General features: G+C 43.1%; 8 protein-coding genes, 2 long non-coding RNA genes and 2 pseudogenes across 27 annotated transcripts; 7 read left to right on the top strand and 5 right to left on the bottom strand.

Annotated features, from left to right (window-relative positions):
* Positions 1 to 15772: 15772 nt before the first annotated feature.
* On the top strand, positions 15773 to 15892 carry LOC111745503 (annotated as a pseudogene).
* Positions 15893 to 25437: 9545 nt separating this feature from the next.
* Positions 25438 to 32141, bottom strand: LOC111745488. Its single transcript, XR_002782674.1, has 3 exons — positions 32053 to 32141; positions 27958 to 28140; positions 25438 to 25989 (listed from the first exon to the last, which is right to left on the bottom strand). It is a non-coding gene; the product is annotated as an uncharacterized LOC111745488 (long non-coding RNA).
* Positions 32119 to 39285, top strand: MAT2A (methionine adenosyltransferase 2A). Its single transcript, XM_011369834.2, has 9 exons — positions 32119 to 32493; positions 34623 to 34700; positions 34799 to 34921; positions 35528 to 35640; positions 35725 to 35868; positions 36055 to 36273; positions 36499 to 36681; positions 36863 to 36996; positions 37674 to 39285. Exons 1-9 carry the CDS (start codon positions 32403 to 32405, stop codon positions 37774 to 37776), a joined length of 1188 nt encoding a protein of 395 aa, XP_011368136.1. The 5' UTR covers positions 32119 to 32402; the 3' UTR covers positions 37777 to 39285.
* A 634-nt stretch (positions 39286 to 39919) lies between these two features.
* Positions 39920 to 50899, bottom strand: GGCX (gamma-glutamyl carboxylase). Of its 2 annotated transcripts, XM_011369833.2 has the most exons (15): positions 50743 to 50899; positions 50180 to 50350; positions 48903 to 49061; positions 48425 to 48590; positions 46515 to 46593; positions 45941 to 46047; positions 44895 to 45058; positions 44288 to 44553; positions 44010 to 44141; positions 43494 to 43645; positions 42906 to 43075; positions 42564 to 42694; positions 42136 to 42283; positions 41768 to 41963; positions 39920 to 41346 (listed from the first exon to the last, which is right to left on the bottom strand). In XM_011369833.2, the coding sequence occupies exons 1-15, from the start codon at positions 50783 to 50785 to the stop codon at positions 41154 to 41156; spliced, it is 2277 nt and encodes a 758-aa protein (XP_011368135.1). In that variant the 5' UTR covers positions 50786 to 50899; the 3' UTR covers positions 39920 to 41153. The 2 variants fall into 2 exon arrangements, with proteins under 2 accessions (XP_011368135.1, XP_023392176.1); XM_023536408.1 differs by lacking the exons at positions 39920 to 41346; positions 41768 to 41963; positions 42136 to 42283; ... (6 more) ...; positions 45941 to 46047; positions 46515 to 46593 and adding an exon at positions 47765 to 48173.
* LOC111745487 lies at positions 44999 to 47787 on the top strand. Its single transcript, XR_002782673.1, has 2 exons — positions 44999 to 45175; positions 46992 to 47787. It is a non-coding gene; the product is annotated as an uncharacterized LOC111745487 (long non-coding RNA).
* LOC111745509 lies at positions 47060 to 47178 on the bottom strand (annotated as a pseudogene).
* An 8161-nt stretch (positions 50900 to 59060) lies between the features above and the next one.
* VAMP8 (vesicle associated membrane protein 8) lies at positions 59061 to 62418 on the top strand. The gene is made up of 3 exons (XM_011369832.2): positions 59061 to 59217; positions 60549 to 60707; positions 61969 to 62418. The coding sequence occupies exons 1-3, from the start codon at positions 59215 to 59217 to the stop codon at positions 62107 to 62109; spliced, it is 303 nt and encodes a 100-aa protein (XP_011368134.1). The 5' UTR covers positions 59061 to 59214; the 3' UTR covers positions 62110 to 62418.
* A 1860-nt stretch (positions 62419 to 64278) lies between these two features.
* Positions 64279 to 70924, top strand: VAMP5 (vesicle associated membrane protein 5). 2 transcript variants are annotated; one of them, XM_011369828.2, is made up of 3 exons: positions 64279 to 64433; positions 69868 to 70005; positions 70475 to 70924. In XM_011369828.2, the coding sequence occupies exons 1-3, from the start codon at positions 64431 to 64433 to the stop codon at positions 70682 to 70684; spliced, it is 351 nt and encodes a 116-aa protein (XP_011368130.1). In that variant the 5' UTR covers positions 64279 to 64430; the 3' UTR covers positions 70685 to 70924. The 2 variants fall into 2 exon arrangements, with proteins under 2 accessions (XP_011368130.1, XP_023392184.1); XM_023536416.1 differs by lacking the exon at positions 64279 to 64433 and adding an exon at positions 65326 to 65400.
* Positions 70925 to 72205: 1281 nt separating this feature from the next.
* On the top strand, positions 72206 to 74646 carry RNF181 (ring finger protein 181). 4 transcript variants are annotated; one of them, XM_011369831.2, is made up of 5 exons: positions 72206 to 72996; positions 73589 to 73719; positions 73895 to 74004; positions 74177 to 74251; positions 74510 to 74646. In XM_011369831.2, the coding sequence occupies exons 1-5, from the start codon at positions 72737 to 72739 to the stop codon at positions 74567 to 74569; spliced, it is 636 nt and encodes a 211-aa protein (XP_011368133.1). In that variant the 5' UTR covers positions 72206 to 72736; the 3' UTR covers positions 74570 to 74646. The 4 variants fall into 4 exon arrangements, with proteins under 4 accessions (XP_011368133.1, XP_023392181.1, XP_023392182.1 ...); XM_023536413.1 differs by having other exon boundaries at positions 74478 to 74646; XM_023536414.1 differs by having other exon boundaries at positions 74144 to 74251.
* A 628-nt stretch (positions 74647 to 75274) lies between these two features.
* Positions 75275 to 79684, bottom strand: TMEM150A (transmembrane protein 150A). 6 transcript variants are annotated; one of them, XM_011369816.2, is made up of 8 exons: positions 79540 to 79684; positions 78790 to 78967; positions 78284 to 78331; positions 77859 to 77969; positions 77129 to 77196; positions 76686 to 76912; positions 76291 to 76468; positions 75275 to 76050 (listed from the first exon to the last, which is right to left on the bottom strand). In XM_011369816.2, exons 2-8 carry the CDS (start codon positions 78852 to 78854, stop codon positions 75809 to 75811), a joined length of 939 nt encoding a protein of 312 aa, XP_011368118.1. In that variant the 5' UTR covers positions 78855 to 78967; positions 79540 to 79684; the 3' UTR covers positions 75275 to 75808. The 6 variants fall into 6 exon arrangements, with proteins under 6 accessions (XP_011368118.1, XP_011368119.1, XP_011368120.1 ...); XM_011369817.2 differs by having other exon boundaries at positions 77859 to 77945; positions 79540 to 79682; XM_011369818.2 differs by having other exon boundaries at positions 76686 to 76813; positions 79540 to 79681.
* A 73-nt stretch (positions 79685 to 79757) lies between these two features.
* CUNH2orf68 (chromosome unknown C2orf68 homolog) lies at positions 79758 to 88134 on the bottom strand. 7 transcript variants are annotated; one of them, XM_023536415.1, is made up of 7 exons: positions 87993 to 88133; positions 87552 to 87807; positions 87151 to 87343; positions 86420 to 86538; positions 85373 to 85524; positions 80552 to 80632; positions 79758 to 80071 (listed from the first exon to the last, which is right to left on the bottom strand). In XM_023536415.1, the coding sequence occupies exons 2-7, from the start codon at positions 87595 to 87597 to the stop codon at positions 79952 to 79954; spliced, it is 711 nt and encodes a 236-aa protein (XP_023392183.1). In that variant the 5' UTR covers positions 87598 to 87807; positions 87993 to 88133; the 3' UTR covers positions 79758 to 79951. The 7 variants fall into 7 exon arrangements, with proteins under 7 accessions (XP_023392183.1, XP_011368124.1, XP_011368122.1 ...); XM_011369822.2 differs by having other exon boundaries at positions 79928 to 80302; positions 87993 to 88130; XM_011369820.2 differs by having other exon boundaries at positions 79928 to 80632; positions 87993 to 88134.
* A 60-nt stretch (positions 88135 to 88194) lies between these two features.
* Positions 88195 to 121935, top strand: USP39 (ubiquitin specific peptidase 39). 2 transcript variants are annotated; one of them, XM_011369826.1, is made up of 13 exons: positions 88195 to 88560; positions 91260 to 91329; positions 92445 to 92539; positions 93657 to 93793; positions 94935 to 95087; positions 97843 to 98068; positions 99112 to 99189; positions 100683 to 100750; positions 101826 to 102014; positions 114088 to 114230; positions 118645 to 118780; positions 120488 to 120574; positions 121415 to 121935. In XM_011369826.1, exons 1-13 carry the CDS (start codon positions 88293 to 88295, stop codon positions 121460 to 121462), a joined length of 1698 nt encoding a protein of 565 aa, XP_011368128.1. In that variant the 5' UTR covers positions 88195 to 88292; the 3' UTR covers positions 121463 to 121935. The 2 variants fall into 2 exon arrangements, with proteins under 2 accessions (XP_011368128.1, XP_023392177.1); XM_023536409.1 differs by having other exon boundaries at positions 88227 to 88553; positions 91205 to 91329.
* Positions 121936 to 130160: the final 8225 nt, after the last annotated feature.

Raw genomic sequence — 130160 nt, 5'->3', positions numbered from 1 at the left:
CTTTCCATTGGCTGATCAACTTGGAAGCCAGAGAGCACGGGAGCCTGGGAAATGTAGTCCTCTATGATATACCACAGACATAGGAAAGGCAGGGAACTAATCTAAGCAAAAACAGTCGGTTGGCCACAACTACTTACCAGTAACTTTGGGGAAATTACTTAACTTCAGTTTGCCTCAGTTTCTTCCTCCAAAAAGTAGTGATAAATAATAATCATACTTACCTTACAAAGCTGTTGTGAGGATTAAACACATTAATACATGTTAAATACTTTTAAGCATTTAACAAGTATTATTTTTTATTATTATTCTGTAAAATGATGATAACCATACCTATCTTACAGAGTTATAATCAACAATAAAGTGAGGTAATAACTGTAAAATGTTTGTATGGTATTGTGTACATGGGACTGGGTACTTCATAAATGTTAGTTCTCCTTGTGGGCCCAGTGCCTCATTCTTGGTACATGCACATTAATGTCTACAGCTAACAATAATGATGGCCTCAACCTGGGGAGAAGGTGGCCTCCTGAGAGTTAAGAGGGACATTCTTGCTCTGCTGGAGAGCAAAGAAAACTCTCGGGGCTGGGCTTCAGGGTTCTGTGCAGTGCATAGCCCTACGTCAACCAATACACCCACATGTGGAGATGAATTTGAATGATATCTTGCCTCCTTTTCAGGGTTTTCTTCTCCTGCTCCCGTTGGTGCCCTTTCTTGGATTTTAGTTTGTTCTTCTTGGTTCATGCTGATAACTGCATTTCTGTGTTCACATATATGGTGTGAACATTCATGAGGGTACAATCCCCTGAGCGTGTTGAGTACTTTATCATTTAAAGACATTGCTCCATCCAATCCTCCCAATAAGCCCTCTAAAGCACATTGGGAAAGCTTCACTATCCCTGCTGAATAGCAGTAGAGGCCAAGACTTCAAGAAGACAAGTAGCAGACCCAAAGGTCCACAGTGACTTGAGACAAGGCCATATCACTCTCCTTCAAGATTCCTCCTAGTAATAACTCACAATGCCTCCTACAAGCATGTGTGAATTAATGTTCACACACACACACACACACACACACGTGTGTGTGTGTGCACCTCCCCCCCATACACACACATACAATAGATTCAATATCTCTGAAGAAAAGTTCCAGGCCTTATCAATCTTAGTATTCCCCGCAACAGATAAAGAGCCTGGCAGCTAGAAAATAAGTTATTGTGGAATTGAGTTGACTTTGACTCCTGAAATGGACCCTCTCAGAGGAGGGAGAGGGGGCAGATAGATGACCATCACTGCCAGAACCAGAGTTCAAGTCTAACTTGACCGAACTTGACAGTGGTCTGGCCCTGGATTCTTGCTCTACCCAGACCCGTCTTGGGCCACCCACAGAGCAGAGAGGCCTGGTTACCAGGAGAGGTTTACATGCTCAGGAAATTGGATCTGCCCACCTGGTTCTGCCCAAGGCATGTAACAGCTTCTTCTTGGGGGTGGGAGCCCTGCCAGACAGAGCATGCTCTAAAACTATAGCATTAATCAACCAACTGCCTCCGCTGCCCACCCAGGGCCTGGCATTCACACTGGTCCTGGAAAATCAGGCAGAGCAGAGATCTCATTCATGTGGGCGTGAAGCACTGGCAGGAAGCATGAGACACTGAAAATTATAAGCCTAAGTTAACAAAATGGATCACCATTAGGGCATGTTTGCTGGGCACTTCTACATAAATATATCTGGTTTTACTCTTCACTCAGCCAAGGCAGAGATGCTGCTGAACTCTGACCCTGCCCTTTGCACTGGCTTCAGCTATGAACTTGCTCTCCTCTAATATTTTGCAGATTCTACATACTCAACTGATTTGGCTTGGCTTTACATCTATGCCCTTACTCCTTATTCTGAAATGGGAGGCCAGTATGTCCTGTCGGCCTGAAAGACTTCTGGAGCAGGCAGCCGCCCACATCCCTATGTGCTTTGGAGAGCCCTATTGGCTGCTGCATTCTCCCTTCTGCCCAATTAAGTCCCAGGGGCCTTGAGAGTCAACAGGAAAAGGCAGGGTTATGAATTAGACTATAGGCTTTGCAACAGACTCCGAGACCCCTCAACCAGCCCCATTATCCCTCAGGCCTCATTTCTTCTTACTCTCCTCTCACATCCCTCTTCTTTGTTTCTGGAACATGCCAGGCTCACTGCTGCCACTGGATTCTTGCACCACTCAGCATCCAGAAGCCCCATGCTCCCTCTCGCTTCCTGTTCAGCACTTTGATCTGTCATGTTCTCACTGAGGTCTTCCTTGACCACCCTCTCTACAACTGAAAGCCCTCATCCTCTCCCTACTCCCACTGCTTTTTCCTTGGCACCTCTCACAATCTACCTTACTTTGACTCTTAGTCTTCCCATCTCAGCACTTTTGTCTATTTGTTCACTGCTGCATCTCCAGCCCTGAAACAGCGCCTGACCCATAGGACACACTCAGTAATATTTGTTAAATTTTTGCATGAATGAGGCTGGACTCTGAGCTGATACCATTAAGCCATGTGGTTTTAATTAGCCCTGCTCTTTTCAGGCCTAAGTTCATCTGTCTAATGACAAGGGCGCATGTGCTGTTGTGTAAGCTACCTTCCAGCAGTAATAATTGATGGGTCCAGGCGATATCCTCTTACCATCCCAAAGAAGCCCAAACACAAGGCAACAAGGCAGTAGAGGCAGGAAGCAGCTGCCAGATGACCAACTGGGATCTCAAGTCATCTACTCCAAGTGCCAATTCTTAAAGGCCTCAGGCTTAAGATTATTAGCTCTTGAAACTCACGTGGCCTCCCAGCCTGACCTGGCCCTAAATGACCATGAAGTGCACTTGAAAAAATAACTCCATCATAGGGAGGTGACACTGAGGCCTGGAGAACAGAGATTTCCTGAACTTTGTACAGAAATTTTGCAAAATTAGATTTGACCCAACTCTTATTTAACAAGTAGTTATAAGGACTCTCTCTTCATCAGGCACTGCTGAAGGTAGGAACAGAGCAGTGAACCAGAGGAGCAAGGTCCAGACTTGACCTGTGTATTTAATGTGAGTCCTGGTGTGCCATCCCTTCCCAAGGCCCAGGCCTGCTTCCCTTTGACCTTCTTCTGCCCAGCATCTTAAATCTCCCCTGACCTACTGGCCACATACAGATGGATAGATTCCCCTCATCTCAAAAACAAAACAACAGCAACAACAACCTGTCCCCATCTGCCAGACCAATGAGATTCTGCATGGATTTTGTCATACGCCCCTCCTGCATCCCAGTCATATCAACTTTGTAGTTTTGTCCAGTTTTCAGGAGACTCCCAATCTTTCCCTTATTCTCACCACCTTCCTATCTTGGGTGCTATCATTTCCCAACAAATTCACCTTCTGTATTTGTGGAGTTAATTGCCTCAGGGGCCCTCGAAATAATTGTATGTTACCCATATTCAGCACCTTCATCCAATTTTCCCTATCTGAACAGTCTCTCCCTTCCCTTCGCTCTGTCTCTTTAAAGCTGCTCATTGTGGCTAAATGAGCTCTCTCATCTTCAAGAGGAGGCAGCCTTTCTCAGCTCCCACACCTATAAACTCTCCACTACCTAGAATGCCTGCTTACCATGGGTGCATTGTTATTTGTATGAACATCTTTCCATGTAATTATTGGTTGCCAAGGCTGTAAGTCTTATCTCTTTATGAGGCTGTAAACTCCTTCAGGGCAGGGACCACTTTCATCTTTCTGTATCTTATACAGCCCAGTATCCACTCGTTGGGCAATCAATCAGTGATAGATTTGACCTGGATTTACTGAATTGTGATATTTGAGATGAATACATTTAGGGAAATGTGTATTTGTTTATAGATATAAAGAGGAAAATGTAGAATGCAAGATTGTAATATGGTCTGATCACCACAATGTAAACTATGTATCCATATGGGTAAAACCGAAGGGCAAATGGTAAAAATAAAGAATTATGTTAGGGTTGTTAGATTATGAGTGATTTGCTTCACAAATCTATGAATATTGTTAGTGCATTTTGTCAACATAAAAACGTGCAAACCTGTAGAAAATTTTTTATGAGTTTCTTTGATGACATGCCATGAAGCAAAGTCTCAAATGCTCCAGAGAATAAGTTTTGCAGTTCCCTTTACACATTTGAAATTAAAAAGGGAACTGAGGAAGATTACATGAAAGTGGAAGAAAGCAAGGCAGGGAAATCTCTGCTTAAGTGACAAGATAGTTAACAAGATTATGTGCTCCCTTGAGGATGGTTACCCTCTCCAGGGGTCTGTAAAAGTATTACTCAGGCATTTCAAAGGTGTTCATCTGGATGCACCGGAACAATGGACAGGGCTTGCTTAAGGCAAAGATAAACCTTCTACAGGCCTGGGGCTTGACTATTCACCAGAAGCCCGTTAGGGATTTAGGATCAGATGGCCCTGTGAGGTTACTTTCAGTTAGATTTATTATAGAGCCCACGATTGTTTATGTGTTTGAAAATATTTTTTAAAAAATACATGGAGTGCTTTAAGCGTCATCAAAACATTCCACTCTTGTGTGTAAACTCATTCAGTCTTTCTTAGGAAGTAAGAGAGAAGGGAAGTGGGGTGGGCAGGATTGACAGTCCTTTGTAGACTTTACTCAAATCATATTTATATACAAATATCTGAGTAAAGAGGGAAAAAACACAAAGTCCAATTTTTGCTTGCAAATGTTATTTAACTGGGGATGAGACAGAAAAAGAAACAGTTTAAAATAACCAAATGAAATCACGTGAGCTGTAAGTATTTTTTTCTCTCAACAAGAATGGAAAGTGTATGCATTCTCCTTGAGTTTCTTGGTGTTTCATGCTCTGAATCTCCAGCTATGGGGAGTGGAGCTAGGAGAGGGAGAGGTTGGGTACACCTGTCTACTTAGGCAAGAACTACTCTGAGCACAGGCTTCTTTTGAGTCTTTAACCTTTATTACACGTTTATTTTGTCCATTTCAGATATGGGCTCTCAAAGATGAAGACTGTACTCTTTCCGCCAAAGAGATGGCCCTACAGGACACCTACAGGAACCTGAGAGGTCCTTGGTCCAATCCCCTCATCAGACACATGAGGACCAGGCTAAGAGAATAAGTATGTGCCAAGGCTGTGCAGCCAGGGATTCTTTGGGGGGCTGGTTTTAGAGACCTCTGCAGTGCTCAAGGCTAGCCCTTACACTGTCACTACTTTGCATGAATATTTAGAACATCCCTCTGGTTAAGTGTGTGTTGAGCATATATCCCCTGGGCCGGAAAGATTGCAAAATACCAACAATAGACAAACCCTGCTCCCTAACATTACGGACTTAGAATTCAGAGGGAGAGATGGGGCAAGTTCATAGATGGTCAGAACACAAAGTGGAAAGGAGGAAGGATTCCAAGAGGTGTGCACAAAGGAGAAAGAAGCCCTCTAACAAGGTGGGTCAAAAAAGGCTCTGTCAGCATTAAGCTAGGCCTTCAAAGGGTTCAGGAAAATGCAAATGAGGTCATAGGCACCAAACCAGTTGCATTGATTTAACAAATACTTACTGATCACCAACTACCATGTGCCAAGCAAGGTTCTAGGTACTTGGGAAGCAAGTCTCTACCCTCATAGAGCTTACATTCAAGTAAGAGTGGGAAGAGACACTACACAAAATATACAAATAAAGTAGATAGAGAGGCAGGTGAGAATATGAAATTGTGCAGCCCCTGTGGAAAAGAAAATGGCAGTTCCTCAAAATATTGAACATGGATTTATCATGGATTTACTTCATACAGAAATCTGGTGTAAGAGTGGTCGAAACAGAGGGATTAGCAAGTTCAAAAGCCCAGAGGCAGAAAGGCCACTGTGCCAGAGCCACTGCCATGAGAATCCATTGGTTTAGCTCTGTGCCTCTTGGGTCCATTCTAATAGTAGGGAAACTGCTTAAGAGGAAAGCTGGGAAAAACTTTCCTCAGACCAGGGGGGGAAAAGCACAGTGCATAGGGCTTTATTTGGGTGAAGGGTAGGAAGAGTGACTTGGCTTTATTAAACTTGTAGCAAAGTCACTGTACACATTAGCAGTTATGCTTCTTTTAGGAACATGACGACTCAGATAAGAGCGGCATGTGACCATAACTTCATTTCTCTGGAAACAATTCTGCTAGGACAAGAACTGAGAATTCTTTCTCCATGACCTCTGGGTGAGTTCCCTTCTATGAGAACATTGGGTTTGGCATTTCTCATTAATTGCTCTCATAGTTCCTGGGTGTAACTGTCAGCTGTTGTTAAACTCTTTTATGACTTTCGCCTCCGTGGAACCAAGAATAAAGGTAAGTAAAGAACTCAGCGTTGGTAGAATATTCCAACGCTGAAGATGACTCCTTTTCATAAACCTGGAGTTTCATGCCAGGGACAGTACATAAATACAAAGCCAGAGTAGTCAAGCGTAGATTATATCTTTATAGACAATGATGGGAGATAGAGTCTTTCTTTCAAGATACTTTGCCAAATGCTAAAGATAGTAGATTCTTTTCTTCTTGAAACTTTGACAGCCTTGTGGCTAATGCCCACTGTAGCTGCATTAAAGGCTCTAGAATATCTCCGCCAAGAGCCAGTGATGGCTTCAGTGCAAGGTTTCTCAACCTGCCAGCCCTGCCATCTTGTCTGGGCCTCCATGCCAGCTACCTGACTCAGTCTAATTTGCAGCTCTCATAGATTGTTGGTGTGTCCTTATGGAGAGGCTGATACAGTAAATTTTTTAGGAAACTAGCCTAATGTTTAATGCTGAAGGATGTGTGGGCTTAAAGGTGATCTCTCGAGGGATCCTCTCTAGACTTCTTTGCTAGAACTCTGCGTATCTAAGCCACAGTGTTCTGGGAAGAGCTTGGGAAAGAACAGAAGACAGAAAGTCTGAGGTTTAACCATGGGTCACGTCTGTACTGGATACCTTTAATTTGCTTAATCCACCTCAGAGCCACTCCTTACTCTTGTCAATCCTGCTCTGTGCTCAAAGAGGGTGGCCTGTATGGATCTCAACAAACTTCCTGGCCGATGAGGATGTCTCACAAGGACATACAGGTTGGGTATTAATTCTCTTGATTTCCTCAGGTTCCTCTTAGATGTTACTTGTGCTATGGGGCCATCTCTTTGGCAAGAAGAGTACATTCCTCATCTTTGAGAGCCCACATCTAATATGGACAAAATAAACTGGAAAGAAGTGGAATTGTCTGCCTTTAGAGTGAAGGCTGGAGGAGCCCTCTGTGCCACTGTGCCTTTGCTGAGCCCTCTCCCAATCCAGCCTGCAGGCGCAGGTGGGCACCAAATCTGAGTCTCTATCAAACTGGCCCAATCCTGGTGATTCCCTGAAAACCTGCCCTCAACCAATTCTTGCACAGTGCTGGAACCTCTTTCAGTGGCTATTACAAGTGGCCAGCTGCGGCCTGGCTGTGGACTTCATTAAAATCTCTACGAGATCCACAAACTCCATACTAGCAGCAGCTGGCCTCAGCATGTCCTGTATCTCTTGCTAAGCAGCCCCCAACCTGGCTTTAGTGGCAGCCGGCCTCTCTTCAAAGCATAGCCTCTCCTAGACACATTCAAGCCCACCAACTGCGGATCACTTTGTAGCTCCTATCAGGTAGCCCTGAGCCAAGCACAGGCAGTGGCTGACCTGGGCCTGCACTGGAGCCCCTTCCAAGGGGCCCCAAAACCCAAACACAGGGTGGCCAGCTTTAGTTCACAGCAGAGCACCACCCAATTCACTCCACAAACAATACACCCAAAAGATGGATCCAGTAAGCACCAGAGCCCTGCTATAACTGATATCACTCCATGGGGTCAGCCCCCACACAACAGCTCAACTGCTATCACCATGGACAGTTCTCACAACCAGTCAACCTGAGGGTCAATCCCACCCACTGATGCACCAAAAGCAATCAAGGCTCAGCTACAACAGGAGGGCATACACAACCCACCACAAGGAACACACCTGGAGCACTCAGCTCAGGTGACCCGGAAGATTGTGCCACTGGGCCCCACAGAACACCTGCTACAAAGGGCTACCTTGCCAAGATTGGGAGATACAGCAGATCTATCTAATACGTAGAAACAAACACAGAGAGGCAGCCAAAATGAGAAGACAATGAAATACATCCCAAATGAAAGACTAGGACAAAACTCCAGAAAAAGAACTAAATGAAATAGAAGCAAATAATCTACCAGATACAATGTTCAAAATACCAGTTACAAAAATGCTCATTTGGTCTAATGTATCATTTAAGACCACTGTTTCCTTGTTGATTTTCTATCTGGATGATCTATCTATCCATGTCAAAGGAGTGTTAAAATCCCCTACTATGATTTTATTACTTTCGATCTCTCCCTTTATGTCAGTCAATATTTGCTTTACATATTTAGGTGCTCCTATGTTGGTGTCCTCTTATTGGCTTAATCCCTTTACCATTATGTTATGTCCTTCTTTGTCTTTTGTTACAGCTTTCATTGACATCAATAGATAGATAATCCAGGTAGAAAATCAACAAGGAAACAGTGGTCTTAAATGACAGATTAGATCAAATGAATTTAATTGATATTTTTAGAACATTTCACCCCATAGTAGCAGCATATACATTCTTTTCAAGCACACATGGAACATTTTCCAGGAGTGACCAGATATTAGGCCACAAAATAAGTCTCAATAAATTTAAGAAGATTGAAATCACACTAAACATCTTTGATGACAACGGTATGAAACTAGAAATCAACAAGAAAAACACACAAACATGGAGGCTAAACAACATGCTACTAAACAATGAATGAGTTAACAACAAGGTCAAGAAAGAAATCAAAACACACCTTGAGACAAATGATAATGAAAACACAATGACCCTTGGGCTATGGTACATAGTCCGAGCAGTTCTAAGAGGGAAATTCATAGCAATACAAGCCAACATTAAAAAACAAGAAAAATCTCAAATCAACAATTTATACTAACATCTAAAGGAACTAGAAAAAAAAGAACAAACAAAACCCAAAGTTAGTATAAGAAAGGAAATAATAAAATCCGAGTGGAAAAAATGAAATATTGTCTAAAAAAAATACAAAAGATCAATAAAATCGAGATCTGGTTTTTTGAAAAGATATATAAAATTGATAAACCTTTAACTAGACTCATCAAGAAAAAAAGAGAGAAGACCCAAATAAATAAAATCAGAAATGAAAGAGGAGAAGTGGCAACTGACACCATGGAAATACAAAGAATTGTAAGAAAATACTACAAACAATTATATGCTAACAAATTGGACAACCTGGAAGAAATAGAAAATTCCTAGAAACATACAATCTTCCAAGACTGAATCAAGAAGAAACATAAAATCTGAACAGACTGATAACTACTAACAAAATCAAATCCTTAATAAAAAAAAATTCCCCACAAATAAAAGTTCTGGACCAGATTGCTTTACAGGTGAATTTTACCAAACATTCAAAGAAGAATTAACATCTATCCTTCTTGAGCTGTTCCAAAAACCTCAAGATGAAGGGAAGGTTCATAAGATCATTTTATGAGACTACCATTACCCTGATTCTAAAACCAGAGAAAGACATTACAAAAAAAAGAAAATTATAGGCCAATACCCCTAATGAACATAGATGTGAAAATCTTCAACAAAATATTAGCAACCCAAATTCAGCAATATATTAATAAAATCATACACAATGATCAAGTTGGATTTATTCCTGGGATGCAAGGTTGCTTCAATATCTGCAAATCAATTAACATGATATACCACATAAACCAAATGAAGGATAAAAATCATATGATCATATTGATAAATGCAGAAAAAGTGTTTGACAAAATCCAGCATCCATTTATGATAAAAACTCTTAGCAAAGTGGGAATAGAGGCTGTCCATTTTCATCATTTCTATTCAGCATAATATTGGAAGTCCTAGCCACAGCAATCAGGCAAGGAAAAGAAATAAAAGGCATGCAAATCAGAGAGGAAGAAGTAAAACTGTCATTATTTACAGATGACATGATACTATACAGAGAGAACCCTACAGAGTCTACCAAAAAAACCTGTTAGAACTAATAAATGAATTCAGCAAAGTAGCAGAATACAAAATTAATATTCAGAAATCAGTTGCATTTTTATATACCTATAATGAACTATCAGATAGAGAAATTAAGAAAATAATCCCATTTTAATTGCATTAAAAAAAGAAAATACCTAGGAAATAAAATACCTATAGGTCTTTAACCAAGGAGGTAAAAGACCTATACTATAAGACATTGGAGAAAAAAGTCGAAGAAGATACAAATAAATGGAAGCATATACCATGTTCACGGATAGGTAGAATTAACATCATTATAATATCCATACTACCCAAAGTAATCTATAGATTCAATGCAATCTCTATCAAAATACCAGTGGCATTTTTCAGAGAACTAGAACAAATAATCCTAGAATTTATATAGAACCACAAAAGATCTCAAATAGCCAAAAGCAACCTTGAGAAAGAAGAACAAAGATGAGAGTATCACACTATCTGATATTAAACTATACTACAAGTCTATAGTAATCAAAACAGCATGGTGCTGGCATAAAAACAAACACATAGATCAATGGAATAGAATAGAGAGCCCAGAAATACACCCATGCCTATATAGTCAATTAATCTATGACAAAGGAGTCAAGAATATACAATGGAGTAAAGACAGTCTCCTCCATAAATGGTGTTGGGAAAACTAGACAGATATAGGAAAAAAAAAAAATTAAATTAGACTACTTTCTTGCACCATATACAAAAATAAATTCAGAATGGATTAAAGACTTAAATGTAAGACCTGAAACCATAAAACTCCTAGAAGAAAACATAAGCAGTAAACTTGCTGATATTATTCTTAGTAATAATTTTTTTGGATATGACTCCTCAGGCAAGGGAAACAAAAGAAAAAATAAACAAATAGGACTACATAAAACTAAAAAGCTTTTGCATAGCAAAGGAAACCATCAACAAAATGAAAAGACAACCCACTGAATGGAAGAAGATATATGTCACCAACACACCTGATAAGGGGTTAATATCCAAAATATATAAGGAACTCATACAACTCAACATCAAAAATACAGTCTGATTAAAAAATGGGCAGAGGACCTGAATAGATATTTCTCCAAAGAGGACATACAGATGGCGAATAGACATGACAAGATGTTCAATGTCACTAAACATCAGAAAATTAAAACCACAATAATATCACCTCACACCTGTCAACCTAAATGCCCATCTACAGACAAGTGGATAAAGAAGTCATGGTTCATATATACAATGGAATATGACTCAGCCTTAAAAAAAAAAAACAAAACAAAACCGAAATCCTACCATTTGCAACAACATGGATGAACCTAGAGGTTATTATGCTGAGTGAAATAAGTCAGACAGAGAAAGATAAATATCATATGATTTCACTTATATGTGGAATTTAAGAAACAAAAGGAACAAACTAAATGAAAACAGACTCGCAGATACGGAGAACAATCTGGTGACTGCTAGAGAGGAGGGGAGTTAGGGGACTGGGAGAAAAAAGTGAAGAGATGAAGAAGTACAAATTAGTAGTTACAAAATAGTCACGGAGATGTAGACTACAGCAGGGGTCCCCAACCCAGTACTGGTTCATGGCCTGTTAAGTACCAGGCTGCATAGCAGGAGGTAAGCGGTGGGCAAGGGAGTAAAGCTTCATCTGTATTTGCAGCTGCTCCCCAGCACTAGCATCACTGCCTCAGCTCCACCTCAGATCATCAGGCATTAGATTCTCATAGGAGCACCAATTCCTGGTGCTAAAAAGGTTGAAGACCTCTGGACTACAGCATAGGGAATATAGTCAATAGTGTTGTAATGGTTATGTGTAGAGCCAGATGGGTGACAAAGTAATCAGGGGGATCACTTCATAAACTATAAATGTCTACCCAATGTACTATATATCTGAAACTAATAAAATAAAATAAATAAATAATCAATAAGTGTTGGAGAAAATGTGAAGAAAAGGGAACACTTGGGCACTGTTGGTGGGATTGTAAATTGGTGCAGCCACTATGTAAAATAGTATGGAGATTCCTCAAAAAATTAAAAATAGAACTATCATATGACCCAGCAATCCCATTTCTGGGTGTTTATCCAAAGAAATCCAGAACACTTATTTGAAAAGGTATATGCACCCCTATATCCACTGCAGCATTATTTACAATAGCTAAGATACAGAAGTAACCTAAGTGTTCAACGAAAGACAACTGGATAAATAAGTGGTACATATATACAATGGAATATTATTTGGCCATAAAAAAGAATGAAATCTTACCATTTGCGACAACATGGATGGACCTAGAGGGTATTACACTAGATGAAATAAGTCTGACAGAGAAAGACAAATATATGATTTCACTTATACGTGGAATCTAAAAAACACACAAAATAGAAATAAACTCATAGATACAGAGAATAAGCTGACGGTTGCCAGATGGGCAGGGGTTGCGGGCTGGGTAAAAAAAGGTGAAGGAATTAATAAGTACAAACTGACAGTTACAAAATAGTCATGGGGATGTAAAGTACAGCATAGGGAATATAGTCAATAATATAATAACTATGTATGGTGTCACAGAGTTACTACACTTATTAGGGGATCATTTCATAAGTTATACAAATGTCCAACCACTATACTGTACACCTAAAACTAATATAATATTAAATTGAGAAATAAATAAAAAATAAAATGCACATGGATTTTTATTGAATACCCCAAAAGCTAACTGGATTTTCCTGTGATAAACATAAACACATTAGGTGGGCATTAATATTTTAATCCTAAAATCTATCTCCAAATCAGGAAGATAGATAACACAAAAACATTTTCAGTGTTTTGTACCCATCAGGGTAGTAATGATTATCTTTTTACTAGAATAAATCTAAACATAAATATGAAAATACTTTTTCATTATTGATAAATAAAAATAGCTTTGTTATCACCATTGGATACCAAGAAGCAACCTGTGCAGAAAAAAGGAAGGATATTGTTGGACTTAAAAGATTGGTCCTGACATTAAGTGCCAGTCCTGACACAGCCTACATGTGTGATCTTAAACAAAGCACTCATTCCCTGTAGTGTTTTTATCAGATCTGTAGAATGTGGGTGATATTTGCCTCCCTTACTTACATATGAGATTAACAGTGTAAGTCCCTTATAATGAAATCAGGATATAGCTCCCCAAAGGCTTCTTTAAATCTGTCAATTCTGATTATTCTTACCTAATTAAGATACGTGATGGCACAAGGGCTGCCCTGATTTGAGAAGGGGATAGCTTAGGTCTTGGAGGAAGACAGTGAGGGGACAAGGCAGAAGGAAAGCCAAGTGTCCTGATTACCTTAGCATTGAAGAGGTTTTTGCAACTCTAGGCTGGCTGCAGTCCAAACATAGAAATGCTTTCAGCGGTGAATAAAACCAGTCCTTGCTCTGAAGGACTTTACTCTTTAGCTAGGAAGCTAAATGTAACCCACAGAAAATCTTTCAAGAGATTAGAATTGCCAAATTGTGTGGTTTCAATGAAGCTTCAAGCTGGCTGTGTATTGTCATATCTGCCGCAGGCTGCAAGAAAGAGCTGAGCCTCCATGGGAGTCTGAGGGCAAGTGACGGGCATGGGTACCTGTGCACTCAAGGCTGGGGGGTGGGGTGGAGGCTGACTGTGGTCAGGTCATGACTTCGGGAAGGTAGGAAGAGGCCAGACTGCTGAGGCCTCAGAGCCAGGCTTGATAACATTTATGTTTCATGCATTAGGAAACAGAAAATCACTACAGTGTTAAGCAAAAGAGTCCTAAAGGTGAAAAGCAGATTTTTAGGAAGATGGGTTTTGCAAAGATGGGCAGGATGAAGCCATGAAGAGACTACATAAAAAAGACATTATATTTTCGCTCTTTTAAAAAAACCTAAATATTTGCAATATAACTTATGGATTAGGACAGATGGTTCTACTTCCTATCAAAGAAAAGTCCTTCTTAGAATATTTGTTTTCCCTTTAAATGAAGTTTATCTACCCTTCAAAACAAGAAGATTACTGTGAGGTGACTGCCATGGCCTGGCAGGTCTCAAATCAGATGAGGTCTCTGCTCAAGAGACTGTTTGTCATACACTAGTTACCAAATGTGTGTCTGTGTTTGCTCACATGCATGCGTTTTTAAAAAATATTTGAGCATATACAATATTAACCCACTGGTTTTGTCAAAGATGACCACTGAGGTTTAATTTGACACTTTTTTCTTTTGCAATCAGCTTTCCTTTATTATCAACTCATCCTGCCAACTTGGTTCAGTAGCCGAAGCCTTTCTGGCTGTCCAGCTCAGGGTTTGGCTTGATTCAGACTCAGAAGCACCTGGATTGCCTCCCTTTTGTCTCAGGTCTAAATTGTTTATTTATCTTTCCTAGGCTACTTGAGTCATTAAAGACATATGTTAGTTTGCTTTTTCAACTTCTCTATTCTCTAGAATTTAGCTTCCTTATTTTATACAGGATAAGATAGAGTTATGCTGAGTATTTTATAACAGAATTTTGGGGGGTTGGTGGGGGAGGAGGGCCAAATCTGAATAGAGAAAGAGGGACATTCTTTTATTTGTTTGTTTTTTTTAATCCCCTGCAATGTCATATTCACTATGATGTCATGAAATGCAACATCTGTTGGCACGGAATAATACGAAAAGTACTGACCTACATAAATGCAATGATTTTGCCCTCTAGGGTCTTAAAATCCAGCTGGATTGTCTATACAGAACAAACTATATATTGTGGATCAGGACAAAAGTCTAGAGGAGGGGATGATGGTCGAAGGCTTAGGGAGTCAGGGGTAGGTTTGGAGGAGGTGGGGACCTGAAGGATGGGTGGGACCTGACAGACAGGAGCAGAGTGGTGGTTTCTGGGCTGGTAGAAGCCCCAAGCAAAGCTGTAGAGGCCAACACAGCCTGGCTGCATCTGAAGAACTTGGCGTGTGGACCACGCCGGAAAAGAGGTGTGTTTAGGGGTAGAGTAGATGATAATGCTGAGAAGGCAGGGCGGGGGCTCTAAAACTGTGCTGAAAATAGGGTGTGTTTGTGCAGGCTTCTGCAGAGATGGCCATAGAGGTCATAAGAGTTTGGGGAGAGCTTTGCATACTTTGGCACTGAATGCTCTGGATTTTATTCTGTGGAAGCCAATGGGTTTGGGGGCCAGAAGAGGGGCATCACAGGGAAAATAGTTATTATGTATGGGTTTTCATTCTTGTTGCTGTTCAATTTTTATTTTTTAAAGATTCGTCCAGCAATGGTTAGAATGAGGAGAAACTCAAGCAGGAAGATGATTTCAGTCCCTTGTGGTTCAGGCTGAGGTGAAAAAGGCCCAAACACATTGATGGAATAGGCAGGAGAAACATTATAAATGACAAATTGGCAAGAGTTTGTGGCTGCCATGTGATGAGAGAAAAAGAGTGTATTCACTCTGGAGTGAATTGCAGTGACTGAGACCTCACCCAGGCTAGTTGTGACTGGATTTATACACAATACTGGCTGATTTCTATAACTTACTGCTTTTAACAACAGATTTAGCTTACAATCTGCCCCAATTTTAGTTTCCAGAGGATCATTTTCTTGAAGGATTGATGTGCCTCCTCAAAAGGTTATGAGTGACCAATGAACTTTGAGCTTCTTACTAGACGGAGAAGCTGGGCCAAGACACTCTATTGAGCTGACAGTGACCAAACATGTAAAAGAGTTTGTGGCATCTATGTCCATGACACCCTGAATGTGCCTGATCTCATCTGATCTCGGAAGCTAAGCAGGGTCGAGCCTGGTTAGTACTTAGATGGGAGACCACCTTAGGAATACCAGGTGCCATAGGCATTAAAAAAAAAAAAAAGTTTCGTGGAGAAAGTCATAACAGGTCTTAGGGATTCATCAGGTTACATCTTTCTTCTAAATTATTATTATAAGGGCAGCATAAAACCATTGAAGAGAGAAAACAGGAGGAAGGATTTACATTTTTGGCTTTGGCAGACAGTTCCCTAATAATCCTACTGACTGAAGTGACAAATGCCCAAAAATAAAGTCGATATTTGTCGACAGCCTACCACAATCCAGACATGCTGGAATTTTAACGGTGAGTTCAAAGGCAAGCTACAACAAGGAAACTGACATTTTTAATACCCTTCACTTAATTGAAGAAATATTTAAATTTTTATTATCCTGAAAAGAAATGAGATAGTCAGAATGCCGTTTCCAGATCTCTGTTTTTTATTGGGATTTGGGTCAGCAGAGTTTGCTTCTGTCTGTGGGTCTCTGAGTGGTGCTTGTGAGCCAGAGGGAACCCACCCAAGCCACAAGGTGATATTTTCTAAGACACCCAGTCACCTTATTGCACCTAGAAGTCGAGGTCATGGCAAAGCAAGTTCAAAGCCCGTTTCTGACAGATCTGATAGAACCAGAAGATGAACATAGCACAGACAGAAGATTCAATTTAACATTATCTGGACAAGTTGAAAATAAATAAACCTTAGGATTCAGGAAAAAAAAAAACCTGAGAAAATCTTGAGTGTGGGCTCCAATAGTCACATGCAAGAATGTTCATAGCAGCACTGCCAGCAATACCAAAAAACTGCAAACAACCCACACATCCATTGAGAGACTGGAGAAGAAAATGGCAGAGTGTTCACATTGTAGAATATTATACAGTTACATGCCACAACATAGACAAATGCCACAAACACCAGGAATGGTGAGAAAAGCAAAGCAAAAATATATACAGTATGATTTATTTTGTATAAAGTTCGAAAGCATGCAAAACCAGCATATCATTGAGGGGTGGGTATTTTTAGGGTAAAATTATAAAGATAAGCAAAGGAATACTCAATGAAATTAGGAGGAGGCTGAGATGGGGACAGATGCACAAGGGGGATCCAATGGTGTAGGTTATAACCTATATCTTAAGCAGGGTTGTAGGTAGTTGAGTGTCCATTTTTAAAAGTATTTTGCTCATATAATCTATTCTTTTGTATGTATTTAATATTTAATTAGATTTTGAAAAACTAGTAGGGCTGGAAATCTCCTGCAAAAGACATGACTGCAAAGCCTTATTCTCATAATTCCGGAACTTGAAATTCATCAATTCTCTTTGTTTAACAGTCAGACACATCTGATCTCGGAAGCTAAGCAGGGTCGAGCCTGGTTAGTACTTGGATGGGAGACCACTTAGGAAGACCAGGTGCTGTAGGTGTAAAAAATAAAAAAATAAGGGATTGTAACCTGACAAAGTCCTTGCAATCTGTGAGGTGAACCAAGGGTTGCCTTGCCTAAAAAAAAATTTTAAAAAAAAAGCCAGACAAACAAAATGAAAAGGCCAAGTATATAGAGGAAATATAGATGAAGAAAAATGACCCGAGCCCCATGTTTTTTTTGTCTTCTGGATTGCATTTGTCTTTCAGCATTTCTTCTTTTTAATATTTCACTTATTGTAGTCAGAAACATTTCTTGAGTATCTCATAGGCCGAGTACAGTTTAGGCTATAAGGTTTAGATGGTATAGAGCAAGATAAGACATTGTTCCTGCTCTCATGAAGACAGATAATTAAGCAATAAAGAAAAGGAGGACAGGTGCTACACATAAGTACAAGAAGCTAGGGAAGCACAAGGCAGCAGCAGGCAACTGAGCCTTGGGAGATGTACTGTAGAGAGTATTAAGAGCAGACACTTATTGCATGCCAGGCCAAGTTCTAAGCACTTTACATATTCTATACACTGTATGTTCACTCACTGAATACTCACAATAACCCTAATGAGATAGGTGCTATCACTATCCCCATTTTACAGATGAGAAAACTAAGGCACAGAGGGGTTAAATGACTAGCCCGAGGTCACACAGCTAGGAAGAGCTGAGCCAAGATTCAAACTCTGGCACACTCGTGTTCTTAAGCACCACACTCTGGCCCCTCATGCTTCCCTGAGCAAGTGACTTTCTGACTGAGACCTGAGAGACTAAGAGCCACCAAGCAGGAATAGAGGAGGGGGATGAGAGTTCTGGGCATGTATGTATCATTTGAAGGTGGTACAGGAGCTAAAGTAAATATGGAGTCACACAAAGTGTGAAAAACTCTTCTACCTGGGAACAGTTCGTTTTTTTTTTTCAGGCCTTGGCCTAGAGGAGGCAGTGCAGGGATGAGGTGCGGTCTTGGGGAGGCGGTCTGAGCTCTGTCAGTTTCTCTGAGCAAGATGTAGACCTTGGTGCCGGGTTCAGAGGGTTTCTAAAGGCCCATAGCAACAACTGCCAGGGATCCTGGGAAAGTCTCCAGGCATCCAAGATCCTGCGGCCTTGGCAGTCCCTCTGTCCCCTCTTGGCCTCGTTTCCCAAATGGACCCAACATCAATCAAGGACAAGAACCTAAGGCATGACCTAGCAAACAGCTGGCAAACTAATTTTAAAATCCAATTTCAAATTGTATATGTATAAGCCTCAGTGTATTTCTCTAGGGGATTCTATCTTTCGAGTGGAAAATTTTAAGTCAAATAAGGTAATCTCTATTTTGATTCCCATCATCCTGAGTGCAGGGCCCTGCAGCCTCCAGTAAGTGTTAATCCTCTTTAAGCACAAGCAAGTCACGGCTTGGGAGTCAAGGCGACTCCAGGGCTCAGAGAGAAAGGTCAGGACTGCTAAAATTTATTGTGCTAACACTGTTAGTGTATGTTTGGCTTTGTCCAGCACAAGAGAAGAAACAGAAGACATGAATTATGGCTGCTGGAATGGGGCAGAGTGAGGCTTCTGCAATCTGCTCATTTGTTGACCAGTTTCCTACATCTTGGACTCCGTCTAGCCCTCTTCTAAAAAAATATAAACGAATGAATGAATGAATGAGTCACAAGAAACAAGAATGAGGAGAAAACAGGGTTCTGGGGGAGGGAATGGAGCAGAGAAAGTGAGAGGGAGGGCAAAAAGGGGACACAGGGCCAGCACTTTACAACACCTGCTTGTCTAACTCAGGCCACTGTCTTTTTGGTGATTCTGCAGCTGCCAGGCCTTGGCCTCAGGCGCCAGTGGGGAGATAAAGCATGTTGGCTCAGGGCCAGCAACACAGCCTATCCTGTGAAGATGAGAGTATTTTGCTTCTCCTAACAAACGCCTTTTGCATTCAGCAACCCAGATTTGTCTGGGCTTTTCTTTCTGAGGCCTAAATTGGTTAGATACATCTAGAGAAGGATTTCTCCAGGTCCTCTCCCCCTCCTGCCCCCGCCCCACCCAAGCACTTTCTAAATTTCATTGATCCTACCTCATACTTTTTGTCTCAAAGAAATGAAAAAACAAACTTTAGGATAACTCTTGGCTACACAAAGGGTCAGGCCTAATATGGCTACTGCCCCAGCCAGAGTCATCATCTATGCAGGTGAAAGTTTTGTGTCATTAGAAGGAGAGAGAAATGCTGGACAGACATCCTGGAGTGGAGAGGACAGGGTCCCGGCCAGGACAGGTGGGTCTGGAGTGGAAGGAAGCTCTTGACAGAAACACTTCATAATTTGCTTGCTGTGGTGGGACCCAGGGAGACACTTCAGGAGGTCACGCTCAGGAAAGAAGGCAGTTCTATGAGGAAGGGAAAAGGGAAGGAAGCCAAGTCAGAGGAGGGCTTTTCAGATAAACCACAGACCTAAAGTGTAATTTCTCAGGGCCCAGGACCACCAGTTTCTGCAGCTGTGGAGTGATCAAAGCTTCACCAGGTAGCTCATTTCATGTCTCATCATTAAAAAAGTCATTCTCCTATTGAACTGATAGATACAAAGCCCAAAGCACATACCAGGGCCTGGTGTATGGTAAGTGCTCTCTAAATATAAGCCAGTATCAAGATTATTGTTGAGCAGAAAGTTGCCTCCCCCCAAATATTTAGTCATTGGCCCAGTGCTGTCTTCAAAAGCAATGTGGTCTATGTCTGATCCCCTTTGTTTTTGTTTCCATAATAAATGTCTCAGTGCCTTCCAGCATACCTGATACTGCATGGCTTCCAGATACACCATCATGGCTGCCTTCTGTAGACAACTCAAGTTATCAAGGGCCCTTTTAAAACATTTTGAACATGGTATTCAGGATTGAATCTAATATTTCAGGTATTATCTGACCATCCAGGAATATGGTGGAAAAGTATTCCTTGAATTCTCTTACCTGTTTACATACATACAATTATGCTAGGCATGTGTGAAATGCTAGAGATAAAAAGATGAATGAAACATAGTGCCTGCTATTTGCAATAGTCTCAAATAGTGTTACTATCATCATACTTGAATGGATCGATAAACTGTGGTCTATTCACACAATGGAATATTATGTGGCAATGGAAAAAGACTGTTGAGACTGCACTAACAATATGGGACTGCATGTAACATTACAAATGTGATGATGATCAAAAAAGCCGGACACAAGACTACATACTATTTTTGACCTATTTTTAAAAATTTACAAAAACAGCTGAAACTAACCTATGCTGTTGAAAGACTGGATAGAGGTTTCCCTGGGGAGAGAGATAGTATAAGAGAGCACAAGGAGGGTTCTGGGTGCTATAATGCTTGGTTTCTTAATCTGGGTGCTGATTATATGCATATGTTCAGTTTGTGAAAATTCTGTGAGCTACACGTTTACAATATGCAATTGCTTGGATGTTGCATATCAATAAGAAGTTAAGGGGGGAAATATCATGCATGGGATCAAGATAATTGGAGGAAACAGTGAGATAACTTTAGTTCAGCATGGTAAACGCCATTATAGAGAAACATATAATGTGCGATACAGCAAGACAGAAGAAGGAGCAAGTAACCAAGGCTCAGGGGCAGAACAGGGTTAGCGAGGCCTCCTGGGGGCATTCTAGAGCTGAAAAGGAGCTGAACCTCATCCTCCAAGGCTGAATATTTGGGAAAGAAGTTTTAGATACATTAATAGAAAGAGGGCCTCATTTGTCCCGGTGAGAGTGGAAGTGAGATGTGAGAAGTGAACATGGTGATAATTTAGAATAATGGGAATGAAAGCCAGAGCCAACCAGAGATAAAGAAAAATAAATTGATGGGTGGTATGAAAAGAGCCCGGAGGAGGTATAAACCATGAACTTGAAGTGGGGCCATTCTCATTGGTTGGGTGGTCTTTTTCAGGAGCATAAATAGAAAATTCAGGGTTGGGATTTACTGGGCAGATGTGGCAAAAGCAGAGCAATTGGCATTGGTGAGGGAATAGCTTCAAAAATCAGCCACAGTGTCTAGCCAGGAGCAGAGAACAATGGTCTGTGAGCCTAGACTTCCCTCCTCTCCCCTCCTCTCACTTTTTCCTCTCATGCTTCTGATCACTCCTCAGTCTCACTCCAGGTTTGTCTTCCTCTACTCAACAGTTACAGGTTAGGTGATCTCTAGAGACCCACTTTGAAATGGGCCCTTTTTTTTTTTTTTTTTTGGTCTACACAATTTCCTTATGATCAATTTTGATTATCTAACCTAATCTGATGTGTTCCATCTCCAGTTCAGAATTCTCTGAGCTCCATACCTATATGTCTATTTAACATGATCACATTCAACATGCTCCTCAATGCAACATGTTCAAAAATTAAATTCATTATTTTCTTCCTCACCCTCTTCTGGTCTCTCTAACCTCTCCTTCCCAGTGTTTCCTTGGGCAGCATTGCTATATAATCAGCTTCCCTAGGCAGATGCCTGGGCCTCATCTTCCTCGTCTAATCAAGCACCAAGGCTGTCAGTTTCCCTTTTTTAATAACTCTCCTCTCAGGGGCAGTCTCTCCACTCCACCCTTACCACCTAAATTTGAGGCCCACTCTGTTGCAAAAACCTTATGACCAGCTGCCCTGTCTCTGGTCTCATATCTCCCTTCCATCCTCAGGCAGCTGCACTGGTGGTCTTTCTAAAACCCAAATGATCCAGTCACAGTGCTTTTATTAATACAGCTAAAACAAGATTATCCTGAGAGGACAAACCATAATCTCCCATCTAAGGGATCTTTCTTTTCTCTCTTTATACCTCCACATTCTTCGTCTGCTTTTAAAATATATATTTTTAAATCTTATATTTACATGGTAAAAAAAATCAAATATTAAGGAAAAGCATCAAATAAAAAGCAAAAGTTATCTTTTCCTAACTCCAGTGCTACTCTCCAAAACTTACCACCTCTTATGTATCATTCCTAAAAAAAAGTCTGCATATACCTATGTATTTAATTTAACACAAATGAGATTACACTGCTGTGCACATTGGTTTTAACAAAACACATTTAGAAGATCTTTCCAGGTCCACACATATAGTTCTGCCTCATGTTTTAATGATTTCATACTTTTCCATTACATAGATCTATTTAACTGGTCCCCTGCTGATGTATGGCTAAGTACTTTCCAGGTTTTTGTTATTACAATGCTGCAGTAATCATATTTGCACATGATTTTGGCATAATTTTGCCAATATATCCTTAGGGCAAATTCCTAGTGGTAGTATTGCTGAGTCAATGAGAACAAACATTCAAAATGTTGACAGACATTGCTAAATTGCTCTCCAGAGAGATGAATCTGTTTACACTCCCAGGATCAGTTTATGAGGGTGCCTATTTCCCCATAATCTTGTGATTACTGGGCATTACCAAACTTTTATTTGTTTGTCCATTTGATAGATGAAAAATGAAATTTCATTGTTTTGTGATGCATTTCTTTAACTATGAGTGATGCTGAAGATTTTTCACGTCTTTTAGCTCTTTGTTTCTTATAGACTGCTCATATCCTCTGTCCGTTTGGAGATTAGTTTATGAGTTTGGGTATTTGAACTATTGTCTAGTTTCCCAGGGAACTTAATATATTGATAGAACTCCATGAATTTCACCTTTGCCCAAGTATGAACCCCAACCAATCAAAGAAGATTGAGTGGTCTCTGGAAATTCAAGTAAGAGCCTACTCCTGGAGCTTTCTGCCCACTGGTACTTGGCCCAATGCGCTGACCACTCCTTACTTCATCATACCCAAAAGAAACCCCTTACCCATTAGCAATTACTCTCTACTCCCTTTTCCTCTTAGGCCCTGGCCACCGTTAATCTGTCTCTGTAGATTTGCCTATTTTGGACATTTCATAAAAATGGAATCATATAATATGTGATCTTTTGTGACTTCTTTCACATAGCATAAAGTTTTTGAGGTTTGTCCATGTCATAGTATAATTTAGTACTTCATTCTTTTCCGTGGCCAAATAATAGCCCACTGTATGAATATACTACATTTGTTTATCCATTCATCCATCAATAGATATTTGGTTTGTTTCCACCTTTGGGCTGTTGTGAAAACACTGCTATGAACATTTGAGTACAAGATTTTGTGTGAACATATATTTCAACTCTCTTGGGTATGTACCTAGGAGTGGAATTGCTGGGTCACATGGCAACTCTATGTTTAACTTTCCTAGAATCTACAAAACTGTTTTCCAGAGCAGCTGCACCATTTTACATTCCCACCAGCAATGTATAAGTGTTCCAATTTCTCCACATCCTTGTCAACGCCTGTTATTGTCCATCTTTTTTATTGTAGCCATGCTAGTGGGCGTGAAGTGGTATTTCACTGTGGTTTTGATTTGCATTTCTTTAATGACTAATGATGTTGAGTAGCTTTTCATGTGCTTATTAGACATTTGTATATTTTCTTTAGAGAGATGTCTATTCAAATTCTTCACCCATTTCAAAATTAGATTTCTTGTCTTTTTATTGTTGAGTTGTAGAGTTCTTTATATATATATTGGATACTAGACCCTTGTCACGTATATGATTTGTAAATATCTTCTCCCATCCTGTGAGTTGTCCTTTCACTTTGTTGAGTTTCCTTTAATGCAGAAGAATTTTTAATTTTGGTGAAGTCCAATTCACCTATTTTTACTTTGCCCAATTGTGCTTTTGGTGTCATATCTATAAACTATTGTCTAGTCCAAGATCATGAAGATTTACTCCTATGTTTTATTCCAGAAGTTGTGTAGTTTTATGTTTAGATTTTTGATCCATTTTGAGTTAATTTTTGTATATGGTGTGAGGTAAGGGCCTAATTTCATTCTTTTGCATGTGGCTATCCAGTTGTCCCAGCATGATTTGTTGAAAAGATGATTCTTGCCCCTATTGAATGGTCTTGGCACCTTTGCTAAAAATCAATTGACCGTAGATGTATGGGTTTATTTCTGAACTCAAATTCTTATTCCTCCAAACTTTCTTTAATGTGTTTTATTACTTTTATAAATGTATATGAAATAAGTTTTTTAAAAAAATAACTGTAAAAAAAAAGGGATATCTGTATTTATTTTTCAGTTCCCAAGAAAAAAAACTACAAGGATCCACTTACTATTAAAAGGTGTCTTTGGTGATTTTGGTTGCTTAGATAAGAAAAATGAAGTGTAATACAAGAGTCTTCAACACCCACTCCCCGCACTTATGTGTTTCCAAGTGTGTCTGAAGGAACTTCAGGATGAACATATGGCAGGAGGCCAATGGAAGAGGGTCAGAGTCTGGTAATATCACTAGTAGCAGCAGTAGGCCTGGCATAGCAGTGGTCCAAGGAGAGGGCAGAGTCTGCACTTATCAGGCCATGCCTACAAGGACTACCCACAAGATAGTTTGTAAGAGATGGTTCTCAAGGCCCAGAGTCCAGACACAATGAATGTCGTCTAATCTCTAAGTGAAATTCTCAATCCAAAGGAATGCCTATGGCAGTATCTCTGGGATAGGTACTCTGAAATAGGGTATCTCAGAGCACTGTAATTTAGGCTGGAATGTGGGCAATATCTAGGGGGTGTGTGTGTGTGTGTGTGTGTGTGTGTGTGTGTGTGTGTGTGTGTGTGTGTGTGACAGAGAGACAGAGAGACAGAGAGACAGAGAGACAGAGAGACAGAGACAGATCTATTTTTGACAGATAATTTTGTAAAGTTCATGTATTTAAAAGAGTTAAAATTCAGTGGTCTCCCTGGGGACAAGTGACTTCAGAAGAATCAACACAATGGCACATAAAGGCTGTCCTTCTCACAAAGGGCCCTGCAGTGGGTCTAGCACCTCAGAGTCAGGTCATTTGGATTTGGGAGCTTCCCATGGGAGATGTGCCATAGAAATGCCAAATCTTCCTGGGGGAGCTGACTAGACTGAAGCCTGTTCATCCACCGCAGTCTATACCTTAGAAATAACTCACTTCTGTTGTTGCTGGTAATCTTTTTTGGTTTTTTAACTTACAGAAATAATTCTTGCAAATTTTTACAATTTCAAGTAACACTGGAGTGAATACTGAAAAAGTGTAAGAGGTATCCACTGAAAGTTTGGTGTTTAGACTCTTAGAATTTATTCTATGAATCCAAATATATATATATTTACATATATATAATTTTTACAAAATAAGATGCTACTCTACATTGTTGCACGTTTTTTAAACAGCAGAATATCATAGACCTATTTTCAGTCAGTACAGATAGTTCTACCCCATTCTCTAATAGCTGCATAATAGTCCATTATGAATCAATTAAATTAATAATGCTTTAATTTCCCATTAGTATCAATTTAAGCTGTTTTTATATTTTTGCTATTATAAACAATGCTAATATAAATACACACAACACATTTACACATCAAATGCTACTATTTCTTTAGAATGAATTCTAGAGGTGGGACTGCAGAATACTAGGGAATGTGAATTTAAATTTATGAGAGATACTAGAAAGGATTCTTGTAGTATATGGTTGAAACTTTAGAAATTATACATAGAATTATGTGTGTATGAGTGTATGTGGTGCATGTTTCTAGGGAGAGATCCATAGCTTTCTTCAAACCCCCAAAAAGCTTATGAACCACTGAACCAAAGGGAGCTGGCATTTTCCTGTGGCTCTGGACCACAGGTAGTGAATTTGCAGGTCTTGAGCAATTTTATTGAGCTTGTACTTGTCTAGCAAGGGCCATTTTCCGTCCATGTCCAGGATGACCTACAAGGAGAGCAGGTAGTGACATTCACCAGTATGTTTTGTCCCTAAAATAAAGGTGAAACACCACACAGACACAAAATCATGGCCACAAACACTTCCTATGTTCCTGGATTTGATCAATTAGATCGACTATGTGTGATATAATGGTCAGCTAGTATTCTTGGTTCTCAAGTAGGGAGGCCATCTCCACACTACCTATAGCTTTGTCTCCAGGCAAAGTGAGGGCAGTGGCCAGCCTCAAATCTGCTTCACCATCAAGCCTCACCCATGTCGCTCCCACACCTGTGTCCGCAAACCCAACCAGGTGGGACTATCTATCAGAGTCAGAGATTCAAGCTGTAGTAGTCCACAGACAGGGGCCTTATACTCTGCAGGGCCGTGAGCTTCATCAAGTAAGACTTTTAGGAACTTACAAAGGGAACACACAATCTTCAAAGGGAATGAAAACGAAGCTGCCTTCCATACAGGACAGGGTACAGGCAATTTGGACCTCGACTTACGAACTCCAACATTAACAATAATAACCCTGCAACGTTTCTAACAGCTCAGTGGTTCTTAACCAAGGAGTATATTTTTTGTTGTCACAATTTGGGGTGTTGGGGGTAGGGTGCTACTGGCATCTAGTGGGTAGAGGCCAGGGATACTGCTACACATCCTACAATGCACAAAACGGCTCCACATAACAAAGAATTATCCAGCACAAAATGTCAATACTGCCGAGGGTGTAGAAACTCTGCAAAATATCTGATTAATAACATCTACACACTATTTTATACCAGAGAGTGATCACACTTTTGATAATATTTCCACATGCTATTTGGACCTGCTCAACATGAAGTTCCTGCCTGGACCATCCTAGGTTGTCTCTTTTACAATCACTTTCACACAAACTCAGAGAAATTCATTTCTAAACGATCGAGGTTGAATTCTTGGAGTATCTTCTCTTCTTAATTGGTCTAGGTAGGTTGTCTTCAAAGTTTTGCAGCTTTTAACTCCAAAAATATATATATTTTAATTACATGCTACCAGCATGTTTTTAAGTGGACATCTAAAGTTTTTCATCATAAGTATAGTTAAAAGGTTATAACTTTCAGCATATTGTAAATGTTGGCATGTAAAACATAATAAACCATCACTCCTAAACACATCAATGAAATCTAAATACATAGAGAATTAATACCCATCATCACTCATTTAAAAAATAGATGAATAAAAAATAAATAAAAATAAAAATACATGAACAAATTCTTCAACAGTGAGAAAATTTGTATTATTTCTTTTACTCTATGAACTCCAATCTATTTCCCCAATAGAATTTTATACTAATGTAATCTATTTTATATTTTATCTTGAAAGTCTTTTATTGATCACCTTATTATCTATTCTGTATCAAAATATGCATATAAATTAAAATATATTAGAAAATGTTTATTATAAGTCTCTAAGAGTGAGAAAAATTTCCTTTGGTTTGACTTATCAATATAATAATCAGTACAGAATTGATCAAAATAACAAATATATTATTTTTTACAATTATCAATCAAAAAAGAAAACTATATCAGCATACATGTGTGTGTTATGAAGTGAATGGTTTTTCCCCCCTAATTAGTTTAAAATCCATGGAGGAATATTACTTATTTTTAGAAAGAGTTCATTATTGATTCTAATCCTAGTTTTCATTTTTATAGATGTAAGCACCTTGTTCATATAAATAACTAGTTATGGAAAGAGTTTTGTTAGAGCACTTTTACTAAGTATTTTTAATTCCTTCTGAGTTAAATGACAACAAACAAACAAACAAACAAACAAAAAAACCACATAGTGATCTATCCAAAATTATGTTTAATGATCTATCAGCTAACGTCATGAAGTCATTCGATTGTGTAGAAAAAAAAGGATTAGACAAGATTTAACTTGCAAAAAAAAGATTTGTTAGTTATCAGAATCATTCATTTTCTCAATACTTACACCAATATTTCAGTGTGTTCCTTTGTTTAGCAACCCAGAGTGAGATTCAGCTGGGTGAGAGGGCTTTCTTTCCTTAATCACTTAAGAGAAGGGACACTGTGACAGGGTAATTGGGAGATAAGAACCTCTTCTTCTAACTCAAGCAGGTCAGTTTTAGAAAATAGTTCATATGAAAGATGGGATCTGGAAATAGATTTAATTAAAACTATCAATGACCTTGCAGAGCTTCGTGTAGTCGCAGTGCCCTATCCCAGCTTGCAGACTGCTAGTCAACATCCTTGCTACTCGAAGTGTAATCCATAGTCCAGCAGGATCAATACCATCTGAGATTGTTAGAAATGCAGAATATTGCTAAAAATTTTAATGAGATCCCCAGGTGATTCATATGCACATTAAACTCCGAGAAACCACTGCTTCCCACAAATATGTCCATAATCCAGAAAGATAACACTTTCATCATATACATAATGTGTTTATAGAAAAAGGCATGGAAGAATACAAACCAATTTTATCATTAATTGCCTCAGAAAGTATGAAGTATTGTTGCTTGACATGTAACAAGGAGCTGCACCTAGAGCTCGGACCCAGGACCAAGTTCCAGCTCCACTGCTAATCTGATTTGTGACTTAGTGAATTACATCCTAGTTTCTTCATTTGTAAAACAGGAAGGAAAATCCTGTCTCATTAGAATTGTTGAGGTATAAATATTAGAACAGTGCCTGTCACAATAAATTATATTGTTATCATTAACAGAAACAAAAACAAATTACAAAAAGCCTAAAATTGAGGAGATTCACATAGTACTTGTTTCAGATCCCACTAGAGCTAGCTAGCATCGAGGCCATCTGAGTTGCTTCTGAGACCCTAAAAGACTGGCTGATTTTAAAGACATCTGGCTAGATTTCTCTCCTCTTGGTCTGTTATCACATGGAAGGAAAGTACTCTTAAGACTCACAGCTTAGGAGCTTTCTTCTGAGCATCTCCAGACCTTCACTATCACTCTTTGATATACCTAGTGTCATCTTCGTCTTTTCTCCTGCCAAATCAACAGCTTCTTGCAGTGCAAATGCTCTTACTAGACCTCTATCCTTGATGGCTAATAAGACGTGGAGCTGTCATATTTGCTGTCGGAGTCACAAATACTAGTTTATCCAATAGTCTTTCATAGGACTATTGCTACATTAATGTTCTTTGGGTTGAGAAATCTGGAGCCTTTAGTGATTAAATTTTTCGTATGTGCTTTACAATATTTCACATTCACAAACAACATTTCAACATTTCACAAATCTCATTAATGTTAAACATGAAATAAACTAGTAACTTTTCCTGGTTTATTTTATCCTAAAGGAACTAATGTATAGAATCAGAAATTTCATTCTTTTGAGAACAGGATGCTGATGAGCTTCCCCATTAAAGAGCTCTTAATTTTATTAATTATGCTTATGACTAAAACAAAGCAGTAGCTCTTTTCATTTATTTTACATGATCTCCAGGGTTTCTCATTTCCTCATCTCCTTCTGCCATCCCTTATATTTATTATTCTTTCCTCTTGTCTCCTTCCTTATTTTCCCTCTTTGCCTTTCCTCAAACATTCTTAAGCACTTTCTGTGTGTCAGGCACTCAGCAACAAAGTTTAGCAAAAAAACCACCTTCTTATTGTCATGGAGCTTACAAATGTGATGGGAGTTGAGACATTCACTAATTGCCAAAACTGTAATTTCAAACAGCACTTAGTGCCATATAGGAAAACACAGGACCCTGTGAGAAATCTGTGTTGGTGAAGGCTTCATCCAGGAAGTGGCAGCTGAGCTAGGGTAGGAAGAATGAGGAGTTAGCCAGCCATTGTCCTCCATTTACACCTCCGGGTGGGCAGAGATCAGGACTGTCATATCACCAGTCTGTGGGTCTGTCTAACAGGAGGTGCTCATAAATATTTGAGAGGAAGGGAAAATGTAAAAAATATAAAATCAATGAAAATGTGTCCGATTTTGTTTTGATACTAATCAATTAATAAATTTAACTGTTACTAATTAAAAGAAATCCAAAGTAGAAGACAGAAAAGAAAGTGGCACAAGATAAGATTGAAGAAGCAGCAGGCAAATCACACTCCGGCCTTTCAGAGCATGTAGCAATTTTAGTTTTTATCTTAACAGCAATTGGAAGCCACTGAAGGTTTAATTATTACAGCTAACATGAAAAAAAAAAAACCAAAAAACAAACCTATTATGTGCTAGATACTATGTTAAAGACTTTACTTGCATGATTACATTTAATCCCAATTTTTTACAGACTCATGACATGGACATGTAGAAAGGTTGTTTGCTCAACACTCTTAATAAGTGGTAGACACTGGACTCCAAAACCCCGACCCTTAACCAGGATATTATACATGCTATGAGCAAGAAAGAGAAGTCCGTAAGCAAGTATGAACAGCTGATTCTAATCTCCTTGGCATGACCAGCCCACAGTGGAGCTGGTAACATAAGGGTATCAGGATGAGCTAATCATTGAATTCAACCAATCCCCTTGTTCTGACTCCATATTAATCAAATAACCTTGTAATTATATTCTGGCTTCCCATATAGATTTTTCTGCTAGGAGATAATGCACCAACCAGCCTACACATGCAATTCGTAGGCAATTTTATTACTTATTGTGAGTTAATAAATTGGCATTCTGCTTTAAAAAAAGAAAAGCGAAATAACACTTCAAAATTATTAGTCAAACAGTTTTCCATGAAGATAGTTTGAAAAATAAAGGCCAATAAATAAAATTAACATTGATGTTGTCTCTTTTTTATATCGCCTGCTTTGAGTGACCATGGCTATGGTCATGAGGTGTAGAGATAAGCCCTTTCTTTACCGTCCTTGTCAAAGCCCTTGGTACAGCTCAAATGCTTCCATTGTTTCCCAGCCCGCAAACTCCTACCTTTCCTCCCGCTGGTCGTTGAGAGGATTGTTCATAATTTACCTAATTCTCTGAGGATAAGCAGCAGGAGGCTCCTACTGAGGTCTCATTCACGTCCCCAGTGCATCTATCCTATCCTAGGAGCAGGCCTTCCTAATAACATCATTAAAGCCGATATTAATGCGCTCAGGGCCACCACCATAGCAGCCCCTGCCAGCCCTGCACCGAGGCTGCAGCCCTTAAACAGGCAGTGACATCCGCCCTCCTTTCCATTTGTAGGCTCCTTCCAAACCGGGGCTCCCTGAACTCGGTTTCTGATTCTCTACTCCTTGTTGGCTCAAGTTTTGTTCTTTTCGTCTCCCCTAGAATTCCTTTAATGGGCAAAACTGGCACAAATGCATGTGGACATTTTTAAAGTGAAAGCTTCATGAAACGGACAGTTTCACCTTGTCAGGAGATCTGCTTAATCTTATACAAAGGCTCTAGGGCTTTTCTTTAAGAAAATATTCGACTGTCTCTTGAACAGAATATTGAAATGACTCTCTAAACAACGATTCGTTTTTTCTCCTTACAGACATAGGAAAAGTCAGCAAGTGCAAGGTCAGCCTTGTGAAAAGCCTCCTTTCTTGAATGGAGAAATGGCTGGAGCTGAAGGGTCAACAAAGGAAAAGGTCTTTCAGAAACTTTAGTGCTGGGGGGGGGGGGGTGGAAGGAGGACGGCAATCGTTTAAATCGATGCCAGAACTCTCATTATTCTGCTTTTCGGCCATTTTCATCACAGAAGCTTTAACCAAGAAATTACTAGCAAATAGGCGGCCCGCCTCAGGATTTCCAGCCGCCAGAAGCGCGCAGGGTGGGGATGAATACTGCGGTGCGAAGAATCGTTCGCTGACCAACCAAGATGGCCACTTTCACGTGGCTGACAGCCACTGGCCCCCTGTCACTCGGGCATCCAAAGGCGGGGCGACCGGAAAGACCTACGCCTAAGAGCCAGAGAACAAAACCTTCACGATTCCCGCTGCCACCGCTGGGGGACGCGACCTCGCGGCCAGATAGCCAGGCCAACGGTCGGAAGGGCGGTGCCATGTCACAGCACAGGGGAACAGCGGCATTAAGCCCTTATCGCTTTTCCTCCCACACCGAACACGGAAGGGTACAACGACCCCGTACGCTCGCGTTTCCACTTACCACTTGTTATGAATGCTTACGATAGTTAAGTATTCGCTGGAAGGGCGCGTTACCTCCACTCCCTCCCCGTGCCTCGCTGAGTGGTTTAGCCCGAGCTCCCCTCAGCGAACCGCCCCTTCTCCCCCCGCGTGTGTGGCGCATAGGCGCGCGGGGCCGAGGGGCGGGGCCAGAACCGGGCGCGCGCAGCGCTGTGTATAAATACTGGGCCCGCTGCCCGCCGCCTCGTTCATTCCGCGCCGCCAGCCCGAGCTTAGTGGAACGCTGTCTTCTGCTTGCGCGTTTCGCAGTCGTCGCCTCACCGCTCTTTTCTCTTCAACGCCACTTTTACCGCTACTGTCACCAACACCAACATGAACGGGCAGCTCAACGGCTTCCATGAGGCGTTCATCGAGGAGGGCACGTTTCTCTTCACCTCAGAGTCTGTGGGGGAAGGCCACCCAGGTGAGGTGACGGATCCTGGCGCGAAGCGAGGGGCGGGGCGTAGGCAGAGTTGGGCCTGCCCGGGACCCGCTGGCGGCGGTGCCCACTCTGGTTACCCAGGCTTGCTGGGCAGTGGGAAGAGCGGCGGCTGCGCGCCTTCCTCGTGGCGCCGCCGGTGCCCAGCGCGTGGCCGCTGCTCCCCTCCCCCTTCCTTTCCTCCCCTCCCATCCGGCCGCGCGCCCCGGCTTACGGAAGATTCCAGAAAACGAGAAGGGCGGGAGCTGCGGCATCTCGTACTCTACCCGGGGAGGGCACTATTTCCCCCTCTCCGCCCTGGCGTCCGAAAAACCTCGAGTGGGCGACCCGCTTCGAGCGCTCGTGCCCGGCCTTCGGGAGCGCGCGCCCCGCATTGCAGCCGCAACCACGTGTCTGCAGCATGTGGCATCTGGGCCGCGGGAGCCGTCCGGCAGCGGGAGCGCTCGGGTTTACGAAGTGGGTAGCCGGTTCCTCGCGACGCCTTCTCTCCCATAAATTTCTTGGCTTGAGTCATTACTACTCACTACAGAATATGGACATTCCCTTAGGCGGTATATTGCCTGGCCTTGGAAGTGACAACCTCCAACTAAATATAGCGTGCGTTGGAGAAGACATGCCTTATTTGGGCCATGGGTGAAAAGGATGGGAAGCATGAATTAAGCGTAAGCTGCCGTTGCATTTTAGTCTTTGGTGCTTACCGTTAGAGGCAGGATTTTACTTAACGTCTCCTTCTCCGGGCTTTGTCCACTGGTCCGCCATTATGGGAATCAGTTTACACGTGAATGAGTGAAGCTGTTTCTAGAAACTTTGAATCGCATCCTGGAAACATCACCTGGCAAAGATCGTTATTTTGCTGAGCTGCTTCTGCCCTTATGTTGACCACCACAAAGATAATTAACTAGTCTGATGGCTTAAGGATCCATTTCTCTAGCCTACTGTGCCTTTGATGAAATTCCACAAGCAACTTAATGGTATAGGAGAGGACAACCCCCAAGACTTGATCAGTGAAGATCAGGTGTTCTGGTGTGATGTGGGGTTTTGGGTTTTTTCCCCATTGTTGACCTACCTTTTATCTTAATCACTTAAGTCACAGTCATCTATAAGGGTTTGTAGATTGTCTTGAGCTTTTGGCTTGACTGCAATAATATTTTGCTTTAATTGTTTTGCGTGGTTATACAAAATTCAGGAAAGTGATATAGGGGGTATTTCTGTTCCTCCCTCTCCCACTTTTAATTAGGTGACAATTTAGTGGAGAGAACATTGACAAGGATTCAGAATACGTTTGGGTATTTCCCAGTCTTGTTCTTAAGATTACTCATAACAAAATCAAATGATTCACCATTTATTCATTTTGTTCATAAAGTGTCCTTGCTTTCGTTGTTTAACTCTTGAATTGACGTGATTTCTCTTTGCCCTAATTGGTGTTCCTCAGGATCAGGGAGAATTGATAACAAGATAAACAAAAAACGGTTCACTTCTCTGGTTGGTTAGATTTATAATGCACACTTCAAACTTTGGGGATAAAATGTTAAGTACTATTATTTGAAAAGCAATACTCTAAAGCTAAGCATTTCCTAGCATTGCTTTTGGAATCGAAGGTAAACCATTTTGTTTCTGCTTTCACTTGATCTCAGTGATGTGGCTGTTCTATTTAATGATGGAAATAGTTTTGCCTGGGAACATTTTTCAAAATGTCTGGAATACTTTAGAGTTGGGATTGAAGTCTGTGTCAGGTATAAAGTGTATATGCCATAATGAGTTTAAATGTTTTTTAATTAAATACCAGGTGTTCTATTGGCCTATCTGAATTGGTGTGCTTGTGGTGCAGCTATAATAAGACCATGATGTCAGGTTTTCAAGTAACACGCAACACTACATCCAGCATTTATTCTTCAGGCAAATGGCTTCTGGCAAAGTAGTGCTTTAATTATGCAGTAGCTAGGTATGGCAGTAAGATCTCCATACTTGGAATATGACTGAATTATATACTTGAAAATGTTTAAATTGGTAAATTTTGCTCTACCAAAGATCTTTACAGCTGTGGTTAAAAGGAAGGGAGCATGACATACTTAATTAACAGTAAAGATATTGAGCCAGGAATTATTTTTTTCCAGATAAGATTTGTGACCAGATCAGTGATGCTGTCCTTGATGCTCACCTTCAGCAAGACCCTGATGCCAAAGTGGCCTGTGGTAGGTTCAGAACAGTGCTTATCAACTGATGAAATGGTAGCATCATGAAAATTACTTTATAAAAATGACATTTGATTGTGAACTTCTCTTTTTATTAGAAACTGTTGCTAAAACTGGAATGATCCTTCTTGCTGGGGAAATTACATCCAGAGCTGCTATTGACTACCAGAAAGTGGTTCGTGAAACCATTAAACACATTGGATATGATGATTCTTCCAAAGGTATGTTTTAATGAGTTGGCTTTTCTACGCTTCTCATTTTTCCAGATAGTTTCTTAAGCTTTCCCTATCTGTTTTCCAGGAGGTTCCTGCTAATCTTAATTCCAGTTGTATAGTTTTGTTATCCTTTTGTTTCAGCCCTATTCCATTCTCTAAAAATATTAAGCTTTAGGTATATTAGATGAAAATCCACATGTAATTTTTGACTCCCCAAAAACTCAGTCATCCCTTGGTACCAGGACCTCTCTAGCATACCAGAATCCGAGGAGTCTCAAATTTCTTACATAAAATAGAGTAGGATAATGTATACAGTTGACTGGCCCTCCACATCCGTGGATTGAAAATACTTTTCTAGTCTGCCGTTGGTTGAATTAGTGATGCAAAACCTTGGGAATACTAAGTGTGTAAGTGGGACCCGCACAGTTCAGCACAGTTCAAAGCCATTGTATCTGAAAAATTTCTTGTTGAGGATACAATCTATCGTCTATAGCCAAGTGTCAGATTTGTTGTGCAAGAGTGAACTGTATTTAGAATTCCAGTAATTGTTGTAAAAAGGTACTGCTATAGCTGCCTTTTTTTTTTTTTAAATAAGACATTGTTCTGTTACAGGGTTTGACTACAAGACTTGTAATGTACTGGTGGCCTTGGAGCAACAGTCACCAGATATTGCTCAAGGAGTTCATCTTGACCGGAATGAGGAAGACATTGGTGCAGGAGACCAGGTATTTTTGTAGACACTATCTGCATCTTCTAACATTTAGTTCTAAGGCTTGGATTGATCACACTGGTGATTTTTCCTTTTTTAGGGTTTGATGTTTGGTTATGCCACTGATGAAACTGAGGAATGTATGCCTTTAACCATTGTCTTAGCACACAAGCTCAATGCCAAACTGGCCGAACTGCGCCGCAATGGCACTTTGCCTTGGTTACGCCCAGATTCTAAAACTCAAGTAAGTGATGACCATAAAGCTAGATTACACATATTACATTGGTCCAGAGCATTAGTGAAGCTGTTTGATTAAAGCTAACTGAAAAAAGAATAGCATTTGTCCTTTGTATTATAAGTTAGGGTGGAAGACCTAGAGCAAAGTCATTGTTTAGTAGATGGTGTTCTCATTATCTGTGTTGCCTTCAAGGTGACTGTGCAGTATATGCAGGATCGAGGCGCTGTGCTTCCCATCAGAGTCCACACAATTGTTATATCTGTTCAGCATGATGAAGAAGTTTGTCTTGATGAGATGAGGGATGCCCTAAAGGAGAAAGTCATCAAAGCAGTTGTGCCTGCAAAATACCTCGATGAGGATACAATCTATCATCTACAGCCAAGTGGCAGATTTGTTATTGGTGGGCCTCAGGTAAGGCCTTATAATGTCAGTTCAGTTCTTTTTTGGATTTTTGTGATGGTTACATGCAAAAATTTGGCTACTACCACCTCTTTTTCTAGGTTTCTTGAAGCCTACATCTGAATCATCCGAGGATATTTGCTGAATGATACAGGATAGGCATTTAACAACAAACTTGATCTAGAACCACTTGCTGAAAATGATAAGACAGAAAGTGACTAAATCCTGTAATTTCAGGGTGATGCTGGTTTGACTGGCCGGAAAATCATTGTGGACACTTATGGCGGTTGGGGAGCTCATGGAGGAGGTGCCTTTTCAGGAAAAGACTATACCAAGGTGGACCGTTCAGCTGCTTATGCTGCCCGTTGGGTGGCAAAATCCCTTGTTAAAGGAGGTCTGTGCAGAAGGGTTCTTGTTCAGGTATATACTCTTTTATAAAATGACTTATTAAAAGGCACGTTAGTGGGAGGTAGAGGGCATTTAGTAGTTAACTACTTGTTTTTTTTTTTGTTTTGTTTTGTTTTTATTAATACCACTGTATTACACAAGTGTTATGTGGGTCTTTCCATGTCTGATTCTTACGATGTTTGAATCCTTTTAGGTCTCTTATGCTATTGGAGTTTCTCATCCATTGTCTATCTCCATTTTCCATTATGGTACCTCTCAGAAGAGTGAGAGAGAGCTATTAGAGATTGTGAAGAAGAATTTTGACCTCCGCCCTGGGGTCATTGTCAGGTAAAGATGGTAAAGCCTATTGCTAGTGACAAATATTGAGGGTGTGGGGTGTGTATATATTTGAGATATATTCAAATCAGAGTAAGTAAAGGGTGTGAAGGAAGACCCCTCAAGTGGGGAAACATTGTAATTCCTAGAACGTGTTGGTGTTATCTTTTAAATTGTCTTCAGTAAAAGCTTAAATTAGGAAAAATCCAAAAGCATAGTACGCTGTGGCTTAGACTTAACCACCCTAGAAAATCTTCCACATTTGATAATGGGCTTTTTGCTCATCTTATGAGAGAATGTTTATTTAAAAGGAATTAGTACAGATAAATGGGATGTTCGAGGCTGTTATAAAGAAAATAACCATGGTGTAGAGTGTGGGCAATGGGACCTTGGTAAGTATTCTGTAATCTCAAATGAGCTTTTGACGCTTGAAATTTCTCAGAATAATGACAAGTTTTCATATTTGTTGAGCCAGGGACGGAAAAACAAGAACTGTAGTTACTAATAAGGACTGTGCAAGGAGTTTGGACACCAGGGAAGTAACAAACACTTTCGCCACAAACTTTTTTCCTAGCATACCCCAGAGAACTGAACTCATTTGCCAGAAGTCTTGAAAATGAGTCTTGCTGATTGTTTTGCTTTATTTTAATTGAATGCTACATATTAAGTTACGGACTTGTATATTCCAGGGATCTGGATCTGAAGAAGCCAATTTATCAGAGGACTGCAGCCTATGGCCACTTTGGTAGGGACAGCTTCCCATGGGAAGTGCCCAAAAAGCTTAAATATTGAAAGTGTTAGCCTTTTTCCCCCAGACTTGTTGGCGTAGGCTACAGAGAAGCCTTCAAGCTCTGAGGGAAAGGGCCCTTCTTCCTAAATTTTTCCTGTCCTCTTTCAGCTCCTGATCAGTTGCAGTCACTCTAGTCAATGACATGAATTTTAGCTTGTGTGGGGGACTGTAAGTTCGGCTTGCTATTCTGTCCCTAGGTGTTTTGTTCACCATTATAATGAATTTAGTGAGCATAGGTGATCCATGTAACTGCCTAGAAACAAACCAACAACACTGTAGTAAATAATGCTTTGAAATTGAACCTTTGTGCCCTATCGCCCAACCCCCTAAAATTCTAATTGCATTGACTTTCCCACCAGATGCTGAAAATGTCCTTGTGATGTGCACGTAAAGTACCTGTAGTTCCATTATAGCCTGTCTGGCAATGCCACAGCCCTGTCAGCATGAATTTGTAATGTCTCAAGCTCTATTATGAATGTGAAGCTTTCCCTTATCTTCCCTATAACTTGATCTATTTCTAATTATGTAGCTCTTTGTCAGGGAGTGTTCCCTATTCAATCATTCTTGCATGTAACGCAAGTTCCAGTTGGAGCTCTAGCCTGACATTTTTTTAAAAAGGCAGTTACCATTAAACCATCTCCCTGGTGCTTATGCTCTTAATTGCCATCTCTTAAACAGCACCAAATCTTATCACTCCATTTATTCAGCTGTCTTTTGGAGGACGTACGTAATAAGGTTTTTATTCAGTCAACCAATCCTATGCATGGTTTCAGCACTAGCCAAACCACCAACTCCTAGCTCTAGAAAAAACAGGCACTTGGCACCCTTGTGATGTCATACAGAGAAGTCACAGGGCAGTACCTGAGGGTCTGTAGGTTGCACACTTTGGTACCAGATAACTTTTTTTTTCTTTATAAGAAAGACTAAGTATTCCACACTGCACAATAACTCCTCCCAGGGTTTTAACTTTGTTTTATTTTCAAAACCAGGTCCAATGAGCTTTCTGAACAGCTGGTGTAGCTACAGAGAAACCAGCTTCCTTCAGACAGCAGTGCTTTTGGCGGGGAGGAGGAAAATCCCTTCATACTTGAACATTTTCTAATTGCTTATTTATTGTATTCTGGGGTATGGCGTAAGTACAGAGAAGCCATCACCTCAGATGGCAGCTTTTAAAAGATTTTTTTTTTCTTCAACACCATGATTCCTTTAACATGTTTCCAGCGTTCCCAGGTAGGCCAAGGTGTCCTACAGAAAAACCTTGGGTTAGACCTACAGGGGGTCTGGCTGGTGTTAACAAGGGAGGGCAGAGCTGGTGCAGCTAGCCATGGAAAAAGCAGACCTGGCTGGTGTGGTACAGAGAAGCCAGCTTGTTTACATGCTTATTTCATGACTGCTTGCCCTAAGCAGAAAGTGCCTTTCAGGATCTATTTTTGGAGGTTTATTACGTATGTCTGGTTCTCAATTCCAACAGTTTAATGAAGATCTAAATAAAATGCTAGGTTCTACCTTAACTGTGTTCATTATTCTTTAAAAATAGTTTGATGGGAATATGATCGGAGAACATACTTCTTTTAACTGATAATTCTACCCATGGTTCAGAGAAATCACTTTAAACCTTCAACCTTGGTTTGTCAGTGTCTTGGCTTTGTTGACCAAAATTTCTCGTCTCATTGCAGCAGCCACTCTTGTACTGCCAGTCATGCTTTAAAGGCATAAAAACCACTAATAGAGTACAGGCTTCCTCTACCAAAACCTTTCGTAAGCCAAAATGGCATAAAGTGAAGTTACTGTAACAGCTTTTTTCATAGTCCATTGGGTCATCCATTAGGTTAGCAAAAACAGGCACTAACAACAAGTCTTGTAAAAAGATGAAGTGGATTAAAGTGAACTTCTGGAAAGCTATAAGGGGATACCTGTATAATAACATGGAGTGGTTATATTCAGTCTTGAATAATTTAAACCCATGCCCCTTCGTGGCTAGTGTGAAAAAGTTGAATGTACATACCTTAAGTACTAATCTGTTTAAATAAGTGTGAAAAGCTGCAGGTTATATATGTTCAGTACACAGTTTGAAGTTTTTTAAACGGGGGCCAGCTTCCAATCTATTAAGGTACATGAACCGCAGTGAAATTAAAACAAGACAAGTTTCCAAAGGCAGTTTGTACAAAGTCTTTATCCTTTTGTAACCATAGGAACTATATAGACAAACCAGCTGGGACATGTTTACACCAGCATATATGAAATCAAGTGGTGATTCAGCCTTTAAAACCTGCATATGTTTGCCTGGAAGCTTACAAATTTGGAAATACACTGGGGTAGGCAGGGTTAAATCTTACTTGGCAGTTTTAATGGAGCTCTAATAATTTGCTCAGATCCTTGAAATTCAACATTCCATGACACTGAAAAGCTCCAGAATGTTTCAAAACATTTAGATGTTAATGTGTTGCTGCTTAAAGACGAGTATAACCATGTTTGCCAAATAAGGTGATTAAGGATGGGAAGGTGGGTGCTTATAAGCTGATGGAGCACTTTTCTTTTACTCTGCATTCTCACTTCGTGCCCAGTGCCAGGCCATTGAATTTTCACGGAATTGAGGTTCCTTGGTCAACTTTATCAAAACAGTGTGACTGTAAACATTCCCTAATCCCTCACCAAGTTCAGTTAATTCTTACATCACCTCACTAAAGGCTAGAATAATGCTAAATACTAAGCTTATTTTTAAAATACTACCCATCATCTAAATTTCCTATTTAACTTTGTGCTGTTCTATAATTGCTAGTGAAAATTTTGCTGTATGAATAGAAACAAGGAACAAGAATTACAGTGAAGAGAAAATTTCTCTGTACATTTAGAACCTGGCCACCATCCCAGTCATGATTAAGACAAGTTTTAAGGTACGTTATTTCAGAATTACTGTCAGTGATTTGGCTTAAGTCAGGCTTTAGGTTCAAACCATCAATTCATTCCTTATGTTTCTGTCTGAGCAAATTACCTCTCAGCCTTAGTTTCTCTAACTGTAAATATATAAGATTAATGACCATTAAAGACTAAGTAATGTAGGCACAGTGCTTCACCCAGTGCCTTGCATATAGCAAGCACTCATGGTACATTAAATCTTTTCCCAAGGAGCCAGTCGCTTTAAATATGACTCTTCCTCCTTTATCCTAGGACATTTTTCACATTGCTTTTAAACCCTCTTAGCCCCTCAACCTTGGATTGATAAATCTTATTCTTACTTTACTTCCTTGGCTCCTTTAAGTTGTCACCTCTGAATTCAAAAGCTATGGACAAGGAAGAAAATTTTTTCAAATTTCCGCTGCATAGATGATGATCCTTTGACTTGGCTGCTCCCACATCTGTACCCAACAGTCTGGCCTCCTCAGAACTCTGAGTGGACAGGGTTGGAATTTGGTTCAGGAGGATTAGGCTCTGAAGAATCTGTGTTTGAAGGACTGGACTCTCTAACTGGCTCAAAGGGTCGCAAGTTTGCATAAGTCACCTCTTGGGCCAGCTGCTCCAGCGAAGGGCGGCCTAATGCCAGATTTCGAAGTGATATACAAGTCATCAGAAAGCTGAAAAAGGGAAAAAGGCCATCCAGTCCAAACTTTCAATGTAAGAATTCCTGCCAAAGCCCTTTGGGGGACCTGATCCTACCTCCTTTCACCCAGGCATAAATGAGAATCCCCACAGAGACCCACCCCGCCTCCAATTCCAGCTGGAAGGACAACCCACTCCTTATACAATCTGGTAGAGGATTCCAGGGTAGGGTAAGAATAACCCACAGAGGCTGGAGATAAGCTCAAGCAGAGCAAAGACAGACACAGGTCATTTACTCTTCCATTAAATCAGGGAGAGGAAAATGGAGAAGGAAAAAGATACTTAGCCCTAGATTGTCCTTTCCTGAGAAAAAGTCCATGCTGTTACCCTCACTAGAGAAAAGTTACCCCGCTTGCAAACATCTGATGGCATGACAAGTACTGTTGTAAAACTTACCTGCGACGAAAGATATAGAGCTTTCGCACCAAGAAGTGGAAGAATCGCTCATGGAAAGGGGTGTTTCGCCGGCGTTCAATCTCCTGCAGCCTTTGCTGGCGTTTAAGAAAGGTCTGAACCAGAGGTGTTGGCTCAGGGCCCCCTTTTACTTCCCCTTCCAGCAGAGGTTGCAGCTCTGGTGGTAGAGGCCCCATCTCTGCCCAGAACACAACAAAAAGAGGAATCACCAAGAAAGATCATTCACTCTTAGAACTTCTCTTTCACCAACCAGAGGCTTCAAAGTTCATTCTTTAATGGCTAGATCCTCGTTTACAATCCTGATTTCTTGTAACCAGGGACTACCAAAGCCCAAATCTTTATATACTCACCACTTCCATTCTCCACTTTCTCTTTTAATTCTTGCAGATATGCCAGGTCTTGCTCCAGTGCAAGCTCTGTAGTGTTGACATAGATGTACATGTAGCAGGAAGGACTGGGCGATATCGTGTACACCTTATGGTACTCACCAGCAGGCAACTGACAAGGGGAAGAAGTGGATATATTTCATTCTTTAAACTCCCTAGCCAGCCTATGGGCTACTTACACTACCCACTCCCCGACTAATCAGGCATCTTTCCTCTTGTGTTTTGGAGTCCAAAGAAGGTGACCTCTAGAATCCTGGATGAGGCTATTCACAGCCCCAGGGGCCCTTGCTTTCTGAGCCCCCACTGCATTACTGCTACGGTAAAGCATTTTGAGTCTATAATAAACTCCATTTGTCCAAACTTTTCTGCCATTGTTAATTCAAGCAAAATACCTGCATTTTTTCTCCCTCCTGAAGAGTCCAGTTCTTCTGTTCGGCCACCAACTCCACAGTCACCTCCCCTTGCAGTAGCTGGATACTCGTGTTGCCCAGGTCTTCACTCACAAAATTCTCCAGGTACAGCCCTGACAAGTGCAATGAATTTCCCCAACCCATACCATGGTAGAGTGAACCTACTCCGCCAGAATAGAGACAGCACACCTACCACCACCCCTCAAATTTCAAAAACATTCTTCCCACCAGGATTGTCCTCTTCCCCCTCCACCACATGCAATGCCTTTGGCCAAGGAAGCCAGGAGGAAAGATGGTAAGGCCTCTCCTTGCTTTCCTCCATACCAGGGAAATCTGCAATGAAGACCACCTCAGTGTGGTTGTCCAGGCTGCTCTTGATTTCCTGTAACTTGGTCCTCCAGGGAGACAGGTCCATCAACAGTGGCTGCAGCCAAGGTGTACGCTGGAAGGGGGACCAGGCAGCCTGCACAATGTCCACACGAGGGTCAAAAATCCTTAGGAAAGAAAATCATGTCTTAAGGAGGCCACCTACCCACCAGAATCTCCAGTTCTGTTTTTTATCACCATTCTCAGAGGGAACAGGGTTCCCAGATAGAAGAAATGGCCTATGTCAGCATGGTATTACCAGTCTGGGGCAGAAAGAGAGGGGAAAGAGATTCTGGAGCACTGCGAAGAATGAGATTAGTGGCAACCTGAGAATTGTGTTAATAGTTTCTAGAACAAGTCATTACCTTTTCTTCTGGATGATGGTGCCCCCTGCTGGAAGCAATCAGCTATGCCCACAACCACGTCAACATAGACATGCACCAGAGGACAGCCTTCAAGCAAGACAACACTAGGGAGCAACAGCTATTCATCTTGGCAAAAGGAGCTGGACTTCATTTTTCCCCCTTCTCTGCTCCCCTTGCCCACCTCTGCTGGAAGCGGTCATTCATGGAGACCCAAATATCAAAGTAGATCTGGGGCTCAGTGACATTGTACTTGGGAAGCAGGCGGCTCAGGCAAATGGCATATTGCTTCAGCATGTCTGCATGATCCTTCCATCGCCGGCTCTGTGTGAATACCTGTCCCAAATCCCCATATTAGTCCCACCTCATTGTTATATGGGTGAGTCATGCACTGCCAATGGCACAAAGAGATCCCTGCCTGCTGCACGTTTTGACTAGGAAATAACTTGTCTTTGGGGAAGAATTTTTCATTGCTGGGCTAGTGGTGGTACTTACCTTTCTTAAATCTAATCTCGATTTTTGTAGAAGTGAATGACATTGCCCTATTTCAACCCACATGAAAGAAGGTTCAACCTGGCTCCTAAGGAAGGGGGCAGAGTGACCCAATTTTATTTTATAATTGTGTTTAGGACCAAATCAGACCCCAAACCTCAAGGGAGCTCTCTGAAGAACAGAAAATTGTCAGCATCAGACATCTCACCCCAGGGTTCAGGTAGCCCAGTTCGCCAGTGCGGCCATCACGGTAGGTGATCTTCACGTGCTGGTGGGAGCGGGAGTGCATCATCATGTCCCAGGAATAGCCATATAGCCCATTCGTCCAACTGTTATATCCCTAAGGAGGCAGGGCGGAGAAATCAGCTCAGTGGTTCTCACGCCAATCCCATCCTCCACCGAGAAAGGGCTACAAAAGCAGCCCTGTTCTTTCCCTCCTGCTGTCACCTCTGCCACTTTCCAAGCTAAATTCCAGCCTATACATACCTGGGTGAGGAAATGGGAATAGGGCAGGAAGAGCTGCTCCAGAAGGTAGAGAAGGGTGAAAGCAGCACCTAGCCGATGGCGCAGCCCTGGCTTCTGGCCACCTTTGGCCCTGCTCCTCTTATACATGCAGGAAGCACTGGGCTGAGGGGTAGTCTTAAGGGGCAACAGTTCTTGCAGCCTTTTGGGACAGTGAGATACCAGCTTCCGAGGCCACTCGGGGCAGCAGAAGAGAGGGCTGCTGGCCAGCATGACATATGGGAACATACCTAAAAAAGCAGGGAGAAAATAAGCATTTCGGGAGTTACGTTGTGGGAATGTGGGTAATCCCCTGAACCCCTTACCCCTAAGGAAGCTTCTCCCAAGTATTCCACTTATGATGAAAGAAGTTCTTAACCAAAGGATACTTACTTCCCAGAGATTCCTTACTATACAACATACTGGCTGAACCCTAAAGCCCCAATCATTTCCCCCTGTTTACTTCCATTTCTCAGTGACTATATCTGGCTCCTGTTCCCATCACTATCTCCTACTCCCAAACAATGCCTCTGGCTAGTCCTTCCTTGAAAAACTGTGGTTTCCTATTTCCTACCAGACTACAAGTACTGACCAATGCTGAAAAGCTGGGAATTCATGCAGTGAAAGTAGGATACAAAGAAGAGGCCGACGGGTCTTGAGGCATCGAAGAAGAGCAGGAAACCAGCTGACAGGTCAAGCAGCAGTCCACACCAGTGCACTACTAGTAGACTAGTCATCTCCTCAGACAGTACTAGCCTGTGGACACCAGGGACAAAGATCAGGCACCAGCCCACTGGGGAACCCAGCTTTCACAGCACATTAGCAGCAATGTAACTCTGCTACCTGTCGTTGCCAAAGGATCTACCCCAGCAGGTAGGTAGAATAACTCTGCACAAAGACATCCCACAGTAGTTTTCCAACCCCTTTACATTTCCACACACTTTAGGTGTCCGATTATTTTCAACATACCCTATGTAATAAGCAAGGGCAAGTCTCCTAGGGTAAATGTGACTGAGAATTGTGTGTGCGGCAGTGGGCAAGTTACTCATGGAGATTATAAATGAGAAGAAACTTTAAAAGGTGAGTGCTTGACTAACATAATAACGAAGTCAAACTATAGAAACTGGGAAATAATAAGGAAAAGGAAAAAGAACAAAGTAAAACTAAAGGAAAGAAGAAATGGGAGGAAGAGAGAAGTCAGAGAGGTGAATCTCTGCCTTGCAAAGAGCTGGTAACACTGGTTTCGTCATGGCAGGGACACTGACCTGTCCACCTTCTCAGTACACTGGCTGAGGAAACTAATGAGAGGCTGGGGTGGCAACCCCAGAACAGACACCATCCGCAGCAACTGCTGGGGGCCCTTATTCACCAAGTCACCTAGTTCTGGCTCTTTCCTCTCCTTTTTTAATTTCCTTTCCATTCATTCCCATCCATAAGTTTCACAGAGGCAGCTACCCCTAGACCTTTTGATATCACTGATTCTGCATTCTGCTGAATAGAGAGATGAGTGAACAGAGGAAAGCATGTTGCAAATTCACGCAAAGTAAGAACAGCAGTCATTATTGCAGACCTGAGAGAGGTGAGTCACCCACTCTGTACCTGTGCCTCAGTGAGACTTCTTCCCTGACTGCCACTCACTTGAAGGGACTGAAGAGCCAGTGCCGGGACAGGTTATCCATGGAATAGCCTTCCACCCAGTCTGCATCCAGCTTTTTCACACCCGCAATGAAGTACACAATAAAGATCTGCAATCACAAAATATAAAACATTCAAACAACAAAAAAAAGAACCTTGTTTTCTACAGTCAAAAATAAAACAAGTTCTCATCTCAGTTCAGGGACCAAGAAAGATTGGATCCATTCTTCTATTCACTCATCTCAGATATTCACTCATCCAACAAGTTATCTATTGACATCCTACCAATGCCAGGCGCAGTATTAGGCAGCAAAGAATGTCATGAAGCATAGCGGTTACTCTCTCTCTCATGAGAATTCTAATTTGGCAGGGACAAAGCTCTATTCTTTTCATAACAAGGTGAGAGAACCCAGAGATTAGGGGACTGGAAAAAATGGAAAAGCCAGCCTAGCATTCCAGCAAAAGGGAAAAAAAGAGAAGCTCCAGGGAGGCAGAGTACAATACAGTCTGGCAGTAGGATGGCTAATGCTGACAATGGCTGTCAAAGAACACCTTCCTCTTTTCTAAAATTCTGTACCTGGCCACGCAGCACAGCATAGTTCCAAAGGGGCACATGGGCATTCCGCTTCTGAGCATTCAGCAGGCCATCCACTGACCTACACCAAGGGAGGTAAGGATTAAGGAAAACTTTTTAGTCCAGCCGCATTTCTATCTTTCTTTTTAAATTAATTATATACCCCAGGGCATCTCTGATATCCTCTCTGATCCTCTAAGCTATTCTGAGGCCCTTTAGAATTATATGAGCAAATTGTAAGTGATTATTTTAACTCATAACAGAAATTTTACTAGTGAGGTATAACAACAAAAAGTTCAGTGCTTACCATTAGTTAGCAAATTAGTTTGTCCTAATGGAATAAATCAGGAAAAAGACTCTAATGCTAGAATATGAATCTGAAAAAGAATGAATCTGAGGTAATGTTTGAAAAACTTAAGGTGCATGTAAATATATATACATAGTGAATTTAAAAATTGTTTTTGTTTGTTTGTTTTTTAGGCAAGGCAACTCTTGGTTGACCTCACAGATTGCAAGGACCTTGTCAGCTTACAATCCCTTATTTTTTACGCCTACAGCACCTGGTCTTCCTAGGTGGTCTCCCATCCAAGTATGAACCAGGCCCGATCCTGCTTAGCTTCCGAGATCAGACGGGATCGGGCTTGTTCAGGGTGGCATGGCCATAGACAAAAAAATTGTTTTCAATATCCAAAACAAACTGACATTTCACAGACCTGGATGCCAGGATCTAGTGTCAGAGGATACCTAATAACAGCCTACCTTGGGAAAGAACTGATAAACCCAGGCTACTAAGTATTTTGAGGAGACAGAAGCAAAGCAGGTTTTAAGACAACGAATGAGCCAAGAGTTGAGACAAGGGCAGTTTACACTGTGATCAAGAGCACTGGAGTCTGCAGTTAAGGAAACCTGTATTCTCACTTGTGCCTCTTATCTGCTATGTGACCTTAGGCAAATCCTTTACTTTTCTAAGCCTAGTGTCTTCGTTTACAAAATGGAAACAGCACTATGGACCTCATGGGGTTGTGATGAGGAAAAATCAAAAGTGATATAGTGCCTGGCATGTGGAAAGCCCTCAGTAAGTGATAGGTATTTTTTCAAATTGTGTAAAAATCATAAAAATGAAACTTTTCAGGAATGTTCTGTCAAAACTGCCTCTTAATTCTCTACGATCAGAGCTGGCCATCCTGAATGAGTTTAAAAATGTACATAATGAGTATTTGTGTGTATTAACGAATGAAACAATGACTAATAAATCAATGACAAATTCAAAATTTAATATTTGTTCCCTATACCCATCTTACTGAGATCTCATATTTGTTTTTCACTTAATGGGATGAATCCTTAAAGGTCATCTGCCTTGCCACCCTGTCTCCAAAGTCCTTCATTTCCCCTGAAAGATTGTCACCTAAGCCAGAGGTGGGGGAGGATTACCTCCTCCCAGGACAGCATTGCTGAGCAGCCCTGGTGGGCCCTCTCCTTATGACATGACTCTGCCTCACAGCAACTTCTACTCTTGGCTCTAACTCTGCCCCCCTGGGTTCGCACAGAGAAAGTCTGCTCCCTCTTCGTATGACCACCCTTGAAGTATCTGAAAACAGCTATGTCTGGCTTTAGTCTTCTCTTCTTCTAAGAGGATTACAGGAAGTAGATATATCAAGGTACCTGGGGAGATATGGAAAGAATTAAGGGGTAGGAATGGAGCCATTTTGCTTTTTGTTATCCGAAGTACCTCAATCTCTCTGACCCTTCTTCCCAAATCTATCCAAATCAAAGTGCAACCTTATAACCACACTTTGCAAATCATGGTTGAAAATATGCTTCCTGGGGCAAATTCTAGGACCTCAATGGGCCCCTATCTCTAGTAACCCTCCTGACCCAGCTAACCCCTCCCCTTTTCTCCCCTAGATTCATACCAGTAGCGGTTTGCATCCATGAATGTCAGCTGAAAGGCCAACAAACCATACAGATAGGAGTGGTTGTTCCATGATGTCTTGTCCAGGAGAAACACATACCAGTATGGCAGCAGGAATAACACACAGCTTATCCGGTAGCACAGGCCCAGCATCATACCCAGTGCCCCTGGGATTTGTGGGGGAGAAGATTAAGAAATCGGAGAGTCACCACAGACCCAGCTCCCCTGGGACAGGCTGTGGGTGAGATTAAGGTCATCAGACATATTCAAGTAAAACTAAATAAAAATTAAATATTATTTTTAATATTTTTAAAAAGAGTTATGGGGTCACAGCTCAGATGACACATGGGATGAAATTATGAGTCACAGTAGAAGTGAATTAAGAAACCCAAGACCTTGCTCATTCACCAGCATGCTTTGTATTTCTGTGTTGTAGGTAGACCAATCAATACTCCCATCTCTCCCACAGTTTGCCTCACCCAGAAACATGATGGTATAGACAAGATACATCCAGTCAAGTGGCAGGGGCTGCAGGGCATCCAGCAAGGGGAAGCGGCACACGTCTAGCCCATCCAGGTATCTTCGGTCCAAGGAGCTGAGCCCCCGCTCCTGGGGAATGTCCAGCACCATCAGCAGCCCTGAGAAAGCAATTGAGGAGGGGGCTGTTAGGCCTCAGCAAAGGAAGCAGTGAAATGTAACTGAATACAGTCCAGCGCACCCAGCTCCAGGGTCAGACTTCTTTCCTAACCCTGGCTGTGCCGTTTATTCATTCATTCAACAGAAATAACTGAGTGCCTACTCTGTGCTAGGCATTATGACAGTTGTGTGAACAGCCACTGCATCTCACTGAGCCAACTCCCCATTTGTAAAAAGGGGCTCATAATATTTTACAGGGTTATCGAGAGAATTAAATGAAAGAAGCATATAAAATGTTATAAGCTGTTAAGATTTTGATAGTTACATTTATAAAGGTCTGTCCTACTAGGCTACAGAAAGTACTCTAGAGTGGTGCTTCTCAACCTTTTCCACTTCCTGGCACACCCAGAAAACAGCAGTAATTGGCCAATACACTGGGGTAAACAGAAGGGTCTACTTGGGTCAAGAAGCCAGCTCCCATAAAGGTAGGGTTTCACAACCTCAGGACTATTCACATTTGGGGCTGGTTAATTATTTGCTAGGAGGGGCTGTGCTGTGCATCATAGGTCAGTGAGTATCTCTAGCTTCTAAATAGCTGCCAGAAGCCACCCTTCCCCCCAGCTATGACAAATTAAATTGTTGATAGGCATTGCCAAATGTCTCCCCCTGGGAAAACAAAAATGCCCCCAGGTGAGAACTCCTGGGCTAAGGGGATTAATATCTCAGCACATATGTAATCCATTCCAAGCAAACATGCTGTGGCCTAAGAGTAAGGAAGCTCTAGATTAGGGAGTCACAGCCAAAATGTTGACCCTGTCACGCCTGCCATTTCTCTTAAGTCTAGTTCTTAGCATAGTTACTGGGCAACTTCATGGCACATGGGTCCTTGATCCTCTGCCTCTGTATTTCCTACAGCATCAGATCAAAGCATCCTGGTCTCCAAACCCTAATCAGAGGAGACAAAGCTGCGTTTGATTCTAAACTCCAGGATATAAATATATTCAGCTCCGAGAAAAAGGGAGGTAAGTCCATTAAATAAGTAAAGTAACTGAGAAACAGACAAAAGTGTTGTCATTCTCCCACTCGAACCACACTGGCCTCTCTCAGAAAGTGGACTTACCAAAGAGAAAACGGAAGACGGCCAGGCTTGCAGGATCTGTTGGTCGATTCAGCAGGGTCACCAGCCTCCCCCAGCTGGACACATCTGTCCACTCAAAACCAAACAGTTTCCCCATGCGGCTGGGCTGACTGGGCTCTGAAGTCTGTCCAGCCTTGTCTTTCTCTACTTTTTCTGCAACCAATAAATGGACAAATTGTGTATGCGTGTGTGGTGTGATGGTACTTTAAAACAGGATCCTCTCCAAATCACAGAAATCCCAGCCACAACGGCCCCAGGGCTTCTACCTGGGTTCTCCCACTGAACTGGCTACCGGGAACATTCATGCAGTGCAGCCCCTCCTCCAGGATCCTCCAATGCCCCAGAACCTTTATCAGACTACAGCCCCCTAATCGCTAATCCACTGTCACCATCATCCCAAAGCTGCAGAATGTAACCTTTCTGTACAAGCCCCTTCCCAATGGAGGCCCCCTACCCCAGGTACCACAGGGCAGACCTCCCACCCCTGCCCCTCTGAGACCAGAGCCCCCTCACTCTCTCCACTGCAGGCGGGGCTCTGCGCCTACCTGAGCCGGGCGGGGCCCGCGCGGACTTGGCAGACGTCGCCATGGCTCTGAGGAGGTAAGTCAACCACAGCCGCACTGTCGGAGCTGGGACCGTCGCGAGGGGCCGATCCCTTAAACCCCGCCTCTCGGACACATCAGCACGGAGCGGCCGGCCGAAAAGCGCCAGAACTGTCGTGAAGGGCCCTAGCCGGCGGCACCAAGCTCCGTGCTTGGCGGCAGAGGACGTAGCGAGGGCCCGTGGGACGGATTGGTGCGGGCGCAAAGGGGCGTGGGGAGGCTTCGTCTCAGCTGGTGACGGAGGAGGCGCGAGGATGTCCCCTGGATCCTACCTCCTTCTGCCGCAAGAACCATCTAGATATTGAGGACTCCCGAGCCCCCTCCGCTCTCAACCTTGTTCTCAAGACTCGGAGTTCCCGCGACTTCCCTCCCCGCCCCGTTAGGCCTCTGCAGGTTGTTGTGTCTGCAGTGAGCTGTGCGGGAGCTAATGTCAGACTCTATGTCAGAGCGTTTGACCACCGAATTGAGAACTCACCTGGAAGGGCTGCCAGGCGTAGAGAGAGTGTGAGTTCCTTTATTCTCTCTCCCAGTACCTGTCAAGAACCAGGGGCTTGAAAACAGCAGGGAAAACCAGAACATGACTGAAGAGGGGATGCCGAATAGGGGCAGTGAGCAGAGTGGAAGATTTTTAGGGAGGCGAGTTTTGAACAGGACTGTATTATCTTAATTCTCTGCACTGAGATTGGCTAGCAGGATAAGAGGAAAGCATCCTAGAACAGCGGTTCTCATTTTTTAATTTCAGGACTCCTTTGCACTGCTATATCTTACTGAGAACCTTAAAGAGCTTTTATTTATGTTGGCTACATTTTTCCGTATTTACCATGTTGAGAAATGTTTAAAATATGTATACATTCAGTAAAAAGTAATCAACCCATTGTTAAATAAGATTTTTATGAGTAAAAGTATATTTTCCAAAAAAAAAATGCATGAAGAGTGGTATGTATTGTAAATCTTATTACTGTCTGGCTTGTTTGAAGACAGCTGGATTCTCATATCTGCTTCTGCATTGGATCTTTTGAAAAGTGGTGTTGACTGATAAAAATATAAGAAGGAAATCTGGCCTCACAGATACATAGTCGGAAACGGAGAAGCATTTTAATGGCCTTTTAGATAATTGTGTATATGTTTCTTTGATACCACACCTAAACTTGCAAGTGATAGTTTTTTAAAGTTAGATGTGGAATCTGAAACCATATCAATGAACTTTATGCTCTATTACATTAAAAACATTTGTATATCTTGCACTTCGAATGGACATTTACTCATGCATGATATTGTAATATCATGATATTGTAATATCATGCATGGGTCATTTGGAAAACATTGTTTCATTGAGTTGCGCAACTCTTCCAAACTCAGTCTCTTAAGTGCTGCCAAGCTCACAGTGGCAGATACAAGTTTTCCAAAATTCTAATTTTCACTTGAAAACTCAAATTTTATCATTGGCAACACAAATACTGTCTATTGTTTCTTGAACAGGCTCACTTCTTTCCTCTTTTGGGGAAATATCTGCCTAATGTGCCAGTTTGAATAACCACAGTTTGTCATCTGATGTCCTTTCAAGTAAAATAGTGCTTCATTTATTAAAAGGAAAAAAAAAAACGAAGATACCCGACATCTTATTTTATTAGGGAATTGCAAATTAAAACAATGAGCTACCTGTTAGAATGGTTGAACTCCAAAGCACTGACAACAAATGCTGATAAGGATGTGGAGCAACGGAAATGCTCCTTCATTGCTGTTGGGAAAACAAAATGGTAGACACTTTGGAAGACAGTTGATCAGTTCCTTACAAAGCTAAACATACTCTTACCACATGATCCAGCAATTACGCTCATTGGTATGTACCCAAATGAGTTGAAAATTTATGCCTACACAAATGTATAGTAGCATTATCATAATTGTCCAAACTTGGAAGCAACCAAGATGTCTTTCAGTAGGTAAATAGATAAACTGTGACATATCCATACAATGGAAAATTGAGTGATAAAATGAAGTTATGAGAACGTAAGTGACTCCATCTTAAAGCTAATCTGCCATCTTGACATCTGGGTGAACCCAGACCCATGACAACTTTTCCTTCCCCTAGACGAGCTTTGAAATACATAGAGCTCCGGGCTGATCGATCACAAGACTCCCCTTAATTCTCTTTCTGGAGACAGGCGCCCTAGATGTTTCCCTAAAGGCTCCTTGATCCCTTTGGTCATCTACATATTCTCACTGCTTTTGGAATCGGGGGAGGTGTGGGGATCCATTCGTCTTGTATCCATTCATCTTGTTGCCACCTGAAATTGCTTCCTGTATGTAATGTAAGTACCCTATTAAACTCTAAACCAACAAGCTGGACCTGTTTGCCTCATTCTTTGGCTTATTGGCCCCCTTGGAATTTGGAGGCTGCTTTGCATACATGGTCCTTTCACAAAACAGCTATCAAACCACTAAAAGACATGGAGAAATCTTAAATATATATTGCTAAGTGCAAGAAACCAATCTGAAAAGGCTATATATTGTATGATCCAAAATGTATGATGTCTTGGAAAAGGCGGAATTATGACAATAGTAAAAAGATCAGGGGTTGTCAGGGATTGAGGAGAGGGAGGATGAATAGGTGGAGCATGGGATTCTTAGAAAAGTGAAACTATTCTGGATGATAATATTATGGTGTCATGGTACATATATGACATTATATGTTTGTCAAAGCCCATAGACTGTACAACACAGTGAACTTTATGTGTAAATATGTGAACTATGGAATTTGTTAATATGTCAATATTAGCTCACTAATTATAATAAATATAAGATGTTAATAGAAATGGGAAGAGTATGGAGAGGTGTATGGGAACTGTACCACTCCCCCTCAAAAAGTCTGTTACTTTAAAAACAAAGGTTGGTTCAGCTTGCAGTTTAATTGCACAAATTCTTTTTCTTAGAACAACTGTGAGAAAACCAACATACTTGGGTAGGCAGAAGAGCTGTATACATATTTCTCATTTCTTCACACAAAATAGTAAAAAGATGTGTATTCTAGTGTTGAGTTAATAAAATTAATAATTTGTACTGCTTCACTAAGAATGTTCTTAATCAAAAATGGCATTTTTAAAAATTGCAAGTGCACAGCAGGAAGGAATACAATGACTACTGCTACAATTGGTGTTACTGTCTCATTCTGCTAAGTTGTCAACAGTTTTACCCACCATTGCTTTTGCATCATCAGTGCAAGTGTCAACATAGTTAAAAAGGCAAGTAACATCTCAGTATTATTATAGAAGTAGATTTGTCCTTGACTTGAGGTTGTTCATGGACCATGTGCTGAGAACCATTATCCTAAAAAGAATGCCAAGGGTAGATGTAAAAGTAAGGATTATTGGAGACAGATGAGTTTGGCAAGTGGAATCACTGGGCTAACAGTGTTCCTGCTGTTGAGAGTCTGGCCCACTTCTAGAAAATACTAACAGGCAAGGCAAACCAAATCACTTTGGAATCCTTAGATCTATTTAGGGGATGGATCTCCTAATCCACAGCCAAACCCCAGTACAAATGAATTCAGTGTGAGCTGGAAGTTTGAACTAGCTCTTCTAGGACCACTCAAAATCAGATGGTTCCATTAAGTTCAGCATTTATGGTCTGTTATGTGCCGAGAACTGGACAAGTTACAGAGGAGGAAACAAGTTATGGCCTCTGTCCTATAGAAGTTTAAGGGTAAGGAAGCAATACCAAGAGAACATAGAAATAACAGAATAATAATAGAATGTAGAAAATATTAAGTGAATTTCAAAGCGAGAAAGATGAATTATGACTGGAGAGATTGGGAAAGTTTTTTCAAAAATTGTGCTGGGCTTTGAATGATTACAATTTTGAAAGAGAAAGAAGTCAAAAGTTTTAATAGTCTTGGGTAAACAGAACATTCTGGGTGAGAGAAATACAGCTAATAAATGAACACCTTTCATCCCATGATTTTAACCTGTTTTTGTTCAAGGGGTTGATCTCTAGTTTACCCTTTCAGGATGAATATATAAAGACTCATGGCATTTAGCATTCATTTATCCATAAAATAGTTCAAAATTTAGGAAAGAAATTTCTTCATGGGTCTTTTCTAATAAAAATTATCTTGCCCTCTGTCTGCACTGCAGAGAAAGAAGCCCTCTTTCAGGTCTCTCAATTCAATACCCTAGACATTTAGTGAGTGCCTACCATGTGCAGGGTATATGTTATTTTCTACAAAGGGTACTAAAGTAAAGACACAGACCCTGCTTTCACAAAATTTAGAGTCTTGGAGGAGTCAAATGGGTATGCAGTTAATGGCAGAGCCTATTGTAGATTCTCTAAAAGATAAAATGTGATGGAGATCACAAGGAAGAAGTTAACTTCAGTGGAGAAATCTGGAAGGCTTCATGGAAGCAATGTCTTAAATATGAATAGACTTTCCACAGGCAGTGATGAGTGAACCAGGATATTCACTCATCATGAGAAAGGTCCACTTGAGCAAAGATATAAAAGGGGATGGTCTGTGTTGGGGAAGAGTGTGTAATTTGATATGACTGAGGTCTGAAAAGTGAGTGTTAGGGGAGACAAACTTGGAAAAGCATGTTGAGAAGGGTCTTAGAATGCCAAGCTTCGGGGTTTGGGCTTTACCCTGGGGGGCAGGGTGGAGTGAACTCAAATCTGTGTTTTGATTTAAACACAGAAGATAACTTCCATTGTAGGAAGTTCAATATTCTTTGATTTAAACACAGGGAAGATAAAAAGTGGAATGGATGAGAAAAGAAAGGTCACTTTGGAGGTTGGTGAAATTGTCCAGAGAAGAGTTCATGCTCTCAATAAAGCAGGAGCTGGTTTGGAAAGGAGGGGCTAAGTATGAGAGACATGACCAAGATGGATTCAAGACCTAGTGATATCTTATGTAGGATGCATATAGTAGGATGACTTAGGAATTTGTAGGATGACTTAGGAATTTCTCACTTGGGAAACTGGTAGAATGGGAGTACTTACTACCCAGGAGGAGGAACATGGGGAAAAGATAAAGGGATTGGATTGGCTGTTGGGAGTGTCTATGGACTGTCCAGGGCAGTGGAGAGGCAGCAATGACAACCAAGAGGTCAGGGCTAGAGATACAGATTTGAGGACACATCAATGGCTGTTAAAACTGTAAAGGTATTGCACTTCCCTAGGAAGACCAGGGTTTCTCAACCTTAGCACTATTGACAGTTTAGTCTATATAATTCTTTGTTGGGGGGGTGGGGTTGTCCTTTCCATTGTAGGAAGTTCAATATTCTTGGCCTCTAGTCACTATTTGCCAGTAGCACACACCATCCCTTCACTCACAACAGCTGTGGTCACCGAAAATGTCTCTAGACATTGTCATGTGTCCCCTGGAGGGCAAAATCAACCTCACAGAGAACTGCTGCTCCAGGAAAGTGCAGTCAGAAGATGGCCAAGGGTAGGACATTTGGGTTCTAAGGGCACTGTCAGAAAGGAAGAGAACATTGGAAGTGATGAGGGTGACTGTGTCACTGATGGGGCGGCCGGTAGTGTAAAACAGTTTACGAAAGGAGTTTAGAGACAAAAGAGGCCTTGGTAGTGGTGAGAGCTCTATGATCCTCCAGGGAGCAATTCCAATTGAGCTTCCTGAATGTGCCTTTTCCTTGTTTTCTAGTCTTTTCCCTAAGAGGTACAGGAGAAAATGGCCCACTTGGGTCACAAATAAGAAGACTGGAATATATGCCAGTGTACCCCAAAGTTTGTACAATCGCTTTGCAGGCTGTTAATATTTCTTTTACCCTATTTCCTTATTCCATTTTCTCTATTCATTTCCTTTTTCACTTGTAGAGTGCTTTAGCAGAAATATAGAAATTATACCCATGTCATTTAATACCAATAATAACCCTGTAAAGCAGCTTTCATTCTTATTTCCATTTTCCAAAGCTCCCAGAGGGAAGTAGCCTGCCCAAGACTACATGAATAGACAGTAATACAGCTGACTCCCAAATCTGATCACACAGGGACTGAGAACAATGTTCATCACACCATCCTTGCTTCTTTGGCTGCAAGTCCTGCCACTTACAAAGTCACTGACACTCTATTTTTCCTGGGATAGATATTCCTTGACTTGTTTTTTGTCTTGCATCCTGCCCATGGTACCATTTCTGCTCATAGCCTATAGTTTGTCGCCTTACGGAACATCTCACTTTGTGAGGGTGTTAACCAGGTGGTCTTCTGACAAAAGGTAACATTGTAATGTTTGCACAGGTAAGGCCAAGCCCATAGGCATTCTGCATGGTGAAGACGAGGGTAAACAGATCACAGGCCCAACTGTGGGCACTTTGGAATCTCCCTAATGGTTGCTGGGTCTAGGCCAAGGGTCAGTTCCCATAGGACACCGAGGTATGTTTTAGTCTGTCAGAGGTGCACCAGACCCCAGTAACCCTTCAACTATTGTAACCTTGACTCCCGTCCTGGGGACCTTCCTCCATTGCTTCCTGCTCTCCTCAGACATCCTACTCTGGCCTTTTGTTTCTTGGCACCTCTCACTTTCCCCTGTCCAAGACCTCACTTAGCATCTAGAACTCTTAATAATAGTAACCACCGTAGCCACCATTAACTGAGGATTTTCTAAGTGCTAGGCACAGAAAATGAGGTAACTAAGACTTAGCAATGTAACGTTAGTTTTTCCAGAGTCACATAAATATTACGGTATGGAGGAGAGAGGGGTTGGGGGGCTGGGAGAAAGGGGTGAAGGGCTAAAGAAATATAAATTAGTAGTTGATAGATGGTCATGGGGACGGGGAACACGGCATAGGGAATGCAGTGGCAGTAATGTAATGGCTAGGTAGAGAGCCAGGGGAGAGAGAGCAATCAGGGGATTGTTTTATAAACTATATAAATGTCTAACCAATGTACTGTATATTTGAAACTAATAATAGAATAAAATTTTAAAAAATTAAGGTATTAGAACAGCTTGTCTAATAGAAATGTAATTTGAGTCACATTTGCAATTTAAAATTTCCTACTAGCCAAATTAAGAGAAAGGAAATAGGTGAAATTAATTTTATCAATTTTTTTATTTAACTTAATATATTCAAAACATTCATCAACACGTCATCAATAAACAAAGTTACTAATGGGACTTTTATGTCCTTTTTTTCACAGTAAGTCTTTGAAACTCAGTGTGCATTTTACTCTTACATCACATCTCAATTCGGACTAGCCACATTTTAAGTGCTCAGCAGCCACATGTGGCCAGTGTATTAAACAGCACGAATATAGATCAAGATTTCTGATCCACCTCCACTTGACCACACTGTAGCCTTTCTAAGGATGGTGGAGAGTGGGGCAGCCACATTCTCTGTGAAAGCAGGGTGGAAGTGCACAAAAATTCAGGCCTGCAAAATATAACAATCTTATCTACTTGGGGATAATATTTCATCATAAATAGAATAAAATGTCTCAAGATGCTATAGAGTTCCAAAATGTATTAGACCCTTTAAAAAGTATTTGTTAGAGAAGCTGACATTTCCCCCTTGGAACTGTTACTTCTAGGATGGGACAAAATGTTTCTCTCCTTCTACATGTCTCTGTTATTACTCTTCTGTCTTGATAAACACCATCTGGGAAGAGTGGATTTTCTGTGGCCTGGCGCCAGGTTGGTGGAGAAATCTTTAGCCCAGGCCCCCCTCCCTGGTCCATAAGGCCTCTAACCTTTTGTGGCTGGGCTCACCTACCCTGGTGGTGGCCATTGAAGGGAAATGCAAGTTTTGAACTCTGATTCACGCAGGGGATAGTCCTCCATTCCAAGCACTGTGCTAGGCATGGTGCCTGTGCTCTTTTACTTACCACCACTCTCGTTAGCACCTGCAAGAGCCAGAGAGGTGAAGAGGTTCACACAGTGAGTCACCCAGAGCTTTCCCACACAGCATTCCAGACTTTTCTGCCCACACTGGGACATAGGAGCCAGGGTCATCCAGCAAGACATGTTCATGCCTCCTTTCTGCTTCCATGTGAACTAGGCCTGGCAGGCTGCTTACGGTTGATCTCAGTCTCTAGAAATTGCAGTCAGATATTCAGGACATAAAAAATAGGAGCCAGCTGCCCTTTCTATATCAGAGGGTCTAGCCTCAGGACACCTGGGAGGGCTGCCTTCTCTTTCTTTTCTGGTTTCTGACGAGTTAGAAGACTTTGGATGTCAGGGAGCCCTATTGCTTTAAGCCTAAACCCTTGTTTGGGAGGAGACTGGAAGGGCAGTGGAGAGTGCCCGCCTACCTGGGGAAACCTGCGTGAGGTGTGGCTGGATCTGCTCGGGATTCCGAGGTGGGCGGGGGCGGGCTGAAAGTTGGAGCAAGCAGGAAGTGAACCGCCGGCCGCCCTGGGAGGAAACAGACTAGGCGAGTTCTGCTGCTGACAGGCCTGAGCTTCTGAGACATGGTGAGAGAGCGGGGAACTAGAAAGGGGCTGATTTAAAGGCGAGCCAGAGGGGGCCGGGGATCAGGAAAGGGGAGTTGGTGGCAAGTCAGAGGGCTGGGCCAGCGCTGCCAGTGGCCTCTCTTCGACAACTGGCTGCAGATAGCTCGAAGCTGCCAGAGCTGGTGTTCCTGCTCCTTCTCTACTCCCTTCCTCCCTTGACTTCTTTGCTGGCCTGGAGCAGGGCTTCGGTGGGGGTGGGGGATCCGAATTCTAGGCATGGAGCTGCCCAGTGGCCCTTCATCTCCTCCTCCAGTCCTCTCCCCTAGACCAGCTGGGTGTTGCGACATTCCTGGGCAGCGCTTCTGCTGTTCCAGTGTAGATTCTAGCCCAGCGGCTGGACCTCCCCCCACCGCCTTTCACTTTATTCCTGTACAGAAACCCAAAGAATTTGTCTCTCTACCCAGTTCAAGGAATCGGCCCTCTTTCCATAAACATGAGGAAGAGCTAAGGGTTTGTAAAAGAACCAGAAGTTGGTTCCTCGTGATAATTTAGTTTGGACCCACACCGGAGCCCATTTCTGGAGATCCAGTGGGTTAGGGAAGGGAGGAGCTTAATAATGTTTTTCCCTCCCTGTTCAAAAACCTTATCATGAAGCCTCCAGGATGAGGCTTTAAGCTGGGAGGACTTGCCTTCCACTTCCCCCAAAGCCCAGGCTGCTGGTTTTATTTAATATCTGCTTAAGTGGCTATGGTTTGGTGTCTGCACATGGTGCTAAATGGTGGAAGGAAAGCAGAAGTTTGTGGCCCAACGGCTCTCTCTCATGGGGCCTTGTGAAGGACTTGGAGCCTAGTTGCTGGTGCTCTGGGTCACAGCAATTAGGCTGCTAAGGAGGCCAGGGCAGAAGTAGCTCTCCAGCTGCGTCTTGGGGACAGGGAGGCTTAGGTCAGGTGAGGGTGCTCTACTGGCCAGCACAGGCATTTTTAATGAGGACCCTGTTGGATCTGGGAATTGGGAAATGGTGGTGGAGTTCTGCGTTGTGAGAAGCTAGCTCAACTGTCTTCTCTGAGGCTCTTTGAGGAGCAAGGAAGCAGTGGGCAGGGTTTTAGCGGTGTTTCTTTTCCTCGTCAGGGGCCCTGAGGACCTGAAAAGATATTTGATCTAGTCTAGCACCAGGGGCTTAAGGATGCATTTATTTTTTATTATGAGTAGTGCACGAAAACATTCTCTTTGTAAACAGTTCAAGCATTACAAAAGGCTGAAGTCCATCTTAGACCTTCCCCTCCTCTGGCCTCCAATGCCGAGTTTCAATTCCTTCACTATTTGGCCTAATTAACCACTGCGTTGCTGCCCAGGAGGAGGCCAGTGGAGGTGGAGGAAATGATCGAGTGCGGAACCTGCAGAGCGAGGTGGAGGGAGTCAAGAATATTATGACCCAGAATGTGGAGCGGATCCTGGCCCGAGGAGAAAACTTGGACCATCTCCGCAACAAGACAGAGGATCTGGAAGCCACAGTGAGTTGGAGAGCCCCCTGGGGGCAAGAGGAAGAGAGGGAGGAAGAATCTTTGGGGATCTGGGGGTTGGTGGTGTTGGAGCAAAATGAACAGAAGGGAAGACTGCCTCTTCAGCTGTTTTGGGAATTAATATGAGCTGAGTCCCCACTTATGATTCTGTTCTACCCCACTGACTGATACTGGGGTCCAGTAATGGGTCTTGTGACAGGGGTTGGGAGGTGAGGGCTGACCCATGGAGCCATTTTCTGAGACAAAAAGATGGTACAGTGAACCCAGGCATTCTTAGGCTTCTCTCCTAGAAACTGATTTTCCCTTTTGAAGTCTTTCCTTTACAATTATTTGAACCTGATCTTCCCAGGGCAAAGTATTGGCTCTGGAAAATCGTCCTAGGGTCTTTGGCCTGCTCCAAGAGTTATTATGCAGGGGGCGTAAAACTGCTAGTGAATTGCTGAATCAGGTTAAAAAAATGCTGGGAAGAGCAGTGAAATTCTTTGATGGGATCCTCTGCTAGCTGAAGGCTAGAATAGTATCTTCCACATATCTTGCTGGACCTCATTCTTCTCTTTCCAGCCAGGGGCAGAATCCAGCTGCTCATAGAGGGGGTGACTCTAAAGTTCAATAAAGGCTGGAGCTTAAGTTTCCATGTCCACAGGGAGACACTGGCTGCGGCTTTCTGAATCCTGCATGTAATCTTGGGCATAGCTTCTTTGTTTCCCTGGGACTCAATGCTTCTTTCCACAGCCTAACCTGGGGAGCATGGCCCAGTGTAACTTAGTTTCTGCAACTCCAGTTTGGAAAGGAAGAGCACTTCCCCTCACCTCCTCCAGCTTTAGCAGTCCTCATAGGGCAAGGCCTCATGGAACCAGGAGACATACCCACCTGGAGCCTGTCTTCTTTGGCCCCAGTGTCTGCCTTTCCAAGGGTGGATTGTGCTGCCAGTGTTGCACTCCTGGGTGTGAGCATGTGTAAAAGGCCCCTCAATGTACATGGCGGTACAGGGGTAAGAAGAGAAGGGGCCAGGCAGGGGGCCAAAGGAAGCCCAAGAATTCTAGGAAGCCCAAGAATTCTAAATTTAAACTTGGCCCACCAGGTGGTTATGAAGGTATATTTGTCAAGGTAGGAGGACAGGACATTTTTTATTTAACAGCCTGTTACCTCAATGTATCACTTAAATATTTAGCTATATGGCATGTAGGCCTCTGCTTATACTCTTGTTCCAGTGGAAGGAGGCACTGAGTCACTCTCTACCTTATCTCTACAGTCCGAGCACTTCAAGACAACTTCGCAAAAGGTGGCTCGGAAGTTCTGGTGGAAGAACGTGAAGATGATTGTCCTCATCTGCGTGATTGTTTTTATCATCATCCTCTTCATTGTGCTCTTTGCCACTGGTGCCATCCCCTAAGTAACTTAGGGAACCCCTCCCGTCCTGCCCTCTTCCTCAGGGCAGCCCTCCATGGTGGGTGCCAAGAGGGGCCCTCTCTCTCGTGTCCTTCCCCACAGGGAATGCTGCTTGATCCTCCAGCCCCTGACTCTGAGGCCCTCTGCCATGTTGTCTGCCCCAGGGAGTACCTTGGTTCCTAGAAGGAGAGAGCTGGATTGTGGCTACATTTCATGGGTCCTCAGAGTTCACTAGAGAGACCCAAAGGGCCCAGCATGTTTCTGGGACACTGATAGTGACTGGTAGGCAATAAAGACTCTTTAGTATCCCTAAGTTTGTGAGGTGCTTTCTCCCTTTGCATTTGGCCTTTGGCCCTATTCTCCCTGAAGACACCCCCTGACTGAGATTCTCCCATTTGTGGCCCGAGTTGTTGGAGGGGTGGAGAGCAGATGTTCTAAGAATGACATAACCTTCCTGTCTCTCTTTATTCTCTTTTTTCATTCATTGTCACAGGTCTCAAGAAAAAACAAATTCTGGGAGTCTTGGCATATGGAAAGTTCAAAACCTTCACAGCATTTTAGGATGGTATGCAAGACTTCTAAGTGTACCCCTTGGGTCTTGCCATATCCCTTTATTACTTTTCTGCTGGAAGCATTAGCTGAGACGTGGGGCCTACCTGCACTGAGCATTCAGAATTCTGGTTAAGGGCCTCTAGCCTCTCCCATCATTGCCATTTCTCTTCTGTGGCCCTGTTGTTGTCTATAGTGGGGGGTGGGGGTTAGAGGAACAGGATTGCTTTTCCTTCTCTTCCTTCTGCAAGTTCTATTTGTCTTTTGTTTGCTTCTGCCCTTCAAGGATTTAGCAGGGCCTCTGGGTCTGAGCTGTCCTAAAGGGGCGAGCATCTCTTCCCCATGTCCCGTGGCTGAGCACAGTCAGTGTCACAGGACAGGGCCCATGGCCCTCTTTCCTCTCCATGTACAATGGGACTCTCTGTCTTTGAGCCTCCCTCCTCCCCACCAGGTTTCACTGTCATTGTCACTCTTTCCAGTGCCCAGTCTGCCTTGGTTTGGGGGAAGGGTTCTTGCCATCTCTGTCCCTATTTACTCCATAGCTTTCCAGAATTGAAAACAACATGTTTTGGGGATGGAGTGCTGAGGGGCAGCGTTGTGAAACAGGATTTGGGACTAGTACTGGGAAGTCAGGTGCTGGAATCATGCTCTAAAAACTGGGGAGGGAGGAAGAAAGCACAGAAGAGACTCTGGGCAGTCTGCCACAACTATGTCTATCCTCTCCTCAGTCCACTCCTGGACTCTAGGACCAAGGAACTGGGTGAAACCTCTTCCTGGGGCCCCAGACCTTTCATGGTGGGGGTGGGGGTCTGTGCTCACAGGGGCTCAACGCCAGGGAGGGGAACCCTCAACCCACTTCCTCAAGAGGAGCCACATTTGAGATGTTGGGGGTGGTATGGGGTGGGGTGGAGAACAGGTGACTTCTCTGCAGCAGTGAGAGGAGAGGATGAAGATGGGCAGATTCAGCTCAGGAAGGCTCTGGAGGGGCAGTAGACACACCAGCCTCATCCATCCTCTGAGGAGCAGGGTCATATCAGGGCAGGTCTGCCCTTGCCCTTTGGGAAAGAGGGAAATACAGAAAAGCTAGAGCTGGCATCTTTCCCATGACTCTCTTGTTTTCTTTCTTAATTGTGGTGAAGTTCACATAATTACAATTGACCATTTAAAAATATACAATTCAGGGCAGGTAGAGCATTCACAATGTGTAGAGTGAATAAACTTTATGGGGGTTGGTTTTTGCTTGTGAGTGAGATGCACTCCCAAAGGTGGCAGAGACCCAGCTGTTCAAGGTGTCTCCAGTGCCTAGCGCTGTGCTGGACAACGCATTCATTTGGTTGCTTGTCGAATGAATGAATTATGCCTCCTTAGGTAAGGCTGATCTACCTGATCTTGGACACAGCCCCAGAGAGGCCTCTCTGAGTCCACTCCAGAGCCCACTCCAGAGCCCACTCCACTGTGCCCATTTCACAGATTGGGCCCCCAGGTGTGGTCGGCATGCAGACTTGGTGCCAGGCTGCTCAGGCGTGGTAGCCCCAATTCACAAGGCTGGTAGCTAGCAGCCCATGCGAAGCTGGTAGCTAGCAGCCCGGGAGGAGGCGCCCTAAGGACCCCAGTCGCTGTTGCCGACTGCTTTCGATTTGAACTTGGCCCGGTCGCTGCTCAGAGAGAGTGCCCCCACTCCACCCCGCCCCCGCTCCGCCCCTCTGCTTCCTCCCAGGCTCTGGGCCCTGCAGCTCTTCTGGCAGAGGAGCGGGAGCAGGCCAGGCAGCAGCAACGATGGTGAGGGCCCGGGCGGGGCGGGGCGGGGCAGGGCGGCCGGTTGCGGGCAGAGAGCGAGCAAGAGGGGGGTGCGAGACAGGAGTCCGAAGTCCAAGGGTGGGGGCACCCTCCAGGACACATGCCGGTGCCCCGTCAGGTGATTGCTCCAGGAGCAGGGCCGGGGCTAGACCCATGCAGCCTGGGAAGGAAAGTGCGGTTTGAGCCTGGTCCCGGCTGCCTCGCGCGGAGTGAGTGCGATTCGCTTCCATTTCCTTGAGCCAAGTGGTTACGAGCTCCAGCCTCAGTAAGGCTGAGATCCTGGTGGTGGCCACTTACCGGCTCTATGACCCCGGGGCAAGTCATTTAACTTTCCTAAGCCTCCTTTTCTGCATCTATGAAGTGGAGTCAGCAAAACCTCCCTGCTGGGTTCGTAGGAGGTTAAAGGAGGTACAGTGGCAGAGTCCTGCCTGGCACTCAAAGACTGCACCTGAGAAGTGGTAGGTACTGTGATGATGATCCCTTCAGCCCTTCCTGGGGCTTTAAGGAGCCACAGTTGGCGGGGGAAGTTGGAAACCTGAACAGATGGAGTGGTGGAGGCTGACCTCGCTCATGGCAGGCTGTTGGAGGGGAAAGAAAGGAAGATGTTTACCTTAAAAATTCCACTGATGTTATCAGAGTGTGGCATAGGCCTGACTCCCTCCTAACCGCTGTTTAGGATCACATTCCTGAACTGAATCATCCAGCACTCCTGCTACAGACTCTGGCCTCTGTCTCTACTTGCCACCTTCAAGGCAAAGGTGTTAGGAACAGGTGGTGCGCCCCCTCCCCCTGGGAAGGTGGGTCCTGCAGGAAGCAGGCTTGGTGTTTTAAGATTCTGCTGTGGAGAAGCTGGCAGAGGTGTGATGGAAGGGCCCGGCTAGGGGTCGAGATGCCTGGATGGCCTCATCTCCAGGAAACTGGAGTCAGTCAGAGGAAGCTGGGCAGGAAGGTAGTGCTGAGCTCTAAGGCTTTGCCAGGAAACTGAGGGAGGCTCTGAGACTGGAACAGCCCAGAGCCCACTTCCCAGTGCACAGGACAAGAGATCAGGCAGGGCTAGGGGTGGGCTTCCAGCTGGTCCTTAGCACTTGGGAGAAGAAGAAACTCCTGAAACGAAGACTGAGGCCAGGACAATTTATTGGGGGTACTGGAAAACTCTGGGACTCTCACTTGAGACAAATAGTGGATCAGAACCTCATCGATATCTCTCCTCCACCCATCTCTTAGCCTCATTCTTTAACTCTTGTCCCTTTCTCTGCCCCCAGCTCTTTCCCTTTCTTTCCAACCCCCTTCCCTACCTGGTCCTTCTTCCTTTCCCTTTTCTTCTTATTCACTAAATCAACAAATATTTCTTGGGCGTTTCCTTTGTGCCAGACATGGTCATGGGTATTGGGGATAGAGTAGGAGCAAAATAGTGATGGGAAAGATGGGAATTGAACAAGTAATGACTTGAATTTATTCATCTTGTAGATGGTCCTCTCTCATGTACTATCCAAAGAATTTGGGTTTTGTCCTCCTTCACATGCACACAAGTTGAGTTGGCAGCATCAAAAGGTCTGATGAGTCTTTAGCCGGCCAGCTAAAGCATTTGACCTTCTTTTTTCTGCATTCAGATTAGCAAAGGGGTTAAGAATGTGATCCTTGGAGTCTATGTTGATTCAGCTCCTGGGTCTTCTACTCACTGGCTCTGTGACATTGCATGGGTGATTTAATCCCTCTGAGCCTCAGTTTCTTATAAAACTGGGATAATAGTACTGTCCTCAATGGATTGTTGTGAGGATTAAATGAGATTAAGGGGACAGACAGCTAGTAGTACACATTGTTTAGCTCAGACTATGTGCCCATTGAATAGTGGATGTTATTGCTGTCAAGACGTAAAACCTCAGCAGCCTAATGGAAATAAACTAGATACAGGTTCTCAAAGGCCTATTAAAGTTCTGTATTTAGGTTAGAAACAAGGGCACAAGTTTGCCACAAGGAAGAGCTTGCTCGGCTGTGTATTTCGTAAAAATATCTAAGAGGTTTTATTGACCACACACATTGTGTAGTTCTTGGGCTCTGACTGCTAAAAAAAAGTAAGGAAATGGGTTAGATCAATAATAATAGCCGTTAGGTATTGAGCACCTAGTATGTGTCAAGTATTGTGCTAGTCCTTTATAATATGTCGTATGTCATAGCTAACATTACCGTAGATATTATTGTCACTGCTTTACAGATGAGGAAGTGGTGGATCAGAAAGTTTATACCCTCAGTCTTCAGTCACTCAGCTGGTGAGTGGCAGAAGCAGGATTTGAAGAAACCCAGGGCTGCAATGCAGAGCCCTGCTCCTAGTCTCTGAGCTCAGGTGAGTGCTACTGTAGGAAGGAGTTAATACACCCGATCTCTGCCCGGGTCCATCGGACCACATTGATGACAGCGGAATAGGGTTTCTTAGACACTAACCAAGAGGGAGGGGAGACAGGAGAGTTAGGACAGGGAGGTTTTTGAGAGCTTAGTTTTCAGAGGAAAAAAGGGTATTTGGCCTAGGAAACCCTAAAGGGACATTTGTGCATCGAAGGAGGAACATTGTGGACAGAGGGTAACTGTCAAGAACATTTCTTGTGTAACTACCACCCTCTGTTTGCCAACTATGCCACTGCTGCCCTCTCCCCATGGTTTGCAACTGCAAGCCCTGCAGACCCCTTGCAGGGCTTGGAAGTGCCTCTTTCACCCACCCATTCTCTCTACACTCTGCTCTCAGCCTGGTGGACATCTCCTCAAACCCCTGCTGATGGCACTTCTCAGCCCCTTCTGGCTGGCCACTCTGCCCTAAGTTTTCTCATTTCCATCCATGCCAGTCTACCACCAACAGACAAATTATCTTGAAGTACCTCTCCGGTGTTGCCCTTGGCTCAGAAACCCACACTGGCTCTTGTTCTGTCTCTCCCTCCAAATGAGCTTCCTCTTCTTGAGTTTCACTGCCCACCCTGCCCCTCCACTCTTACCCTTTGCCTAGTCCATCTCTGTCCCGAGCATGTCATTGTCTCTCTGTGTCTGGAATGCCCAGCTCCACCCCATCCTTCAAGGGCTCACTCCCCTCTGTGTATGACAGTTCTCAGGAATTAACCCTCTGCAGACAGCTCCACCACTCACTATTTGTAACTCCCAATGTAACTCTTTTCTGTAATTGTATGGCATATATCTCTTTCCCAAGTCTATAGTGATCTTCTTAAGAACAGGCACAATTCATTCAGAAAATACTTTCCACACGGCCACCGTGTGCCAGGCACTAGGCTGAGCTCAATGTGGCAGCAGGCAGCGTGGCCTTGCCCTCTGGTCGCTACCTCCTTTTACATCTCATAGTTCTCACTGTGGCAGTAGAGGCCTGTGCCTGCAGTGTCCTTTTTCTTCTGATTGAGTGTAGCCAAGGAGAGCCAGAGACTCGAGCCTGGGACTTTTGTGTTTCTTGGAGCGAATATGTTCTTTTAGGCCTGGGCCCATCTTGGCTCCAGACAGGCTTGGCTTCCAGTGGGGGAAGAAGGCTAAAAATTGAAGTGGGAGGCACAGCCAGCTCTCTTGGAGAATGTGACCCAGTGTCACCCCATGTTGGAGAACAGGATAACAACAGCTGTAGCATTCAGAGTAGAAAAAATAATACCCAATGTCCCACCAATCTCTAGAAGTGATTCTTTTTCAAATCTTTGTCCATTCCCAAGTTTTTGCTTTGGACTGTTTGAACATAAGAGGCTCCAAATAATGGGATCCTTGTTGAATAATTTAGTCATCATAATAGTGGTGATGATGGTTGACTCAGGAACAGGTAGAGTACAGCTTCCCTGTTCTCTTTGTACTTCCTCCTTATTCCCCCCACCTGTGAACACACCCCTCTCCATGGTTTGTGGTTTGCCTGCCCCCTCTTGAAGCAGGTTGCTTTTCTAGCTCATAGGCAAATATTGACCTACTTAGGTTTCAGATGCTGCCCCTTGAAACTCCTGCTAGGCTAGATAAACACACTGGGATAACAGCTCTTGAGAATAAGAGTTGCTTTTGGATAGCCTGTAATGCAACTGACCCACTCATTGAATCCTTGCAATGGTCAGCACTGTGCTGGCTTCCCAGGCCCCTGGGATGGTGGTAGACAAAGGAAGGGCACTGGGCTCTACCCTCCCTCTGCGAACTTGTGGCTCAGTTGGGGAGATAGGACTCATGTACTGGGGAATGCTTGGAGGTTGTGTGCAAGGCAGCTGCAAAGATCCTGAATGAAAATTCTTCTCTGAGTCCTCTGTAACCACCAGATCTCTTCCCTTTCTGTGGTTTTAAGTGGAATTCAGTCAAGTGCCAAAGTATCTACTGCAGACAATGGGCAATATGGTTTGGCAGGAAAGGGCAGTGCTCTGTGGGGAGGAGATGAGAAGAGGGGTGGGCTGTGGGGGACTAGGCTGGGAGGAGGGAGTTCTTGCTGTGGTTCATTAATCCTTGAATTCATTTCCCTGATTTGTCCTTGGAACTGCTCCTGGACTTCCAACTTTCCCCAGGTCCTCCTGCCCCCGGGTCTCTCTCAGATGCATGGGTCCAAACCTGTTCTTTTTTTTCTTATGACTCATGCCTTTTTTCTCCCTTGTGTCCTCTTAGCCTCCATCAGCTTGGACCCTGCACCTCTCTTCCCAGTCCTTTGAAATGAGCTGGGTTCCTCTGTTGGGTGAGGCTGCTGCCCTGGCTGGGAGCCCAAAGACTCATCTTTGTGAGCTTGGACCCCAGTGAAGATCCTGGCTAGCTGGGAGGCTGGAGTTCAGAAGCAGGGAAGGCTGAGATTCCAGGCAGGCAGGGAATCAACTTTGAGCATTAATGCAGGAGCGCTCAGGCCAAGAGGCTGAACTGGCCTGACCAGTCAGAGGCCCAAGGAAGGAGATCTGATCTCAGTTCATGTCTTTGTGTGTGTCTGTGGGTTAGGCAGAGGCTATGACATGTGGTGGTCCAAAATTACTTTTCTAGCTCTGTGGGGGTGGATCTCCTCCCTGTTTGGACTCTAGACAAGTAGTTTGGTTCCCTATTCTTTGCTGTAGGAAGCCATAGGGCAGGTAGACATTGGTTAAAGGCCATCCTGGAGCAGGTGAGCAAAGTATCTGCTTTGTGGGAGGATGGGGTCCTGGGAAGTTCCCATCCTGGGGCACCTTAGAGGAAGCCGACCTGCCTTGATGGGATGGGGCCTGTGAGACCAAAGGTGAGCCATACACACCTGGGGGCTGGCCCTTTACTCCACACATATCATATCCTTACATGAAAGATGCTGTTTCCCCTACCCATACACTACACTACACTACACTATACCACACACACACACACACACACACTATAGGGGCAAGGAGACCTCTATGTCTCAGGCCTGGATGAAAGCCAGGTGTGGGCCTCATTCAGCCTTGACCTTGGGCTTGGTGCCTAGGCAGGGAAAGAGTTGGAGCGGTGCCAGCGGCAGGCGGATGAGGTGACGGAAATCATGCTCAACAACTTTGACAAGGTCCTGGAGCGCGATGGGAAACTGGCAGAGCTGGAGCAGCGTTCAGACCAACTCCTGGACATGGTGCGAGGCCTGGGGAAATAGGGAGGGGGAAGAGAGAGGCTAGGAGAAGCCTTCAGAGGGAGCTCTCAGGCTGTGTTCAGAGTCTCAGCCTTTGGTGGGGCCTGAGGCTTGTGTGAAGGCCAGTGTGGGGCCTGTGGGTTTCTTGAGGCACCCCTAGCCTAGATATGCAGCAGGTAGGCTTTGTGAAGTATGAAGCCCTTGCTTTGAAGCTGCGGGCCTTCCTATAGGTTGAGAGCTGGCATTGTTAACTGGGGGTGAGCCTGAAGGGCCGAAAGTCAAAGGCTACACCAGTGTCAGGCCAGTAGTCAGGCTGGGAGGGTCCCGGGCAGGCTGTGTGGAGAAAGGGAACAGACAAGATGGAAAGGATTCAGAAGGAGACCATGCCTTGCTGGGGTGGGTTTGGGAGGAGCTGGCTCTGGGGTTCTGGGGGTACCACTAACTCCCATCCTGTGTCTGGGGGTATCCACAGAGCTCAGCCTTCACCAAGACAACCAAGACCTTGGCCCAGAAGAAGCGCTGGGAGAACATCCGTTGCCGGATCTACTTGGGGCTGGTGGTGGGCATTGGCCTGCTCGTCATCTTGATTGTGCTGCTGGTCATGTTTCTCCCACAGAGAAGCGAGGGCAGCAGTGCTTCACAGGCCCAGGATGCAGGTGCTGCCTCGGGGCCTGGGGATTGACACAGCTGGGTCTGGAGGGGAGGCCAAATGGCCACACTGGCTGGTTCTGGTTTCCAGAGAACCCTGGTGTTTGCTCCCATCTGAGCCACCCCAGTGAGCACCAATGGGCAGCCCCAATATGTGCACCATAGCAGTTCCTATCATGCCACAGACTGGCCTTGGAGGGCAGCCTGCTGCATTGGCCATGCCAGGCCAGCCCCACCTGGAGCTCAGTAAAAGCTGCTGTTTGGTTAAAAGCCACTGTTTGGTTAAAAGCTGGTTTTGTGTGTGTGTGTGTGGAGCGGGGGAGCGCGAGAGCTAGCGAGCACCAGCACAAGTCTCTACGTTGGTTCATTCTGCTCTGCCGCCACCCCTGAGGCTGTTTAGAAAGCTTACTATCCCAAGGATTCCACTCTTGAGAAGTGGCCCCTTCCTCTCCCTTCCTTACTTGATCCAACCCTACACAGACAGAGCCTTCTGGAGTGCAGTTGCAAAGACAAAATAGCTCTTAAACCAGACTCTTCAACCAGTACCCTCTGAGCCTGATTCCCTAAGAATAAAATCTATTATTTTTCTGATGTCTTGGGCGATTCTCAGAGGACCAATGGGACTCTGGATGGGATGGCCAAGAAGAAAGCACTTCAGAGGTTTTTATATCACGAGGCTCTCACCTTCAGATAGACTTTTTCTCCTCCGAACACTTCCTCCCCAACATCTCTGCCCACACTAGATCATGGATGAGACAGGTGGCAGTGAAGACGGGAAGGGCTTCTATCATGCTGTAATGCAGTCACGCAAGAAGGCCAGAGTTTGCCCTATAGGAAATAATTTGGGCTTTTTGAAGCTCCAGGGCTGCACAGGGCCAAGTAGGCAGTACCTTCAGTGCCACAGGAATGATCATTGTGTAAAGGCCATGAAAAAGGAGAAAAGTCCCTACCAAGACCATGGAAGCAGGGCGGCCTGTGCCCGGGCTACTTAACTGCATCTCAAACAGAAGGGGGGGGGGGCGGGGGGAAGAGGAATTCAGCGTTGTGTGTAACAGTTGCAGCTCCTTGTTAGGTAGAGAGAGGGCTACTTACAGAGAAACCAGAACAAACCCAAGAGTTGTGTGGACCTTTTCCCCTCACGAAGCTTGTTACTTCTACTGGGCTCATTACCATCTTCCTTTCCTGGGAAAGATGGAGGAGAGCACCTGACCTTGTGCCTTCCACTTAGAGACTATGAATTTGGGCAAACCACTTCCTGGACTTGGGTTTTACATGTGTACAAAGGGATAATGCCACTTAGCTCCCAGGACAACTGTGAGGATTATATATACTGTACGTAAAATATCCATCAATGTAAAGGTTCTAGGTGTCAAATAAATGGTAGCTATCATCCAAATCATGTAGTGCTGTGGTTCACAACCCTGCCTCCCATTAGAATCTCATGTAGAACTGACAATAAAAATACCACACCCAGGCCTAGGTCAGTTAAATCAGAATCTTTGAGGGTTAAGTATTAGGCTTTTTTCCCCCTTAAAGTTGCAACCCCTCCTCTCCTCTCTCCAGGAGAGATTCATGGGTAGCCAGGTTTGCAAACTATTTAATTAAAGCCACCACTTCTACAAGAGCCAGGGGCGAAGTCGAGCAATAGGCTCGACACGTCACAAATAGTAAGGCCTCAGATTCCCCAGCAAGGATCTCTCTCTCTCTCTGGGTTAGGAAGGTTTGTCCCACCCTTTACTTTTGTGCCTAACTCATAATAAATGAACAGGCAATTTTTGTTTTGTGGGAGTCAAAGAGAAATCATGCGCCAACTTCTGAAGCAACTAGAGGTGGTTCAGAAGTACCCGTGAGTGCAGAAGGACTTGAGGGCCTGTGGCATAGCAGTGAAAGGCGCCCTGAATCCAGACTCTCCCCCTAGGCTCGAAGATCCCTGAGCTTCCGGGCCAGTGGTTCCGTCTCTGAGGGACACAACCCACACATCAATCTCACGTACTTACCCTTGGCTGGGACTCCAAAACAAGTTTTCTGACCAGCCCCAGCCCCTGCCATTGGCTTTAGCCTTTGGTCACCTGACTTATTCGAGCCAATGAGAGGTGACAGAATGAATACTTCCGCTTTCTGTGCGTCTAACAAGCCACTGTATTTGCCTTTCGGATGCTCTGATTGGTCATCTAGCCTCAACTCGCCAATTTATTGGCCAGTGCTGCGAGGCCGCAGTCCAGCGGGTCCGAGGGCTGCTGTGTCAGACAACCCAGCTGCCATGGCGTCCTATTTCGATGAACACGACTGCGAGCCGTTGGACCCCGAGCAGGAGGCCCGAACCAATATGCTGCTGGAGCTCGCGAGGTAGGTTCGCGGGGCTGAGAGATGAGCCCAGGCAGCAGGTTTGGGGGTTGGGGCTGGCTGGGAAGGCGGACTATCGGGCAGCAAATTCTGGGGAGGAGGGATGAATGATCTGTAGTTAGTTTGGAGGCTAGAATCGAGGAGAGGTCGATAATTTGGATCGCCTGTGGGCTTCCGGGGCAAGGAGAGTCTGAGAAAGACTGGAGTAGGGGAAGTCGGGGGCGAGAGGGCAGTGGGCTCTAGGAAGTACAGGAGAAGGCGGATTATGGGGACGGGGTAGGGGCCATTTGGTTGTAAGCAGGTACATTCTTTGGGAACACCAAGCATGCGAACACACGAGTCTGGCTTTAGTAGATCATTCCTGCGTGGCCTGAGTAACTTATCTGAGCCTGATCTCAAGTGTAAAATGGGAATAAACAGCCTAAGTGCTTGGGGTTGTCTGGTAACAGCTGTAAACCATTTCTCATTCTGCTGAAGAGGTAGCTATTACTACTATTAGCTAGGCAGGGTATTTACATGTTAATGCTGAGTGAATTGTAGGGGTAAAGAGAAAGTATGGCTTTCTCTGGTTCTGACCTTGCATCTTTATTATCAGGTCACTTTTCAATAGGATGGACTTTGAAGACTTGGGGTTGGTAGTAGATTGGGATCACCACCTGCCTCCACCTGCTGCCAAGACCGTGGTTGAGAACCTCCCCAGGACAGTCATCACAGGCTCTCAGGCTGGTGAGAACACTAATTCTGCTTTTTGTGACAGGTCTGCCAGACCCACCTTCCCAAGCCAGATTGTTTACTGGCCCTTCAGTTTTTCAGGCTAAGTTGGGGCAAGAGTGTCTTTTAGGAGTGGGAGCTGGGAGGTGGAGCCTGTAGCAGCTCTCCTGATAAACACTCCCTCCTAAAGAGGTCAAGTGCCCTGTGTGTCTTTTGGAATTTGAAGAGGAGGAGACTGCCATTGAGATGCCTTGCCATCACCTCTTCCATTCCAGCTGCATTCTGCCCTGGCTAAGCAAGGTACTGCTTTCTTTTTCCCAGCTATTACCCTGCCCAGTTCTCAAGCCCCTTTCTTTTTATGAACTGTTGGGGGATCAGAGAAGGGAGAAGGGTTGAGGTGAGAATTGGGAGCAGGGGGTGGATATTAATTTATGATCAGACCTTGGCCGGAACACTGCCCTGCTTTTCCCAGACAAATTCCTGTCCCCTGTGCCGCCATGAGTTGCCCACTGATGATGACACTTATGAGGAACACAGAAGAGATAAGGTAGGGGCTAGTGGTAAGTGGAGGGCATGATAATGGGGCTCCCTCAGGCCATTCTTGATGCCCTCGTCTCCCATTTCATCAGGCCTGTGTAGGCCTCAGGTCCCTGGCTCTGGCTGCCTTCTCAGTGACTTTGGTGAGGGGCAAGATCCTTGGCAACACAGATGCCAGGAGCCTAAAAATAGTAAGAACCAACTCCATGATAGCTGCCCTGTCCCTTCACCCATAGGCCTTCAGGTATGGCCCCTGCCTTTCCTTCAGGCTCGCAAGCAGCAACAGAAGCACCGACTTGAGAACCTGCATGGAGCCATGTACACATGAAGCAGCTGGGGCTGAGTGCTGGTCTTCCACATCTTCCTCTTGCACCTTGAATCCTCATTAAAGATTTCTTTACCCACCCTGAGGCTGCATTGCTCACAGGCCTGGGCAGGGGCTCTCTCCACTAGGGCCTTACTGCTATTGGAGAAGGTGGGCCTAGACCACAAGATGCCAGGCTGTGTATTCCTCCCTGCCAAGCATGCTGGCCTGAGGGCAGTGGAGCCCAGGTCAAGAACCTGGCCACTAAACCAGCCAGAGCCTGTGTGTTCATGGTTGGAAAGCAAAACATGTCATGGTCTGGCACCCAGTAGCTATTCAAAGATGGTAAAGAAAACTGGACTGCATCCCTTTCCCCCTGTAATTTTTAGTCAACTTTGGCACCCCAGGGGCTTTTCTTTTGCTTCCAATATTTTAAAGTTGCTTTCTACATGCCCTCCCCCCATCCCTTATACTAAGGACTCAAAATTCAAACCAGACTGAGTAGGAGGAGAAGGAAGTGTGAAATGATCAGATCAGTTTGTTAAAGGCCCAGAAAGAGCTTCAAGCCCTTGAGGCGTATTTGGCTAGCATCTGGTATCTTTTGTTCCTGGCATTCCTGCTCTCAAAGAACAGTGGGCACTCAGGACTGTCCTTAGGGGCAAGGGCTTCCTAGGGAAAGCTGGCCTGAATCAGGCCTTCTGTGACTCTCCAGAACATACTACAAACATGCAAATTAGAATTCTTTTAATAGACATATATGTATATATAAAAAAAGTACTAAAATACCCATGTGGTTCTGCTGTGTTATTTGCCCTAAAGAACAAAAGAGGCAGAGTGAAGAATCCCAGTGCAGTTCAGTGAGCCCTAAAGTGGGCCTTCCCACAGACTAAGGAGTGTTCACCCCCCGCTTCTATCCCTCTTGCTGTTCCCAGCCCCCAATTCCTGCAGCAGGAAACCCCAGTGGCCTGGCCTTGGCACTGGGGAATAAAAGGCACCTGAAGGGCTGGCTGGGTGACTGAGGATATGTGACCTTTAAACATTAATAACACTGCAGAGTGGGGAGCAGGGCATGTGCAGCTCAGGCAGCTGCCAGGGCCTGTTCCTCTATGGCACAGGTGGGTGTGGGATGGCCCCTGCTCCAGGAGCGAGGAAGCCTATATCCCAACAGAACATTTTCTCAAAAAAATTTTTGGTACAAAATAAATGCAAAGGAGACATAGGGTGGGGAGCAGTGGAGGCTGGGCCAACCACCCTTCCCAGACGTCAGATCATGGCAATGTTCTCAGGGGCACAGTTGAGGTGAGTAGAGGTGCTACTGCTCCCAGAGGACTTGCAAGCCCTGCCAGGGGCAGGTTGCAGTGCAGCCACTAGTGTCTCTGAGGAGACTGCCCCAAACTCATAGCAGAAGGTGCCAAAAAAAATGAGAATGTCGATGACAAACACCCATTCGCACAGGGCTGCCCCGTGTTGCAGCTGAGGACTCTCATGGATGAAGAAGATCCCACCTGGAATGCGGCTAAGGAAATGTTCAGTAGGATGGGTGGGAGCCTGGCAACCCCCTTTTTGCCTTCCCAGATACAGAACTAAGATGGGGCAAGGGACCAGGCCTCACCTCTGGGGAGTGGGAGCAGAAGGTCACACTGGGCAGTGTTATCTAGAATGTGACCCCCACTCTTCCCCATCTTGGGTGAGAGAAGGGTTGGGCTAGAGGATGAATTCCTGGCTGCCCTATCCTGGAAGGATACTGAGGATCAGGGTGACAAAGGCGATGGCTGCCAGCACAATCCGCAAGTAGGCCATAGCCAAGTCCTGGGGGGCGGTGGCACCGTGGTAGGAGAGGACACAGTACAGGCAGACAAACAGCAGCCCGGCGGGTAAGGCCACACAAGCTCCGATGTAGTGCAGAGACTTAGCATGATCCACCTGGGCCCAGGGAAGGGCTGATCAGTGAAGCAGCCCTACCCCTCCACCTCAACTTCGTACCTCCTCTCTGTTCTTTCTCTCTTCTTTACCCCTTTTCAATCCTAGGCCCTCCTTCCTCCACCTACAACCTTGAGGGGCTGCCCCTGCAGCCTGGGTCAACCCTCATGAGAGCCAGGCCTTGTTAGGGAAAGTTCAAAAGATGGGTAGGAGGGCATACCTGGAAGTTTCCGACCACCACAAGGCCTGCAGCATTGGTGCAGCCTGTGATGAATGTTGTGGTGTTAATCCAGGAATGACGACTCTGCTCCAGGAGCTGCCCGTAGAGCAGGAGGCAGATCAGAGCCACTGGGGAGGAGAGCATCGGTGGGGCCAGCACTGGTGCCTTCCTCTGGCCCAGCCCAGTCCAGGAACATGCCAGCTCCCACCGCCCCCAGACACTGAGGGCTAGAGGGAAATAGATGGGTGGGTGGTGAATGGTTTCATCAGGCTTTGGCCAGCAGGGTGGCCATATGGGAATCAGCCTTTGGCTTTCAAGGAACAGGGAGAGAAGTGGCCCCTCTTGCCTTTTGTAGGGTGGGCTGTGATAAGCAAGAGCTTCCTGGGCCTTCTAGGGGGGTGGGCTGGACTGGACTGGCTAGGGAGGCTAAGCATACAACTCACCCATGAAAGCACCCACATTGCCAATGAGGCTGAAGAGGCAACTCTCTGGGGGATATGTGCCGCACTTGCTGAGGGGAGGGGGACAAGGACAGAATGAGAGAGAGCAGGAGCACCAGAGGGCCCCTACTCTGGCCCATTTGCTCTCTTGCTTTATTTGTGCCTGATTTAAGCCACTGATTTATGAGAACGGCCAGTGTCTCGGCCAGTGTCTCGCACAAACAACTGGCCCCAGGCTGGTGCCCCTCCCCCTCCTTCCCCCGGCACTAAAGCAGAGCTCATGCGTGTGACAGGTTAGGGAGTGCCCAGGATTGCTTGGCAGACTCTGAGACTCCTTGGACTCCCTGCGACTGTCAAGGCCTGTAGCCGGTCTAGCTTTCTTTGAGCCAGAACTTGGGATGGGTGATCAGAGGGCCTGCGCTTAAATCCAGGTGTCTCCACTTAATAGCTGTGTGACCTGAATGGATGACATAACTCAGTCTCAGTTTCCTTGCCTATACTATAAAATGGTGAAAACAATAGCTTCCTCAATGCTGGGAGGATTGAATGAAGTTATGCATGTTCAGTGCAGTGCCTGGCACATACTAATTGGCAACTAGTACTGTTATTAAGTGATCTCAATATAATTATTATTCTTGTGAGACCCTTTGGGACAGGCCTTTACTTGAGGAGCTTGGCTGGGAGTTTATCAGGGCCTTGGGTATCTCTGATCTGCCTAGTTTCCAGGCCTTACCTGATGAGGGGGACATCGTCCAGGGTGCAGCAGGTCTTGGAGCCCCCTTGCCCAGCAGGGTCAGGAGAGCAGGAATCGTTGTAGGACCTGGTGGGCAGGACAGAGTGTAGACTAGGAGAAAGGGGTTCCCCTAACCCCTTGGCCTGTACCTCAGGCCTCTCAGAGACCACTCTCCCAGACCTCCCTTATCAGGGGCAGAAGAGACCACTTCCCAGAGCCTGCCTGAGACAGAAGCCAAAGGGGTAAAGGGATGGTGTAAGCAGGTAAGTGGGCACAAAGCCATGCCTGGGGAGAGGCAGGCGTGCCTATGTCAGAGAAGAGCAGTGAGGCCCAGGGTCTCCGTCTGTCTCGCAGCAGCCCCGGCCCAAGAGGGAACAGAGATGAAGGGAGCTTTAGAGTGAAGCTGTCTGCAGAGTGCGCCATACCAGTTCTCCACGGGGCACACGTGGTGGTTCATCACGGCCATGGCATACCTGTGGGAGCAGAACTGTCACCCCACACCCATGACCTTCCCAGCCCGGCCTTCTCTCACTGATTCTTCTCTTCTCTCTTGATTCTGGCCCCATTCAGCTTTACTGTCTTTGCTAGGGATTCAACTTGGGGTGGCCCTGAGGCCTGACGCTACGCCAGAACCCACAGCAACGGCCCTAAACTAAGGGACCTCTGGAAGTTGCCATGGCTTGAAGTATGTCTGTCAGGGCCAACCTGTTGGACAGTAGTGGTGCCAGCTTGTCCTAAGGGGCTGTGTGCCCAGGCACCAGGCCAGCCTTTGGAGACAGCCAGAGTGACCCTGGTATCACCCTGGGGCCTGCAACAGGACAAGGGACTTTGTGTGCCATCAAGCTCCTGTTGGGTCCTAGCTGGGTCCTGTCCTTCCTCAGCCTGGGCCCATTTTGTTCTCTAGTTGTCTTACCCCTCTCTCTTTACTCACACAGTCCATAGGCCAGTGATGGAGAATGCTGACAGGCTGACAGGAAGGAGGATCCAGGCGGTCATGAGGAAGGGGAGCCAGGGTGGTGGTGGTGTGGGGGGACAACAGAGGTATGTGGGGAAGAGGGGGCGGTCCAGCTACCTTAAGATACTTCGCCAAAACCATCAACTGCCCAGGCCTGGTTGGGAGAGACAGGTCAAAGTCTAGGGTCCAGTGAGTGGCCAAAGCTGGTGGCTCAGGGGTGGGAGGGAGTGGGGGACGGGGGGAGGGGGAGGCAGGTAAAGGAAGGTGGTCACTGCCTGATTGCAAGCTACCACCAGGGCTCGGAGCGCCCACACCTTGGCCTGAGCCCACACCAGAACGTGGCCGGCCAACCTCTGGCATTCACCCAAGGCCTCCGCGTCCCACCCAAATGCCGCGGGCCTGCTCAGGAACTCATGGAAGGGTAATAAGATCTGGACAGGGAGTCACCTCCCTTGCCTGAGGGAGCTGGGGTGGAAATCACGCCGCAGTTAGGTCGATCAAGGAGCCACACCAAAGAAGGCTGGGGGTGGAGGAGAGAGTCGGGGCCCGGTATTGGGGCGGCTGCACACAAGCAGCCACGCGACCACCGCGCCCCAGTGAAGGGCGAGCTCCTGCGGAAAGTTCAGCCCGGCCCCCGCCTGCGTGGGTGCCTGGAGCCCGCAGCCGGCAAGCCCCCGGGTCTGTGATACGAGCCTCTTCCGGGAAAGAAAGGGGTCCAGTACGCACCGCCCAGGAGCGCCCCACCGCCGCCGCCGCTGTATACTATTCGGCTCCCGCGTGGCGCCGTCCCGGCTGCAGCCCTCCGAGCGGCCCTGTAGGTTTAAAGGGCCGGCAGCCCCGCCCCGCGCCCCAGGCCGCGTCGCGCAGCCCGCTGGGACCTGGAGTCCGCGGCGCCTGGATCCTGGCGCCCGCGCCCCGTCTAGGACTACAAGTCCCGGGGTCCCGCGCGGCGTCCTTGTGTAGCGGGGGTGGTGCTCCAGCTTCGGGGACCTAGGCGCGATGGCCGAGGCGTGAGACTCGGACGGTGCTTCTGACTCCGAGATGCCGAGTAGTTAGTCCCTTTGCCCCAGTTCCTGTGGTGGAAGCTTAGGGAGGCGGGAAGCTCGGGGGCTGCACGGTCTTCCAACACCACCTGTGATTATCGTGGTGCACGTGGCTGAAGGAAGACTCCCTCCACCTCTGGCACTTTATGCAGCCTGGTCGGGCCGACAGTGAGACTTCGGGTTATCTCCGTCAACGTGGCGCCGTGTGCCTGCCTCTGTCCAAGGCGAGACGGGTCCTTAGGAAGCCGTGGCTGTTCCTTAAATTCAGGCGCCCTGGACTTGGCTTATGCTAACCTCGACTCAGCAAACTCTGGAGGATGCTTTCACCGGATGCACTTTCAAGGGTACAGGTAGAGAGTGCTGTCCAGAAGTCAGTGTCCAAAACATGTTTCCTGACTGCTCAACACTTACTTAAACAATGCTTCAGAGACCAGTGGATATCCATTCTAAGGAGACACACATGGCCAGATGTTGGTAGGCAAGAGGAAGTCGAGAGACCCAGCAATTTGAGAAAAGGAAACAGGATAGTGTGAATAAATTACCCACCAGCTTCACCCAAATTTACAGGTCAAGAGTACCCTCCTAGTTCCTTTCCTGATTAAAAGGGTAGAATACTTCCTTGCACCTATCAGAAGAGTGCCTGGCACTTTAAATGACAGCCCAGCATCTGTTGAGAGCTTTTGGCACCAACATACCTGAAGGGGCCCAGGCTGCCAAGAGGTAGGGAGCTGAAGTTCCACAGCATTGGTGGGGCAAAGGTAAAACAGGGCCCGGTCCTGTTGGGGAGATGGAGCAGATAAGCTGGACAATGGCTTGACAAGAGAAACATTTCTGAATCCAGTAGCAGGTAAAAAGCAGAAAGAGGAAAACTGTTGGAGAGCCCTTTTCCAGATCATATCAGGACAAGTTAAAGCAAGGCCAAGAAGTATGGCTATGCAGAGCAATCACTGTACATTTGGCTGAATGGGCCATGCTCTGTGCCCTAGGACAAATGGGTCCCTCTTTCCAATTCAGAAAGGCACCATATTCCTTCGCAGGTGTGTTCCCATTGGACTGGGCTACCTTTTCTCAACTGCCCAATGGTGCTGTGAACTCTCAGCATTTCCTGCCTCATTAGTACTGTGATTCTTAGATCGGGGTTTGCGTTCATGTCCAACTTTTATCATGGGTAGGCCTGAAAGGACTACTCTGCTTCTAAAGTGGCTGTTTTTACATAAAGTGGGTAGACAGGTGCTCCAGAGATCTCACAAGAAGGCAGATTTTGGCTTAATAGGACAATCTGAGTAGTCCCTAAAACAGAATTACCCCAAGATATAGCTCCCTGTGATAGAAGGGTTCTTCATGGGTAGTTGGTAGAGAGTTGTGTATCAGACAGAAGTAGGATCAGATGTCTTTAAAAGTCTCTTCCAGCTCTAAAGCTGCATAAGTCTAGATGTTATGCTCCCACTGGGACAGTTCCTAAAATAGTCAGGCAAAGCAAGAGATGAGGTTTCAAGTGCTGGTCTGTGGTGCTGGATGACTTTGGGGCAGGCATTTAATCTTCACTTCCCTTATGTACACAAGTGATTCATAACTCTTGGCAAAAACAGTGCTGTAAAAATAGTAAGTTTATTGATTAAAAAGAATACTGTCTTTGAAAAGTACTCTCCTTCCAGGATATTCAAATAATTAGCATACTTCACTTTATTCATCCACACAGAAACACTGAAATGAGAAAACAGAAGAATGTATGGCTTTTTATATATTTACCACGACATAACCAGTGCAACAAATCTGTCATTCTGGTGGCTCTGAGAAGGCAGAGAAGCCATTCACTCAGATTTTCACTTCTAGCATCACTCCAATTACTGGGGAAATTTGGGGTGGATGCCTATGGCTTCTCAGCCATCTAATTCCTTAGGGACAGGACAAGCATTCAAGGAGAGAGCTTAAAATGTTTCAAATAATTGTCAACATTCCATGGTGAATCTCCCAAAAGGCTCTGAGGTAGGAAAACAATCTGTTCTTATTCCCTTTTCTGTATGTAAAGGCCTCATTTACATTTGCGAACCAACTGGGGATCCACTGCCTGACCATCCACAGATCTCACCAAATGCACAGCAGGTTGGATACACACTACCCCAAAGGGTTTCTTCCAGCTCCATAAGCTAATCTCTAGTAGGCAGTGCCCCTCAGGGTGGACTACGGAGATGGAATGTCCCTTTCAGAGGCTCATCCATTGGTAGAAGCTTTGGTATTGCCCATGCTGGTCCTTTCTACTGGATGGCCAGGCTCCACAGGATCCTACTCTCGCTCAATACAAAAGGCTTTATATTCTTTTCTCTTCTTGCTTTTAGTTCGTCAAAAATTTCCATGCTTGCCAACTGGCTGGAACTCAAGCTTTCATGTTTATTCTTGCGCAGTCCAAAGTCCCAGCAAACCCTAGCTTCTTTCTATTTGTAACATCACCCATTGTGGCCCAGGAAACACAAAACCTTAAAACCCAAGGCTTGCCCTCAGTGAGTGAAGAACATTTAATTTTGGATGGGCATGAGATATGCCTATCAAGCTACTAGATTTCTTTTTTTTAGACAGCCAAGACTAGTCAAGTGAGTGTTGAATCTGAAGCAACCTGATGGAAAGCTCCAGCTAGTCTAATACTTGCCACTGCACCACACAGCATGGGACAGTCCTCTTTGGGACATCTCCAGAGCCTGTGGGAAATGCTCTGGACATGGTCCTTGATGGCAAAGCACTGATTTTTGAAAACAGCTGAGAGATGTCTGGAGGCAAGTCTGGTGAAAAAACTGGATAGTACCATTTTGGACCCCAGATGAGGAGTGGCAATAGCAATGAGCCTGAGCCACAAGGCGGTCAATTGGCTGAGGGTCATCACCAGAGAAACATTTCAGGCATGCCTGGAACCACAGCAGCCTCACCACCAATAGGCCTGCTCTGAAAGACAACTCATTTAAATACCAGGCTTAGTGCTTTATATAGTCATACTGCATAAATTAGCTAAAACTTAGAATGCTTTCTTGGGTGGAGAATATATGCACCTGATAAAGTGCCTCAAGAAAAAGTTTACGTGTAAGGAGTTCTCATAAGTTTCTTACCTGAGTGTGTGAAGATTACATGACAAACATAAAGACAATAGGTACACGTTTCCCTTCTCACAAAACAGGAATGGAGGCTAAAATTTCAGGTGCTGTGCCCCCAACTTCCTCTTCTGGTCCTGTTTCTAAAATCTGCAGTAAATCCAGGAAGGAGGCCATCCAGCTGTGAGAAGATGGACCTCAAAAGTATTTCCAGACTGGGAAGCCTAAGAACTCCAGTGAAATTCTATGTCCAAGTCAGAAGATGAGTTGAAGAGCTGGAAGACTAAAATGACTGGTCCTCTGAGCTTCAGGGAGATTGGGATGGTACAGCCTCCTAGATCCAGGAGGCTCTGGAGGATAGTTTACATTGTAAGTCAAAAGGCACTTTGAGCCCACCTAAATAAAGGGCAGACTTTCTCCTTTAAAAGTAGAACTAGGCCCAGGATTGGCATGCTGAAGGCATTTAACCTTGGGCCAGCTTTACGGGTCAGGAGCACTCTGATCTCTGGCTGCCTTCACAATCAGGCCCTTCTAAACTTGTCTACCTCGCTCACTCTCCCTGCATTCCACTGTCACTTGTTGTGGCTTGTGGCATTTTAATGATGTAGTTTAAGAGTGCCCTCAGGTATCCTTTAAGAGAAAAGCAGCTAAGACAGACCCCAGACTGATCCTGACACCCTGATATGGAGAAACCCCTGGGGCAGGGGACTTTTGTTTCAAGAAGTCTCAGTGCTCACAGGCTCAAATAAACTCCAAATTTCAAGTCATTGAGGTTAGGCCTATGTGCTGGAAGAATGAAGTGGCTTGGAGCTACAGTACACAGGATATCTTGTGGATTTCTCAAATCTTAGCCTAACCCTGTATTAAGAAAAGTGCTCACTTGGGTGAAAGCAGTGATATTCCTGGGATTTTATTCTAAAGTTTAAAAACTCTTGGGAGGTAGAAAAGAAAGCATGGGGCAGGGAAAGAGCAGATGAGAGGTTTTTGTTACTCCCTCTGGGGCGTTGTTTTCAGCCTTTTTTTTTTCTTTGCAACTAGGGTTGAAACTGGCGGTTATTGCTAATGTTGAATTTCTCTTTGTATGTATGTTCAGGACTGTTAAATCATATTTGGAAAGGCAATTTCAAGCTTGATTTGATAATTCCCCTTTAGGGATGAGGTTGAAAGCTGGAATTCCATAGTCCTAACCAAAACAGGTTTTGCTGCAAGAAATCCTTAAAATTTAGGATCCTTAAAATCTAGGTCTCCTTATCTAGACAGTGCAAATTAGTAGGGCATGACAGAAACTTGAAAAAACCATAGAAGGGGGAGACATGCTTGCAAGTCAGCCTTAAAAATGAAGATCTCCCACTTTACTGGTTATCAGAATTACTGGGAGAGCTTGTTAGAAACGCAGATCCCCAGAACCCCACACCTCCAGAGTCCTGAGCAGCTGGAGGTACAAAGTCACACTGGGAGGTAGGGGGTGGGATGGATCTGATTAGACTCTGACACACACACACACACACACAAAAAAGGAAAGAATAAAGAAACAGCTGAAAAAAAGATCTTGGAAAACATGAATGAAAATAACAAACATGGCTCACATAGCTGATTGGAGCGGCAGTGGCCTGGTGTCCCAGGGATATGAACTCGGTGAGAAAGCAGCACGTTGGCACAAGGCTTCACAGACCTCGGCTCTCTCTGGAGTCTCTGCTTTCAGAATACCAAGCTAGCCAAAAAAAATTCTTAAAAATTCCAAAATATTAGGCTGGTAAAATGGGCCAATATACAAGAAAGAATGGCTACAAAGGAGGTGGCCAGGCAGTCTCTACAATACTTTTTTCCTGTGGATGTGGCAGCTCTGGGATGTAAATGTGTGTCTCAAGATCAGCCCAGACTGGTCCTGGCACCCCCAAACTAGGGGTGAACTCCCGGGGCAGTGAATCCAGCCAGGAGGGAATGCTTTCAGCCTGGTCAGTGTTGGCTCTGGCGCTTTGCAATCTCCTCCTGGATGCGCAACTTGAGGGCCTCTCGCATGGGTGGATCCAGAGGCGTGTGCGCTGACACCTCCTCACTCACCCTTCCTGGATCATCGTCCTACGTAGAGGAAGAGTCAGGAAACTCAGGGCCTGGCCTCTTCTGGAAAGGCGACTGCCCTGTTCCTAGACAACACTCTTAAAGAACTCTGACTCACAATTCTTGCCAGTGCCTGTCATTTCCCAGGTATCCCCTGTGATAGTGATTTTCAACTGCAGGCCATGATACCTCCCTGTTGCCCGCTGAGAATCACTGTGTGACAGGAGTGAGTTGTGCTCAAAAGCATTGCCTAGCAGTCTATGCTCTCATGTGGAGCAGATACTTCCCACTGGCCCTGATGAAAACAGTGGCTCAGCATCTGGCAGTGATTTCTACCATGTCCCAAGACCTTCAGGCTGTACCTGTTTCCACCAGGCGTACCTGATACACGATAACTGATGTGACTTCTCCGCTGTCTGCCTCATATTCTAAGCAGAAGAGCTGACGGCCAGAAGGCTCTGGCTCGGAGCCACCACTACTGCTGCTTTCACCGGACTCCTCACAGTCTGGGTTGCTTGGGTGGGTAGAGCCATCTGGAAGGATGAACCAGAGTAAGAGGGAAAAGGAGAAGGCTGCTGGAGCCCCTACTCAAAGATATAAAAATCCCCAATCTTTTCATGCGCTTGCACGCATGTGCATGTGTGTGTGTGTATGTGTGTGAAATGTGCTGCCAGTCAGGAGTTTTATTTACCTTTGTATCCCTTCTCCAGGGCCAGCAGTCTTGTCACACAGTAGGTATACAATGCACATTTTCTAGTTAATAGGGTTGGAAGATAGTGGAAAGGTAGATAAAGCTCTGCCTGGGTTCAAATCCAGGCTCTGTTATTTACTAGCTCTGAGATTTTTGGGCAAGTTACTTAACCTCTCTGCGGCTGTTTTTACTCACTGAAACAGAAACCATAGCACTTCCTATTTTATGGAGTCCTATGGAAACAGTATGATTTAATATACAGAAGACCTAAAAGCACTTTATGTAATGATCAACAAATCTAACATCACATGTTAACTATGATCTCTAGGCCTGAGGAATAAAACTGGGGAAAAAGGACTTTTAACTGGGTTTGGGCTTCATTCTACATTATGTTCCCGTCGCCTATAGCTCTGCCGAGCCTCTTCTCTGTTAGGTAGTGGCAATACGAATATACTGTATGATGGGGCAAATCGGCAGACTTCTTGCTGACTCCCAGGTATGTTCTGTAATAGTGATGTTTAACTGGGGGCCACGAGCCCTCCCTGTTCTCTAGAAAGAATCACTGAGCGGAGACTAGGGAGCGTCGAGGTGGAGGTTCCAGAAAGGGACAAGATTAACTAAACCTTAGGGAATAGAAAGTGGTTTGTTTCCATATAAAGAGGCCTGCGTTGAGGCAGAGGGCCCGGGGCTGGCAGAGAGCGCGCGGGCTTGAAGGCAGGCGCGGCGGGCGGCCTCACCTCGGCGTCGCGGCAGATACACTTGCCGATCGGGCTTGCGAGGTCTCGTTGGCGCGGGCGTGTGCCGCCTCCTCGCCTTTTCCTTGGCTGCCTGCTTCACCTTCTTGTCGTAGTCGTCCCTGCGGGGAGCCGAGCGGGAATCAGGGACAACCGGGCAGGGTTGGCTGGGGGTTAGGGGGGCAGCGGGGGCAGGGCGGTACCGGGCGAGTTGGTTCCGTCGGATGTGGTGCACGAAGCCGTGGCTCATGTCCAGCCGCCCGCCAGGCTTGCAGCAGAGCCCCGGCCCGAGATCCGGGGCCGCTTCCATCTGGAGCCCTGGGCGCGGATCCGCTGCCGCCCCAACGGCCCCAACAGCCGCCCTCCCGCCCGGAGAGCTCGGTACCGCCCCCCGCTCGCCTTCCGGCCTAGCCGCCTGACCTTCCGCCCCTAAAAGGCCGCGGGGCCGAGCGGCGCAGCGCGCTGAGTTCCCGGAGCGGGAGGGGGTGGGGCGTGCGCGACTTCCACGCCCCGGGCGGGGCTTTTCTTTGTGACATAATGGAGAAGAAACGAGAATTTAGGCTTACTGCTGATACGTCAGACAATTCGGGCACCCGTGACACCACTCAGCGTTCGACGTGAAGCCTTCCTGTCCTTTCTCTGGGGATAGGGTGCTGTGAAACTCCATCATCAGCTGCGTGACTACTGAACCCTCAGTTTTCTCATTTGTAAAGGGAGACTCGGAGAGCACTTACCTTAGGAGTTGTGAGGAGGTGAGTGCTCTGGCAGAGCACGTAGCGGTGCCCCGGCTGCGCAGCTCCCCGCCGGGGCCCGCACTGCCCGCCCAGTGCCAGAGCTCTGCGGTCACCGGCCCTGATGTCTTAACTGCCTCCGCGGGAGGACCCAGGGCTTTTAGGGGGTCTGAGCATGCGCCATTTTCGAGTCCGCCTTAAAAAAATAGACAAAATTAGGAGTTCGTGATTACAATAGGGACAAACTGTGGTACACAAAGAATGAATACTGAGGAGCAGTCCAAAGGAACGCGCTGTTGATACGGCATGGATGAACCTTAAGAACGCCGAGGGAAAACGGCTGTGCCAAAAAGGACACACTGTGTGCGTCTCTGTATATAAAACTTTAGAAAACGCAAACTAACCAGTAGTGGCAAAGCAGACACTTTTGGGCCTGGTTGGTAGGTTCATTATCTTGATCCTGGTGATAGTCCCAGTGTATATACGTCCATTGGGCAGTATTGAGTAAATTGCACACCTTAAACGTGCGGTTTATTTTAAAACACCTCAGTAGAACCGTACAAAGTCCTGGGTCGTAAGAGGTGTCGCGAAAGTTACAGGCCCGGAAGCCTGTTTTATTAGCATCACTGTAAATCCCCTCTGTTCAACGTTTGGGTTTTCCTGTGAAAACAAGAACAATCCGCTAAATGTGGAATTAGAGACTCCGGGTTGTTGCAGGAAAGAGATGATTTGGGGATGTCGCCTAGTTCTCTTGTGCAGGGGAGTCGGTCTCCGTAGCACGGAGACTGTGGAGACGCCCCTTCCCAACCCCTCCGCCCCGGGGGCACAAAGTATCTTGAAGATACCTGGGGGCCCATGACAGCTGCTTTTATCCAGAAATTCCTCAGCCAGTAGAAGGCTCCTGCCTCTTTAAAAAGAAAATTTCGGGTATGTGGGCCGTAGGCCCGCAGATCGTCCTCAGGTGCGCACGCAATCGCAGAGGCCACAAGAAACACAGTACTTTCCGGTTTCCTGCGGCGTAATTTGTCCTCGTCGACGACTCGTAGAGAGCTTTGGGCTCCGTAACAGCCCGTTTCTGATTGGCTGCTTGCCGCGAGCTTGAGCGTTCCTAGCTCTTGCGCTGGACTATTCGGCTGGTAGTGGCGATGTCCGGTCGGTCCAAGCGGGAGTCTCGTGCTTCCACCCGTGGGAAGCGCGAGTCCGAGTCACGGGTCAACTCGGGTCGCGTCAAGCGGGAGCGAGATCGAGAGCGGGAGACCGAGGCGCCGAACTCCCGGGGCAGCCCAGTGCGCGTGAAGCGAGAGGTCGAGCCGGCGAGCGCGCGCGAGGCCGCTGCTCCTGTCCTACCGGCGGTGCGGGTGAAGCGGGAGCGCGAGGCGGACGAAGACTCCGAGCCTGAGCGGGAGGTGCGAGGTGCGCGGGGGCCGGGGTAGGCGCTGGCTGGGGTAGGCGCTAGCTTTACTCGAGCGTTCTCGTTTTTCTTTTTCCAGCCTTCCCTTCCCAGATTGGGGGGGGGGGGAATCCACACTTCACCGGTGTCCGCGACCCGACTCGATTGCGTCTTAATGAGGATAGTACTAGCCTTAATAGTAACCATAGTTATAAGATTTCTAACAGCAATAATAGCAGCAGCTTTTCTTCATTGAATGCCTAACGCGGGCCAGGCGTTGTGCTATGATTTCCTTCAGTTTTTACAAGACACCTGAGGATTGAGCCTTGCTGTAATTTCCGGAATTAGACGAGCGTTGAGTGCCTGAACTCCCTGGGCCATCTGCACCATCTTACCCCGTTATCCCCCCGGCCGTAGCAGCCAGGAGATACGGATTCTAAAGCTGCCTGTGATACTGAGTCACTGTGGTTTGGGAAAGTGAGTTTCACGTGCATGTACCTCTGTAAATTAGTCCTGGAACCCATGACCTTTAAGAGTCCCAGCAACTGCTAGCGAGGTCTGTCCTTTCCTCCCTGTGATTGCACCTTCTGCCTTTCTCCGCTGCACTCAGTCGACTCCTAATTGCGTCTTAATGAGGATATCTTATCATTAAATAGGTTTCACCACTTCTGAATCTTTTCCTGTTTACCTCAATTTTATCTTTTGTTTCTCGGAACTCCTGGTTTGAACACGATCCTATATACTTTCTTTTTGGTGAATTAGTAGGTCCCTATTGAAGTAGCAGGTGAACATATAACTAGGCTACATGTTAGGGGCAGGATTTGGGGGAGAGGTATTCCTTATTCTCCAAGACTTTGTACTTCTGCCTCTGGTCTTTGTTATCTGTATATGATTATACTCTTAACTTTTAAATTTCTTGCCCAGAGTCCTGTGTTTGACTTATTTTGCATTACACATAGGGTCCAGAATAGCACCTTACTCATACAAAGTGCTTGATAAATATTTTTTGCATAATTGAGTTAATAATTTCAGGGTATTCTCCAATTTCCTTTACTTAAACACTGTCAGACTCAGTTTTCCCTTTTCTTTGGAAGAGAAATTATTTCTTAGATATTTTGCATAGTGGTGGTATGGAAATTGTTTTCTCTGGGACACACTAGGATCCCAGTTGCTGTTAACTGTCTTGTCTTTTTTCCTTTTATTTTTATTATGGAACAGATCACAGGTACTAAGATGGACTGAATGTAATGCAGAAGTACATTGTAAAGAAGAGTGTGGCTGTACATCCTTAAATCTGCCACTGGTCAAGAATTGTGAAGGGTCTGAGATTTTACTCTATTTGCAAGCTACTCAGTTAGCCTGCCACAATTTCATGGATGCTGAAGGAAGACATGGGGCTGTTGGACTTGACAGTTTATTACAGCAGTAACAGTAACTAAAAGTAGCTTTGGTGTTAGTTTCCCAAGTCATTTCCCCAAGTCAGTTCACATAGTGCAATATGAAGGGAACCCATTGGATCCAGTGGATGGCCTTACAGGAAAGATACTCTTAACTTAGAGAGCCGGAATCTTTTATAATGGGCTGTGAGCTTGCCTCTCCTTTGCTCCGTAGGGAGATACTATCTCTAACTTCCAAGGTCGTTCAGTTTACAGACATTCTTGACAAGATAGTCTGGATGCAGTTAGTGTCTCTGGTCACAATATGTGCAGAAACACAAGAGACCAATGGAGAATTGTTTCCTAACACTGTTCAGCTTAAGAAGTGGTATGTAACCAGTACCTTAGAAGCTGCCGTAGGCCCCTTCCCAGTTGTATATACCTTCCTTCCTTGCTCAGGTAATTGCTATTCTGAATCTTTTCCTAATTCTGCTTTTATTTATAGTTTTACCTCATATGTGTCCCTAAAGTAGTACCGTGTTTTATTTTGTATTTGATGTAAATGGAATCATGTAGTCTTCCGATTTGCCACCGGCTCCCCCCGCCCCGCCCCACCGATGGCCATATTTTTGAGGCTCATCCAGGTAGATGTTCATGGCCGCTTAGTGTTCCATTAATGATATGCCAAAATATATTTCTTTATTTTATTTGTGCTAGACATTTGGGTTGTTTCCAGCTTAGGCTCTTTTAAATATTGATGCTGTAAATATTTTTTAGTAAAGTACTCCTGGTGTATGTGTGCAAAAACTTCTCTAGGGTGTATAAATAGATTGCTGGGTCAAAGGATCTGTATATTTTCAGCTTTGATCTTGTTGTACTGTTTTCCAAGAGGTTGTAACAGTTCTCACTCCCACCACCAGTATATGAGCATTTCTCATTGCTCCACATATTTGCCAACATTTGGAATTTTCCCATTTTATATTTTACACCGGCGGTTATGAATGTATATTGTTGTACAAGATTAGCATTTTCTTGATTGTTGATGACGTTAAGCATCTTTTTATGTGTTTGTGACTGTATTCCTCATTTTCTGTTGGGTTACTTTTTGTTTTTAATTGTTTCACTAGATTTCTTTATGTTATCTGCAAACAAATCATTTGTAATTCAAATATAGTCTCTCAGTTTGTGGCTTGTTCCATTAGTGGGCTTTTTTTTGGGGTGTTGCCAGGCTACTTGTATGGTGGTCACCCTAATTAATGTTTCCTATTTCTGTATTTCTTTGTGTTGGTAGTTGACCCTGAGTGTGGGTTGCCCATTTTCACAGCCTGTGGTGATTTACCTTTCAGCAAAGAATGGACGTGTGGATTCCGAGGACCGGAGGAGCCGCCACTGCCCATACCTGGATACCATTAATAGGTCAGTGGGACAGGGATGCTGAGGGCAGCGAAAGAACAGCAGAGTCTATTGAGGAAGCTCTTTGGAAGTTCTTTGAACAACATATTAAAAAATGTGCTTCTTGCTGTGTTTACTAGTCTTTGCTCTTCAATTTAAAGTGTCAGAGGGCATGTTGTAGCTCATTTTGAATTCGTGTGATGAAACAGTGGGATACATAGTGTCAATAGCAATATTTATTGAGCACTTACTATGTGCTGCTAGGTACAATTCTAGATGCCTGGGATTTAGCAGAGAAACCACAAAAATATGTCTTGGTACTCTCTTTTTTTTCCTAATCCCAGATGATATCTCAAGATGTTTTTCAATTTATACTCTAGAGGCACAAGCCATTTGTGGCTGTTGAGCACTTGAAATGTGGCTTGAGGAACTAAGTTTTAAATTTTATTTAATTTTAATTATTTTAAATTTAAATGCCAATAGTCAAGTGTGGGTAGTGGTTCCTTTAATGTGAAGCTTTACCAGCACAGTTACCAATTAATTAGAGTTAATATTTGAGAAAAATTTTTTTTGTCACCTGTGGATTCAGTGGAGATAAAGTTTTTTTCTCTTACCTTCCCAGGACTCATATACCATTACTTTGTTTTCGAACAGATCTATTTGTGGGTATTTCCCTAAAATTCTTCAGGCTTCACATTGGTTTTTATAGACAAAAATAAGTTTTTCTTTTATAAAAGGATTTATTCACCTTTTTATGTCCTTCAACCCCTAGTCTTTTAATTTGGAATGCTTTTGGGGTCCTGTTACTTTGCTCCTCTTGTGGCTTTCCCTCTAGAGAAAGTGATTGCAATGGAATATCTTTAGCTGGGTGTAAATACTAAAAAGAAAGAGAATCAGTGGCATTGTGTGTCTGGTGGGGATACCTTGACATTGCTTTTAGACTTGGCAGTGAAGGCGCCATATTAATTGTCTAGGTGAAGAATAGTTGATGTTACCCATGGTTTATATGTGGTTATTGTACCATTCTCTACAGGATGCTATGTGACATTGTGGAACATGGAGCCAACACTGGTTCACTTTTGTGCTTTCCTAGAATTCCATCCTTGTTAATTGCTTTTGTTTTGTTTTGGTTCTCTTAGGAGTGTGCTGGACTTTGACTTTGAGAAACTGTGTTCCATCTCCCTTTCCCATATCAATGCATATGCCTGTCTGGTGTGCGGCAAGTACTTTCAGGGTAAATAAATGTTTGTATTATACACTTGCTAAGTTTTCAGTGCTAGCCACCGGTCTGCTCTGGAGATACACATATATATTTTTTAAGAAACTAAGCTGCTCTCAGGAGTCATGTCTAATCCCTATTTCTGTTCCCAGCAAATTGTAATACTCTTAGCAAATCAGTAGGTTCTCTAATTGGTCAGAACCTGAATACATATGAAAGGAAGAAAGAATTTGTCCTGTGAAAGACTGTGTAGGAAATCTCAAAGATTTTGGGTTTTCAAATCTTGTGTTTTGTATACTTACATCTTTTTCTGAGAATCCTTTTGCTCTAAGGACTTTTTCAATCTTTTCTGGAAATTTATTCATTCATTCAGACCAAACAAATGAAATGTATACAGTATAGTGGAAGATTCAAAAGAAATGTAAACTACATTCCTTGCTCTTACAAAGATCTTATGAATAGTCAAGGTTAACACATAAAACAGTCAACAAACTCTATAAGACTGTGCAGATTGCTGCTAGACTGTTTGGCACTGCTTATAAATAAGGACGATAGGAGTTGAAATACGCAAAGATCATTGTTAGCTGGACTGTTTTGTTGAGTTCATGGAGGAGGAGGTGGAGGTGGGACTTGAACTGACAGGACGTATAGGGTTTGAATTGGTTAAAGGAATGTTAGGCGCAGGATTGTCCTGAATGCAAGCAGTTGGAAAATCAGGACTGAGTGATGAGGGCCTATCACAGGATATGTATGTATGTGCATGTGCATATCTATAATATGTGAATGTATTATATATAATACATAGATATTAATTTCTGATAATATATGAAATTAGCTCATTTGTATGTTTACATGTATATACATGTATTTCATATTTATGCATATGAAATTAATTTCCCCAACCGATGTCTTATGCCATCTAGGAAATAAAGTAAGTATTGTGCTATTCTTTTTTGCTAACTTTTGTGATGAGAGAAAGTTTATATGAGAGATTCATTTCATGGATGGCATAGTACTTTGTTTTTGCTAATATTAACACATTCCAGTACAAAATAATGAAAGGAAAAATCAATCTTGATCTGTGCCTTTCTGGAATCTGCCCTTCTCTACAGCCCTCTGTCCTTCCCTACAGGCCGGGGTTTGAAGTCTCATGCCTACATTCACAGTGTCCAGTTTAGCCACCACGTCTTCCTCAACCTCCACACTCTCAAGTTTTACTGCCTTCCAGACAACTATGAGATCATCGATTCCTCCCTGGAGGATATCACGGTTTGTGTCCCAGGGTGCTGGTTTCAAACCAGTTCTCTCTATAGCCATCCCAGGGATCTTGGGATATGCCCCACCTAGAGGAGAATCTTAATCCCTTCGTCTTTGAGAGGAACCAGGGAAACCAAGAAAGAAGGTCAGGATTCATATTATAGCCTATGGTTTGCAATGTAGCCATCATTTATGCTTTTAATGTTGAGGGTTGAGAAAATATGGCTACTTATTAATTGGGGTGAAAGCGTTTTTATGAAATAAATTATCCATCCACACTTGGAGTAGGGATGTAAATTGGACCTGGCTTAAGACAGTGGATATCAAGCTGCATGTCAGCCCCTAGCTACTTTTGACATGATGTGGCCAGAATGACTAACACATCTCATCTCTGGGCTCTGGTTTGTGACCTGTGCCAGGAGTCATTGTACTTTAGCAGAGAGTCTGGGAAGTCCTCGCTCTCTGAGCTTTGATTAATGTCAGAACTTTTGATTATTACTTTCCTCTTCAGCAAGCAGCTGCATATTTATTGTGCTGAATGCTCTGTTTTTATAACTTTTATAGACACCTTAATAGTTGAAGTTAAAGTGTTTGTGGACAGTATTTACAAAAGGAGAAATGAATAAGTTCAAGGTTTCAAAGGGAGTTAGTGGTGACCTCTGTCCCACCTTTGACATGACCCATGTAGCTTTAGGACTGGGAAGGTTTTAATCCTGTCCCTCCAACCACAGGGAGTCATGAGATCTCAGTCCTGCACACAGGGGTGGAGGCGCTCCTGCTCTGGCTTCATGTACTGGCCTGGTGCGAGGTCCCATATGAGACTCGGACCCTTGCTGCCTGCAGGGACTTGAATGTCTTGCAATTTCTGGCAGTCGTTTTTCATGGGATTGGCTGTACCTGAGGTTTGAGGGAGAACCTGGGATTCAGTAATTTTAGATTAAACACAGAGACCTCCTTGTATATTAGTAATGTGGAAAGGGCCTATTCCATGTTATTCAGTCTTTATACCTATTGTTGGGAGCTCTTTGGGGGTGTGGTGAGACATTAATGACCAAAGTGTTTTTTGTTTTTGGCAGAAATTGCTGTTCCAAATACATCTTGTACACTCTGTAGATTGCCCTAAAACAACTTAGAATTTTCTTTTGCTTTGCAGTATGTGTTGAAGCCCACTTTCACAAAGCAGCAAATTGCAAACTTGGACAAGCAAGCCAAATTATCCCGGGCATATGATGGCACCACTTACCTGCCAGGTATTGTGGGCCTGAATAACATAAAGGCCAACGACTATGCCAATGCTGTCCTTCAGGTAGGATCAAGATGGGAACAGTGAGGGAGAGGGGTAACCTGGAACACTGTAGGGTTGAGCTGAGCAATGACTGCCTTCTGGTAAAGTGCAGTCAAATGGTCTCCAGACCCCTAGTCTTACGGAGGACTCTGCTTGGGTATTTCTTCTGCACCACGCATAACATTCATATCTTTGCTCAAGGTGTTACTTCTGAATGGTGACACCTTTTATAGCCTCTGGAGCTGCCAGGGAATGAGGGATAGGGTCTGTGTGTGTGGCCTGGCTACACCCAGTAGGAAACACACATGCTAGGTGATGCATATTTTTATGGTGCAAACATTCAGATGTCTTGGTCCTGCCCCTGTGCTTAAGCCCCAAAGTGGGAAAGGCAGAAATCCAAAGTTGTCCTATTTGTAGTTAAGTTTTGTTATTTAAAAAATTATATGAGTAATGTGCACATTTTAGATCAATTAGAAAATGTTGGTAAGTATATGAAAATTATCAGTAATTGCTTCACCAAAAAAGAATTGATTAAAAAGTTATTAACATAAACACTTATTGTAGGGGAGAAAGAAGATGTGGAAAGTATAAATTGAAAGCTTGATTTCTTTCTTTTCTTAACCTCTCTCCTGGGACAGTTAACAGTATACAGACTTCCAAAACTTTTTCTAAATACATTTACACACATGAATAATATTGTCATGTGGCACTGTCATGATTTGTTTTACTGTTCCCTAATTGATAGATAAAATTTGACTTGTCTCATATTTTTTTTCTATTACCAGTGTTATAGTGAGTATCCTTCTATTTACAGACTTGTACTTTGTGACAGTTACATTTTGTAATATTTCTTTCCTGGATTTTAAAAATACGCATACTTACATATTTTTAATCTGTAAAGTACATAGTATATGTATATTTTTATATGTTATAATGTGAAATCAATAAATATTCTTATGCAGCATCCTTAATGATTACACATTAATCCATTTTGTTGATGAGTTATAATTTATTTAGCCTTCACTTATATTAATCCATCCAGGACCTAGCTTCTAGGCTGTAGGGAGTTTTATAGCAATATATAAACCCACCAGCAAAACAAAAGAGTGTTCTTTATTTTTCACTATCACTGTTACCACTGAAAATTTTTTTCCCATTTTTATAGGTATCTCTATTTTAAGCTACCTTTTTAAATTTACTTCTGAGGTTGATTAGTTATATTTTTTTCATGAGTTGTTGAGCTTTATATGTTCACTTTTTTATTGGTTCATCTTACTGAGCATTAAGAAATATGTTAGCGTTTTTGTATTGTGTATGTTGCAGATATTTCCTCCTAGTTCTTATTAGCTTTTAAACTTTGTTGATGATGTGTTTGCACGAAGAACTCTGTATAACATTATAAAAGTAAATCTGCTAGTTTTGGTGTCTGACGTTGGTGTTCTGTCTAGTACCTGGAAAGGTCAAGTTTTTAGGTGGAGAGAGACTGGAGACTGTCCCTCTTATAGTCTCTCATGGCTTTGCGAAGACTGTTACAGATGGACAGATAAGATTTGAACATGGTCAGGTTGGTTAGTCTTGGCTTTGTGAGTGGGTTTTAGTTTCCACAGGAAGTTCTCTTTTTAAAAGTAGATGAACAAACCCTCTGTGATGGTGTTTCCACTAAAATAGGATTGAATAGACCAAGTACTTTACCTGGAGACTGGATAATTTCTCTTTGAAGATACCTATTGTTAACTTGTATTGTTGCTGAAGCCAGAACATGGGTGACTGAGAATTAGGATAAACTTTATCCATCCTCAGCTTCTTTTGAGAGCAACTCTTTTTTTTAGTAATTACTCTCTAAGCGGCAAGTCCTTGTTTCTTTGGCTGAGCTAAGCTTGTAGGGGCTTTCCTCGTCACTTCTAAGGTTATGGTGCTCTCTGCATCCTGAGTTATTTTCCCTAGAGACACCTGGATTTATTGTATTTAGCAGAAACCCTTAAATAGATTACTTTACCAAAGAAAGTTTTGCTCCTAGTAAGTCCAGCACGGGCAAGGACTCATGAACCTGTCAGGAAGGACTTGGGGGAAGAATACATTTATTTAGAATCTGTTCTATGGTCCTCTCTCCTCTCCCCCAGTTTTGTAGCCCATACTAATGAGCGTGTAGTCCTTCCTGAACTAACATAGCTGGTCTGTATCTTTTTGCTTAATGAGCTAAAACTTATTTTCGAAACCTTTTGATCATTTTCCGTCATAAAAGAGTACATTCGTTTTTATATACAGTTGTGTGGTTTTATTACTACTCTCTCAATACCACATTTGGGGAAACACCAAATTTTATGAAGGTGATTTTCATATTTTAATGTGTAGTTGAGAGATGGGCACACTGTGCTGTCCAGATAGTTATCTTCTGCCTACGCCAAATGGATGATGAAGAGCATTTGAGTTTATAGCCTTCAGTTCTTTATGAATCCAATCATAGTCACAGGCTTAATTAGAGTAAACAAAGAAAATTATTAAATAAGCTGGTCGGTCAACAGGGATTTGAATACCTTTTTTCAAAACTCCTTTGTCATATCCATGTCAACAAAGTGTCTGCAGAACTGGACTTTGTATGAGACTCTATAGGAGGGATGTTGTTGTAACGTGAACTCTAAATATGAGTGTTTACTTCTGACTCTTTAAGGCCATCCATCACAGGCACAGTTCTATTAGAAGAACTTTAGTTGGAAGAGCTTGGCTCCCAGAGGTCCTACAGAGGGGCTTTGGATTAATCGGAGTGTTTGACTTCCAGGCTCTGTCTAACGTTCCTCCTCTTCGGAACTACTTTCTGGAAGAAGATAATTATAAGAACATCAAGCGTCCTCCCGGGGATATCATGTTCTTGTTGGTCCAGCGTTTTGGAGAGCTGATGAGAAAGCTCTGGAACCCTCGAAATTTCAAGGCGCATGTCTCTCCTCATGAAATGCTTCAGGCTGTTGTCCTTTGCAGCAAGAAGACTTTTCAGATCACCAAGCAAGGTAAGGAGCAAGTCATTCATGTTTTTTGACTTTAGTGAAATAAAACTAGTTCAATGAACAAATTTACTTCCACTTTACGTTGAACCTTAGAGTAACCAGAGCGTCCTTGTCCGTCCAATGGGTAGTGGGGTTAGGTTCCTCATTCTTTTTTCATCAGCCTGTGCTGCTCAGATTCCCAAGAGATTTCAGGTGGCTAGAAAGTCTGTCTTACTTGGTAAAGTAATCTGTATGATTCAGGTGAAAACCAGGAAGCTAGGAAAGACATCAGCCCTTATTAAGCACTTGCCACCTTTGCTACTTATTTTGTCGTGTAGCAGACTATTCTGATGAACTATTTTGACGTTTTTATCTTTCCAAACCCAGTTAGTTATTACCACGAGTGAAGTGGACACTTTGTAGTTCTCCGTACCTGGATCTCTTATCCTCTAGCATCACTGTCAGTTTATTTGCCATTTATTCATGGTTGTTGCAGGCTTTAGAGCTACAGGGATAAGAAACACAAATTTTCTCTTCCAGGAGCCCCCATACTAGTGGAGAAGATAATTATGTAAAAAGGTGATTATAGGGTGTTAAGTGCTGTGATAAAGGAAGCAAAGTATGCTGTGTGGGAGAGAGCATGGAGCAGGGAGTTTTAGGTAGAGGGGGAAGCAGGTTGGGGGCATTCCAGGTAGAGAGGACAACAATGGGGAGTCAATGAAGGCTTTTAAGCAGAGATATGACTTCAGAGTTATGTTTAAAAACACCCTGGCTGAGTGACTTAGAGGGGAAGTTTAATAATGGCTTTTATTGGTTGATGAGATACAGGTTTGGAGAGATGATGACTGAAGGTTCTGGTTGGATCAGAGAACCTCGGGAGAGAGTAGAGAGCTTGACCTTGAGGAGCGCCAGCATTTAATGGCTGGATAGGGGAGATGTCTAGGGGATGGGATGGCGTGGCCCCAGAGGAAGGAGGCAATCATGAACATGGAGTCAAGCCAACCAGTGTGTGGTTTCGGTTATCATACTGCCTCTCAACTTCAACACGTCCCTCCCTTCTTTTCCAGGGGATGGAGTCGACTTTCTGTCTTGGTTTCTGAATGCTCTGCACTCAGCTCTAGGGGGCACAAAGAAGAAAAAGAAGAGTAAGTCATGTCATTTTGTGAAAGGGAGCTCTTTTTTGTTTGCTTTCTTTTAAGAACAGTTTGTACTTCCCATCTTTTTCTAATTTACAGTTTATCTTTTTGTGTTATGGTGATACCTGTGGATACATGGGCTAAATTTTGTTCCTGAATAGGCTGCTCTTCATTTTTCTTTATCAGTCTATGGTTATAGCCAGTGGCATTTTTAATAAATGGAAATAGATATAACTGTGCTCTAGAAACCCTGACCCAGTTTCAAACACCAGGACTGGGCAGCATGTTATAGACTTCTAGTCCTCTGTCTGTGCAAGAGTTAATATGAAGAGGACTCAGTAGATGGCTTGCCTGACTTACAAGTTGACTGGTAATACATACTAAAAAGCTAGTTTCTTGCCCCGAGCCTGTACTTGGAGAAATGAGGCTGGCTACCACACAGATTCTCATACTTTAAGTCCCTATGTCCCTTAGCATCCATGTTGGCTTAGCAGTAGTTAGACATTTTTCATGAATGCCAATTAGTTCAGAGACTGCTGAGCTAGGTGAATAATTTTGGAGACCTAATGCAGTTTTCTTCCTGTCTTCTTTCTGTGTTGTGATGCTCTTGATGTTTTCTTGATGTGAGAGTATGGCCTGGTGCCCTTTCTACTAGGTGGTCCTGCTCTTCTACCATGTGTCTTCAGCCTGTACACACCCTCTGAGTTCTCTGACTTGTGTCCTGTGAGGGTTCTAGAACCCTGTTGTAATTTTTGTCTTAGTTCTTTGGTTCTATTCTGCTTCTTTCTTGCCATTTTCCTTTTATGTCCAATGCATGATAAACATTGTTTCCCTTTGCAGGCAGCATGTGGTCATGGGAGGGTCCTTTGATGTGTAGTTGACCCTTGAACCAACATGGGGGTTGGGATACTGACCTCCTGTGCAGTTGAAAATCTGTGTGTAATTTTTGACTTCCCCAACTACTAATTGCCTGCTGTTAACTGGAAGCCTTACCAATAATATATACAGTTGATTAACACATAGTTTGTATGTTATATGTATTATTTTCTGTATTCTTACAATAAAAGAAGCTAGAGGAAAGAAAATGTTATTAAGACAATCATAAAATACATTTACGTGTTTATTTAAAAACATCTGCATATAATGGACCCACGCAGTTCAAACCCATATTGTTCAAGGGTCAGCTGTATCTTGTGCTTGTGAATTTTCTGTGATTCATAAATCTTCAGGCTCTGTAAATCATTCATTTCAAATGCACTTAAATTTTAAGGGCCAAGCCTTATGCTAGAGGGTCAAAGGGCCTTTTCTGGGGAAGATGAGCATAAAATTATTTATACAGATAGTTATAAAGGTACCATGGTGGTATATATTAAAAGGTACTTCTGTGTTTAGTGACAGTTTTGGGTCTTATGCTGGAAGCTGCTGGTTTATTCCAGAAGTTAGGACTATATTGTGGAAGTGCTTTCCAGCCTGACAGAACATTCTGATTTCTATTTGTACAGCTATTGTGACTGATGTTTTCCAGGGGTCCATGAGGATCTTCACTAAAAAGCTTCCTCATCCTGATCTGGTAAGTGGGTTGAATCTGAGTCTCAGACTGATTTATATTTCTAGGGGGATGTAGGGTTGACAAAGAGATGCTTAGAAAGTCCTCTTGCCCCAGGAATAGGGTCTACAAAAAAACTGCCAAGTGGTAGTTCCCTCAGGTTCCTAGTACATCAGTGTGTGCTTAAGTTTGGGAATTAGTAGTTGGATAGGATTTGCTGGTTTAAGTGGCCTGGCCACTAGGTGGTGCTGGTGTGTTTTTTCAGAAGCTCAGGCTTTCTAGATCATCTAAAAGCTTTTATTTATTTATTAAACAGTTTAAAATTTTTTCAATTACAGTTGGCATAGTTTCAGGTGTACCACGTGGTGATTAGACATTTATATAGTACGAAGTGATTACCCCAATAAATCTAGTACCCAGCCGACACCATACATAGTCATTACAATATTATTTACTCCCTATTCTGTACTTTACATCCCCATGACTATTTTGTAGCTACCAATTTGTACTTCTTAATCCCTTCCCGCTTTTTACCCACCTTCCCCAATCCCCCTCCCATCTGTCAACCATCAAAATGTTCTCTGAATGAGTTTGTTCCTGTTTTGTTCATTTTGTTCTTTAGATTCCACATGTAAATGAAATCATATGGCATTTGTCTTTCTCTGTCTGACTTACTCCTTCTAGGTCCATCCATGTTGTTCTCAAGGGGGCTTCTTTTATATGTCCCCAGTTGTGGGACTTCTGTTCATCTAGACTTCAGGCAACTCCCAATGATGGCTGTTCTGTATGTAGTTTAGTTGTAATTTTGATGTGGTTGTGAGAAGAGGTCAGCACAGCGTTTATCTACTCTGCCATTTTAACCAGAAGCCCCCTAAAAGCTTTTAAAATAGCCTGGTATTTAAGTAAAATCTCTCTGAAGATGGAAGCTCATCTGTCCTCGGCACTAATCTAATCAGGTGGCACTACTGCCCAATCTGTTGACTCCACTTCAATATGAAAGGAAGCAGATGTAAATAAAAACATTGTTTCTATCTGTGGTGGTTTCTTGCTGCTCACACTCCTTTCTCCCACCCTCCTTTTTCTTTTCACTCATTTTTAGCCAGCAGAAGAAAAAGAGCAGCTGCTCCATAATGATGAGTACCAGGAGACAATGGTGGAATCCACCTTTATGTACCTGACACTGGACCTTCCTACCGCCCCGCTCTACAAGGATGAGAAGGAGCAGCTCATCATTCCCCAAGTGCCGCTCTTCAATATCCTGGCCAAGTTCAATGGCATCACTGAAAAGGTGGCCCATTTGTATACCTGCTCTGCTAATATTTCTCTCCCTTGACTTTTTCATTTTCTTTTTATACTTGGAAATTGCCACATGTGTGTAATGAATTTATTATAAAGTGTATTGCCTTTAGTGAGCCTCCCAGACTCCATGCTTTTTCTAGCTGATCGCCCTCAACTCTTAGCTTGAATTACAGTGGCCTCTCTTACACCTCTTACATAATCCTTTAAACCTTCTGCCTCTGGTTAGATGGAGGAAAAAGGGATATTTAGCATAGTGGAAACTCACAAAAGTTGGAAAAACTCCCCTCTTTTAAAAAATATAACATCAATATGAAAGTGGAAAAAACCAACTAATATTTAAATAAAGTGAAATAATTTATTCTTACTGTATCAAGTTAAATGTTTCCTTTTATCTGCCGAGTTAACTGTTTCTTGGTTTAAGTCCCTTCTGCATCTTAGACAGATTATCCTTTTTTGATTCTTTACTGGAAGAATCTTTTTTTTTTAACCTTGACGCTTCATTCCATACCTTTTCTGCTCTTTTTATTAACCAAGGCTCTTGTTTTCAGATATTAAATACCAACAAAAGACTAAAGTAAAAGAGGAACTTTATTGGAAAGCACCTCTTAGGATCTTAGAATACTTGAGCTGAGCAGGATTTGGGAAGGATGGGAACTAGAGAAAGGGGTTCCAAGAAGTGGTAGTCTGTTGACTGTCCCTTATAAAGGCTGCCATTAACCTCATCTCAGCTGCTCCACTCTGCAGCTTCTGCTACTCTGCTCCAGGTTCCCAGGAGGGAGTTGAAAGATCTGCTCAAGGACCCTGTGAATAGGGAGCTTACTTTGAAGGGAGAATTATGAGCTAGGCAGCCACCCAAAGAAGTCTCTAAAACACACCTTTCCTAACCCCCATTACTCTTTCCATCTAACATCTAAGTTAGTTGTCAGGAACTGTTAGCAAGCGTAATAAGCAAAAACAAGGACAATTGCAGCTGCCTATGTTGCACACACATGTGTGTGCACACACACAAGCACAGAGATAGGTAACAATGATACCTAGAATAAAAGACCTGTTTCGTAGACTCCTTTTATTTTTGTGAGATGAAAGAGAGACCTTGGGGCTCATGTAGCTCAGTTTCTTTATTTTATTTGTTTGAAGTGACAGACCTGGGGATCTAAACTCATCTGACTTTTCAACTATGCCATTTGATCCCTATCACCACTCTTTGTTCGAACTTAATGATATTAAGATTCCCATGGACTCTTACTGTTGATTTAAATTTATTCTTACTATAGTATTACTTAAATTAGTATAAATGTAAACGCTATATAAATTCCTATACCTACAACTTTTAAGCAAGTATAAAATTATATACAAACAAAACTTTGAAATCAATTAAAGTGATTAATACTGTTGTTATAATGTGATGTTTAGCTAAAACCAAATTGCTTCTTGCTCTGTGAATGTGATACTGATGTCTATGGTGAAATTCTTGCCACCATCCCATGTTTTTTCATGAACTCCTGAGAAACCGTTGTAAGTTAAGCTGTGACATCATTTAGGTGTTAAAATGTGTCCATCCTTCACTAGTCTGAGATAATTAAAAATTGTGCTTCCTAATGTCAATTTGTGCATGGATACAAATGTGGGCAGTGAAGTCTCTTGGCATTTACTTGACTTTTTTTTTCATTTAATACAGTATTTTATTTCAGCCACACAGAGATGAGTTACTTCATAAAAATACAGAGACTTTTTTTTCCCAACAGTGCTTATACCTTTAGATGATAAGAAATTTACCTGTAAGAAGGTATGGCTGTGGTATATGTTCTAGAGATAGAAAGAAAGCTTTTACATCTCTCAGCTTAATGCTCTCGGCTTACTCGTCATGTGGCAGGGGTACTTGATTTTTAAAAAGTAACAGGTTTAGTGAGAGATGATTCACATATCATACAATTAACCAATTTAAAGTTTACAATTCAGTGGTTTTTACTGTATTCATAGATAAGTACAACCATCACCACAGTCAGTTTTAGAACATTTTCATCATCAACATTTTTTATCCTTTAGTTATCATCCCAATTCCCTTAGCTCTCCCAGCCCTAGGGAACTACTAATCTACTTTCTGCCTCTATAGATTTGCCTGTTCTAGACATTTCATATAAATGGAATCTCATACTATATAGTCTTCTTGTGACTGACTTCTTTCACTTAGTGTTATGTTTTTGAAGGTTCATCTGTGTTGTAGCATATATCATTCCTTTTGCAGCATAATAATATCTCATTGTTTGAATACATCATATTTTATTTGTTCATCAGTTGATTAGCATTTTGGGATTGTTTCCACCTTTTGGCTATTACAAATAATGCTGCTGTAAACATTAGTCTGCGAGTTTTGTGTAGCTGTGTTTTCACTTCTCTTGTGTGGACATTAAGGAGTGGAATTACTGAGTCATATGGTAACTCTTATATTTAGTCATTTGAGGAGCTGCCAGACTGTTTTCCAAAGTGCCTGCACTAGTTTGTATTTCCACCAGCAGTGTGTGTGTTCCAGTTTCTCTACATCTTCACCATTACCTGTTCTTATTTGTTTTGTGGATTATAGGTTTCCTAGTAGGTGTGAAGTGATATCTCATTATGGTTTTCATTTGTACTTCCCTGATGACTAATGATATTAAGCATCTTTTCATTTACTTGTTGAATATTTTCTTTTTTTCCTTGGTCAGTCTAGTTAAAAGCTTGTCTCTTTAAAGGACCAGCTTTTGGTTTCATTGATTTCTTAAATATCGCTTTTCTATTCTCTATTTCATTAATTCCTGCTCTAATATTTTTTGTTTCTTTTTTCTGCTTGCCTTAGGTTTAGTTTGCACTTTTTTCTGTTTTAGGTAGAATGTTATTGATTTGAGATCTTCTTTTTCAGTATAGGCATTTACAGCTTTAAATTTCCCTCTTAATTACTGCTTTAACTGCATCCCATAAGTTTTTATATGTATGCTTTGTTTAATTAATCTCAAATTATTTTGTAATTTTTCTTAATTTCTTCTTTGATTCATTGGTTATTCAGGAGTGTGTCGTTTAATTTCCTCATATTTGTGAGTTTCCCAATTTTCTTTCTGTTGTTGGTTTCTAGTTTCATAGAGAATTTACTTTATTATTTCTCTTCTAAATTTGTTGAGGTTTGTTTTATGGACTAGCATATGGTCTGTCCTGGAGAGTGTTCCACATGTCCTTGGGAAGAATGGACATTTTGTTGTTGCTGGTGGAGTGTTGCTGTTGGATCTTGTTGATTATAATTTTGTAATAATATTGCAATTTTCTTTCTTTGTTGATCTTCTGCCTAGTTGTTCTGTCCACTGTTAAAAGTGGGATATTAAAGTCTCCAGCCACTATTATTGAATTTTCTGTTTTCCTCTTGTTTTTGTCAGTTTTTGTTTCATGTATTTTTTTTTTCAGTCTCATTCCTACATCACTTCCCCTTCGGCAACCGTCAGCATGTTTTCTATATTTGTTTCCATTTTGTTTTGTTTATTCATTTTTGCTTTGTTTTGTTTTTAGATGCCATACATATCACTTAGCATAATATCCTCTAGGTCCATCCATGTTGTCGCAAATGGCAAGATTTCATTTTTTTATTGCTGAATAATATTCCTGTGTGTGTGTATGTGTGCACATCACATCATCTATTGATGGACATGTAATTTACTTCCATATTTCAGCTATTACTAGTAATGCTGCAGTGAACATAGAGCTGCATATATTTTTTTGAATTAATGTTTTTCTTTTCCTCAAATTAATACCAAGAAGTAGAATTTCTGGCTCATATGGCAGCTCAATTTTTAATTTTTTGAGGAATCTCCATTCTGTTTTCCATAGTGGTTGCACTAATTTACAATTCCACCAACAGTGTACAAGGGTTCCCTTTTTACTACCAGCACTTGTTATTTTTTGGTTTATTGATAATAGCCATTCTGACAGGGATGAGGTGATTTCTCATTGCGGTTTTAATTTTCATTTCTCTGATGATTAGTGATGTTGAGCATCTTTTCATATGTCTTTTGGCTATCTGTATGTCCACTTTGGGGAAATGTCTGTTCAGGTCCTCTGCCCATTTTTTAATTGGATTATTTATCTTTTTGGTGTTAAGTTGTATGAGTTCCTTATATATTTTGGATATTCACCCCTTATCAAATATATCATTGGCAAATAATCTTCTCCCATTCAGTAGGTTGTCTTTTTGTTTTGTTGGTGGTTTCCTTCACTTTGTAAAAACTTTTTAATATGATGTACTCCCATTTATTTATTTTTTTCTTTTGTTTCCCTTGCCTGAGGAGACATATCCAAATAGGTGTTGCTAGGAGTGATGTCAGAGAGTTTATTGCCTGTGTTTTCTTCTAGTTGTTTTGTGGTTCCAGGTCTTTTTTTTTTTTTTTTTAATCCAATTTAATTTATCGAACAAATGCCTGCTCAGTCATGAAATCAATTATTACAAGGCCAGCCATAGCCTCTCAGATATTTCTTTGGGTCTGTTTTGGTGGGTCACATTTATAATTTTGGATCAAGGAGGTGGTGGTGGGTAGTCCAGCAGATGTGGGGTGCAGTCCTGGCCCTATGACTTCCTCCCTGTGTGACCTTGGAGCTTCTCTGAGCCCTGGTTCCCTTTCAGGGTAGCAGGGGGCTTAAAGGGCTTCTCCTTCCAGTACAACCTCAGGTATCAGGTCAGATGTGTCAGCTGGGCAGGGGTGCCCCCGCACGGGCCACACTCGCTTTTGGGGCGTCTTGTCAACCCTCTGGTGCCAAATGAGGGTGGAGGAGAAGCTGAAGGCCGTGCTGCTGCAGCCGCACTTGTAGGGCTGTTCGCTGGTGTGCACGATGTGGTGCTGGATCAAGTAGGCGTGGTTGTGGAAGGCCTTGTTGTACTCGGGGCACGCGTACGGGCACACCCAGGTGTGTGTGCTCTGGTGCAGTGTGAGCTCCGAGCCCTGGCTGAAGGCCTTACACACTTGGCGTATGTGCGTGGCTGTTTGACTATGCGCATGCGCTGGCCGAAGGCTCGGCTGCATTTTGGGCAGGCGAAATGGTTTCTTCCCGGTGTATGTCACCTGGTGGTGCAGCGTGAGCACCAAGTGGTCGCAGTCCTCGCACTTCCATGGCTTCTTGCTAACCCCGACCTCTGTGTCCTTCCGCTCCGGGCTCTTTCCTGGGGCTCCGCGCCTCCGGGGCCTGCGGGCCATCTGGGTCACTGCAGGGCTTGGTCTGGTTCCCAGGACACCGCCGAGGTCACTACACTCCCTGGCACTGTCTTTGGCAGCTCTTTCCCGCGGGCCTCCAGCCATAACTGCTGGTCCTTGAACTGATCCTCAGGTGTCCAAGCTTCACTCAGCTCTGAGCTCTGGGCGGCAGCGATGGCCAGGAGTCCTGCCATCCCAGCTCCTGAGCTACTTACCAAGATTTCATGTCTTGGTACTGGATCTCGTGGTCTCAGGAGCATAAGGTCCTGTCCATGTCCCTCAGGCTGTGGCCCTGCTCTGGCCACTGTGCCTCAGTGGGTCCAGTGGGTATATACTGAGTTATATTCACAGTTTACACACCAGCAAAGGCACAAACTGATGGAGTCACCCACATACAAATGTGGGGGACGGACTTGTGCGGGGAATCATGGGCACGAAGTTGTGGAGTCATGCAGGTGCAAACACGGTGACACACAGGCAGGACTCACATGGCACATGCTGCTGGAGTGACGAATGTGACATATGAGGGGGGTGAGAAAGAGACACACACATTCACCTGTGGTTCCAGGTCTTAACGTTTAAGTGTTTAAGCCATTTTGAGTTGTTTTTGGTTTGTTTGTATGGTGTAAGAAAGTTGTCTAATTTCATTTTTTTGCCATTAGTACTTACTGAAGAGACTGTCTTTACCCCATTATATATCTTTGCCTCGTTTGTCATAGATTAATTGACCATAGAAGCGAAGATTTATTTCTGGGTGCTCTATTCCATTGATTTATATAACTTTTTATGCCAGGACCATCCTTTTTTGATCATTGTGGCTTTATAGTATAGTTTATCAGGATAGTATAGTTTATCAGGGAGTGTGATACCTCTTACTTTGTTCTTTTTAAAAACTCCTTCCATTCTTCGTGGTCTTGTGGTTCTATATAAATTTTAGGATTAGTTCTAATTCTGAGATGAATGCTTTTGGTATTTTAATAGGGAATTGCATTGAATTTGTATATACTGTTTTTAGGTAATAAGGACATTTTAACAGGATTTACCCTTCTAATACATGAGCCAAGGTGTATCTTTGCATTTATTTGTATCTTCTTCATTTTCTTTCTTCAGTGTCTTATAGTTTTCAGAGTATAAGTCTTTCACTTCTTTGGTTAAGTTTTTTTCTAGTTTATGCTTTTTGTTGTAAATGAGATTATTTTCTTAATTTCTCCTTCTGATCACTGTTGGTGTATAGAAACTCAACAGATTTTTGTACATTGATTCTATATCCTGCAACTTTACTGAATTCATTTATTAGTTCTAATAGTTTTCTGATAGTTTTTTGATGGAGTCTCTAGGGTTTTATATAGTATCATATCACCTGCAAGTAATAACACTTTTACTTCTTTCTTTCTGATTTGGATGCTTTTTATTTCTTTTTCTTGTCTGGTTGCTGTGGCTAGCACTTCCAATATTATGTTGAATAGAAGTGATAATGGTCATCTTATCTTTTTCCTGATCTTAAAGGAAAAGCTTTCAACTTTTTACTAACTGAGTATATTAGCGGTGGGTTTGTCATATACTTTATGACATTGAGATATTCCTTCTATACCCACTTTGTTGAGAGTTTTTAACCATAAAAAGATGTTGCATTTTGTGCCTTTTATGCACCTGTTGAGATGACCATATGATTTTTTAATCTTTTATTTTGTGAATGTGATGTGGATCGTTGATTGATTTGTGGATGTTGGGCTGTCTTTGCCCCTCTGGGATGAATCTCACTTGGTCATGGTGTGTAATCCTTTTACTGTATTGTTGAATTCAGTTTGCTAATATTATGTTGAGAATTTTTGTGTCTATGTTCATCAGGGAAATTGGCCTGGAATTTTCTTTTTTTGTAATATTTTTGTCTGGTTTTGGTATGAGGATAATGCTGACTTTATAGAATGATTTTTGGAAGTGTTCCTTTCTCTAATTTTTTTGAAATAGTGTAAGGATAGGCATTCTTTGAAAGTTTGGTAGAATTCATCTGTGAAGCAGTCTGGTCCTGGACTGTTATTTGTTGGGAATCTTTTGATTACTGCTTCAATTAGTTTCTTCTAGATTCTTGAATTTGTTGGTGTATAATAGTTGTAGTATTCTTTAATGATTCTTTGTATTTCCGTGATGTTGGTTGTAACTTTTCTTTCATTTATGATTTTATTTATTTGGGTTCTCTTTTTTTCCTTGAGTTTGGCTAAAGGTTTGTAATTTTTTGTTTGCTTTTCAAAGAACTAGCTCTTAGTATCATTGATCTTTTCTGCTTTTTAAAGTTCTGTTTTGTTTATTTCTGCCTTGAACTTATTTCCTTCCTTCTGTTTACTTTGGGTTTGTTTGTCCTTTTTCTAGTTCCTTCAGATGTAGAGTTAGATTGTGATTTTTCTTGAAGTACATCTGTATAGCTATGAGTTTCCTTCTGAGAACTGTTTTTGCTATATCTCATACATTTTGAAAAGTTGCGTTTTCATTTGTTTCAAAATAGTTTTTGATTTCCTGTTTGAGTTCTATGAGCCATTGGTGGTTTAGTAGCATGTTGTTTAGTCTCCACGTATTTAAATTTTTTCCATTTGTCTTTCTGTAGTTGATTTCTAGCTTCATACCCTTGTGGTCGGAAAGGATGCTTGATATGATTTCAATCTTCTTGAATTTACTGAAGCTTGTTTTGTGGCCTAATATGTGATCTGTCCTGGAAAATGTTCCATGTGCAGTTGGGGAAAAAACGTGTATTCTGTAGTTTTTGGATGAATGTTCTATAAATGTCTATTAAGTCGATCTGGTCTAATGTGACATTTAAGGCCATTATTTCCATATTAATTTTCTGTCTGGATGATTTATCCATTGGTGTGAGTGGGGTATTAAACTTCCTTAGTATTATTGTATTACTGTACATTTCTTCCTTTACATCCGTTAATAATTGCTTTAAATATTTAGGTGCTCCTATGGCTGGGTATGTGGATGTTTACAATTTATATATCCTTTTGGATTGGCCCTTTATAGTTATGTTATATTTTTGTCTTTTTTTACATTTTTTGTTTTTAAAGTTTATTTTTTCTGATATGAGTATTGCTACCCCAGCTTTCTTTTTGTTTCTATTTGCATGGACTATCTTTTTCCATCACTTTACTTTCAATCTCTATGTCTTGATTTAGGGTGAGTCTCTAGTAAGCACTATATAGATGGGTCATGTTTTTTAATACATTCAGCCAGCCTATGTCTTTTTATTGGAGCATTTAACCCATTTACATGTTAAGTATGTACTGATTACCATTTTGTTAAATTTTTTTTGTTATTTTTTAGTTCCCTTCTGTTCCTTTCTTCTCTTGACTTCTTGTGGTTTGCTGGTTTTCTTTAGAATTTTCCCTTCGTTCTTTTCTCTTTATTCTTTGTATATCTTTTGGAGGTTTTTGGTTTGTTGTTACCATGAGGTTTATATATATCATCCTATATCTGTAGCAGTCTATTTTAAGCTGACAGACATTTGAGTTCTAATATATTCTATAAAGACTACATTTTTACTTCCCCCTCCATGCTTTGTTATTGATGTCATGTTTTAGACCTTTTTGTATAGTGTATCTCTTAACTACTTATAGTTTGAGTTTGATATATTTTTTTTGACCTTTGCAATAGCTTTTTAAATGTCCAATTCACTGTATTTATTAAATATTTGGCTTTGCGTGAGGTTTTTTTTCCTTTCTCATATTTTTTTATTTCCGGTAATGGGCTTTCTTTATCTGCTTAAAGGAAACCTTTTAACATTTTTTTTTTTTTGGTAAAACTGGTTTAGTGGTGATGAATTTCTATAGTTTTTGCTTGTCTGGGAGACTCTCTCTCCTTCAATTCTGAATGATAACCTTGCTGGGTAAATTATTCTAGGTTCCTTTCCTTTCAACACTTAAAGATGTCCTATACTCCCTTCTGTCCTGTAAAGTTGCTGCTGAGAAATCAACTGATAGCCTTATCGGGTTTCTTTTGTCTATTATTTTTTGTTTTCTCCTTGCTTCAAGATTGTCTTTTCATCTTTAACTTTTGCCATTTTAAATATAGTACGTCTTGGTGTGGGTCTCTTTGGATTCATTGTATTTGGAACTTTTTGTGCTTCCTGGACTTGGATGTCTGTTTCCTTTCCCTATTTCTTCCTTGCAATGCAAATGTTCGAGTGCTTGGTGTTATCCTAGAGATCCCTTATAAATTATCGTGTTTTTAAAAATTATTATTATTCTTATTTTTTGCTGTTCTGTTTGGTTGATTTCCACTAGCATGTTTTCCAGGTAGCTCATCTGTTCTTCTGTGTTACCTAATCTGTTGTTGACTCCTTCTAAAGTGTTTTTTTTTTATTTCATTTCGGTTGTTCTTCAGGTCTACTTGGTTCTATTATACTTTCTAACTCTTTGTTGAAGTTCTTCCTAAGTTTCTCTGTTTCACTCTCAACTTTGGTGAGCATCTTATGCCCATTTCTTTGAACTCTTTATGATGCAAATTATTTTTGTTTACTTAGGGTCTTTTTCAGAAGATTTTTCTTGTTCCTTCATTTGGAGATATTCTTTTGTTTGACTATCTATATTTGTTCATATGAATTAGACAAAATAGCTATCTCTTCCAGTCTTGAAAAAGTGTCCTTATGTAGATATGGCCCGTGGGTAGGCTGTTTGTGCTGGGTGTTTTTGGCAGGCCAGTAAGAACCCAGTGGATGCCTAAGGTGTCCAGGGCACTGGTCTACTGAGCTGGAGTGACTCTGGGTAGGAAGGCCAGGTGTGTGTAGTAATGCCCTGTTGATCCTGCTTGCTCCCTTTGTGTGGGGTCGAAGTGGGCTTAGGAGATGTGTCCAGGAATGCAATGTGGTGACCTTGCAGGTTGGCTACAGCACCAGGATAGAGCTCCTGTCTACCCTGTCAAGGTGGAGGTGGATGTAGGCAATGGCGTTCACCAGACCTCCGACCCTGGAAAAATTCCACAGTCCCTAGAGAGTTCCTGCAGCATTCCAGCCTTCTGTACACAGACTTGTTTGTTGAACCAAAAGTGGTATTGTGAAGAAGTGACCTCTGTGTAGGCTTTATGTGCTGGGTAGATTTGGGGCAGGCACTTATAGTGCCTGGGGCACTAGCCTGCTGGGCTGGAGCAGCTTCCAATAGGGATGTCAGGTCCACAAGGCCTTGTTATTCCTGCTTGCTCCCTTTGTTTGGAGGCAAAAGGCCCTGGGCAGGATAGTTGGGAACACACTGCATAATCTTGCAGGTTGGTCAAAGCACCCAAAGAGCTCTCAGCCACCCCATCGCAGTGTAGGGGATCATAAACAGTGGTGCTCACCAGCTCCTCCAGCCTAGAGAGTTCCCACAGTTTCTGAAGGACTCCCATGGTTTCTCAGCTGTCCCTCTTAGGTCTCTTCAGTTTGTTCAGAAGCTGTTCATTCAGCCCTTAGTTGTCTCCAAAAGTAATTGTTCTCAATATACGTGTATATTTGAATCACTGATGCAAGGAAGCTTGTTCAGTGTCCTCCTATGCTGCCGCCATCTTGAACCTCCCATTGCTTCATGTATTTTGGGCACACGCTGGAAACTTAGTCTCAGCAACAGGTAGCCGGGGGCGGAATGAGAAATGCTGACATCCTGCCTCTTTTGGGAAGGTAGTCCTCTGGGAGCTAAGGGGAGAGAGCCCTGTGTTGTCAGCTTTACCAGTCTGGAGAGAATTTCCCTCTCACTGAGTTAGGAGAGAGAGGAAGAGACAGGCCTTAGTTCAGATACCATAGACTCTCATATTTCTTACTGAATTAGATTTACTAACATTTTAGAAAAAAAATTAGAAAACATTTTCTTTAATAAATGTTTCTTCATTTGCTTTATGCTCTTAGGACCATTTCAAGAGAATTTAAATGGTGGTGGTGGTGGTGGTGGTGGTTTTTTTTTTTAAATACTTTTTACTAGTTTTATTGGTGAGCAGTTCTTTGGAGCTCCTCATGCTGTAATCCTGGAAGTGAAACTCTTACTTGATATTTTAGAAGGTCATCATTCAGGTGGTTTTGGAGTATATGTATCCTAAATTAGTTTTTTGGTATCTTAGTTTTAAATTAAAATGTTTTCCTGGGAAACTTGGGAGTCCCTAAAGAGATCTCTTGTTACCTCCAGAACTCAGCTACTCCGGAGAGAGATGTTCTCATTGGCGTTTATTCTCTGGTTATTAGTTTTTTACTCCTGTCACTTAGCTTTTGCTGTACTAAATTGTGTTGTGTTAAGGAAAAATAAATTTATATGCACTAGCTTTTAAACCTCTTGGGCTTAGGAGATTGTCCTGGGTCCTCCATCACTCCATCTCCTCAAACATGCTGAATAAGTCCTCAGTAAATGTTGCTTGATATATTGCACTTGACCCACAATTCTTGAGACCTTTGAGGAGGAAGGAATGTGAGCTGTGTGTTGATACCTCTGCTGAAATACCCTCAATGATGAGGGTTTCTCACTGCTTCAAAAGTACCTGTTCCATGGGTGCACACATCTAATGGTCAGAAGTTCTTCCTTATTTTGATTTAAGTGAGACTTTCTTGGTTTTAATTCTACAGCTTTTAACAAATCCTCTTTTTCATTTGACAGTTTCGTTTTCTTTGTAGGAACGGATACCACATTATTGTGGTTAGAGTTCAATAGTATGATCATGTGCTGGTTGAAACACAGCCCACAATTGAGGATTTTAGCCTTAGCCAAAGTGCTATTCCTGCCTTGTATGTGGTTTCTGGGATTAGGTGTCTTGTGAATTCTAAGTGTAAGGCAAAATTATATTAAAAAACAAAAACAAAAACTCATGCCCTTGCTCCAATACTCCAGCACTAATTTGATAATTTTATATTTCTAGGAATATAAGACTTATAAGGAGAACTTTCTGAAGCGCTTCCAGCTTACCAAGCTGCCTCCATATTTAATCTTCTGTATTAAGAGATTCACTAAGAACAATTTTTTTGTGGAGAAGAATCCAACTATTGTCAACTTCCCTATTACGTGAGTATTACCCTGCCTTCCTCCCTATCTTCCTCTTGGGAGTGAGCCTGAATTTCTTTTTGTATTTTGTACCACTATTAATTTTGGACTACTTAGTTGGAGATTGCAAGTAACAGAGCCTACCTATACTACATAAGGGTTTTTATTGGAAGGCTACAAATATATCAGGGGCCTCAAGGATAAATGTTTACCCGGAGGCAGTCATCCTTTTACCTTTTCTCTTGTGGCTTGTTGGGAATTGTAGTCCTTTAATGTAGGGAAAAACAGTCGATGAAGGTAGGGTAGGACAGGTAGTAGGGAAGAATGGTTGATTAAAGTAGGATAGGACAGGTAGGATTCTGTCTGGCTTTGAAGATAATCCTGAGCAGTTAGAGTATGTCTATCTATTTGCTGGTCCTCGCATCTTCTTGCACACTGTAGTTAGGAATGGACAGTGGGGATGACACCACTGATTTGTTTTCTCGTCTTGGAGTCCTTCTGTCTTATTTTTTCTCCAGAGGGTGAAGTCTGGAATATGTCCAATTTCTTCCTAATAATGAGGAAGTTATAAATTTTGATGTATAGTCTTATTTTATGTTTACCATACCGTTGTTTTTCTTTAATGAACATTTATTAGTATTTTAAAGGAAAGTGGGAGGTGTTGTACCAGGTGCTTTTGCTTTGCCACCTTCTAATTCAGAAAGTTCCTGCAAGACCCTTTTCGGGGTAGGCAGTTGGCTTTAAGTTCTAAAGAGACACTCTTTAGAGTATCTTTTTCACATTCTGAAGAAGACATCTCAGAACATGGAGAAACCTGGTGGCACAGTTGGCAGGAAGAAGTATAGGTCTCTGTTTGCTGGCCTTTAGCTAATGTAAGAGCAGAGCCCTAAGACAGTTTCTTAGGATTTGGATGGATATATGATAGGATTAACATGATGCTTAGCTCAATAGTATTTTTTTTAAAAACTTCACAAAGTAGTTTGGAAGTCGTAGTGGACAAATGCTGATCTCTTTTCTTTCTCCCTCTATCCTCTTCCATTACCTGGTTGCCCAAACTATACCAGGACGGCCAATTTTCTCCTTTGGAAACAGTTGCAGTTCTTAACTCTGTGTGGTATTTAAGAGGGTAGTATCTAAACTTAAAGAGATGGGTTTTGGGCTGTCCTGGCTGTGTGACGTTGGCCAAGTTATTTGCATACTTTCTGGATGTATTGTCTCATGGATAAAATGAGAGGCTTGAGCTAGATGAGCCCTAGGGGTCCTTCCAGGTATAACATTTTGTTATTTCTGATTTCATGATTACCAAGAATCTGAGAACAGCGAGGGGTAAGAATATAAAACTTTTGTAGTTAGAAATAAAGAATTTCTCTTTCTCTTTCCCCACACTTTTCTTCCTATTCTTCACTACCATCTTGTTTGTGTGACAAGTAGAATTAAATTGGGGATGTGGAGGCCAGCTTTCTGTTACCTTTAGTGGGACCATAGAGGAGATTTCTTTGAAAATCTGCATATCAGAGTTTTATTTTAGATCTGGACTGTTGTGAATTGCCACAGTCTCCAGTCTGTTCCTGGTAGGAAGGGGTACTCTGGTCTCCAGGGCAGCAACAGAGGAAAGAGGACTGTGTATGGGTAGTAGTTCCTGCTCAGTCACCACAGAAATTTGCTTACCCCATTAGTTTCTTTTATACTGGGCCTGGACAATGTTCAGAAGGCTTACCTTGGAGAAGCTGAGAAAAAGATTACAGGTGCTCTTTAAACAACATGGATTTGAACTGCGTAGGTCTACTTACGCTTGCATTTTTTTTTTTTTTTCAACAAATATACAATCTGCTGTTTGTATCCCAGAGTTTTACATCTGGGAGTTAATGAACCTTGGATTGAAAACAGTATTTTCAATCTATGGTTGGAAATCCAAGAATGCGGAGGGCCTACCGCATGCATTGTTCCAGGCCATTTTATATAAGGGACTTGAGCATCCCCAGATTTTGGTATCTGCAGGAGGGAACCAGTCCCCTGCAGATACCAAGGGATGATTATATTTAAGTTTTTGGGGAGTCAAAAAATTATACGTGGATTTTCAGTTGTGCAGGGGATCAGCATGCCTAACCTCCACATTGTCTGTGCTTCATGACTAGTCAGCCTTTTAGAGAACATCAAATTGTGTGACTAATTCTGGAAACCTGTACTTTACTGTATGTACTGTAATTACTTTTAGAAAAATTGATTTTAGATTAGCAAAGTCCTCACTTTTTGAAAAGGACCCTCTTCATACCTAATTCTTCTCCTGTGTTTTATTCATAACACATCTTGTTTTTACCAGAGATTTATCAGACTTGCAATAATTAGATGCCCTTTGTTCATTTAGAGATAGGGTTTTTGGAGCACAGGTTTAAAGTTTCAGTTCCAGCTAATTATTCTCTAAATTGGACTGTTCTGATTGGGAGATGAGTATGGTTTGCTCCTTTGGCTGTTATCTAAAACATAATGATGTAATGTATATTCATTCCCTTTTGCCACTTAAACAGTTTTGGTTCAGCAACAAAAACTTGAGTGTAAAGACTCCTGAAGATTTCTCAAGGAACTCATTTAAACAAGTCCCGACAGCTGTTGTTGAAGCAAAGGAGACGAGAACGTGGAAAGCCAGCTCTTAGCAGCCGGCAGGCAGTTTGGTTATTTAGAGCTCACATAGATTTCTTAAGACTCACATCTCAACCATCTTTAACAGTGAATATGTACTGCAGTCTATATGGGACACTGTCATTTTATAGAAATAAATAGCTATCATAACACATAGAAAGCTACGTAATATAATTAGAACAAAGTTGCATATTTGTTTATATTTCTCATATGGCTAAAGATATTGAACATCTTTTTATGTGCTTTTTGGCATATTTTTGTCCTCTTTGGTGAAACGACTGTTCATGACTTATCCCATTTTATAATTGGATTGTTTGTTACAAGGTTTACATTGAAAACATTTGTATTTTTAGACAGGTGATATATTCAGTCTAATATTCAAAGGGAGATAAATATCTAGAAGTGACCAGTGGATGTATCCTCTGTTAGCATTTCTTGTGAATCCTTCCAGGGATAACATTATTGTGTGTCATGTTATGAGTGGTAGCACATCAGACAGTTTACAGAAATTAGAAGTATGATAGTCTCTTATTCCACCTTATGTTATTTAAATTTTTATAAATATTTGTAGGCTACAAAAGGATATATTTTTCCTAACATTATGTAGTTAACGTATTCTCTTAATAGTCATAGTAATTGTCAGCCTATTTTCCTCTTAAACTATTTGAAAGTTCTTAATAACCGTCTTTGCATGATCTTCACAGCATTTATTATAGCACTTTGTTCTGCAATGACCAGTATACATTTAATACTTCAACTGATGGATAGAGTTCAATAAATAAAACACAAAAAGAGCTTTTATTCCAGGTATAGCAAGAATGCTTTTCTGTGTTTGGAAGTGAATGTTCAGATATTTAAAATAAATTTGATGTTTCTAAGTCCCAATTGAAGGAGCCTAGTCAGTAATTTCTTTTGGCAACTAGAACTGAGAAATTTGGAAGCTGTGGGGTAGCCAAGGTGGGTCATATAAAAAAGAAAAAGCCGGTCTACAAAAGGAGGGAGAAGAATAAAGCTGATGTCAAAAGCAAGGAAGAGGGCAAGTAGCTCTCTTAGGTCCTGTTTCTTTTCCTGTGCCTAGTTCCAGCTGCATTACCTAGTCTGAAAACCTTGAATAAATTTCTCTTTTGTGCTTAAGCTACCTTGGGTTGGTTTCTGTTACTTGTAACTATTCTACTTGGCTAAAAGAAAGATAATCAAAAAAAGAAGCAAGGCCCTAGAAAATTGAAGAAAAAAATAAATTGGAATGACCTGCCTGGTTCGCTATATTGAAGTTGTTACTGTGATTACACACAGTGGCAGCGTACGCAGTCACGTGGTCAGGCCTTACACAGCCTGAGGCCGGAGACCAGGTGTTTCCTGAGCACCACTGCTGTGGCTGATTCCCAGGCCTGGCAGAGGATGCGGCAGTTCCACCTGTTGTCTCACTCCTCACCATCTTAGAGACGATCACTCTTACTCTCATAGCATAGAAGAGCCTTAGGCTGAGTAACCTGCTTAAACAAACACAGCTCCGAAGAGGTCGAGCCCTGATTCTAGTTCAAGTTCAAATGACGAGGCCCTGCACTTTTGACTGCTAGACATGCTTTTAAAATGTGCTTTCCCCATAGATCCAGTCTTTCTAGTTTGACTCATTTTTATGTCAGATTACACAAATATAGGCTTCCTTGGGTCCGCAGGCCTACCTTGATCCAAAGTCTTAAAATAGGGTACAACAGCTTTGTGATCCATTTGTGTAGGACAGTTTCCCTAAGTTGGTAGCCTTTGTGTGATCTTCTGGCTTTATTTTCATCATCACCAGAAATGTGGATCTGAGAGAGTACTTGTCTGAGGAAGTACAAGCGGTACATAAGCACACCACCTACGACCTGATTGCCAACATCGTACATGATGGCAAGCCCTCCGAGGGCTCTTACCGGATCCATGTGCTTCATCATGTGAGTAGTGCTGACGTCCTGTGGCACAGACTAGCCAAAACAAGTGTTGTTGTTTTGGCATTTCAGAGAGCAGTTCTCTTCAGTTTGCTCTTTCTTTACCTTGACTGGGATTCTGCAAGTGATAGAGCTGTCAAGTAGTTATTTTAAGGTAGTGGTTCTCAATTTTGGCTGCACATTGGAGCCTGGGGAGATTTTAAAATCTTGATATCTGGGCACCACCCCAGGCTGGTTACATTAGAACCATGTAATTTGTGCCTGTTGGTTTTCAACTGTGGTAGAGGCCAGGGATGCTGCTAAAAATCCTACAATAATGCATAGACAGCCCGCATAACAGAATCATCTGGCCTAAAACATCAGTCAGGGTTAAGAGACCGCATTAGATTATCTGGAGATGGGACTGAGGTATCACTGATGTTTTAAAGTTCCCCAGGAGATTCCACTGTCCTAGACTGGAGCCTTACACTGAAAGTGGGATCCTCAGACCAGCAGCACTGACATCATGAGAACATTATTAGAAATGTTCCACCCAGATCTCTGAATCGGAAGCTGCATTTTAACAGACCCTCTGATATGAAGTTAAAGTTTACAGAGTATTGGTCTGGAAGTTCCCTTTTAGCTAAAAAATTTGTGAATTTGTCTCAAGCTAGAAATGGATGACACATGTACTTAAGGTATATTTGGTATTGCACAGATTATTAGCACAGATTATTCTAATTGATTAGTCGTCTGGGACTTTGGGTTTAATAACTAGCTTCTGTTTACCCAGCGCTGTACTGTGCACTGGAAAGTATGCCAAGTGTTTAATGTGTGTTCATCTCATCCATATCCTTAAAACACAACTTCAATACAGGTGTTAGTACCATCATTTTACAAATAAAGAAACTTAGGCTGAATTTGAGTAATTTATCTACTGAAGTCAGTAGAATTGGGATTTGAACCCAGAGATTTGGTTTCACCATGTTCTTAATCAGACCTTGAACTGGGAACAGGGACTTGATTATGTGATCTTGAGCTTTTATTATGTTTCCTATATTCTGAACTATTGGAGTATCTGGACTATGTATATTCTGTAGTGTCTGTCTTTGGCATTCCTTAGAAGTTTGGATGGGTAAGGCAGGTGAGGTTCTGGAAGTGCCTCTACTGTAATCCAGAAACCTCTTTTCCCCTTGTTTATGGAAACATGAAGTGAGGTAGATTTTGCTGGACTGGTTTTGTAGGCCAAATAGAGTGAATAGTACGATGGACAGTGTCCACCAAGGACACTTTTTCTTGACTGAATGTCGCTGTGTTCTCTAGGGTGGGGGAGTAGGAATGTCCACTTTTAGTCTAATAGTTAACACTGCACCTCCAAGGTGACTGTGTACAGTCTGTCAGTTCTGAGCAGCAAAGAGATATCTTAGGTGAAGAGAGGACTTTTTATTTTTTCTCTTTATTGTCTACCTAAATTTTAAAAGGTATGCAGTGATTGGACTCCATTTTACTTACAGGAATCCTCAGAAGGAATTGTGTTTGCCAATATCAACACCCTAAAAACTCTTGGAATTGAGTGATGCCTAGCAGAGGTCATGCACCCTCTTACTTATGACTCTTGTTGGGTGATAGTCTAGTGGCTCTTCTGATTTCCTTACTTCTGACTGTAATCCCTTCCTTGTATTACCCTTTTGGTTTTAGGGAGCAGACTAACCCAGCCCTTAATACTTTTTTCAGGGGACAGGCAAGTGGTATGAATTACAAGACCTCCAGGTGACTGACATCCTTCCCCAGATGATCACGCTGTCGGAAGCGTACATTCAGGTGGGTTGGCCACAGACTTGGGTCAGTACTGAGTAGATGGGTTTTGGGGTCAGTGAGAGTAATGGTGTGTGTGGAGGCAGGAAGTGGGATTGAGTCAGAGCCTTGGTTAGGCTGGGTGCCTGTTGAGATACACTGAGGAGTGAGATTTTATGGCCTTGAAAGTGCAGGAGCGATTTTCAGAGAAGAGAAGAGTAGGGAAGTATGGACGATTTATGAGTGAGCAAAGAGGTTATGTGTATGACCAGGTCAGTTTTGCAGAGGCGTGTGATCTCGTTTCAAAGAGGAAGAACCTGGAATTATCAGGACACCAGCTAGGAGTCGGCTCTGAAACTTATCTCAGTTTTCTACACAAAGTTAGCACTCTTTGTGATCCTGCAGCATTTTCTACATGTCTTTATTGGAGCGCCAGTAATGGTGTTATTTTAAGTGTCTTCTTTATTTGGTTGAGAGCTGGTGGACCAAAGTGTCTCTGTGTTCTCTTTATAGCTACCCTTGTACCTGGCAAAGAAGGAGACTAAGAAACAGCCATAGCTTTGTGAAAAAAAAAGGGAGACCCTTCTCATCTTGGAGATAACTCTTAGCAACTTTGTCTAAGGTCATAGGCTTGACAATAAGGTCTTTTTAGAAAGGGAGTTTGGAATGGGAAGTAAGAAAGATGGGGATGGGTGGAAAAGTGAAAACTGAATGAAAGGGAATTTTCTGAAAGATTATTAGTTTCAGAGGACTTAGTAAATATGTAAGTAGAGCAACATGCTGTCCATTACCTAGGTTAGAATAGGTATTTGATAAATATTTGTAGATTGCCGTCTCCTAAATATCTATTGTATTAATTTCTTACAGATTTGGAAGAGGCGAGATAATGATGAAACCAACCAGCAGGGGGCTTGAAGGAGGAGTCTAGGGCTTTGCTTGGCAAGGCTTTGGCTGAAGATATAAATAAGAATACTGAAGCTATAACTTAACATAGGCTGACTAGCACATCCCTTGGACCAGCCTAGTTTTTATGGGTTTTAGTTCACAGCAGAGCATAAGAGGGCCCACCCTAGGATGGCTCTGTGCTGTCACTCAGCTGTTCTTCGATCAGTTTATTGTAAATCGATGTTCCTTTTTCCTTTCTGTCTAGCTCCCCTTTAGCTTTAGCAGAGGCCCAGAACTCTTTTACAAATATGTGTAATTCATTTCTGAGCAGCTGGGAGTATCCAAAGGACAAGATAATTTCTTGTAAGCATCAGAGCCTCAGGAATAAGAATATGAAACCAGTAATATCCTTCTTCCATCATAGGTAGATAGTTTTCCTGGGTTCTCTTCACTTCCTGATGTTTTCTTGGAATTGAATTAAATATTTTTCTGTTTTTAAACCAGCCTCACAAACTGTTTACAATCTGTCATCTGGTGGACATCATGCTTGTGTCTTCCTGTCTGCTTGGTGTGTCAGTTAGGATGCATTTGTCTCTAACAAAATAATCTGATTAAAGGTAATAAATTACAGTGATACTTAATAAGAAATCTGGAGGTATGTGGTTTCAGCCTGTAGTGCAGGGCCGTGTGAGCGGGGAGGGAAGGATGGTAGGAAGAGCATCTGACTGCATGCAATTCTGAGAGTCTCAGCCAGGCTGAGACTGGGAGCCCAGAGCAAAGATTGCCTGTCAGAAGAATCAAACAAAATGGCTTTCGTCAAGCTCAGTCATTGATTAGGAGCAGCGTGGAGAAGTGTGACCTTGGCCTGAGCACTGTGGTTGATCTGAAGATGTGGGATAGCTGAAGACACGACAGCTCATGGCAGGCAGTCAACTACAGCAAATTCTCTTAAAGAGGGGTGGGAGCCGTGCACCTCTGGCTGCCACCCTTTACTTCTGGGACACAATACTGTCCTTATTTCCTTCTACTTCTCTGACAGTTTCAATATTTCCTTTGCAGGCTCATCTTCCTCTATCCAGCTATTAAAAGTTGGCATTCCTCAAGCTGGGCCCTCTTTTCTCACCGTTTACTTTTTCCCTGGGCCATTTCAACTATGCCTGTAGCTTCACTTATCACTTTAAGGGAGGTGGCTCCATTCTTAATCCCAGACTTCTCTGAATTTGAGAATTTAGAGCCAACTGCCTACGTGATATATTTTGGGTGTCTTCAAAGTCAACTCAGATTCAACATTGTTCAAAACCGAGCTTGAGTTTTCCCCTCACACATGGCCCCTTTCCAGTGGTTTCTGTGTAGGTTCCACCATTCATCCAGTTATATAAACTGAACATTTATCTTTCCCTCCCTCTCACTTCCCTTGTCTAATCTGTTACCAAGTCCTATCAATTTTATTTTCTGTTTTTTGAATTTTCCCACTTTTCATTCTCTGCAACTGTCTCGTCTAAGCTAGTGTCAGCTTAATCCAGGTCTAATCAGGAGAGAGAAACCATACAATAATTAGGAAAAATATCACTTCAGGAATTAACTATAATGGGATTGGCGTAACCAGAGATTGACTAGTAATAAGAAAATTTTAAAGAATGTAGGAATAGCAGATAAAAGGTACAACTACTACCCCTAGGGCTGACATAGTGTCCAAGGCTGAGATTAAGGCCTTGCTGAAAATCCTCCCCCTGGAACCTGTCAGAGATATGCTCTCTAGTGTGTTAGGAAAAGCTGTTTACGGGACAGCATCTCACTTTGCTACCAAACTGCCTGGAGAGGAGGGGAGTGCCCAGTGAAGCTGCTGGGTACTGGGTGCTGCCGCCTGCTGTGCACTGCAGGAGCTGGGCACGGGAATCTGCGAACATTATGGGAGCATGATGCGGGAGAAAGCTGCACATGTTACTTTCAAGTGAGCACACTTGAACTGGAAGACAGAGCCCTTTCTTTCTGCACCTTGTCTCCAGCATCCTCTGACAAAGCTTGAATGGCAGCTGGCAAGGAAAAACCTAAAGGGCTCAAATCCACCTTCACAGAGCAGGCAAAAAGGGGTGGATTTGGAGCTGAGAGGCACTGAATTGGTAATTGGGACAGTCCACCCTTTGATGACTCAGCTTCCATAGACACTCATTTATACAAACTGAACTCCCATATAAAAACAAAACTATTTCTGCCTAACAAAAACAGCTACCCTTTTTATAAGTGAACCAGTTTTCAAGCGTCCAAAATGAGATTTGCAGTTCCAAGAAACATTTATCTGCTGATGGCTCTTTTGGTTACACCTCAAATCCAGCCACAGCCCCATTGAATGTTCTGTTACTTAAAGACTAAGTTGCAAAGTTAATTTCTAACAATTTTACATAAAAACAGGAAGAGAAAAAATGGTTAGCATACATAAATTATGTAGATACCACAAGCAAATGGAAAATAAAGTTACAGCCCTCGTTTCTGTAATTGGTCACAACACTATAACATATGTATTCTTTCACTGCCCCTTCCATATTTACTCTGCCTGAAGCTCGAACATCAGCTTGGGATTCTTTACCTGGTAAAGGGCCCCACATCTTCAGTCTCTAAGGGCCTGACTCCTTAATTATCCTGCTCCCACCTCTTTTTTGTTGTTGCTGTAGTTTTCCATTAATCTTTACTATTGGATGTACGCCATCTTGCCTGCATTGTGTAGGAGTACCCAATTTCCCCTTGGTAATCAGGAGGAGTCACGCAAGTAGATTACACTTTCCCACCCTCCTTTTTTTTTTTTTTTTTTGCCCGTTGGGTCAGTAATATGAAGAGCCCAAAATGTCCAGGTGGTAGTCTCATCTCCATTGTGTCTTCTGGTGGAAGCATTCTTCCCTTGGGTGGGAACTAAGATCTATACACTAGCAGAGCCTTAAGTTGCTGGGACAGGAAGCAAAGATTCTCCAAGGTTATGAGGTGTGATAGAGCAGTCACTCCAACATCTACCCATTTTCTAGACCCACGTACTTAGGCTGTGGAGGCAAGAGTACCATACAATGGTCTGTTATTCAAAGTATAAACTGTATTCTGTAAAATGATATCAAATGGTACTGTAGCTGAGTTTTCAGTAGGTCATTCCACCATTCAATTAGGCTAGCTGCTTTCAGATGTTGGTATATGTGGTAAGACCGGTTAAATCTATGGACCTGAGCCCATTGCTGTACTTACTTTACTGTGAAAAGAGTTCCTTGATCAGATGCAATACTTCCATAGACACTCATTTATACAAACTGAACTCCCATATAAAAACAAAACTATTTCTGCCTAACAAAAACAGCTACCCTTTTTATAAGTGAACCAGTTTTCAAGCGTCCAAAATGAGATTTGCAGTTCCAAGAAACATTTATCTGCTGATGGCTCTTTTGGTTACACCTCAAATCCAGCCACAGCCCCATTGAATGTTCTGTTACTTAAAGACTAAGTTGCAAAGTTAATTTCTAACAATTTTACATAAAAACAGGAAGAGAAAAAATGGTTAGCATACATAAATTATGTAGATACCACAAGCAAATGGAAAATAAAGTTACAGCCCTCGTTTCTGTAATTGGTCACAACACTATAACATATGTATTCTTTCACTGCCCCTTCCATATTTACTCTGCCTGAAGCTCGAACATCAGCTTGGGATTCTTTACCTGGTAAAGGGCCCCACATCTTCAGTCTCTAAGGGCCTGACTCCTTAATTATCCTGCTCCCACCTCTTTTTTGTTGTTGCTGTAGTTTTCCATTAATCTTTACTATTGGATGTACGCCATCTTGCCTGCATTGTGTAGGAGTACCCAATTTCCCCTTGGTAATCAGGAGGAGCCACGCAAGTAGATTACCCTTTCCCCCCCCCCTTTTTTTTTTTTTTTTGCCCGTTGGGTCAGTAATATGAAGAGCCCAAAATGTCCAGGTGGTAGTCTCATCTTCCAACTCAATGGAACCATTGTGTCTTCTGGTGGAAGCATTCTTCCCTTGGGTGGGAACTAAGATCTATACACTAGCAGAGCCTTAAGTTGCTGGGACAGGAAGCAAAGATTCTCCAAGGTTATGAGGTGTGATAGAGCAGTCACTCCAACATCTACCCATTTTCTAGACCCACGTACTTAGGCTGTGGAGGCAAGAGTACCATACAATGGTCTGTTATTCAAAGTATAAACTGTATTCTGTAAAATGATATCAAATGGTACTGTAGCTGAGTTTTCAGTAGGTCATTCCACCATTCAATTAGGCTAGCTGCTTTCAGATGTTGGTATATGTGGTAAGACCGGTTAAATCTATGGACCTGAGCCCATTGCTGTACTTACTTTACTGTGAAAAGAGTTCCTTGATCAGATGCAATACTGTGTGTAATGCCAAGGTGGTGATAAGGCATTCAGAGTCCATAGATGCTGGTGTTGGTCAGGGAAGATTACGGGCAGGGAAGGCAAATCCATATCCAGAATATATGTCTATTCTTCTGAGGACAGTTCTCTGCCCCCTCCATAATAGAAGATGGTAATCAGCCTGTCACCAGGTAGGTGGCCAATCCCCACAAGGAATAGTGCCATATTGGGGACTTGGTGTTAATCCCTGCTGTTGGCACATTAGATAGATGCCAGCAGAAGTATTACTGAGGGCAGGGAAAATGGAAGTCCATGCTGTTGAGCCCATGCATAGCCTCCATCCCTGCAACCATGGCTCACAAACTCACTGAGCAAGCACTTGAGGTGGCTGGAGAAAGGCTGCTGGCTGACATCCACAGTGCATGTTACTGGTGTATTCCTAATTATTAAGAGTCCTCTGCGGTGGATGCCTTTTGGTGGGCATTCATATGGAATACAAATATTTCATAGTATGTACTCATTCAAGGAGTCCATCCATACACCTCTTTCCTAGACTTCCTTTTCACTGGCCTTGTAATCCTGTTTCTTCTGAATCCCTGACTGTCAGTCGAACCATTGGCAACTGCCCATGAATTAGTCTAGATTTGTACTTTTGGCCACCTCACACTCCAATATAGCGAACAACCAAATACACTGCTTGAAGTTATGCCCACTAGAGGATTTTCCTTCACTAACTGTCCTTCAACATCAGTTTGAGTAGGGATGAAGAGCTGCGACTGTCCACTTGCAGGTTGTACCAGCATATCGTACAAATCCATCTATAAAGCAGGCTTGTGTTTCGTCTTCCTTGGTACACTGGTCTTACGGAACCCCCCAGGAGACAATGCAACAGGAGCTGGTGTCGAACGAACGTGAGCCACCTGCTCATGTAACTTGTGCCTTTTGGACCTGCCTGAGCTTAGTCTCATGTACTAGTTCCACTTTGTAGATTGTAGCTGCATATGCCCAACATTATGGCTATTTGAGTCAGAAACTGCTAGTTTATGAGGGGAGGTTCAGGCTGCATGGTCACCTGATGTCCCATGGTTAGGTGTTCCATCCCTACTGTGGCCCAGTAGCTAGCCAGAAGCTGTTTCTCAGAAGGAGAATAGGTATCTGCAGAAGAAGAGGGTGTAGACTTGCTCCAAAATCCTGCAATATGATTCTCCTGTTGGTCCTGGCCATGGACTCTATACAGCATTCCTGTTGGACTTGGACACTTCAAAATATAATTGGATGTCCTGGAGTATAAGGCCTAACTAGTAGAGCAGCCTACCGTATAGCTTGAAGTTACTGCTGAACATACTCTTGCCCTGGTCTCACCTTGAATCTAGCAGCTTTACAGCTATGAGTCTGTAGTTCGGTCAAAGCAGCACACTCAAATGTGGTATATGTTGTCTTCAAAAACCAAAAAAGCCTACCAAACATTGTGCCTTTTTAATTTTTTAAACCTGCCTCAGCAGATGGTAGTGGAGTGGTGGTGGTGGTGGAGTGTTAGGTACAGTTACTTGTCTTTCAACGTGGAGGGGATATTTTGACATACTCTAGACCATTGACCCCCCGCCCTAACACCAAAACTTCTCTGAGGTGGCAAATCCCTGAATTTTGGGGGGAAGGGTGTTAAATTCTACCCTCTTGTTTGCTTGTCTTACTAAGGCATCTAAAGTACTTGGTACTTTCGGCTCATTGGATCCAATCACAATGTCATCAGTGTGGTAGACTGATGTTTTGTGGACTGTCAAGATGATCGAGATGTCTGTGGACTATAGTAGCGGTCCCCAACCTTTTTGGCACCAGGGACCGGTGCTCCTATGAGAATCTAATTGATCTGAGTTGGAGCTGAGGTGGGGATGCTATTGCTGGGGTGGTAGTGGGGTGGTAGCGTCTGCAAATAGTGATGAAGCTTCGCTTGCTGGCCCACTGCTCACCTCCTGCTGTGCAGCCCAGTTCCTAACAGGTGACGGACCGGTACTGGTATGTGGCCTGGGAGTTGGGGACCCTTGAACTATATATTATGGTAGAGAACGGGAGAACTGACATTGTTCTGAAGCAACACTGTGAAGATATACTGCTGGCCATGCCAGGTAGAAGCAAACTACTTCCAGTGATCTTTATAAATTGGTCTGGAAAAAAAGGCTTTAGCTGCATGCCGAGTGCCAGGGGCTCTACTGCACTACATCTGGGAAAACAGCTTCAACTAGAATCACCATCTGATTAAGTTTATGGTTGTCTGACGTCATTCTCCAAGATCAATGTGACTTCTACACAGGCCCTCTGCCACTATCATTCTGGTCTAAGCTATTGTCAGTTTCTTATTACAGTGGTCTCCTAACAAGTTATCTCCATAGTCCCTTGTCCCCTCCCTTTAATTCATTCACACTTTAGCCAGAATAATCTTTTAAAACACAAATCTAACAAAAACACTTCTCCCCCACACTGTGATCCCCTGCTGAAGACACTACTTCGGCTCTTAGGATAAAGACTGGAATCCTGAGCCTCTCTAGCCTCATCTCTCAGAAAGTTTCTTCTTGTCCTTGATCCCAGGCTCAATGACCTTGTTCAGATGTACCACAGGATGACACAAGGCTTTTGTGCCATCTGCTGCTTCTGCTAGGGATGCTCTCTCTTTCCCTTTTAATTCTTGCTCTTTACCTCTCTGACCTCGCATACCTACTCAGTACCATGTATATCTGTAATTGAAAGCACTTATCACACTAAAATATTCCATTTTTTTCTGTGATTCTATGATTAATGTCTGTCTTTCTAATTAGACTCTAAGTTCCAAAAAGATAGACAGGAACTGTTTCTTTTGTACCCAGCCCCAAGGAAATGCTTGGCACTTAGGAGTCAATCATTAATGTTCATCGAGCAAATGGCATCATGCTAAACCTGTGTTCTCTGTATCCGTCTTTTGCACAAATGGTCTTTATATTCTCTCAAGATGTTGACAGTCGATGCTATTGTCTGAAAGGTTAGGGACAACTGCTCAGAGCTGACTATCATGTCCTGTGTGCAGTAGCTTAAGGTCCTTTGTGGGTGACATATGGCTTGCTTCTACCACTACTGTCTGAGCCAGGGGCCTGGCATGCATGTCTTAACAGCTGTGATCCCAGCATACGCTTCTTCTTTTGGAGACCTCAGGCTCTGGCCAGTTTGAACCACAAATGAGAAAGAAATGAAATTCATGCTTCCTAAGCCAGAAGTCACAAAGGAAAAGATACATAAATTTAAAAGACGTATGATAGATAGGGGGAAATTTGCAGCCTATAGGACAGTAAATAAATGAACATACTTATATATTTTTACTGAGAAGACGATAAAAAGAACATTCCAATGGCAAATCAGGTAAAACACCCACATTTCACAAAAGATAAAATATAAATGGCCAATAAATATGTACAAAATATTTACTTGGTAACCAAAGAAATGAAAATTAGAACAGCCTGCAAGTTCGTTTAGCAAAGATTCGAAAGCCTGCTAATACCCAGGTTGGTGAGAGTGGAAAAGAGGCACTTATTTACTATTGGGCAAGAAGTTGGTACTATACACACAGAGGGGCAGTTTGATGTGACAGCCCATATGAAAAGTAAAGAGGTTCACAGTTTTCATCCCCAAACTTCACATCTTGGAAATGATTCTAAGGAAACAATCAGACTAGTAAACAAAGATGTATGTGCCAGGAATTTTATTCTTCACAAACTTGTTGATAATAGTTGTTTAAAAATGAGTTTGTATCAAGAAAAAAATCTTATGTGACAATTAGCAGTGATGACAGGTATCTATATTTATTGACCTGGAAAGATTATTTGTATTTATGTATGTATGTATGTATGTATGTATGTATGTATGTATGTATGTATGTATGTATGTATGTTATGTATGTATGTATGTATATGTATCTAAATGTATCAGGGTGACATTGGTTAATGAAATTATATAGGTTTCAAGTGCACAATTTGATAATACATCATCTGTATATTGTATCGTGTTCACCACCCAAAGTCAAATCTCCTTCCTTCACCATTTATGTGACTCCCTTTACCCTTATCTACCTCCTCCTTCCCACTTTCCCTCAGGTAGCAACTAAACTGTTGTCTGTGTATGTTGTCTGTGTAAGTTTTTTGTTTGTCTTGTTCGTTTGTTGCTTTCAGTTTCATATCCCACATATAAGTAAATCACACGGTTCTCAGATTTTTCTGACTTATTTCGCTTAGCATGGTCACAAATGGCAGTATTTCATCTTTTCTTATGGCTGAGTAATATTCCCTTGTACATATGTACCACATCTTCTTTATCCAATTATCTACTGAAGGGCACTTCAGTTG

Source organism: Pteropus vampyrus, unplaced genomic scaffold (genome assembly GCF_000151845.1).
Source record: "Pteropus vampyrus isolate Shadow unplaced genomic scaffold, Pvam_2.0 Scaffold156, whole genome shotgun sequence".
NCBI lineage: Eukaryota > Metazoa > Chordata > Mammalia > Chiroptera > Pteropodidae > Pteropus > Pteropus vampyrus.
Note: the sequence above shows the minus strand (reverse complement) of the source record. Positions and strands in the feature narration are given on the sequence as shown.

Bases quoted from the DNA above. Each gene is read 5' to 3' on its own strand.
- MAT2A (XM_011369834.2), top strand. From the start codon at position 32,403: ATGAACGGGCAGCTCAACGGCTTCCATGAGGCGTTCATCGAGGAGGGC. The intron at 32,494-34,622 runs GTGAGGTGACGG...ATTTTTTTCCAG, and splicing joins TGTGGGGGAAGGCCACCCAG to ATAAGATTTGTGACCAGATC. The intron at 35,869-36,054 runs GTAAGTGATGAC...GTTGCCTTCAAG, and splicing joins GCCCAGATTCTAAAACTCAA to GTGACTGTGCAGTATATGCA.
- GGCX (XM_011369833.2), bottom strand. From the start codon at position 50,785: ATGGCGACGTCTGCCAAGTCCGCGCGGGCCCCGCCCGGCTCAG. The intron at 46,594-48,424 runs GTATGAATCTAG...CCCTTGGTGTAG, and splicing joins ATGGATGCAAACCGCTACTG to GTCAGTGGATGGCCTGCTGA. The intron at 41,347-41,767 runs GTAAGTTTTACA...TCCCTTTTTCAG, and splicing joins CTCTATATCTTTCGTCGCAG to CTTTCTGATGACTTGTATAT.
- VAMP8 (XM_011369832.2), top strand. The intron at 60,708-61,968 runs GTGAGTTGGAGA...TTATCTCTACAG, and splicing joins CAGAGGATCTGGAAGCCACA to TCCGAGCACTTCAAGACAAC.
- VAMP5 (XM_023536416.1), top strand. From the start codon at position 65,341: ATGCCTGGATGGCCTCATCTCCAGGAAACTGGAGTCAGTCAGAGGAAG. The intron at 65,401-69,867 runs GTAGTGCTGAGC...CTTGGTGCCTAG, and splicing joins AGAGGAAGCTGGGCAGGAAG to GCAGGGAAAGAGTTGGAGCG. The intron at 70,006-70,474 runs GTGCGAGGCCTG...GGGTATCCACAG, and splicing joins CAGACCAACTCCTGGACATG to AGCTCAGCCTTCACCAAGAC.
- RNF181 (XM_023536412.1), top strand. From the start codon at position 72,737: ATGAGAGGTGACAGAATGAATACTTCCGCTTTCTGTGCGTCTAACAAG. The intron at 72,997-73,588 runs GTAGGTTCGCGG...CTTTATTATCAG, and splicing joins ATGCTGCTGGAGCTCGCGAG to GTCACTTTTCAATAGGATGG. The intron at 74,252-74,477 runs GTAGGGGCTAGT...CTTCACCCATAG, and splicing joins AGGAACACAGAAGAGATAAG to GCCTTCAGGTATGGCCCCTG.
- TMEM150A (XM_011369816.2), bottom strand. From the start codon at position 78,854: ATGACCGCCTGGATCCTCCTTCCTGTCAGCCTGTCAGCATTCTCCATC. The intron at 77,970-78,283 runs GTATGGCGCACT...CCTTTCTCCTAG, and splicing joins GTGTGCCCCGTGGAGAACTG to TCTACACTCTGTCCTGCCCA. The intron at 76,913-77,128 runs GTGAGTTGTATG...ATTTCCCTCTAG, and splicing joins CAATGTGGGTGCTTTCATGG to CCCTCAGTGTCTGGGGGCGG.
- CUNH2orf68 (XM_011369820.2), bottom strand. From the start codon at position 87,597: ATGAACCTACCAACCAGGCCCAAAAGTGTCTGCTTTGCCACTACTG. The intron at 86,539-87,150 runs GTAAGTGCTCTC...GGCTCCCCGCAG, and splicing joins ACCTCCTCACAACTCCTAAG to GGACGACTACGACAAGAAGG. The intron at 80,633-85,372 runs GTACGCCTGGTG...TCTCCCCAACAG, and splicing joins CATCAGTTATCGTGTATCAG to GACCGGGCCCTGTTTTACCT.
- USP39 (XM_023536409.1), top strand. From the start codon at position 88,293: ATGTCCGGTCGGTCCAAGCGGGAGTCTCGTGCTTCCACCCGTGGGAAG. The intron at 93,794-94,934 runs GTTTGTGTCCCA...TTTGCTTTGCAG, and splicing joins CCTCCCTGGAGGATATCACG to TATGTGTTGAAGCCCACTTT. The intron at 98,069-99,111 runs GTAAGGAGCAAG...CTTCTTTTCCAG, and splicing joins TTTTCAGATCACCAAGCAAG to GGGATGGAGTCGACTTTCTG.